Consider the following 144,179-nt stretch of genomic DNA (forward strand, 5'->3'; position numbering starts at 1 on the left):
TTTCTCCAGACTTTATAGAGAACGATCATGGGGGAAAAAAGCAAATATCTACACTCTTAGAAATAAGGGTTCCAAAAGGGTTCTTCTACAAGGGCTGAGGTTCAACCTGGAACCATTTGCTTCTGAAAAACCCTTTCCCGAAGAACCCTTGAAAGGGTTCAAGCATTGATGCATTGGTATACACTCTTAGAAATAAGGGTTCCAAAAGGGTCCTTCTTCAAGGGCTGAGGTTCTACCTGGAGCCAAAAAGGGTTCTCCTACACAGAAATAAAAGTGCATAGTAGAACCATATAAGGTTCTTCGGCTTGTCCTCATAGGAGAACCCTTTTTGGCTCCAGGTAGAACCTTTTTATAAAGGTTCCATCTGGAACTCTTTTGTAGGGTTCCGCCAAGAACCCTTTTAATACCCTTTATTCAGGAAAGGGGTTCTAAAGGGTTCTCTGGATCAAAATGGTTCTTACTGGAACCATTAGTGTTACCAAGAACCCTTGAAAAACCCTTTCTTTAAAAACCCTTTCCTGAATAAAGGGTATTAAAAGAGTTCCAGATAGAACCTTCATCATAAAGGGTTCTCCTATGAGGACAAGCCGAAGAACCTTCAATGGTTCTACTTTTATTTCTAATAGTGTAGTGAGTTGCAGTGCGTGAAACTGCATCATTTACGCCAGAGGTTTAAAATTATATTGAAGAACTTTTGCCACTTAAATAAAGTCTTTATCAGGTTCTCTCTGTACCTAATAAAGTGGCCGCCGAGTGCACGACCTGCACTGTATTTTCCTGAGCTTCTTATCCAACCGTCATTAGCGCCGACGCTGCCTTCGAGACGTCTCCGTCGTGGCCTCGGCTTCTCCGCTGTCATCACCGTCGCTCTGATTTTAAACCTTATAATCACTGTCATCATTTTTCTTCACCGTCCTCATCTTCACTGCCATTATCACATATGTCCTACTTACCATCATTGTCCCCTTCTTCGACCATCTTGTCTAACCTCTAACCATCGTCACCACTATCATCTTCATCATCGACGTCAGTGACATTTTCTTTAGAAAAAAAAACCCCTATGTTGATTTTATTTATTCCTTTATTTGTCAGTAGCAGTTGATTCTTCCATTTTAAAAGTGCTTGATTTAAACCCAGATCGGTCCCCATTCACAGGAGCAGAATAGCCCTGCCTTGATCTTCGTCAATTGTCATCCCGGGGGCTCAGGGGCACTTCAGTGGCCAGTATAGTGGGCGAAGTCAGGGCTAATCCCCGGAGAAGGGGAGAATCACGGGAGAGGAGAAAAGCAACAATAACCAAGTCAAGCGTATAAAATGAAAGCGAAAACTCTATTATCACTCACCTCCATTCCCAGCAAAGTTGGGAAAATCGAGGTTAGTTTGCGATTCGAGTCAGACGCACAGCGAAGAATATGGGGGTCCCAGTGGGTTGGGAGACTCACACGACGAAAAGGGCAATATTCTGGAGAAAGGGGGGAAGAAGAAAGGCGCTCTCCCATCCCGACATAACCATTAAATGCAGTCTGACTTTATGCTGTATAGAGCGGGACGAACAAGAAAGGAGGCACAGTTCTCCGATGAAAGAATGAGGTTTTTGGCGGATTAGGGACGGACCGAAGGATGGAGAATAACTTCTGCATAACTTTACAGCTATTTTCTCTCCCCACGCCAAGAGCCAAGTTTAAGGCTGAACCGGTTTGAGTTAACCTCTTTGTGATTATCCAAGTCTGTGTCTGTCCAAATGGAGGGGAGAAAAGACTCAAGGGCCTATCACACACACCATGGTCCCAGGTCCCAGGCTGGGCGAACACAAAACATGCTAATGCTGCACAAAAACTGCACTTATAGAAGATTTTAACATGCTTAAGCATTTTAATTCTCTTATATCCACCTCATTGTCTTACGGAGAGAAATACAGGATACACTAGTTTTTAGTCTAATCAGTCTACTACTTATTTTAGTTCCATAAAACAGTGATACACTAGTGCGTTTTCCTTACGACCCGCTGCATTTACTAGTATGGTATGTTCCAAAGTTCTGGAACACTCTGCTGTCACACGTTTGTTCGGCTGTCCTCCACCCTGCCTGTTTTAAAATTAAATTAAAAATAAAACACACTTTTATTCCTTGGCTTTTGGCTCGGCATGAGTATTGCCTATTTTGATCCTTTTTTTCCTTTCCTATTGTTCTTAACGCTTTTATTATTTTAATGTCCTGTTGGTTTTAAGTGTTTTCTTGTGTTGTTTTTATGTCAAAGTGTACAGCACATTTTTTTTTTTTTTTTTAATCTGCTTTATAAATACATTTGGCTTTGGATGTTCAAGCATTGATGCATCAGTATACACTCTTAGAAATAAGGGTTCCAAAAGAGTCCTACAAGGGCTGAGGTTCTACCTGGAGGGTTCTCCTACACTCTTAGAAATAAAAGTGCTTAGTAGAACCATATAAGGTTGAACCTTATTATAAAGGTTCCAAATGGAACCCTTTTGGAGGGTTCCACCAAGAACCCTTTTAAAACCCTTTATTCAGGAAAGGGGTTTTAAAGGGTTTTCTGGATCAAAATGGTTCTTACTGGAACCATTAGTGTTACCAACAACCCTTGAAAAACCCTTTATTCGGGAAAGGGTTTTTCAGAAGCAAATGGTTCCAGGTAGAACCTCAGAGTGTATGCGGACAAGCCGAAGAACCTTATATGGTTCTACTTAGCACTTTTATTTCTAAGAGTGTACAATATGTTGCAGTAGCAATTTAACACTGAAATAACACATAATTATAATTTCATGCAACTTTTGAAACTTAAAGTATACATTTTGCCCAAGAACATGTACTTTTATTGAAGTAAGCTTCCAAATACAGAACTTTCTGGTCACGTCCATCTGTTTTGTTGTAATCGCTTTGTTTGTCTTACTCAAAAAGAAAGAGATTTAGGTTATAATGAAAGGGAAGAAACGGCACAATCTGGAGTAGTGTTTTATTGACACTGTGTGAAAGTGAGCAGCCTGGTTTGTAATACACTGATATAAATCATTTACACACCCCCTGATAGGTAAAGTCCCACTTTACACAGTAGGTACATACACATCTTTTTTTGTTTTATTATTCCACTTTCTTTTTTAAAAGGCCGTACGCTGCCGCCACAGTGACATGCTCCAATTCAAGAGGAGATTCTTTTGACTGAGCCTTGTCATTGCCATCTCTCCTGAAGGGCTCTCATCACCACCACCATTTAATTTATAGGCCTAATTAGTGATTTTTTTCCATTTCAGTTAGGCCATGGTAATCTCGATGCTGCTGATTAGCCAGACAGAGGGAAGACTGAAAGATCTAAAACGCGATGCTCTGTGCACACTCTGTTTGAATCTGCACGTTATATGAATAATAACGATAATACTGAAATGTGCGCCTTCAGCAGATAAAACCAACAAGCTATAAAAGCCAGAAACCACACGGTTGCAGCCAAAATCATTCCCTCGCATAATCGCCCCATTAGAGAAATGATAAAAGAATGGGGGAACATCTGAACAATTAAGTGAACTTTGGTCAGGCCATGAAGAGTTAATGAGCTGCCGGGTGTCATGTGAAGTGAGAGGAGCATTAACGGCCAGAGTCCACATTTAGCCTCTTGTAGCTCGGGCTGTGCTGCATGCAGGCGTCAGAATAGGCCGTTAATGCCGCCACGCTCCCCCCACTCATTTTCATTAGGCTCTGATGACTGCGTAATTGATGCGGCCTGCAAGTTATCAAGAGCCACTAATTTCACATTAACGGCCATTGACTGTAGTTGCTTGATTCGAGGGTTTTTTTGACAATATTCACAATCAGGATTGGAGCCCAGATCGTTTACCTTGACTGTGTGATTATCTGGTCCGAGCTGCACTCACACACACACATGCACACACACACACACAGATAGATTATGACGTTATGATGTAAAATATTCATTCTTTTTTCCCATTCTTATCATTGAATCATTGTAATAAAAAGAAAATGAACATTGTGGTTTGATCCAGTTGCTATTATATTTAAAATGTATATATTATTAAGAATTTGCTGCATGGATGATACATGATAATTATTATATTGGCATTTGGTGGAACCTCTCTTTCATACAATACAAATCTCATTTGTAGACATTATCTCAAAGCACTTATATTAGTAAAATAGTGAGGCAGAGACCTTTTTAATATATTTATCTATATATATAATATATATATTTTTAATAGAGAGAATAGAAACCAAACAGTCTTGTCATCAGCAGAAAGAAAAAATGCCCTTAACCAGGAAATAATAAATAATAAAAAAACAAAGCTTTACAAAAGACAAAGTATTGATAAACACATGCAATAAAAAACATGCAATCAATGTTTATATTAATGCTTTTTTAAACTGTGATTTTTTATGTACGATAAAGTAAAAAACGAAACAAAACTCTTTTTTTTTTGCTGCCTGGTCTCCTTAGTTCTGGCCACTGAGCCGGGAGCTATGAGATCTCGCGAGATTCCACGCTGTCACATGATCACGTTGAGACACAACCCGGAAGTCGTCGTTGTTTGTTTGGGCTGTGAGAGTAGCAGTGGCAGAAGCAGATGCTCTCTCTCTGTCTCTTCTCTGTTTTCAACAATGTTTGTGTTCACAAACTGTGCGTTTTTCGTGTTATTAGTAACACAAGTTTACCCTCGCGTGTCCAGTGACACGGTGGTCCTCGGCGCTTCAGACTTAGCGGACAAAGCGAGACTATTCCCCGCTGTTTTCGAGCCAGCACCTGGTGGTTCTTCGTCGTCGTCGTCCCTCAACCTGCTGCTGTCTTCGTTCCCTGGAGACCTGGAGATCAGTGAGTACTGCAGCGACCTGCTCCTGATCTTCGGACGGCGGTATGAGGACTACGTGAAGTGCCTGGTTCCTGCGGCTCGACCCGTCAAAGTGTGCGAGAACTGCTACTCCAGCTATGGCAACCTCGTAGAAACCTATAACAACATCTCAAACCAGGTATGTCATAAACACAAGAGTCTTTTTTTCTCCCCCTCTGTCTCGATTATGTCCAGTATCACATGAGTCACGAGTCTGGAGATGTGACTAACTGGCAACCAAAGAGGAAACACAGCTCTGTATGTTCCTTATCTGACTTCTAGTAAGTGGCACAGTTTAGATGAACTTTTAGGTTAGTTTTAGTTATTTGTATGTATTGTGTACAATTTAAAAATACTCAAAAAATGACATAATTAAGAAATAACATACAGTGCAGGGAGAGGCAGAAAACACAGGCCCATTTGAAGCCTCCACATGAACACAATTCATTCATTCCATTAGTTTAATACCCCTTAAATCTTATAGAAAATTGGCCTCTACAAGTGAGACATGTTGAATGATGAAAATGTGAAAACTATTGAGTTGAACCTGACTTTAAAATTTAAAATATGTCCTGAACTGCTCAGGAATATTCCCTTCACTTGAATGTATCTTGTAGATAAAAACACACATGTGATCAATGTTAATATTGTAAACAGTAAGGATCTTTCAGAAATAGAGGAGCAGATGAGTTTTGACCACAGCTTTCCAACCTTTAAATATGGACAGCCTTTTTTCTAAATATAGACAGTCGTCATTAATCCAGCCTTCTGGGCAGGTTTTTCAATTTTAATGCGTTTTATTGTGTTTAAAAACCCACACTTTAGTACGTCAGTAATTGTGTTTAACAAATTCTGGGATTTTTTTTTTCAGGTCATGTGACATTATCTAAAAGCTTCCCTTGTTGGAAGTACAGTCAGTTCTGCTAAAAGCTTGCTGCCTCTTTTTCTGTTTCACTTTCATCATGACTGACTTTGTGGTGATTGTTTTAACTCAGTAAAACAGGCCAAATCGTTGTGTTATGTATTATGATTGAAGTTCATGAAATGGGAAAATGATGTCCACACCTTTAATCAACAAAATGGCTTATGTATTATACCTGGACTACCTCAAAGTTCATATGTAGAGTGTAATTCACTGCATGGTTGTATGTTCTCACTCTTCAGGTGGGTCCTGGCAATGTGAGCTGCAGAGACAGTCTTCTGCGCAGCGATCGGTTGATGGTGGTTTACGTGTTGTTCAGCAACCTTAAAGACCTGTGGGACAAATCGGGCTGTAGTAGTAAGTCAACTCTATTTTCTCCCAATTCTATTTTTTTTTGGGGTATTTTGGACTTTAGCAGTGGTGTGAAGGATTTGACCCTTTGAACCTTTGACTCGCACGTGTATTATGGGTACACGTTTGACCACAGGTGCAGGGTTAATGACGTTCTAATTGGTGGGCACTTCTGATACTGGACACACTGACCGTTACAGAGATAAAACATGAGATTTGCTTTCTATCCATAGCCACTCATGGCGTTAATATATCGTTTGTTTGTGCTGATTTTTGCTGCCCGAGGGCTGATATCACTAAACCAAGATAAAAAGTAGTACAAATGTGCTAACGTCTCAACACCTATTCATGAATCCTGTTTAAATGTGCTCATATTTATCAATTGCTACATCTAACAGAGTAATGTCTTTATTTTCCTGCTGCGCAGACTGCATCACTAAAGGGTTTCAAGGCCTGACCAATGACACGCTTGCCTTCATGGCGACTCTCAACCAGACTCAAACCTGCTTTGACACATATCGACAGGTATTTCCTACGTTAACGGTAACAATGTCGCTCCGTCTTTCATGATTTCATCTTTGTAAATTCACCACAATGGCTGCCGTCCTTCACTTGTCTTCACAGGGCAATCATACTGAGCTGTGCCAAAAGTGTAAGAGCACATATAAAGACCTGGATGAGAAGTACAGCACAATCCAGGAGAATCTACACATGTGTATTGACGTGGAAGATGCGGTATGTAGAACTTGTTTTCTTTCTTAAGACGGGAAAAGAGGAATCTGTGATTCCTCGCTTACTCGTTTATCTTCCAATGAGGGGGAGGGGAGGGGGGTGTTGGGGCCAAAGAGGCCAACATACAGAGACAAACAACCCTTCGCTCTCACACCTACGGTCCAGTTAACCTCATCTGCATGTTTTCGACTGTTGGAGGATGCCGGCGTACTCAGAGAGAACCCAGACACACGCGCAGGGAAAAGATGCATATTCCACACGGAAAGAACCATTCAAACCTGTGACCTTCTTGCTGTAAGGCAAAAATGCTAGCCAAATCAGTGATGTTTTTTAAACCATAAGAGGACATTTAGAAACAGGGAGATATTTAATGCAAAATCAACTAAAGCGGACCTAGAACGGAAGTACCAATTAAAAAACGCTGTTTTTTTGGTGTGTATCTGCGCCATTACCGCGTTTATGAAGCCCTGAAGGTTAGAAACAAACAGTTCAGTCACTGCTGAGAACGCTGTGTTGTATTGTAATCTCAGGCTCAGCAAGATTTCTGAAAAAACCTGGTCCGGTTACAGCGAATCCTCCTGCTCCGGGCGCTAGTCCGGGCACATCCGGTTGCGTACATTTTACCACAGAAGAAAAAGAAGAACGTTCGTTGTGGAGGTGTTTCGCTTGCGACAGTGTCTTCTGACTCTGGGTCAGACTCCGGGTCAAAGGCGTAAAAGGGACTGCGGCGGGGATTTGTGCCATTTTTAGACATTGTTAAAACAATGATAATGAATAGCAGTACATCCACCGTTCCATGGGGGGAGCTGCGCTTCTGAGAGCTGGTGTGCTAATTACGTCACTTCCAGGTATTGGCCAATCACAAGACAGTTGGGAAAGCTCCCCTTGGCTGGCCAATCACAACACAGTTCTGTCTTCTGGGGGTGAGATTTCAGTCTGAAACAGCGCGACTGACGAGAGCTTCAGCGAGGAGAGATTTCTATCGTTCGCTCGTTTCCAGCAATTAGGAGGTTTTTGACCATAAAAAACAAGTTAATGTATGTATGTAGACCTCCATAACTCACATATATGTGCCATATGACCACTCTGTGGGAGCTTTAATCATTTTAATACTTATATTTGGTGGATACATTTTATATATGACGGCAATGTGCCGGCTAGAGTCGACAAATGATGGTTTTTCCAAATGCTAACTGCAGTTGGCTGCCGGAGCCTCAGTGACGTTGACGTAGTTTCCTGTGTCTCATTTGCATTTAAAGAGACAGGCACTCAAAAGCGAGTGTTCTGAACAGGGCTGTTTAAGCAGGGTGATTGAACTGCTGTTTTTGATTAAAAAATGTCAGAAAGTACAAGAATCACGTAGAGGGATGTGAAGCATTAATTAGAGCTCATAATTATAAACTTCCAAGATCAAAAATGCCCTGGATACAATAAAAATGGTGTTGAAGTCACTGTCTTTAATTGCCATCATCGGACAGGGATTTAATGTTGCATTTTGCCTCGTTTCAGATGAATATTACGCGCCGAATATGGAGTAAGACTTTCAATTGTTCCTTGCCCCGTGAGGAGACGGTGCCTGTCATCGCCGTGTCCAGCTTCATGCTCTTTCTCCCCATCATCTTCTACTTGAGCAGCTTCCTTCACTCTGAACAAAAGAAACGCAAGCTCATACACCGTGAGTAACCAGCTTAATTCACCCATTGTCACACACGGGGAGATTTTTTGACAGGGATTTGAAGAGTTTGAGGTCTTTTGGGGAGGGGGGTTGACCGACTGTGACGTTGGAGTTTGGCTGAGATGGAGGCGGGGAAGAAGAAGGTGGGCTTTTTTTTATTTGTCTTCGAAAAGAAGAGCGCCGCATCATTTAACAAGGTTGCACTTTAAATTATCTGTGTCGGTCGGCTTGAACTTGAAGGTTCTTTCCTGGAACTTTATAGGTAGAGTGCGCAACAAATGGCTTGCGATGGTCAAGTAGAATTTGACCTTAATACAAGAACCACTTGTAGAAGCACGTCTTTCAAATGATTTTTGAAGTGATTTTTGAATAATCATGTTTTTTTATAATTAAAATTTCCTCTGTACAATGAACAAACGCTACAACCAGCCTGCTCTGTGCTTCAAGGACACATACAGATATACACTTAACGAACAATCCTCGCGTCTAAATGAATTTGGAGTTATTTATAAAGAATGAAGGGAATAAAACCAACCTAACTCATAATTAATATTTTGTTCACCATGGCGTGTCCTTTTTATTTAACAGTATGCAACATTTTAAATTAAAATAACTCCTTCAAACTCATCTTGACACTGACTTATCTAGTAATTTAATCAGCATGTTTAGTGCTGTTTAGTGTTTAATGATAAACTGAGCTTCCTTAAAAACACTTAGAAGTTGTTAAAAATCTAGTTTCTTGTGTAGACGTTAAGCACCGGTTAACTTAACACAGTTATATATTCATTTTCGATGCAAATGTTTAATTCCTCTGCTGCGCATTTCTTTTCTTGTACCAATCTGTGGTTGCTCATGCTTACTCGTCTCGAATTTAATGTTTAATGTTTTAGTTTAAATTCGTGTCAAGTGTTCACACATGAAGCGACAAAAACTCAGAACTACATTACAGTTAATTTATAATACACAGAAAAATACAGTCCACTGGAAATTGTGGATTATTCTCAAGTAAATGTCACAGGTTACAAGTAAGAAATGTATGTGATTTTGCAAACTAACCTGATCTTGACTACTTGCTCCAATTCTTTGCTGGATTAAAGTATAAAATAAACATGCCCACATAAACTAACCGTTTATGGAGTTAACTAACTATGTCTGGCTGTGTAGTAGAGCTGGAAATTAATAATTGAATATTAGTGTATGGTTACTGTGTTATAAGTTAACTCTAATGTATGTTACTGCTACTGGATACTTGAATTTCCTTCGGGATCAATAACGTATCTATCTATCTATCTATCTATCTATCTATCTATCTATCTATCTATCTATCTATCTATCTATCTATCTATCTATCTATCTATCTATCTATCTATCTATCTATCTATCTATCTATCTATCTATCTATCTATCTATCTATCTATCTATCACTAGCTAGTGATCTATCCATCTATCTAGCTATCACTTGCTAGCAACCTATCTATCTATCTATCTATCTATCTATCTATCTATCTATCTATCTATCTATCTATCTATCTATCTATCTATCTATCTATCTATCTATCTATCTATCTATCTATCTATCTATCTATCTATCTATCTATCTATCTATCTATCTATCTATCTATCTATCTATCTATCTATCTATATGTTAGCAAGGACTGAATGTAAACATGCCTTATTATATTTACGGGCAGGAAACAATACAAGTTCAGGAAGAGGCTTATATTTTCTCATCTTTCCAGTTTAAAAAGTTATTTCAGTTCTCGTTTGCCATCAAATGTCGACAGTGCTTTAAACACTACATACATATAAATCTCTATAAAATCATTTTGGTCACGTTTACTAGTGTCATTTCTCTTATTTGCAGCAAAGCGAGCAAAGTCGTACAACAGCTTGATGAACATTCAGGACAAACAGAACTGAGCAGAAGAGCGATCGCCGATACGGAGGACCGAAACTACGACCCGGAAGTGAATTTGACTTCTCGTTTAAGGTTTGACACACCTCCACTGAATGTATACGACTCCTCTGCAGCAGCTTCACCGGCTGTTTCCTGGGTGAGGGGCAGCTGTGGGACCACTTTTAGTATTGAAAGGTCTGGTATGGAGGAGCACGGTGAATGAAACCAAATGAAGTGAAATGCACTGGACTTTTTTTTTTTTATTGCACAAAGACAGACTTGGCGCACACTGAAGAATTAATTTCATATTATGTCGAGCTGCTTCTTCTTCAAATGCAGTAAGTGGTGTTAGAGAAATTAATACATCCGTAAATGTAGACATTGGCTATAGCAGGAGTATTGCAATTTAACATTTCCTCTATTTCTTACATATAATCACCTTTACTGGCAGAATTAGTAAAAAAAAGAAGATTGCACTTTTATTTTGAATTTCTATTCAACTCGACCTGTCAGACTTCCCTTCAGTCTGTCACAAGAATGAGCAGCAAGTGAGTAATGGTGTGTGTGTGTGTGTGTGTCTGTTTATGGGTTTTCTGTCTCTAATATATATCCAGAAGAGAGCAGCAAAAAAGGAAGCACTTGATGTCCATTAGTGGTGACATGTATCTGCTGTAAGAAGAGGGGTGCACATCAACAGGGCAGGGGTGATAAATAAAGACCCAGATAATGTAAGAGCACTCTAAAGTGCCACTCTGTGATGCTTCCTGTATCCCCCCCCCCCCCACCACCCCCCACCTGTGGTTTCATAAAGCACTGAATGTGTTATGTTGTTGTTCTTCTCCAATGATGTTTAACTTAATTTGTTAAGTATTTTTTGACTGCTTTCTGTGAGTAATGTTGAGATGCGCGTGTACCTATTAAAAATGCATTAGCAGCAAAGCAATGCAAGACTAATTTTGAACCCAAATAAATAAATTTGTTTCATGAAAACAACACACATGCACATTTTAACATCCATTTATTTAACTTTGAAATAGTAGTCTAGTGTTGTTATTTAGTCTCTCAGAGGTTATTCCATGCTTGAATTACTGTTGTTCCCCCGTCTAATGTGTGTCAGGAAACCACAGTGGCCTTCACATACTAGAAAGTATTCATTTTTTTGTCTTTGTTTGCATGTAAAAAGCACACTCTGAAGCGCAATATGGCATCCTCGGGGAAAGCAAGGCTCAGCCAATTTCTTCCATCAAACCCCCCAATGAATGTTACACACAGGACCTTTTTAAAAGCCTATGCCCGTCACTGTTTCATCCACTGTCATGAGCAGCAGTTGCACTTGCACTATAATGAGCCCGTGTTGCACAGTGGGTTAAAGCCGTATTGCTCACACAGGCGCGGACCTTGTTCTCAGGTTATGTGGCCTTGTGCTTCTCGCAGTGAGGCTTTTTTCTCCATCATTAGCAGCTAATCTAAATATGGGATGAAGATACTTGGCGGAATAATCGCAGCAACACATCCGTTAAACTCCTTTGGCTTTTTGGTCTTATGGAGCGCAGCCACCTCTGGCCATCAGCAGGTCTAAGAGCATTACAGATATGCCCAGTCATATGATCCGGTTGCAGCCAGTGGAGAGGCTAAAACCGCAGCAGGCTCCCTCCCTCCTCATTGTTAAGCCTTGTTGCTTTTTCTGAGGCCCCACCGCGTCCTAAAGTGGGGCTGAAAGTCAAGAAAAAACGGCACGGCAAAGTGGACCGGAGGCTGCCACGTGATGCAGAGGGGCCGAAAGGAAAATCTGCAGGCTGCTTAAGCTGGATTCAGATGTGTTTAAATCTTTCTCTGAGCCTGTAGCTCAAGCAATAATAACACAACAATTTAAACTCAAAACATAGGCGATGGTTATCAAATTGTAAAAAAGCTACTTTTCGATTGCAAAATGATGGAGATGGAGACATGCTTATGACTATGTGAAGGGTTTGTATTTAAATTTCTTGACACCAGGACGAAGTGACGATAAGGGCTTTTAAGGGAGCGACTGAAAATCAATTGATTTAACCACAAAATAGCTTTGAAAAGTTTAAAGTGTTATTATAGATTGAGCTTAAACAGAAGAAAATTGTATTTGATCGGTGATTTGATCTATAACATTGTATCTCATTGTAAAAAGCTGTTGATTAAATATGAATATACAAGCTTTCAAAGACCTTTCAAAGAGAAGCTGTGCTCCATAAACTGCCACCTCTTAAGGAGGTTCGTATCCATGATGTATTGAAATATTGCAGATATGCGTTCATTCACGTCCACACACAAAATAACCCGTGATTATTAACTGAATGCATCTCCCCGCTCACTCATTCATACGTCTTGGATTAACAAAGGCTTTATGAAGTCTTTGAGTTGTGGAAGAGAGCACACACAAAGACTTTAGTCTCTAACCTGGAGTTGTTGACCCTGCAAGAGGCGAAAAGAACCGCACTATTGTGATATTTGAGCGTTGAACAGGTTGAATGTACCAATCTGTGGTTGCTCATGCTTACTCGTCTCGAATTTAATGTTTAATGTTTTAGTTTAAATTCGTGTCAAGTGTTCACACATGAAGCGACAAAAACTCAGAACTACGTTACAGTTAATTTATAATACACAGAAAAATGCAGTCCACTGGAAATTGTGGATTATTCTCAAGTAAATGTCACAGGTTACAAGTAAGAAATGTATGTGATTTTGCAAACTAACCTGATCTTGACTACTTGCTCCAATTCTTTGCTGGATTAAAGTATAAAATAAACATGCCCACATAAACTAACCGTTTATGGAGTTAACTAACTATGTCTGGCTGTGTAGTAGAGCTGGAAATTAATAATTGAATATTAGTGTATGGTTACTGTGTTATAAGTTAACTCTAATGTATGTTACTGCTACTGGATACGTATCTATCAATAACGTATCTATCTATCTATCTATCTATCTATCTATCTATCTATCTATCTATCTATCTATCTATCTATCTATCTATCTATCTATCTATCTATCTATCTATCTATCTATCTATCTATCTATCTATCTATCTATCTATCTATCTATCTCTAGCAAGATAGCAATCTAGCTAGTGATCTATCTAGCTATCACTAGCTAGCAAGCTATCTATCAATCTATCTATCTAGCTAGCTAGCAATCTCTTGCTAGCTGTAGCGGTTTTCATCATAAAAACCCTTTGAGATTGAAGAGCGGTTAAATTAAATAGTGCTTAAACTGAATATTTGACATGCCACATTTCCTGAGTTCATTGACGGCGAATAGATTTTTTTTTGTGTGTGTGTGTGCGCTCATTAATTCCTTTCTCTTGAGCTCCGAGTCTTAATAATGTGTGAACATGTTAGTTGACTTCTTTAAAGCTTAGGAGGCGAATGAGGCAGGAATGCGGGGAGCGTGACGCCTGAAGCCCAACTGAGGATCGTTGATGTTTGAGAGGCTAAAGCATGACGGGAACCTTTCCTCTCTGAGAGACAGGCAAGTGGCCTCCACTACACAGACCTTGAGACCATTTTATTTACTGCTATTCAGGCTACATACGAATAGGGGTTCGCCATAATAACCATTGTCTCCGTCGCTTAAAAAATTGTGCAGCAGTGGACCAAGAGGTAAGAGGAGTTATGATGAAAAGAAAGCAAATAAAAGGATAAACTACCTGTTTGCAAAAGACGCTCTGGAAGACGGTCGAAAACACACTCATCTTTGCACCTTTGTTACCATTCAATGTAGTACATTTTCATGATTAATGGGAGACGGATCCGGATTTGCTCTTCATGTTGTTTCTCAAAATCTGGCCTTCCGTTTTCATTCACTCAAACTAATTCCTGTTAAATGACTGCTTCGCTGTCGACAAGGTCATGGATGTCTCCAGCCTGAATGCCTTTGGGTTTTCTGCCGTCCTCAACCCCTCGCTGACCCCCGCGCTCTTCCGTAAGGGTGAGTGAGTGCATCCCATGTTGCAAAGCAGCTAATATCTCTTTCTTATTGCAATATTAAGGAACTGTTAGTTAGGTTGTTACGCAACCCCCACCACCACCACCACCACCGCTCCAACACTCTAAGCTGTCACTTAGTTAACTGGCTGAAGGTCAGGCTTAGATTATGCACCTCTCAACCCCTGAGTAATGAATGTGATGCTTTGTTAAACAAGGAGTAAACATATGCCCCTGGGGTTTGGAATTAGCACACACACACACACACACACACACACACACACACACACACACATGGCGCACCCTCCTGCACAGAACATATGCAGAGTGAATGGGGCTTATTATACACCTGTGAGTGGGGTCAAAGTCCGTCAATCCCGAGCTTATGGTATTATGATAGATTATAGAATCACTCTCTAATGGCAGTCATTCAGTTTCTAATCTCAGTAGCTTGATGCGAAAGCACTCGGCGTTCCAGTCGAGGGGTCTGCCTGCTGGACAAAAAAACGAGGCCTTCTCGTTCGTCATTCATGCCGCTCTTACCCTCCTTCTCAACAAAGGTCTTATGACAAGTCAGCTGTTGGTGACATCACAGATGCTCGGATCATATGTCAGGAACCTTTGCAAGTCTGACTTAGCATCCCCTCGCAGGCAGCTCAACAGCAACTGAGGCCACTTGAGGCCAAGGGGGGGTGGGGGGGTGAGCGAGCGCCAGTGTTTGAGCTGCCAACCAGGCCAGAATAGTAGGGGGTACACTCTTTAGGGCAGGAACATCTGACCCTTGTGTATGGGTTTGTTTATGTGGGCAGACAGAGAGCGCCCATCTTGCCATCAGCTTGAGACGACATTTATCATTTGTGCAGAGAGTGCGTGTGAATGCTGAATCTGTGCATGTGAGATTTTCATATGTTTCATACGTTTCTGCAATGTTAGAGGAGCCAGAGTAGGATTTTCATAACAAGGCAGTAGTGCCACCTAAAGTCAGCATCTGAAAGTGATATTGAAGACACACCGTTATGGCTCGATCAGGAAGAGTGATTGTGATTATTAAAAGTTAGAATAAATAAAAAATAGACTAGATTGAAATATTGCATGCAGTTTTTCATAAATGCTTTTAAAAAACATTCTAACCACCTACATAAACGCCACAACAATGATGTGCTACAGCTAATGTGCTAAGTACATTTCTCAGAAAATGGGCCAAAACATCACATCTTAATCAGGAAAACCTGCCATTTGTTCAACCATCCTTTGTTCTATTATACAAAAATGACCAATTTAAGAGATTAAGAGACGTATTGTTTAAAAAAAAAAAAGTAACTTGAATTTGCCACAGACTGTTACTTGTGTCTTCAAACTGTCCTTTTTTTCAAAATAAAAGGCTCTGAATTCTGCATGGGCCACCATTTGCTGACCACTGTGCTTCAATATAAGTGTATGCAGTCCCCTTTTCTCCTCTTTGTTTACACTTTGACTGATGTTTGTATTCATGTTTATCAATTTAACTTGAATTGTTGGTGTGATTAAAATGAAGGCCTTTTATCACACTTTTATAGTATTTTTTTTTTTAGTAATCTATACAGGAGTTGACCTAATATAAATGACAGTATATGCAATGAAACTACAAAGTGCAAGCTGTGGATGCAAAGCTTTACAGACAAAAAGCAGAAGTGAAGTTGAACCACCATCCAGTGGTCTGGAATTTTTTTTTTTAAATGTGCCACTAGATGGCAGCACTGAACTGTATATAATATAGTGTGTCAATGATCCCAGACTCTGTCCTGCTTTGGTGTTTTTCACACTTTTGAACAAATTTCAATTTTAGTGGCACACATTCAAGATTTCCTCTTTGGTAATTCCTCTAAGATTCTAAGATGCGGTCACCCAGTATTTGTCTATGCTGGAATTTTACAAGAACCACACACGAGACAAAATTATCTAATTATCTAGTCCCATAATTTAAACTGCCAGAGTTGTTTTCTCTACAGAAATTACCCAAAATAAACAACACTTGGACCATTACATTTAAATTAGGTGATTAAAACTGGAATATAATCTCATAAAACAATAATGAGGCCTATTGAATCTTATCCAAATACCTTAGTGTGTTTTATAGCGTATATGTAAAGTTAAATCACCTCTAATAACTGGAATTTTGTGTTGACTAGATGCGTTTAGATCATAATATATGGTTTTATATGATTTTCTCAGTTATTAATCACTGCAATGACTACGGAATCCCCATTTTTCCCGCGGTCCCTGAAGGCCGCAGTCGTCACATGCTAATTGATGCTGCGTCGCCATAGCAACGGTGTAGAAACACTGACGGAGCTCGCGCTGCGTTTGGAGCGCCCACAACTTTTTCTGCCGGACCCGAATCATCGCGATACGTCACCGTTTGTGTCGATAAACTTCACCGAGCGAAGTTTGAGCATGGAAGAAGTTAATATGGATCCTGAAAAGACGTCTGAAGCTGAAAACGTTGGCGTTAAGAGCAGGTAATTTAATCCTTAATGTTACCAAACACTTGTTATTATGTAGCACGGTGTGTAATAAGAGTAATAATTGTGTTTTTAGAGGTCGAAATGTATATATTTGTATGTTTTCAAACATAAACAGTCAGTGATTATGTTGTGCACGTGCAGGGTTTTCACACTAGAGGATGACAAAGACCCTGCTGTGGAGCTCAGTGGAGAAATGTCAGAGAAACTGCTGCAGGAAAGAGAAAAGGTTTGTGTTTTACTCATGTCAGGGACCAGTTTCATCATTAAAGGTCATCATTTTACATGCAACTAAATGTATTTACTCTTTAATATCATTTTATATAGGACAACAAGTCACAAAGTTTTAGCGTTTTACAGTGTTAAAGGTGTAGTATGTAATACATCTAAAGCAACTGGCCATAAAGTCCTCCCAATATGTCACCGAGACTCATATATATTCATGTATATATATATATATATGTATATATATATATATATATATATATATATATTCATATATATATTCATATAACATACTGAACTCACCAACAACAACAGTACAGCCAAAATATTCACATTAAAAAAATCTTTTGCAGACTGCAAGAAATGTTTATGTTTTTGAAATCATGTGGCGCCACCTACCGCCGTCTACCAATCACTGCAGTCAGTAGAGTCTCAGCTGCCGAGCAACCACGGGTTGCCAGTTAAGTCTGAGCTACAATGACGGAAACCAAAAGACCTCGGTATTTTGAATTTGAGTGTAGTAACCGTTTTTGGCCACATCCTTACATATGGCACCTTTAAAGCGGCACAATAAACAAAAGTAAAGGTAATAAACATGCATTATAAATACTAGTGGGATAAATACATGTAAACACAACATGGGCAATATATTATGTACACAGGAAACAATGTAAATGTATACCCTTTTTACCCTAAGGATAAAAAATATATTTTTTAATCAGTTGCTTCCATGTCAAATTGTATTACTCCACTATAAGACACGCCTGAAATGTGACCCACTTAGGATGAATGTAATGTAAAATCCGCAGCGCCACAGCGGGAGTTCAAACCGTCCTCTTTAATGTGAGCAGGTCTCTCCTCGGAGGATCACCAACCTTCAGAGACACTTGACTACATTAGTCACCAACATCCAAACTGCTGCTGACGCCAGAGAGTCCATGCGAAGGAAGGAACTGGAGGAGGCTCGCAAAATGAGGTCATTTCTCAAAAAAAAACAAAAAACAAAGTGCCTTGAATCAAATCCTCTACCATGTAGATGACACTTTTAAATGTCTGGACCAATCTGTGCAGATTGGAGCTGCTGGAAAATGATATGAAATCCAGCCAGGAAAAATTTGAGGAGATAACAAGAGGGTGGTCCACGACTAAGGAGAAGGTGGTCGCTCAGGAGCTGCAGGAAGATCTGAACAAGCAGCAGCAGCTGCTCACTAATCTGTTAGAGGACAAGAAGAAAGTCATCGATGAGCTACAACAGGTAACTCCTGATCGCTCTGTTATGTTTTTGTGTCGTTTGCCTTTGTCTTTAAAAAAAAATTATTTGCCTGCACAGGAGCTGAAGCTCGGAGATGATCACTTTGTGAAGGACCTGAAGAAGCAGGCGGAGGAGCGGGACCTGATGCTGGAGAGGATGGAAGACCAGATCAAGACTTTGACCAAAGCCTACAGGGAGGAACTGGCCCTGACACAGGTACGAGCAGATCTGGGTCAAGCAGCATCTTTCAAAAAAAAAAGGTAAAACTTTGGACGACATAGTATATTATGATGTTTTTGTCAAATTTTGGACCAAAAATAGTTTTTCAAAAAAATTGTCAGATTTTGGACAACATCGTATAATAAAACGTTTTTGTCAAATTTTGGACTAAAATTATTTTTTCAAAAAAAAATTCTAATTTTGGACGACATAGTATATAGTATGACGGTTTTGTCAAATTTTGGACCAAATGTTTTTTTTCAAAAAATTTGTCCAATTTTCGACAACATAGTTTAGTATGACGTTTTTGTCAAATTTTGGACCAAAAATAGTTTTTCAAAAAAATTGTCAGATTTTGGACAACATCGTATAATACGACGTTTGTGTCAAATTTTGGACTAAAATTATTTTTTTCAAAAAAATTGTCAAATTTTGGACGACAATAGTATAGTATGACGTTTTTGTCAAATTTTGGACCAATTTTTTTTTTTCCCAAAAAATCGTCACATTTTCGACAACATAGTATAGTATGACGTTTTGTAAAATTTTCGACCAAAACTTTTTTTCCCAAAAAATTGTCACATTTCCAACAACATAGTATAGTATGACGTTTTTGTCAAATTTTGGACCAATTTTTTTTTTTCCCAAAAAATTGTCACATTTCCGACAACATAGTACAGTATGACGTTTTCGTCAAATATTGTCAATTGTATTTATTTTTATACAATAAAGCAAACATAACTGCCAATAAACCCTTCTTAATGTTACATACTGGACTGTAAATGACCAAATACATACAAAACTTAGGCTAAATTAAGGTAGAAATTGCACATGCCCAATTTTATAATATATATTTTAAATTATCGCATGTTAAATTCAACTCAAAGCACCTTGGGGCCCAAAAAAACACATTCAGAGAGCTGCTAACCATGTCACAGATACCTGGTTTGTTATCATATTATCATCCTTATTTCTTTTTTTCTACTGATTGTGCTTATGTTGTTGGCAGTGTGTTAACAGACAGGAAACCAAAGGCCTACTTACTGAAGACATGAGTGATTGGGAACAACACATGAAGAAGCTCTGGGACACAGAGGTCAGGAGACACATACACAGATAGATTCTAGGTCTTATAAATCTTCACTGTATATCTAATGATATCTAATCTATTTCTAGAAAGAGAGGCTGGCACAGAGAAGGAAGACGGTGGAGGAGTATGAAGGGAAAATTCACAGCCTTATATTCGACACTATGGACAAGCAAACTGCGACCAAGATCGAACAGAACGCAAAGTTGCAGGTTTGAACACAAACTCTGAATTATTCCTAGATTCAGTTTTCGATTTCCTCTTCCACTGCTAAATGTCTCACTCTTTTAAATCTCCATTCTGCAGGTTCTGGAGAGAGAGCATCAGCAGACATTGGCCTCCATCATCGTCGTTAGACTGAATCAATTCAAGGAAAAGCACGAACTGGAGGTTCTTACGAGCAGCAGGGTGGACAGGTAGCACAGAGTCTTTCTTTCTCTCTCTCTCTCTCTCGCAAACACATGCAACACTTGAATTACTTTGTTTCTATAGTGACAGATTTGTATGTCAGTCTGCAGAACGAGAAGAAAAACACAATCACCAAACCCAACAATCAGTCGAGTAAGACGAGCCGATCTTTAAGCAAAGACTACAAACAAAGCTTTGAGCAGTACGAACGTCTACAGAAGAAGATCAGGTGAGTCATAACTATGCTCTGTGTTAAGTGCACTCTTGGAAATAAGGGTTCCAAAAGGGTTCTTCTACAAGGGCTGAGGTTCTACCTGGAACCATTTGCATCTGAAAAACCCTTTCCCAAAGAAAGGTTTTTCAATGGTTCTTGGTAACACTGATGGTTCCAGTAAGAACCATTTTGATCCAGAGAACCCTTTAAAACCCCTTTCCCGAATAAAGGAAAGGTTCTCCTATGAGGACAAGCCGAAGAACCTTATATGTTTCTACTTAGCACTTTTATTTCTAAGAGTGTAGCATGACATTTGTTTGGCTGCACACCAGAGTCTTTGACTCCTCTCCTCATGCAGGCAGATTGCTGTTGCCGATGCTCGAACGTTTGAGGAGATGTGGGCGACAGTCGAGGCAGAGGTGAGGCAACTGGCCGAGAGGGCTTTAGAAATCGACTCGCTGATCTGCAGGCAGCACTTTGGAGTGACCTGGACGCGACCTCCGCTGCCCCTCACAGCTTCCTCCAGCTCCTTTCACACTACTGAGAAACAGAGCCAGCTGCACCGCACAGAACCGTCTCTACGGCGCAGCAGCCGGAGGATGAAGACGGAGGTCGATGCAGAGAGCGCGGACATGTGGGGAGGGACGGCGAATCAGAGCGAAGGTGACGCGGAGCTGGAGGATGGGACGCCGACGCCGGAGGCGGTGACAAAAGTGATGGAGCTGCTGTGGGAGGAAGTGGTGAGAATTAAGAGAATAACTGTTTTAAGAGAATTTTAGGTATTGTTTTCTCCACCACATTCATGATATTTCTACTGAGTTAAAGGTGCCATATGTAAGAATGCGCCCAAAAACGGTTACTACGTTCAAATTCAAAATGCCAAAAGGTCTTTTAGGTTTCGTTTTCTGTAACGTAACTGGCAACCCGTGGTTGCTCGACAGCTGAGACTCTACTGACTGCAATGATTGGTAGATGGCGGTACCACACTCACATACATAGTTATTAACAAGTTATTACCTTGATATTACTTTAAAAATAAGCTAGTATTACCACAGTATTTCACCCTGTAACCATAACAGTATCATGTCATTACTGAACTGTAATGCACAATGCATGTGTGTGTGTATGTGTGCATTATATGAAGAACAGTTTGACATTTTGGGAAATGCAATCAGCTGTTTTTCTTTCCTTGGACCTTAATGAGAAGATCAATAGTACTCATATTTTTCTGTTTTAATATGCCAGAGTCTGCTCTGGTTGCCTAGTAACCTCATTATTTAGACAAGACCTGTCGCAAAACGTAGACTGTAAGCTTTAGAGGTGCAGATAGATAATTTTTTTGTACCTTCAGATGTAATGCACAGACACAAGGAGTCTTTATTTCTCATGATGTTTGACGATTCCTCCGTTCCTCTTCACTCCTTTTGAAGGGTGAACACAACAGTAGCTGCAGGTCAGCTGATGTTTTCCACATGGACGTTTTTAATGTGTCCCAATTTGCTGCTTTTACACTTGAAGAAAAAGGGGGCAGCCTGACTGTAGCTGTGAGTGTATTGGATATGCATAAAAGGAAAGTACAAGCCCAGAATTCCTTTGCCGTGTTGTCAGGGCTTCCTGATGGAGGACGACCCTACGCTGCTGGCTTCCCTGGAGAAGGAAGAACAGACTGCTATAAAACTGGGTTCTCTTCTTTTTGTGAGTTCACGACCAGATGCTTTTTTGCTTATTTTCACACTGCTTTAACTGGATCACAGCTCAGTCGTTCTTTTCCTCTTCCAGTCTTTTGGCATTGAAGAGGAAGATTTACCCAGGTTGGCTCACTTCCTCCTAAAGTACAGACAGCAGCAGAGAGAGCAGACCGAGGTGAATGGATCGTCATGACAGTCGTCTTGTGCAAATTATGGGGCTTTGAATGTTTGTTGAACAACATTATTGGATCTAAACCATCTCTGCAGAGAGTCTGTGATGAGACGGGTGAATCCAGCGATGAGGCAGCTGCTCTGGAATCTGATCCGACCTCTGACCTCATCCATCCCAACCGTGTCCTGCCTGCTCTTAAAAGTTTCCTCAATCAGTACATGAAGTCCAGGTGATACACAAACAACATTGTTTATAAGCTCACATTCTACTCACAGTGGTTTAATTTGAGTTTAGATCCGTTTTTCTTTCCCAGTGTATTTGTAAATTATTCATATTTATTCATGTTGCTGAACATTCTTATCCTTTTTTAATTGTCCATGTATTCAATCACAATATGGGATGCTTCTATTCCTTCCTCAGGCGAAACTCATGTCAGTCCAGTGTTCTGCACACAGAAGGTCGGGGCAGTTCAGAGGACAAAGCCTTCTGGGAAAGTTTGGCCAACGTCATTCCTGATAGCAAAGTCCAACTCTGGGAAGAAGCAGAGAAAATACTAACACAGTACACGTGAGCAACAACTGCACACACACACACAAACACATCGAGAAAATTAACTGCCTCCTCTCACTGAAAGCTCTTTTGTTTTGTTTTTTTTGTCTATCCAGCGTGATTCTCACAGACATTTGTGAGCTCGACGCTGAGACTGACAGCCTGAGGCAGCAGAACGCAGAGCTGAGGATGCTGCTGCAACAATCTCTCAACCCGCAAGTATGTGAAGCGAGCCATCAATAGTGGAGAAAACAAATAAGAGCAGTGTAGCACAACACAGTATGATGCAGTAGTCATTTTAAGGATGACAGGGTTAGTTGGTCAACAGATGGATGGTTCGGGCCACTGGTACATTAAATAAATTATATTTGGAATAACATTAAAGTCATTCAGTAACATTACATAATTTGAAAATATTGTTAAAATATAAATATTATATATGTATGTATGTATATGTGTATATATATGTATATATATGCATGTATGTATATGTATATATATGCATGTATGTATGTACGTATGTATATATATGTATGTATGTGTATATATATGTAAGTATGTATATGTATATATATATGTATGTATGTATATGTATATATATATGCATGTATGTATATATATATGCATGTATGTATATATATATATGCATGTATGTATATGTATATATATATATATATGCATGTATGTATATATATATGTATATGTGTATATATATGTATGTATATGTGTATATGTATGTATATGTGTATATGTATATATATGTATGTATATGTGTATATATATATGTATGTATGTATATGTGTATATATATATGTATGTATGTATGTATATGTGTATATATATGTATGTATATGTATATATATATATGTATGTACAGTATGTATATGTGTATATGTATATATATATATATATATGTATGTATATGTATATATATATGCATGTATGTATATGTATATATATGTATGTAGGTATATGTATACATATATATGTGTATATATTTATATATATCTGTTTATGTATATATGTATATGTACAATAAATATATATATATAAAGCAAGTCTTAAAACCTCAGCTAAGCCTCCAAAAACAATAATCACGATTAATCATCACTAAATGATAGTTGATAACACCCTGAATATATGTACAAATAATTCTTTAAAAGTCAACAGAGTAGAAATTAATAATCTGACATATTTTATTCCCTCACAGGTCAGCTAAACTGCAGATTACATAATCAATACGGAATCAGCAGAAAAAGAGCATTTACGGTCAGGTCCATGATCAATGTCTGTAAAACTATTACTACACTTGTGGGTCATAATAAATGTGCTATTTAATCGTGTTACACTTGTAGTTTTTTTTTTTTTCTCGTATAAAGTTAAATCATTTCAGACACGTCGTCCTTGGAATTCAGTTTATTTCAAATTGTCAAAACAGAAGAAAAATAAATAACACACACGCACACGCACACGTTTCAACAGATAGAAATTCACAAAATTCTTCGTAAAAACAGGCAAATTTAGTGCAACCAGTAACTTTAAGTAATCGGTAAAGACTCACAAACAGAGTTGCAACACAAAGAAAGTCGAGCTCAAGCAAGATTTTTTTTGTTTGTTTTTTTGTTTTTAAAAATGGGGGATGATGGACAACGGCAAACAATGTCATCTCACGTGTAGACGGAACCGCAGTCTCAGGATCAGGATTACATGAGCTGTAACTTTGGACAGTACAGTTGGTGTGTTGGGTTGGAAAGACCAAGTCATGCCGATACACATGACCGCTATTGAGTTATCACAATGATGCATGCACACTGACGTACGATGTACCTTTACATTTAGGTAGATAACAGTATTGACCTTGGTTTGAGTCTCCTGTGAACATTTTTACCCGTTGTGAAACATGTAATCATTTACACAGTGTGTGAGTGTTTTATGGGAGAAAAGGCTGTGTTAAATAATAATAATAATAATAATAATAATAATAGTAATACATCCGTTTTTTTCAATTATTTGCAGAAACTGCTTTGATACGAGAGCTTACACATTACAGCTGAACTAACTCGGTAAAAAGCTTAGTCAATCATTTATTTTATCTTGTTCTACGTTTCACTGAATATAATTAGGAAAATAGACATCTCTATTTTTTTTTCTTTCTTCATGATTATTCTTGAAGTGTGCAAAGAATGCAAGAGCTATAATAGTCTTAAAAAGAAAAAAAAAATAGTAACGCTTTGCTTCAATCTCCGATATATAGCATTTGAAAGCAGGGTATAAACATTTAATGGTTTATCGCACAAAATAATGTGTTTGTGTGGAAAAATAAAAGACGAGGAGAAAACAGGATAAACGTCTTTGCAAATGCTGTACGTTGTCCTTACATGTGCGTACAACTACATTATAGTGTGTTGAACCTTTATCAATATATAGGTTTTATATAAAGGCTAAATACCAGGGTTAAAGCAAAGTATCACCAAAAATATTGTCAATTTGTTCCATATTAATGTACATCAGAAGCAGTCATGGGAAGCATTACAGCGTTAACTTTAAATGGAGTGTCCATGCAAGTGTCTGACCACTAAAACAGGGAAATGTAAGTCAATTAAAGGTCCAGTAGGTAACATTTGGGTCTATTGGCAGAAATGTAGTTTATTATATGTTTATATGAGTGTTTATTTGCTTTAAAATAAGTGCTGGGCATTAGGTTAACACGTGATGCGTTTCCATGACAACTGACCGGGAAAAAGACGCGCATGACGTCATGTTTACGTGCCGCGACACCGGAGTCCAGGCACCGTTTACCAGTTAGCTCTGTTAGCTGCATTAGCTCCTTTTAACGCCATTAGCGCGCACATATTCACAAATACATAAAAATTTAAATTATCTGCATCTCTGAGAACCTCGTCAGCGCTCGTTGTATGACCACATCCTTTCTGGTGTGCAAAGGCCACCGTAGTTCCCTGACACGCCCACTTTGAAGCCTCAAGATTTGCAGTTAACCCACAGGAAATTCACACAAGTCGCCGGAAAAAGTCACCCAATTAAACAGGTGTCCGCTTCTCAGGAAAAATGTAGGGTCAATTTCCCAAGCTAGCTCGCCCCCTTGTGGCTATTCAATGGGTTGCTACTTCCAGGTTGGCCTCATCCGGCAAACCGTAAAACCACCTGTTTATAGACGGTCTATACTTGCAATTAGATGTCATTAATTATTACACACTGGACCTTTAATAAATAAATAAATACATTAATGAATGAATAAATAAATAAATACATCAATTAAAGGCTGCACAAAGAAACATTCAGTGTCATGTAACGCTGCTTAAATTCCCACACAAATTTTCTAACTGCTGTTTACTCAGTTCAAAGAATGATGGAGCGCAGTAAAGACAGTGTAATGGTTAGTGTTGCTGCAGAGGCGTTTTCTTCTCTCCTTAGAGCTAAGATGGAAGGCGGCAAAGCTACGTAGGAAGATCGGAGTGGATTAGACAGAGAACAACAAAATACAACTGGACCTCAAAGGTGCTTTTTTTCTGAGACTGAGAGAGAGAAACCCTGCATTTCCCCCATACCCCATCCATCCATCCATACACACATCCATACATCCATCCATCCCAGCAGCCTCTCAGGCCCCCAGCAGTTTCTTGACTAGGTAGCCGGGCATGCTGTAGAGGAAGAGGCCCAGCATGATGAGCAGCAGCAGGGCCAGCACGATCTTGATGATCAGCCACTTGTAGCGGTTGCACACCAGGTAGCGGATGGCTTTCAGCGGACTCAGGAACCACAGGAAGGTGGTGTCTGGGCGACTGGAAGGGAGGAGGTGCAAATGTGGTGGGAGAGGAGAGAGAGAGAGAGAGAGAGAGAGAGAGAGAGAGAGAGAGAGAGAGAGAGAGAGAGAGAGAGAGAGAGAGAGAGAGAGAGAGAGAGAGAGAGAGAGAGAGAGAGAGAGAGAGAGAGAGAGAGAGAAGAGAGAGAGAGAGAGAGAGAGAGAGAGAGGTGGGATGAGACATGGATGGAGTAAAAGAGTTGACATTAGTGGTTTACGCGCCATGTTGCATTAGTGAGTTGAATTTCTTTGTAAAAACAGCATGCTCATGTCTCGCAGGATGCAAAGATCACATAAAAGCTTTACTCTGGAAACGTATGCACAATGGCAATGTTGATGGGATGGATGATGGATGATTGACCAACAGCTCCAAATACTTCCTATATATGAGATTTCCTTTAAAAATTATAGATAGTATCATCTAAATATGCTTAGCTAATCGTTATTTTTAAATTAAGGGGAAATGGGAATGGGAAATTAGCCAGTTGTCAATAGTATAATTTGGAAATATAACTGATATATTACTACACTAACTTCTGGTCTGTATAATGTCAACATCAACACATAATAATTGCTAGTTTCTTGCTTGTCCTTTTTCATGTTGCAACAGTTCCTCCGCCAAGGAGGTTATGTTTTCTCCGGAGTTTGTTTGTCTGTCTGTCTGATAGTGAGCAGCATAACTCGAAAAGCTACGGACATTGTGGACATTTCCAGGAAATCAGGAACAAGTGATTCAATTTTGGGCGTGATACGTAGGCGCTATCACTGGTTATAACACTCGCTGTTTGATGTTATATGTTAGCATTGATATATGCCAAATGGGTGGGCGGAGGGCAGGCGGGGCTGAGCTGCCTTGGCGGAGGTCTGCGCTCTCCGAGTGCTTTTCTAGTTTTAAATTAGTGCTGTGCAATAGGTCAACGCGCGTTAACGCATCACACGTTTCCATGACGACTGATCGGAAAAAATTACGTCATGTTTACGTGCCGCGACACCGGAGTCCAGGCGCCGTTTACCAGTTAGCTCCGTTAGCTGCATTAGCTCCTTTTAGCGCCGTTAGCGCGCCTACAGTCGAACTGGAGCGGTCACAGCACAGCATGGACAGCACTATTTTAAATACAACAATATTATATATTATATGTTGTTTTTGTATTTCAAAGGAAGCATTTCCACAGTATGTGACTTATATAAAAGTTTCCTTTGACAGTTTCCTGTAACATGCTGTGAAATTTCAAAATTAAATCATTGGAGGATCAGATGTGACTTGAAGAACTGGACGGTTGGTCACAAATGTGTGATAAATGTGTGATGATGGCACTTTGTGGCAAAAGGCATCAGCAAAACAGGAAACTATTCTACAGTTAAGAGAGAGGGGGGGGGGAGGGGTGACGTAAGACACAACACAGGCACAGAAAGAGAAGGTGCTACAGGTGGGACAAGACAATCCAAGGAGCGAGGGGGTTAATGCAGATACAGCGAGGGGGAGGAGGGGGACGGAGGCTACCAGCGCGTCAGGCCCCTAGCATCTTCTTCACCAGGTAGCCAGGGAGAGAGTAGAGGAAGAGGCCCAGCATGAGCAGCAGCAGAATCAGCCCCAGGGCCTTGAGGATCAGCCAGCGATAATTGTGCCAGATGAAGTAACGAATGGACTTCAGAGGAGTCAGAAACCACATTAGACTGGTGTCCGGGCGACTTTTATCCAAGGCGGGAGCGGGTAAACGAGGGAAGGGGATGCAGACGTTTTGGCAGAAGGAATGGCGAGGAAGAGGAGGCACATACACAAAGGAGGGGAGAGACAGAAGGGAGACAGTTGAAGAGATGATGGAGGGGAGAAAAGAGTGTGAAAGTGTAACAGTGACCTTTTGACAGTGCAGAAAGAAGAGTCAGTTCGCTTTTTATTACTCTGGTTTTTGCACTGTATCGAATGATTTCCCCTAAACAGAATCCAAGGCTAACTCAATCAGGTCTGTGCCTTATTCTAGTCTACACCTTGGTTTTAAAATGCTGCATGAGTGTTAGTGACAGATTTGACATGCTACATACTGTATTTTGCATCATATACAGTAACAGCTTCTTACTTTGGTTTCTCCAGTGGATCCGGCTCATTCCGTCCCAGTCCGACAGGACTTTTCTCCGCTTCCTCCACTGTCACCAAGTGAAGCTCGGCTTCAACTTTACCCTGTAACGACAATGACGATGTTATTTAAAGGTAACGCTATACTGCAAACTCAAATACACATCACATTCTTTTCTTTTATTTATATTTATCTATTAGAAAATGGTGGAGGCACGGTGGTGGAGGTGTGGCTGACTGGGAACACAGTTTTTCCTATTCCCTTAATTCCTAGTGTTTTAGTTGGATTTTATTTATTGGCTAAAGGAGCTGCATACCGTATTCTTTCATTGTAATAAATAAGCCTTTTTTTATATTTATTTTTTGCAACCAAACACAAGTGTCAAAGATCCTCCAGTCAACACCAACTGTGGCAAATTAAAACTCAGGATAAATTGTTGCAGGACAGAAAGCTGTGCATCCATAGACACTAGAAAACGACACTTTTCCAGACTGCTAATCTTACTTTCTCTCGTTCTCCCTCAAGTGTCTCTCCGATGAATATTTGTCAAGTACCAATTCCGATTCAAACCCCCGAACGTTCCTGATCTCACGACCCACCGTGAGCTCCAAGTCGTCGTTCTCATCACGGGCAACGAACGGCCACCAGCCTTTCACTCTCTTCTGTTTGAATATGGAAATGGTGGGAAGCTCGTGCTCGTTTCGGATCATGTTCAGGGAGCACTGCTTGGCCGTCTTGGCACCGCGCGGGAAGCGGTTCAGGTCCAGCTCAATTGCGCCTGGATGCGGTGAAAGATGAAGAAGTCAGACAACGAGCAGCCAATCAGAGAGGAGGTGCAAAAACATGTTCAAATCCAATCTCTAGGCATCCTCACCTAGGAAGTCATCAGCGGAGAAGTGATCGGCGTCCCACACCTGCAGCGTGAGGCGAGGAGGGATTTTGTATTCGGTCTCGTCCCACGAGAACATGGACTCTTTCTTGGAGATGACGATCTTCTCCTCAGCCATCAGGTAATCGAAGGGGTAGACGAAGCGCCAGTTAAAGTTGCCCTCGCCGGTGAGGGAGTGATAGTGCACGTCTGTGTCCTGCTTGTCCTCCTGCTGCCCTTTCAGCCACCTGAGGAGGAGGGGGGGAGGTCACAGACATGTAAGAGATGGACCAGAGCTGTGCTTTAAGATCATGGTCATTTGAGATGAGCGGATAGATCGATCAGTCATGCACTTATATGTGTAGAAACTTGCACTGGTCTGCCATTTGCCGTGTATTAATTTGGTTAATTTCACAAGGGAGCGCGGGGGAATAAATACGTCTATGAACAAGAGAGATGATGCTAATAGGTCAAAACACACCATGTTACTCCCCAATAGCAAATTATCATTAACATGTGTGTGATATTAAGATAAATGCTCTTAAAAAGCCATGCAAATGCAAAGCCTAAGGAATTCGTGAAAACAAAAATGGTTTCGTCTTTTAGTGTGTGGATGCAGAAAGCAGATCAGCTGATCAGACCGTGAGGTCAGTCTGAGCGCCGTCATTAACAGCTGAGTGGAGCCGGCTTCTTTTGTCAGCGTGAGCAGGACAGAAGCTGCACACTCTTCGTAAATACTGAAATGGAAAAGAATGTGCTTTGATTTGCCAACTGAGGTGCATTAATAGTCTTTAGTCTGCAGGGAGAAAGCAGTGGGATGTTTTGGCTCCGTTTCACAGGGCACAAACACGTCTAATCTCATCAGATTGATCCCGACAACTGGATTTATCTGTTGTTCTACCTCGACTATCATGTTGGCACATTGGGATCAGCAACTACAACACAAGCTATCGCCGAGAACACAAGTGGTTTTGATTTCTAAAATACTTCATCATCCTCCAGGTGTTTGAGGATGGCGCCCTGTACTGTAGGTTACTGTAAAGCCCTGAGGCCGAACTGTACATCCACAGGTGACGCCAGTTTTGTTCAGAGATGCAGGAGTGAACTAGAGACTCCAGCACATACCAACACCAACACCTTATAGATTAATAATCAAATATCCAGGCTGCAATAACTACAGTGTTATTGAAAACACTTTGTCATACAGGCATGCATACTGTTCGCATATACATGCAATGGTTTTTTGTTTTAAATTTAATTACTAATACCTGGAAAGATGTATTGTATGATGGCAACTGCAGTACAGGACCAAACCACAAGAAGTGTTTCATTTTATACATTACAATATAGATTTATTGTGATGTAAATATTATGTCTGCAAACCTATCCACCTACCTATCCTTCCTTCCTACCTACCTACCTACCTATCTTCCCTACCTACCTATACTTCCTATCTACCTACCTTTCCTAACTAACTAACTATCAATTCTCCCTTCTTTCCTACCTACCTTACCTACCTCACTATCAATCCATCCTTCCTACCTTTCCTACCTATCAATCAATCACCCCTCCCTTCCTACCTTTCCTACTTAAGTATCCTTCCTTCCTACCTTTCCTACCTATCAATCAATCACCCCTCCCTTCCTACCTTTCCTACTTAAGTATCCTTCCTTCCTACCTACTTACCTATCAAACCTTCCTTTCTCCATATCTACCTTTCAGACCTAACTATCAATACATCCTTCCTACCTACATACTTGCCTTGCTAAATTCTGACCTACCTATCAATCCTTCCTTCCCTCCCACTCCTCATTCCATCCTTCCTACCTCCCTACCCAACTACCCTCCCTCCCTATCTACCTGCCCTTCCTACCTAACTATCCTTCCTTCTCTACCTAACTATCAATCCTCCCTCTCTCCCTTCCTTTCTACCAACTTACCTAACTACTTACCTATCAAACGTTCCTTCCTCCCTATCTACCTTTCCACCTAACTATCAATACATATTTCCTTCCTTCCTTCCTCCCCTCCCTACATACATACCTAGCTAACTACTGACCTACCTAACTATCAATCATCCTTCCTTCCCCTTCCTGCCTACATACTTACATACCTTTCAATCCTCCCTTCCTTCCTACCTTGCTTACCTAACTATCCTTCCTTCCTACCTATCTACCTACCTTTCTTACCTAATTATCAATCCATCCCCCTTCTTGACTACATACTTACCTACCTAACTGCTTACCTATCAAACTTTCCTTCCTCCCCATCTACCTTTCCGATCTAACTATCAATCCATCCTTCCTTCCTTCCCTCCCTCCTTCCTTCCTTCCTTCCTACCTGGTTAACATACTGTATCAGTGTTGTATTGACAGTTTTCCATGTTGAAGTATCAGTAAAGATGTCATTAGATTGTTTTGGCAATCTGCTCAGATTAGACGTGTGTGTCAGATTACAGGCTCGTGTGGTTTAGTCCTTACTGTACAAGTTTTCCACTCAGTATAATTTCAGAGCGTGCTGATAGAAGAGACAGAGACAGGCGTGGTTTGCGTGCTACATGAATAGAAAAAAGGAAAAACAAAAAATAATGGGAGAGATGACAGAGAAATGAATGGAGGGCTTCACAGGGGAAGAGAAGTGGGCGGAGTTAGTTGCACGAGCCATGCGATGGGATCGTGTGTGTTTACCCCCTGACATAGATGTCAGACATCTTCTCTCCTGTCATGAAACCATCGTCCTCTAGAATTACGTCATCAGTGTTCCAAATAACAACGCGAAGCTCAAAGCTGGACACCAGCAGAGCATTGACCAGAGAAGAGAAAAAGAGAGGGACGAGATAGACAAGACAGACAGACAGACAGAGAGGAGACACACCACAAAGACAGACGGTACAAACAGGCACACAGAAAAAAAATGGGAACAAAAACAAAAATAATGGTTAACTGCAACAAAAAAAAAAAGAAGTCCACACACAGCTCACACCCACGGGACGAGGCTAGACTGCCGTGACCCGCTGTACCTACCCCCTGACAAATATGTCACTGGACTTTTCCCCAGTGAAGTAATCATCGTCCTCCAGTATTACTTCGTCTGTATTCCAAATAATCACCCTGAGCTCATATCTGGTAAGGGGGGGGAGCAGGAAGGGACACATACACATACACATAGTTGGACTTGGCAGTCAGTAGATAGCTAGCTAGTGAAACAGACTCACCATAATTCAACCTGGGGATAAAACTACAAATTCTGTTGGAGAAAAAAAACAAACTACAGAACTTTAGACACCCTCCGAAAAAAACCCTCCAAATTAATCAGATTTACGCTTTTCTCGCCATACACAATAAATCAAAATGACATCTTTCTAATCTTCTCCAGGTGTACCTCTTTGGTTTCCGTGGTGATATGTCAATGGCAGGTCCAGGTGCAGGCATGTCCATGGGAAACATGTCGACCCACATCTCAACGCGGCCCTTCGAGGAAACAAACAGGGAACAACATAGTGCACGTGAGTGTCACTTTTATCTGGTTTTTAGGGAGTCTGGGTGGTTTCTCACCTGTTCGATGCCGGGCTTGTCCGGGTTCAGCAGGGGTCTGGTCTCCACGTGCTCGCGGACGAGCTTGCAGCCAACTCTGGGGATTTCCTCCCAGTGGTTCAGCACCGTCAGAGCCAGGTGCTCTTCAGTCTGCTTCTTCAAACCTGAGAGGTCGATGAAAGGAAAGAAGTATAGATCATCACAGATGGTAAAGGTACACCAGTACACCATTTTTCCTATGTAAAATTTGACAGCAAACTCTTCAGACACAATGTTTTTAGATATTATTTGTAAAATTAAGTGGAGGGACATTGAAGTGACCCAACAACCTTAGTGTAGTCAAATGCATCCGTACCATTCTCGTCCTCTATCTCCGTCGCTCCCAGGAAGATTCGATTTGCCACCTTGACTTTGCCTCCAGGCCCGTAATGAGGTCCATCAATCTTGCCGTCCTTACAGAGCTTGGCCAAGATCTGGCTGGGCTTCAAAGGGTCTCGCCATACATTATATCCATGGCTTATAATGAATGGATAAGAAAAGAGGTTACTGAGATTCTGAGGTAAAACAATAACAGAACTTTATTTGATGAGATTTACATGAGTATTTTAGCTCTAAATAGCAAAGAAACATTGATGCTCACACTGAATAGTTGGCGGAAATGCCACAGGTGGCTCTGTATTTGCTGTAGAAACGATTCTCCAGGTCAATTTTGGTCTCTCCGATCAGGTCGTCCGTTCCGACCAGGTCCCAGTCGTACACGGACACGGTCAGCATGGACTCCATGGGGAAAGTGGCCTCGATGTCGAATGATCTAAACACGGAGGAAGAATGTGAGGCTAATTCAAATACAGAGAAAAGAAAGCAGATTCTCTTTTACAGAAGGGATACATTTTCTTCACTTACTTGCCAAATACAGGATTGAGCTGTTTGGAGATGTAATTCTCTTTGTCTTTGACCTCTGATTTGCCCAGCTTGATGACAATGTACGGATCAGCCTTCCCATTGATATCAGCGGGATGAAGATCTGTAGCCTGGAAACAGTATAAACGAAACAGAACATGAAGAATATTAATCTGATTCTGTTTATTTCCTGCGTGCGGAGACGGCTCCTCACCCTGACGACGTAGACGCGGACAAGGACGTTGATCGGATCGTTATGCGGGATGCTTTGGAACATGCCCATGTTGGGATCGAACCCCGCCTCTCTCGTGATCTCCTCAGACAAAGGAAGCTTGTACATACACAAGGATCCCTGCGTCAGAGAGAAAAAACAGCCAGTTACACCGTAAACGTCTTAGAGGTAAGCATGTATTCACGTTTCCACGAGGTTTCCAGACCTTGAATCTGCCAACGATCCTGTCATCGTCCAGAGCGCGTTCGTCGTCATCTCCGGCTTTGCCTCTGTACAGGTTGAACGTGTGAAGCCAGTCCTCAAAGGTGCCGTACTCGCTCTCCAGCTCCTTGTTGTAAACCTGGACAGGTCATCAAAACACGCCAGGTATGACTACACACACATACACACACGTGTGTGTTGCTGGTTTGTATCCGTGCCAAGCAGGACTCATACTCACCACCAGCTCGTCCACTCTCGATTTGACCGGTTCATTGTCGGTTCCGTCCGCGCCCTGACTCTTCTTCTTGTCCTTGGAGCTCTTCTTGTCTTTGCCCTTTTCTTTGGTCTTGGAGCCTTTCAGGAGAAGGTCATCAGGTCTGATGTCTGAGTCCGTGGGTGAGCGGAGGTGGAGGTGGAGATGGAGGTGGACAAGGGTGGGTTTGGGGGTCATGAAGACGGGAGGCAGGGGTTGCACACGGCACGGCACACATCACTTTACATGAAAGCCGACAGAATCATTTTGACTGAAAATAGGTCGCTTAAAAATGTTGAAATGATCGATAAAAGATTACCGCATGTGACAAATATTGTCACTTAGAAAACTTAGAAGCAGTAGTACTTCACGGAAAATTCACGGAAAATGTACTTTAAATCTCACAGTGTCACATACAAATCGGCCAGCTTTCATGTGAACTGCAGAGCTGAGAGGTGATACAGGTGCGGGAGATGGTCATGAATGTGATAATGCTGGAGTCTGACCAGGACATGAGATTTAAAGGTGCATTATGTAATAAATCTTAAGCAACTGGCCATAAAATCCTCCTAATACGTCACAGAGACTCAGAAATAATGTTCATATAACAAACTGAACTCACCAACAACAACAGTGCAGCCAAAATATTTGCATAAAAAAAAAAAAATCTTTTGCAGACTGCAAATCATGTTTATGTTTTGAAATCATGTTTTGGCATGTGGCGCCACCTACCGCCGTCTACCAATCATTGCAGTCAGTAGAGTCTCAGCTGCCGAGCCAGTTACGTCAGAAAACGAAACCTAAAAGACCTCGGTATTTTGAATTTGAACGTAGTAACCGTTTTTGGCCACATTCTTACATATGGCACCTTTAAGGATGGATTCGATGGAATGAAGGACTAGGGAAGAACATCTTAAGACTCTGCATGCTCTTCTCTCATAGTCACATCCAAAACTGTCCACTCATTCACGACCACCTTCAGACTTTAACTAACATATTGCATATTCTTCACATACTGAGGCATAACTGTTTTAACAGACTGTTTGATTTTGGAGGAGATTTTGATACCTGCTGCCTCTGCTGCTATCTCCAGGTCCTCTCTCTCCTCTGCCTCGGCCTGAGCCGCCTCCTGGGCTCTGAGTTTCTGGAAAAAAGAAGAAGAAGATATGAGCAAGGATTTCATAGGATTTCATAAGTAAAGGCGGTCCTGGGTCGACTAAACAAACCTCCTTCAGCGTCTCTATTGAGGCGAAATACTTGGACCACCAGTCGAGCATTCGCTCGTCCGGCTCTTCCTCTTCCTCGACTTCTCCTTTCTTCTTCTTCTTCTTTTTCTTCTTTTTGTCGCTCTCCTCCTCAGTCTGTTAAAACAAACCGACGACAACCAGACACTTGTGAGTAATCTCCGGGTTCACATTCTCACAGCTGACGAGACGTCGCTTTACTCACCATGTCGACTTTTACAACGGCGTCGGACGTCTACGACGGCAGGCGTTACACAAAACAACACAAGGGTAATTAGACGCAGTGGATGATGCAGGTAGGGGTGGCACATGTCAACAGACAAGCAACACACTCACCGGCCATTATAGGGGAGAAAAAGTTGAATTATCTGTCTCTGAAAGAGGTCAGTCAGATGGGCTGGACTGAGTATTTCAGAAACGACTGATCTACTTGGGTTTTTACACATTAATTATAGGTTTTCCAGGGAGAAAATGTCCAAAAATGGGAAAATAATGAATCAGCAGCAGTTATTTGGGCAAAAAAATCCTTGTTTGACTAGTTTGAAATAATAGAAAGGCAACCACAGCTGCAGAGGACCACAGTGGGCACTTTACTATGTGTTCTGTGTACATGATAAAGTGGCCAGATAGTCTCTATAAACACACAGGAAAACATTATGTATGGTGTAAAAGATGAGCTTACGGCATCTAACTTGACAACCGTGTCCATCTTGCGAATCAGAGGCTCCGTGTCCATGTTGACGATGATGTCGCCTGTGGGGTGAGAGAGGGTGCGGGAGGAAAGGCTGGGTGAGGAGCGAGGCTGGGAGCCGCCGTTTGTAAGGACCATGTAGCCATTCATTAGCTTAGCTGGAGCGAGGGCCAGGGAAAAGGTTGAAGGAGAGCAAGAGAGAACAGCCGATGATATGGAAGAGAGGACAGGTGGAGGGAGGATGGAGAGGAAAGTGGAAAAGCAAGCAGAGAAATCAGTAAAGTTAAAACAACAAAAGAATGACAATCCATTCTTTAGTGAGCAGAGAGCTGGGTCAGAAATATATATATAAAAAAAGCGAAACTGTAAAAGTTTGTTTTAACCTCTTTTGACATGCTGCATCTTTTGATTATCTAGACCTTTTATGGTCGATCAAGCAGCTGACTTTTGGAAAGGTTAAAACCAAAGTCTAGGAATTATTTGCAAACATTGTTTTGGTCACAGGAACCTGCAGGTCTCACACTGACAAAGAGGAAAAACATATTTTTAAAAGATTAAAGGATATGAACAATAAAAGAAGATAAAATGTCAGTGACAGTGTGCAGAAATTACACATTCATTTAATAGTCAAGAATTCAACTACCTCTGAATGTATAGAGAAAGGATAATATGGAAGTCTTTGATTTCTGCAAATGCAAAATTTTAAACCGTTTTTTCGCCTGGCTGCAAAAAACAAACGTCTCCAAACACAGCTAATGCTCTAGACATCTGTCATAAACTATTTATTGTGTATTTGTTTCCTACAAAACAAAGTAAGGAGAAAGGAGACATGCACATCTGTGAGGAAAAACACAACTAATTCATTAAGTCTTGATGAGTTTTTGGACCTTGTGTGTTTCAGATTTATTTTCGTCTCCTTGCCAAACTAATAAATGTACTATTTCCAGTGAGTGTGCGCTCACCTGCAGTGGCCCAGTTGTTGGACGTTTTATCCGGGGTGCTGTAGATGAAACGCCTCAGGCTGCTGACGGCGTGCGACCCCACCAGGATGTAGCGGCCGAACGCTCGACAGTCCACCACCCGGATGTTGAGAGGAGGGTGGAGGAGCTCATTTTCTGGCAGGTCCTGACGACAGAAGGAGGACAGAACAACGCTGGCTCTAAAACTCTAAGATAAGTTGTGATAAGATCTAAAATATGACTTTTTTTTAAATCGTCCTACTCACCACTTCAAACCACTTGACCAGGGTGCTGAAGTTTGGGTTCTTCTTGTAGTTTTGGATGAGGGCAGATTGGACGCCTTTACCTGCACATTCTATGTCCACGCGGGGCCGATCCACCTGAGCCAGGTTAATCCTCTTCAGGTCTCTCAACCCCCAGAACAAAACCTGAACCAGAGAAAAACAGCCGTCTATCACTGAGGAAAGATGATGTTTTAGAGGCGAAAAGACAAGAATCCCTTGTCACTGTGTTACCTCAATGCGGTAGCGGCTCAGGACAGGCCGGATGCCCAACGGCACAGCAATAATTGGCCCGTGCTCAGAGTCTGTCGGTCCCTCAAGGGGAGGAAGTTCAGCTCTGCCTCCTTGACCGATCTATAAGGGGGGAAAAAGTGAGGAAAATCTCATAATTCCAGGTTGTAACAGCTCCAGGAAACGCAGAAAAAAGTGAAAGTTTAATGTCATGGCGGAAGAGGGTAAAGACAGTGGTGACAAGAGACGTCACAGAATAAGACGATGAAAAGGAGAATGAAAAGAGCACCTTGATTTGAGGCACAGCAAAGTTATGGACGGCGATGAGAGCTCGCCTTATCTCCTCCATATTGAAAGGAATCTGTAGGAAGCGGGAAGGAGACGCAGGAAGGGAAGAAATGGTGACGGTGGACAGTAGAGCACGTGAAGGGAGCGGATAAAAGGATGGCGAGGATAAAGCAGAAGAAGTTTGAGTATTTGTGTTTGATTGTGTACCTGCAGCAGCTCGAAGGCAGCCAGCAGTTCCCCGGCGGTGCAGTTGCCTCTGTAAACCTGATAATACTCCAGCTGCGGCGGGAACCTCGGGGGGCCGTAGTGCTCCTCGCACATCTTGATGGTGGGCTTGGCGAAGGTCCGACCTATGAACTCTGCCTTGCCCTGAACACCACATTGTGACAGCAGGCGGGAAGGGGAGTTAGACACAAGAGTGAGAGGATGCATGGTGTGATGCATAGTGGCCACGCTGTGTCGCTGTTAGTTTGAAAGTGTTTGGAGGAAAATTTGGAGAATTTCCTCGAACAATAATAAGTGATATTTCTCCAGTTATTGTTACTACTACAATAAAAGAGGGGAGTCAAAGAGAGACACTACACTCACTAATGGTTCCAGTAAGAACCATTTTGATCAAGAGAACCCTTTAATACCCCTTTCCTGAATAAGGGGTTTTTGAAGGGGTTCTTGATAGAACGCTCCAAAAGGTTTCCAGGTAGAACAGTTATAAAAAGCGTACCTGACTCATTATATAGTGATTTTACATTTTTATCTTTATTACACCAATACTAAGTACCATATTGGCTCATCCCTACACTCTTAGAAATAAAAGTGCTAAGTAGAACCATTAAAGGTTATTCGGCTTGTCCTCATAGGAGAACCCTTTTTGGCTCCAGGTAGAATATAAAGGTTCCACCAAGAACCCTTTTAAAACCCTTTATTCAGGAAAGGGGTTCTCTGGATCAAAATGGTTCTTACTGGAACCATTAGTGTTACCAAGAACCCTTGAAAAACCCTTTCCAGAAGAAAGGGTTTCAGAACCAAATGGTTCCATGTAGAACCTCAGCCCTTGTAGCAGGACCCTTTTGGAACCCTTATCTCTAAGAGTGTGGCCTTTCATTCAAGTATTTTGTAGTACTTTTTCTCTCCACTGCATCACTGTTAGTGCCACTTTTCCTGCCACAGAGGAAACCGTTGTTATATATGACACTGGGGGGAAAGTTGTGGAGGAACTTTTCCTGAACTTCTCCAGAGCTCATTAGCAGCTATATGAACCACACATCTCACGCCACGACAGCCAAAAGTAGTTATTAAAGCTTCTAACTCGCACAGGCGTTGGAAAATACAGTATAGATTCACACTCTAAATTAGCCGACGGGAACGTCAGAGTTAATGAGAGGGACGTGATGGATGAGTGAGACAAACGTGGACAGGAGACGAGGGATAGAGAAGCAACTTTTAGTTTTTGTTTTTTTTCCCCAAGCACAGAAACACTTTCTCTAATGTTGCAGGATCCTACCACAGTGTCCTGGTCGTAGATTTCGACGACGATGATCGGCGGGTCGTCCCTGAGCTCGCTGGCCTCGCCAAACAGCTCCACGTCGTCAAACACCAGCAGCTGGTCCCATGTCGGGCACAGGGTTTCGCTCAGGACCTGAAGAAACACGGCAAAAACAACACAAACCTTTGTTTGTTGTTCACTGTGAGTGTTTTGATTTAAAGGAGCATATGCACACATTGTGTTTGGTCTTACCTCAGTGACCTGGCTGTGTGTGGAGAAGAAGACCCGAGCGAAGGGATCCGAGAGTCCGCTGCTGTCTGCGGCAAACAGGCTGCGGGCCTGGTACATGTGCGCTCGCAGCTGGAACACCTGCTTCACTGTTGGGTACACGCAGAAAAGTAAAAACCACAAAGTCACACAGCGCCTCTAATTGATTTTGGATTTTATATTTAATTTTTCAACAAATGTAAAACCCACCGCGTTTAAGAGACTCATGCATAAACATTAAAGTAAAAGCACACTTTAAAACTTCCTCGTTTCTCCTAAGTGGCAGTAAACTTTAATGGCTCATCAATTCCCGGTTTACTATCTTTAGTATTTAGTGAATGCTAATGTGCCATATACTGTCACTCAGAGCCGATATGACCCCGGATCGGCTCTCTGGATGTGTTTAAGCGGTGTCATTTAGGCGTTTTTTACGGCACTCACTGTTGTAAACGAGGCTGACGGGAGGCATGGTGTGAAGACTGAGGGCGCTTTTCGCAGATTTCATTTCTTCGAAACCATTGGGCAGACCGCTGAGGAAGTCTTTCCTTTGCTTGTTGAGGCCCAGCCACAGATACAGCTCCAGCTTAGCTTGAACGGTCCAGCCTGCGGGACCGAAGCCCTTCTTACCAGGCAGCTGTGGGACAGGGAACAGAGGAAGAGCTCAGTAATTATGCATTTGAATTCACTTTGAATAGTCGAGTCCCTTGCATCATAACACAATGGTGTTATTACCATAAGCCAATCATGAAACCTAATGCTTAAACATTCATATTTCAATTGATTTCCACCCTCTTTTTTTAGGCAGCTGTCCTAGATTTACATCTATACTACACTCTTAGAAATAAGGACTCCAAAAGGGTTCTTCTACAAGGGCGGAGGTTCTACCTGGAACCATTTGCTTCTGAAAAACCCTTTCCCGAAGAAAGGTTTTTTTTAAAGGGTTCTTGGTAACACTAATGGTTCCAGTAAGAACCATTTTGATCCAGAGAACCCTTTTCTTGGTGGAACCTTTCAAAAGGGTTCCAGGTGGAAACATTATAAAAAGGTTCTACCTGGAGCCAAAAAGCGTTCTCCTATGAGGACAAGCCAAAGAACCTTATATGGTTCTACTTAGCACTTTTATTTCTAAGAGTGTAGGGATGAGCCAATATGGCACTTAGTATTGCTGTAATAAAGATACAAATGTAAAATCACTACATAATGAGTCAGGTACACTTTTTATAACAGTTCTACCTGGAACCCTTTTGGAGGGTTCCATCAAGAACATCTTCAAAACCCCTTATTCAGGAAAAGGGTATTAAAGGGTTCTCTGGATCAAAATGGTTCTTACTGGAACCATCAGTGTTACCAAGAACACTTGAAAAACCTTTTCTTCAGGAAAGGGTTTTTCAGAAGCAAATGGTTCCAGGTGGAACCTCAGCCCTTGTAGAAGGACCCTTTTGGAACCCTTATTTCCAAGAGTGTATGAGTAGAATATGAAGATGTGATCATACCTTGAGGAAGACGGCTTTGACTTTACTGCAGTCTTTACCAGTTTCTTCATCCACCAGGGAGTACAGGATGTCCTTGGAGGGAACGCGGGCGTACGCGATGCGCTTGTGGTTGCTCATCATCCAGACGAAAACATCTGGGATGCTGTGCTGAGGCTGGACATGGAAGACACAGATACAGAAGAAAACATCCCAGTGTACGGTTGGTACCGTGCGTGGTATAATTATATTCTGTGTCTTGAGAGTTTGGAGTGTACAGTGTGTACCTCGTCGGCGAGGAAGCGGAGCTTCTGCAGGAAGTTCTGTGCCAGCTTGAGTTTGTCTCTGACGGTGTTCTTCTTCACCTGAGTGCGGATCTGCTTGGCCTGCTGACCCATGCTGTCCTGAAGGAGCAGAGGTCAGTGTGATAACCAGCTTCACACATACAGTATTCTGTACATACACTCTTGGAAATACACGTGCTAAGTAGAACCATATAAGGTTCTTTGGCTTGTCCTCATAGGAGAACCCAGGTAGAACCTTTTTATAAAGGTTCCACCAGGAACCCTTTTGGAGGGTTCCACCTAGAACCATATTAAAACCCTTTATTTAGGGTTTAAAGGTTTTAAAATGGTTCTTACTGGAACCATTAATGTTACCAAGAACCCTTGAAAAACCCTTTCTTCTGGAAAGGAAGCAAATGGTAACAGGTAGAACCCCAGGCCTTGTAGAAGGACTATAAAAAGGTTCCACCTGGAACCCTTTTGGAGGGTTCCACCAAGATCCCTTTTAAAACGCTTTATTCGGGGGTTTTAAAGGGTTCTCTGGATCAAAATGGTTCTTAGTGGAACCATTAGTGTTATCAAGAACCCTTGAAAAGCCCTTTCTTCTGGAAAGGAAGCAAATGGTTCCAGGTAAAAAATCAGCCCTTATAGAAGGTCCCTTTTGGAACCCTTATTTCTAAGAGTGTACTTCACCAAAACTTTTCCAGGTAGTTTAGTGCAACAATACAACTTTTTTTGCAACAGATATTTTGTAACATAGATAGGGTTATTTTATTACAACTGTTTTTTCAGCATTGTGAATGTATGGAATTATCTGCATATATACATACAAAAGCTCCTTTCAGCTTTTACTACAGGAGTGTTTGGGGACTGAGAAGCAGCATTTGATCCTTCTCCTTTTTTTCCCTTTTAATTCCCCTTCTCCTCTCCTTCCTCTACTTTATTAGTGAAAAAGAAATCCTACCATTTCCCTCATGCAGGACTTGAGTCGTTCCCGATCCAGTTTGGTTCTGCCTGACTGGCTTATGTCCTTGTTGGCCAGGGTCACAAAGCGGCTGCAAATGACCAGAGAATATTAAGCGTGAAACACAAAAAAATGAAATTGATAGTATGTTTTATGGTGATCTGTGACCCCCCAAAAAAACAAAAAATAGAGGCTGTCATCATAGATACAATCACTGAACTAAAAAGAGTTTCCCTAAACAGCACATTAAAAGGGGGACACTGCTGTTCTGATTCGTTCACCATGACAACTGCTTTAGAGACACTCCAGTGTCTCCAGTGCAGAGAGCTGCTGTCTCCAGTCGTCTCAGCTCGTATCTCTTAAGTGAAAGAAGCTTTCATTGAAAAGCCATCACAATGACTTGGCACCTTACGGCTGTTTTACAACTCCCACTGAACAGAGGAAAACCTCTGCCTTATAGTCTCATTGTCACTTATGATAAAAGACCTCGACACTATATATTATTAAGTAGCTCGCCTGCAACCAACGCTCAGCTCCTCCAGCACGCCCCTGAGCCTGCGCTCTGGGAAGGCTTTCTCTGTCTTAATGACCTCCTGCACATCGTTCAAACCCTCCTCCTGCAGAAAAAACACACACACACAAACAAACTATAACTTAGCATAAAACAAGTTAGTTAGTGCTTCAAGGTGATTTAACATCTTTTTGCAAATACTGGATATCTTTTGTTTGCAATAAAAAGAGCTTTAGCTTCCGTACTTGCTACGGGACCGTATCAATGTTCCCCGGGTCCTATGTATGTGACCGGGGAACATAGGACCCTTTCTCTAAAAAAGGGTCCAATGTTCGCTGCTGTTCACCCAAAGGGTCCTATGTTCCCCGCTTTGTATGAGACCGGGGAACAAAGGACCCTTTCTCTAAAAAAGGGTTCTATGTTCCCCGCTCTTCACCCAAAAGGACCCAGGGAACATAGGACCCTAACCCTTACCCTAACCCTAACCCTTTACCCTTTACCCTGGAGCTCCACACCCAGGCTTCCACAAAGTGGGGAACATAAAAAAAAAAGGTCCGATGCTCCCCGATCGGGGAACATAGGACCCGGGGAACATAGGACCCGGGGAACATAGGACCCGGGGAACATAGGACCCGGGGAACATAGGACCCGGGGAACATAGGTACGACCCCCTTGCTACTCACTTACTTTGATTTTATTATCATGAGCGATTGCTACCATTTATCATCACATTCATTTTGTTGATGACGCAGCACATCAGGTTTGTCGCCTCTACAGCTGCCTGACGCGCGTCACTGGAAACTAAGCGTGCTCACTGACCAGCTTGTCTGCGATCTTATCCATCATGTTGGAGTTGTAGAGGCGTCGTCTTTGGTCCTGCCACCAGCTTCTGATGTAGATGCAGGGCTTCTTTTCAAAGTAGGGAAGATGGAAGTAATTCCTGTTGCGTAAAACAAAACAAAACCCGACTGATTCAGGAATTATTTTAGAGACCCTTATTTTTCCTATAACTGTGAAACACCGTTCTGTTTTCCGACCTGTCGGTGATGACCGGCTTCATGGGTGGCGTGGTGGACACAGAGACGAGGTCGGCGTCCTCCTCCGCCTCGTCCTCGCTGGAGTTCTGGATGAGCTCGCTCTCCTCCTCTTCGCTCTCCGGGTCTTTCTTCTTCCTCCTCGCCGACGAGGGCTTGTTTACGCCGTCTATCTGGTTGCCATAGTTACCTGTCAGAAGGTAGACAATTCCAGGATGTTCAGGGTTGTGCGTAGAGGTGAATTATAAAGTGTTTAGAACATAGTTTTTTTTACCTATTGTGATTTCAAAGCTTATCGGTTTGTCACCGATCTTCCTGTCGATCATGGTGGCCTCCAGGAAGGAACCAAAGACGAAGAACTCTTCCAATTTGCCTGTAGCGCTCTGACCGAGCGAGAGGAAGGGGCGGTAAATAAAAAGTGGAACATTTTTTATCGTCTGTGTCTGTGGAATAATAACTGTAGGAGCTGCTTATACAGAGCGATTACACTGCACTATACACAAGAAGCCTCTGATTTACTGAGCTCATTAGTGCATACATTGAATTTCTAAGTGAGTGTTTGATACTTTAACAATTGGTTCTATTTGGAGCAGTTTCTCAAAAACACTTTCCAAACCTGGCTTAGATGCAGCATGTGCTATTAACTATTAACTAAATATCCATATTGTAGCTTTTACACAGTCATGTGACACTTTGGCACTCTGACAAACAACTATGTGAAGTATGAGTGACATCCAGGAGCACCTTATCTATAATTAAAGGTGCCATATGTAAGAATGTGACCAACGGCTACTACATTCAAATTCAAAATACCGAGGTTCTTTTAGGTTTCGTTTTCTGACATAACTGGCAACCCGCGGTTGCTCGGCAGCTGAGACTCGACTGACTGCAATGATTGGTAGACGGCGGTAGGTGGCGCCACATGCCAAAACATGATTTCAAAACATAAACATGATTTGCAGTCTGCAAAAGATTTATTTTAATGCAAATATTTTGTCTGTACTGTTGTTGTTGGTGAGTTCAGTTTGTTATATGAACATTATTCCTGAGTCTCTGTGACATATTAGGAGGATTTTATGGCCAGTTGCTTTAGATTTATTACATAATGCACCTTTAAACACAGCCGTTCTTAAAACCTTTAGCTATAACAGCTAGAACATTATCGTATTATATGAATTATTGAATCACTTCAGCGCCAGCATCAAAGACGCGACTGAAGACGTACATTTCAGATAAAAAGCTGAGAGCAGGGAGAAGAACATATCGTGCCCAGGTGCTGAAAATACAATAATGCAATATGCAAAATGCATGACCTTAATCTGTGTCATCTAAAATCTGGTATTTAATATACTCTCCAAAAAATAATATAAATTTGGACTCCACATCTCTGGAGTGTGATAAATACAAACAGTGACTCCAACCTCAAGAGATACAGCGAATATACATAATTTATTTGCACGGTATTATTTAAATGGGTAATCTAACTCGTCCAAAATAAAAGTATCAGACTATTGCGCGCACCAATGCTGCCATTAATGACTGAGACTCCTCAGGGAGAGCCTTTTACACACTAACAGCCAGGAGGCTCAATTGAATTGCCGGCAAACTTGCCCTGAAGCATGAAATCTGACGTTTCTGATTTCCCTGGAGAGCAGTTAACCGAACACGTGCCGGTGCACAGTTTATTGTAAGGTCAGGAAGTGAGGAAAGGTCAAATCAGCCTGTGTGCACAGCTGTTCTTTGACAACTATTTTTTTTTTTTTTCAGGTGTTTTCACCTCTGAGATGTTGGAAACCATGTCCACCTGGACGTCCGTGGAGCAGAGGATCTCCGGCGAGCTGATGTCCAGGATCTCCACGGCGATGGAGAGCAGGAGGCGCGATCTGAAGGACACGCCTTCCCCGAGTCCGTCGTTCAGGTCCTGGTGCTCGTCCATCAGCGTGTACTGACGCGTGGAGCCGTACATGTTGACCCAGGCCGGGCCGAAGGTGGGCAGGAACCCTGGGACATGGCAACGCAAGTATGAGAAGGAGACGGCGAGGTAATTAACATACAGCAAATTGGAAATTAACACTGACCCAGTGTATATATGGGAACCACTATAATAACACTTTTGAAGAGTTATTATAAACACTATGATATTGTTACTTAAAAAACTATTATAATGTTGTTATCAATACTATAACTAACAATATGAAAACACAGGGCAGTGTTATTTAATAACTATTATAGTGTATATTATTAACACCGTTTGGTGTTATTTAATAAAGGAACCTTATTAAATGTTTAAAATGCTATTAAATGTTGTTTTAAAAGGGAAAACCAAGTCGTCTATGTTCGGATAAATGCATGGAATGACTTTGAGTCAATATTTCAGTCCATATGATTTATAACTACTTTAAAATCTTGCCTAGTAATTTCATCAATTCACAGCAAAACTTCTCCTTTGGTTTTTTTTGTTAAACTTTGTTCTGGTACATTTTTATCATGATTTATTCATGATTACAGCAGATAGATTATTTATTGTTATTGTACTGTTTTTCAGAACTGTATTCAGCAAAGGACATAGTATAATAGGCAGTAATATATACTAGATATTTAATGAATAAATAATACATAATATTATATATAATATCATATAAAATATAATAAAAATAATTATATATATATATATATAATTAATATATATTATTAAAAAATAAAAATGATTAAATACATAACAACATATAATAATAATACATAAATAAATAAATAAATAAATAAATAAAAAATAAATACATATTATGTATGGCTGTGCTCACACAAACATTTCATTCACACTTTTCGTTGAACACAAAGAATCTTCTCTGTGCATCATCATGATAATGTATATCTTATGATTATAAGTCAATTTGAACGCTGTGAATTCCATTCATACAGCTATTATCACGAGGTCAGTGAGGTCACGCGGTTTCTGGCTCTGCTAATTACGTCATACAGTAAAATATTAACAAGTTAACTCCTCCCTAATGATTGTGCCGGGCAGCTAATCAATGGGTGAAAAGACAAACTGCTCACATGCTGACCCCCCCAGCATGTGTTTTAACCCACCTTTATCACCATCATTGGATATCTTGCGCAGGTCAATAAAGTGGGTTCCTATGGCAACGTCGTTGACCTTATCCGAGTCTCGGATCTGGACCTTGAGGCGTTTGCAGAGCGGAGGGAACAGCTCGGTGAAGACGACCTGCTCGTTCCAGATCGGTTCATAACTGCTCTTCTGGACTGAAGTCTTCCCCTGAGGACGCACGGGAAAAAGGGAATAACAGTGAACTTATAGAGCGACGGAAAAGTAGCAATAAATCCTGGTGGTGGTCAGTTGTGTGTCTCCAGTCTTTATCTGATAGTTACCGATACGGCCGTTAACGTTAGAGTGGGTACAAATCTGACCTGCAGCAAACTGGGGAAACATTTTGTTCAGGATTTAAAGTGAATAACTTTCAGGATAAGTTCAGATCTTTAGGAAATAAAAAAAAAAGGGGCAGGAGTTTTTTAAGGCTAAGTGCCAGTGATTAAATTAGATTAACAGTGAAGTTAATTAAATCAGTGCTTCTAAAACTTTGGGTACCTAATCTTAATGAATAATTTAAACCAAGAATTGAATCGTTTTAAATTATTTAAATTAAAAGTTGTTTCTCGATAATAAGCCGTTTTAATATGTATATTTACCCACATAATCTGTACAAACGTGTACAGGAGGAGGAGGAGGAGGAGTTATCTTTTTGGACGTGGACTTACCTTCTGCCCGGCGTATTGCACTTGAACATATGGGTCCACCAGGTCTCTGTTCTCGCCTATGATGGCCTTTTTCACGTTGGCCATTAAGCTGGTGTTCATCTTCGGAAGGCCCTCAGCTCGGTAGATCTTCACGTAAAACCTCGCCCACTGCCTCTCTGCGGGGATTCCCTCCGGGAGCAAGAGGTTCCTGGAAGACGACGAGACACCATGAACTCTCATTGGGAGATAGGGATAGATGTGTATCACCTACCAAACACAGCCATTGTCTCTTTTTCAAAAGCACTAAATTATATTAAAGGTCCCATATTATACCCTATTTTTTAAGTTAACCTAGTTCTTTGGTGTCCTAATGAAAATGTGACATGCTTTGGTCAAAATACCTTAAGGATGAAGCACCAAAACAGCCCTGTTTAGTTGTATCTCTTATTAAGGGACAGGAAATGACATCAGCCACAGAGGCTACTAGGAGCTAACAGCAGTTAGCATTTGGAAAGGCGATCATTTGCAGGCTCTAGCAGGCACATTGCCGTCATATATAACATGTATCCACTGGACAGATAAATCCTCTGAGGCTGGAAGTTTGTGTAGAACTCTGTGCTGCACTGTGGAGACAAGAATATAGAACGTTTCACGGACATCGCGGACTTCCGGTTTTCGGATACAGTTGCCCTCGTCAGCACTCTTACGTGTTTTACGGACAAAGCCGAGCTCCGCGAGACAACAATTCCAGGAGTTTAGCGTCTTGTGACGTCCCAATGAGCACTGAAGTCAACATCACGTGTTTTATCTCCTGAACTGAGACTGAGACTACAACAAAAACATGAGTGAGTCATCTTTTTTCACACTTAGGCGACTGGTAGCACCTCCAGAGTCCCAAATATAAGTATTAAAAATGATTAAAAAGTTGATTTTGCTTAATATGGGACCTTTAAAGTACAATGATATCAATGTTTAAATGGAAGAAAATAGCTCATTTTAATTCAGAGCTGTTCGAATGTGCACTTATATCTACTGTTACACCCATATATATATGTCAAGTAAAGTTAAAACTGACGGTCCATTACCCCTCTATGTCGTCCTCATCGGTCTCGTTGGCCTTGTGCGGAGTCTTGATGTTGTCGCCCTTCCCGACCACGGCGATGTCACACTTGATATATCCTTTGCATCCGGCCGTGATGTCATTTGGATCCGACAGGATGGCCCACTTGTGGTAGAACTGGTGTTCTGTCGGTAATTAGGAGGAAAAAAAAATCACTGCTTGTAAGAACATAAAGACAGAAATGTGAAATAGAAATCCATCATTCGATTTTAAGGCCCATGTGTGTAAGATTAAGGTGAAATTATTTCCAATCGGCAGAAATTGAATACAACATAATTTAGTTTTTCCATATTTTTCGAGTGCATTATCACCTGAATATATGAATTATTGTTTTCATTATCACAGAATGTTCCCTTTATAGTTACCTCAGGAGCAGATGCTGTTGTAAATGGATAAACACACTTTTACCTTTTAAATTAACTTTAAAAAGACAAATAAAAAGCTATGTGCACATGTGATAACATTCTCTATTATAAAACTCCAGCTTGTTGTTTACCAGGTTGAGAGTAAACAGTTCCGACGTCCATCTTAAAGGTTCCCACCAAGGTCCCGCTCCGGAGAAGATTTTTAGAGTGAATCACCTGAGAGAGCAAGAGATAGTAGAGAATAAAAATTAGAAAGTAATATACACATTCTGAAGCCATCACTGTATAAAAGGATATCATCACAAATCATACTTAAGCTGCTTAATATCTTTTTATAGCTTTCCTTTTACATTTAGCACAACGAGTGCCACTGTGGGATCAATAATTCACCTCATTAATGCAATAACTCGCCATATTCTTTTATGCATTTCCATCTCAAAGGATGATAAAAAACACTCTTCTTGCCTTCACCGCGTATTAAAACACATTTCACTTTTCAGTTTCATATCAAACTGCTCGAGCGCGAATGCTCATTAATGTAATATATAATCAGAAACTTTATATTGAAACGTTAAAATGTGAAAAGAGGCTTGTGCTTATGCACATTACTCACAGAAAGCTTGATGATCTTGTCAAACATGACGTCAGGAGGGACGTGGAAGTCAAAGACAAAATACTGCAGGGGGAGAAAAGGTTTGTCTGTTACAATATAGTCTCTTAACCTTAACCCTTCATTAGAAAACACCAGTGCTGTGGGAGTAAAAAAACAATAGTTTCTAGATCAATGCAGAGTTCAACTGAGGATCTGAGGCACTGAACGGAAATGTAAGATGTTTCATTCAACATAATCAGCCTCACAGAGGATTAACTGGCTTTGTCGTGCAGCATGAGTTTTATTTGACAAAAAATTAAAAATACTGGGAAAACCAACCAGAAGAAGAGCTTTAAACAGATATTTGAATGTAGCTGCAGCCTCATCAGGGCTCAGCTCTGAAGAAACAAAGATGAGAGACGCATTTTTACATCTTCATCAAAGTCCTTTTGGAACTTTGCATGTGTTGGTTATGTTCATTAAGTCAACGAGCGAATCTCAAGGAGTCAAATTCGAGTCCCTGCTTTAAATCAAGCAAGTTACAGGTCAAGTCATATGAATGTAGATGATAAAGATGATTTTCCAGATATTCCACATTTAAATATGTTATAAAAAGACAGCCATTTTGAACGGCTGGAGTTTTATCAGTCAAAAAAAAACTGTATTACCCAAATAATGTCAGGACTGTGTCACGGTCCAATACAACTGAATTATAACATCAATAAAAAGAAAATAAATTGAAAGTATACTGACATTAAATACCTTAACATTAAATCAGGTTACATTTTGCGCATTTATCATAAGCAACTCTTGATGCACCATTAACTAGCGTTGGGTTAAAACCAACTGCTGTAGCTTCCTTTGCGGGTTTTGCAAGTTTAACATATCGGTTTTGTTGTCGCTCGGTTGCCAGGTTTGTAAGCAAGGCCGCATAAGCAGACAGACAACTTTTCCCCATGTTTTTAGTCCTCCTCAATATTTGAGAAAATGTAAATATTCCATTTGTCAAAGTCATTTCAAGTCATTTTAGTCAAGTCTAAGTCAAGTCCAGTCTTTTTCCAACGTAAGTCAAGCACGTCTCAAGTCCTCAAATGTGTGACTTAAGTCAGGCTTGCGTCAAGTCACCTGACTTTTCTTCTAATAAAGGATTAGAAGCAAAAACCCGTCTGGTTTATGCTCTATATTGTGATTAGAAATGTTGACACTGGTTGTGAGAAGGGAATTTGTGTATGTGGTTTCTGTACAAGACTTTTAATTATATAGGTATCACATACTGAACTCACCAACAACAACAGTACAGCCAAAATATTTGCATTAAAAAAAATATTTTGCAGACTGCAAATCATGTTTATGTTTTGCAACCACGGGTTGCCACTTCCGTCAGAAAACGAAACCTAAAAGACCTCGGTATTTTGAATTTGAGTGTAGTAACCGTTTTTGGCCACATTCTTACATATGGCACCTTTAAAATAATAGTCAGAATGTAGATGTAGATATTCACGTCAGTCACTTCCATCTCATAACAAGTTCCTTCTAGTTCTAACCTGAATAGAAACAAGTATTTATCAGACGCCGAAGAATCCCGAACTATCGGCCTCTCAGTTTGAGGACAAAGAGCCTGTTGGACTATTATCTCGTTTATTCTGGTTCCCACTTTTTTCCCCGGCCACAGGGGGATTCTGAGACAAAGGGAACAAATCGATAGCAGACAGACTGCCACTTCACTCCCTGCAGAAAATGGCCCTGAGGCCGACGTCTGCGTGGATCCCACCAAGGCTGACTAACAACAAGAGTGTTGTCTGTTCAGGAACATTTCATCTGCCAGAGGTGTTACACACCGGCTGATAATTCTCTATGAATTATTCCTTTCACATAACAGTCAAACGGTTATTACTGCAGCTGAGTTATCGTCAAATGTGTGATTATTTTACAGAACATGGTCAATAATAGATACATTTACTGGGTTTATTTTTTTCACCTGTGTAGTTTTTATTAGTTTCGATCTAATCCAAATCTGCTTCAGGGCTGCGACAATTAAATGAAGTTATTGATTTCATTAAATATGATTTTCTTTTTCAGGTTTCTCTGCTCCTCTGTGCCTGTGAACTGAATATATTTGGTTTGTGGACAAAACAAGACATTTTAATTATGTCAGACGGCGGTTTGGGAAACACCATTCAATGTTTTTGTCTCACCTCGTTGTAGTACGGGCAGTTGGTGGACTCCTTCATCGACGTGTACTTCTTGTCGTCTCCGACCTCCACACACACCACGGGGTCCATGTTGAGGCCAATGAGCTGCCGAGCCTCGATGATTGTGATGCTGATCTGAAGAGAGAGCGATGTTATAACACAACATCAGATCTGACCGACGGTCCAAAAAAAGTCAACTAGAAAAGTACTCGGAGAGCGCAGACCTCCGCCAAGGCAGCTTAGTGCCTACAAAATAGCAATAAAAATAGCGTCTACAGATCACGGCAAACATTTAATCACTTCTTCCTGACCCCATTTGCGGACATTTCCTGAAAATTTCGTCCAAATCTGTCTGTGACTTTTCGAGTTATGTTGCTAACAGACAGACAAACAGAGAAAACATATACCTCCTTGGCAGAGGGCAACAAACAGTGAGTCAACCAGCAGAAAATACACTATTAAAGTAGCCTGGATTATATGGAAAACAAAGCATGTTTGTGTCAAATTAGTGAACATAAACTCACGGTAGAAGATCAACTCTGATCATCTCTTGAGGTTAATTTGTATACAAAAGCTAAAATGACACTGTGGTTTTCAGGAAGCTAAGACTAAAGCAACAGATTATCCGTCTTCACTTTGCCAAGAAAGAGTTAGTGTGCGACTACAGAATCCAATAATATGTTAATTAGTGAGTTATAAAGATGCTGGGTGGTAGATTTTTAAGATTTAAAATAAGCCAGTATAGCAATTTCCACCAGCTCCCAGTCTCAATGATAAGCTAAGCTAATCGCCTCCAGGCTCCAGCCCAGTGCTTAACACAAAAGTGTGGTATCGATCTTCTCTCGGCAAGAGGAGGAATAAGTGACTCACTCGGAAATCTAAGGGAGACTTTTATCCGTCAGTCATCAGTCACTGAATTATTTGTTTGGACATTGAAGACGCACTTTAGTTTTTTTGGTTTCCTTTCGCTATACATGAATATTATACATGATTACTCTACAGATATAGAGTGTACAAAGGCACGCATGCATTTAAGTACGCCAACACCGTAAACTATAAATAGTGCAGAAGAAGTTAGAAGTTAGCCACCAGGGGGCGACTCCTGTAGTTGCAAATAGAACTCGAAACAGTGATCTCAATCGTTAGTTTCTGCTCTACTTCAATAGCAATAGCACTAATTTTCTACCACTTTATCCTCCACATAAGGGTTAGCAACAAATTTCTATAGCACTCAAAGACGCTTCACAAAATAACAAAAGGAAAATAAATTAATGATGTTTTCTGGAAGGGAACTCCAGAAAAGGGTAAGGGCAGTGACGGCAAAGGCTGAGTCCTCTAAGGTGAACCAATGTTTGGGGGTCAGGACGTTGGAGTCAGCAGATCGGAGAATAGTGGATGAGAAGGTCAGTGAGATAATAGAGGGTAAGGTTATTGAGGGCTTTGTGGGTGAGGAGGAGGAGTTTGTACAGTAAGGTGCCGTTGGAGGACGGAGGGGGGTAATGTGGTCTATGGAGCAATCTATGGTCTATGGGTGAGTTACCGGGCAACTGAATGTACTGTATGTTCCCATTAAGACATGACACCAGTAAACTTGCCAAACTTGAGGCTTCATAACAGTAGTAGAATTCTAGGCACACAAATATGGTAGCACGAACGCACACACACCTGATAATCCACTGGTCGTCCAGAGCTGGGTTCCATCTTTATATCTGGCTTTGACCTGAAGAAACATACACATCAGAAACTCTCGTCATCCCGTTCCCTCACATGGACGTTTAAATGATGTAGAAATACTCTATATGACTTTCAGCAGTGTGACATGCACAGTTTAACATCTCACCTCTTATTGGACACGTTGGTCGTGACGGCGGTGACCGAGGCCAGAGAGATGGTGTCCGGCTCCAGAGTTCCAGCGAGACGGATCGCCTTCCTGTCCAGGTCGTCCATGTCCAGGACGGCGGGCTCATCTGGACAAAAGAAATGAAGGTAATTAACTATTGAAACAGCTATATCTCAAAGAGTTTTTTGCGACTTCATGGGTTTTAACAGTTAATTATTAGCATGTTTTGGAATATTTGGTGGCCACATTTTCTCGGGAGAGGAGAATCTGTGCCATGAGCCAAGAACAAGAAACCTTGAGGAACAGGTTTCAGTGTGTAGATTTTCTGAAGCCAACTTTAAAGACGTAAATAATAATAATAAAAAAAAGTTGAAATGAGCTAATTAGTGGAATGCGTCTTATAGTATTGTTTGAAGTTTTACCTCCTTTCTTGTGATGATCGTCCCTGGAGCTCTTGATCTTGCCAAGCTTCATGGCTGAGAAAACTCCCTTCCCTGCTCTGATGCGGGAGAAACACACGGCAGATGGAAGGAAGGAGAGAGGACGGGGGATTTAATATCGTGCTAAAACGAAAAATTGTGTCTGATTCACTGCGGATCCGTCCTCGGCACAAGCTCTTTCTCCATCAGTGAGCTCAGCCCACACCCCGATCGACGTGCAACTCAAAACCACACATAACGTCCACATATCACAGACTTCTTTATAACTTGGCAGGACATTTAATTCCATTGGGTTTAATCCCCCCCCCCCCCCCCCCCGACATCATCACCAGCACCAATTCTCCCAACCCTCAGTCACAAGAGTATCCAGTGTCTCCACATTGACATTATCAGGATCACATATCACCACAACAACAAAGGGCTTGCGATGCCAGCAGAAGGACGACAAATGAGGGCGCTTAATTATTCAAAATGACCACGACCGTTCAATTTGCCGCAGATATAGATCCGTCATTCAGAGTCGAAGGTATTTCTGCTTTTGATCCGTCAACCTTCGACTTCACTTTATGAAATGTGGAGGAACCTCATTCAGTGGCAAACAAAACAGGAATTTAAAAAGTCAAATCCTTTCAGTAAAGGAATTCTTTATTAAAGCAAAAAATAATAATAAAAAAAAGCTCCTCCAGTCGAATCGAACCAAGGCCGAGCACAAGCGAATAAGCACGAAAGGAAAGTTTCACCAATCTCTCCGTAAATTGATAGATTAAATGGGAACACATCATCATAATGTCATAATAAACACAAGGCTGTAAATGCTTGACAAGCGCTTTCAATCTACACTTTAGGTTAAGAAAATTAGCATTTTCTTAATTATCTGCAAGAGTGCACGATAAATCGAATGCAAAGCAGATGGTCCATTATTCCAAATATAGGGAATAAGGAAACACACTCAATCATGTTTTCCATACATACCACATGAAAGACCCCCAGGGGTCACCACTCGATTCCTCAAGTAGTCAAATCACCATAAAACTCTTAGCTCTTAGCTTCCTTCTGTTTGAAACAATATTTCCATTATTCTTCTTCTTCTTCTGTCAGTTTGCAGACACACACAACCAGGCGGAGAACAGGTGGACAGATGAGGAGGAGGAGGAGGAGGAGGAGGAGGAGGAGATGCCAGAGGGAGGTGAAGGTGAGATGGTTGGAGATGCAGAGAGAGGATGAAAGAGGAGAAGGACGACAGGAGTGGGCGGGGCACGACCACGAGAAACCCAACAGCCTTCAAAACAGAAGAGGTAAGAACTTCAACAGAAGTTTTATTCATATATTTTATAATATCTTTCCCCTGGTGCAGCCAGACGATAACAAAATGATAATCCTGACCTCAAAATAAGGTTAAAAAAATATTGTAAATACAAGCAGGAAAGTTTCTCGAGCATCTTTTTTTTTGTTCGTAATGTTTTATACATAAAACAAAAGCTCTGTTTTGAGCTTGGAGAAACTATTCTGAATGATGAGTCTGAAAATTCATATTTTCTGAACTGCCGTCTCCTAACTGAGGTCACACAATCTGACATAAAGGCTATAAAAGCATCACTGACTATAATTAGATCCTTGAACATTAACATGCACTGCAAACACCAGACAAGAAAAGCTCATTTTAAGCTTTGCAGGCAAAATAAACTCACTATTGTATGCAAATTATAGCTTTTGCATAACGAAAAAAAGCAAAAAAAAAAGTACTATACTACATCTATGGAAGTGACTGTTAATAATGTATTACACAGCATGAATACATCGTCTTATTGCACGACCAGGTTGCAACTAAGATGAATAAAAATCATTCAAATTTGAAGCTGATTTATTTCCAGGATTATTTGCTGCAGCTTCGTTTCCATAAAACAGGGGTTTCATCTGATATAATACATCATACACACATATAATGTGCAGGTCAAGCAGAGGGAAGGCAGTAGAGGACGAGAGAGAACATCGGAGGTAACTCCATCTGTCTGTGAAGTTGCTGCAGGGAGATCGAATATGAAAATGTTTGTACAAGGAGAGAAAAGGTGGATCATGAAAAATGCATTAGAAAATGAAAAAAAGGGTCAAAAAACAAAGAGAATGGTAGCTGGTAACTCTTTGATAAGACCTTCTCCAGACATACTGCAGTTACAGATGTATGTACTCTGCCTTATTAATGTACTACAACAAGAATAAGAAGCTCTGGATTTGTTTAATTTAACAAAATTGAATGAATACATTTGTTTTAATTCTTAAATATAACATTCCTATAGTCACAGAACTCAGAATGAATAAAAGAAAAAGACAAATAATAACAAATATAAACCATCGGCGATCAATAATTCAATGATACAGTGCACACTCAGCTCTAGAGGCTCCGCTGAATGAACGAAACTCGATTCGATATCTGCTCTCACACTCAGATCTCAATGGACTGCACGAACATACATATTTCAGTGATCCGGATCCTCTGGACCGGAGCCAGACGAGGATCACCGGCACGTGTAAATATAGTAACAGAAGAATGAAAACCTTCACTGAAGCGAAAAAACTGAATCAGTCCTGAAACGCTCTGTTACCCTCGCTCCCACTCTCTCTTCTTGATTTTCCCTCGCGCTCTTTCTGGCAGAGTTCTTCCTCGGCTCAGGACAAGTGTGTTCTTCTCAACTTTACTTTTATATAGAGATCAAGCACTAGCAAATGGATGGATAGATATTAGCATCTCTTGTGCTTTCATTTTGGGACTTTATTCGTCGACAAGAAAGTGGAATCGACCAGTGATCAATATTCTTTGGTCGTGATAAAGTGTTTTATCATATTTTAGCTTCACCTATTTAGAAGTAAAAGTGCTTTGAGCATTTGTGGCCGACACACAGCAACATATTTAAAGAATCTAATCTGGTAACTTTAGATTAGGGAACGCATATTCACCATTAACTAGGTGCTTACTAACATATATAAGTCGCATACTAGCCCTTTATTAGTAATCATTAAGCACGTATTAACACCTTATTCTACCTCTATTACGACATGAATTAAGATTTTTCCTACATAAGGTGTTAATATGTGCTAATAAAGGGCTAGTATGCTACTTATATGCATGTTAGCAAGCACCTAGTTAATGGTGAATATGTGTTCCCTAATCTAAAGTGTTATATAATTATAATAATTATATCCTAGATAATACAGGTTGACAAAAACGAGAAAAAATAAGAGAAAATGAATTGCAAAGAAAAAAGAGAGAGAGATGAAGGACAACCATGAAGTCCTGCATCACTTTAAATGTTTCAATATGGCAGCCAAACAGTGCTGTTGCATTCTTTATTCTGTTGTTGCGTCAACTAGACAAGAACAAAAAAGGGATTTTTCCTTTTTATGTAATCTTCATACATAACTGCATGTCATCATCATAATCATCACCATCATCATCATCATCACCACATCACACAAGCTCAGAATAAGAACTGCGGCAAACTAGAGCTAAACACATCAGACGGCAGAGCGAGCGAAACAGAGCGCGAGTGCAATCCTTCAAGAGAATGCATTTACAAGAGAAGAATTAATGTGAAACATTAAAAGAGCCAAAGACATACTGCTTCAATCCTGCAGCTGTCTTCAGAAGAAAACTAGAAAAGAAAGTAATGTAGCCTTCAAAGAATATAAAACAAGGTGCAAAGGACTCTTTTTTTGAGTCATGACAAAAACAACAATTAAAGCAGCGAGCAGCGTTGTGCGGGACCTCGCAGCCGCCGGCGCCACCAGCAGGATGGCCAGTAATCCGCACGTTTTGATATAGGATGTGTGGGGGTTTGCGCGCCAAAGTTTTGGTTGAAAGAATAGCAATTCAACACAGAGAGAGCTTGGGTCAAATTAGCGTTCGTAGACATGTTCAGGGGCGGGGTCTCATGTCACCTATGAAGTTTCATGCCGATCAGTCAATGCATGGCAAAGTTGTAGCGCATTTCGTGTTTTGCCACGCCCTTTTGAATCTGCCAAAGTTTGCGATAACTTTTGATCTTGGATGAGTGTAGTACAATTTTACGCGGTTTTTCGTCTTCCTAGGATAAAGGCCCCCTCGGACTAGCAAGTTCAGATACGAAACTAGTGAAACGCCAAGATATACGCCAAATCCAAGATGGCCGGCTTCCTGCTGAGTTGAGGTCATGGTGTCAAGAGGATTTTTTGTTCGTCTCGGGCAGGACAATGTTCCCACAGAATTTTACGAAATTCGGCGCAAGTAAATTTCGGCCCGCTCCATAGGCGTTTGACCTGTGGGGGCGCGACTGAGCCATTTTGCATTGGTCGAAATTCGCCAAAACTCAGATGGCTGCCGTGGCCACGCCCTTTTGAATCTTCCAAAGTTTACACTGACTTTTGATCTTGGATGAGTCTAGTACAAATTGCCGCATTTTTCGTCTTCCTAGGATAAACGCCCCCCTCAGACTAGCAAGTTCAGATACGAAACTAGCAAAACACCAAGATATATATATATATATATATATATATATATATACCCCAAATCCAAGATGGCTGACTTCCTGTTGAGTTGAGGTAATAGTGTCAAGAGGATTTTTTGTTCGTCTCGGGCCGGACAATGTTCCCACAGAAACTCGGCACAACTAAATTTCGGCCCGCTCCATAGGCGTTTGACCAGTGGGGGGAGCTACTGAGCCATTTTGCATTGTTTTTTTGCAAGTCCATTATTTTACAGAATTTTTTGCCAGTTGCGTGGCAATTTTCCTCCGTTTTCACGCACGTTTAGCAGGTCAAATTCCCCACGGAGAAACGTAATAATCCGAGCAATTTCAATAGTTTGCTCGGTCGCTAACAACAACTCAAAAAAGTTAACACTGTGTTTGCTCCTTGACCACAAAACATAATGATCTTCCATTAAGGAAATGAATGTGTTCACTGGACCAACAATGACATTAAGTAAGGTCACAGTAAACGTAACCTCTGACCATTTGCTGACCCGTTGTACTGAATTTGACGAAAAATCGCCCACAACTGTTTTTGAGCTATTTCTTTCATTAGAAAGGGGAAGACGGACAGAATCTCTGACTTCAGCGATCATCACCAGAGGCACAAACCAAACTTTGCAGTAGATATATATATATATATATATATATTCTACGCACTTATCTTGAAGCTTCAGAAAGATAAGAGACTCTGTGAAGCCTTATCGTTTATTGCAGTGTGTCAGCAGTGTCTCAATTCACTGATCTGATGAGTTTTCATTTGCTGACAGGGAGTTACAGTTTATTGCGAGCTGACAGCAACGGTTCAGCGGAGCATGAAAAAAGAGGAAAATGTGAAATATATTGTACAACGGGAGATTGCCCATTTTTTGGCCGAACATCAAAAACGGAACCTGTGAGTGTAAGAAGTTGAGTTTGAGGTTGAGGAACACGAGCTCACAGACAACCTGAAAACACAAAGTTAGAAGCAGGACCACATGGTTGGGACCTTTACTAACCTAGGTCAATATAGCAAAGACACAAAAACTGAGCAGTAAAGATACATGGTTTGAGTGGCATTAGCTGACATTTTCACATTTTAGATTTAGTGCTGCAGTAAAAACCCACTGAGTTAAAGGTTAAACATATCTGGATTCATCTGGATTAAAGCAGCATGAGTAATGTGTTATATTTTGGTGTATAGTGTACTTAAATCAGACAAAAATGTATCCAACACTCTTTAAATCTACAGGAATTCATATTTCTATTCAAGGATTCGGTTGCCTTTTAATGACATCAACCACTTTACTATCTCTGACATCAGAGTAAGAAGGGAAATATTCAGTACTGTTCAGTTAGCAGTGTGTTTTCTTTAGTTTTTTTTTCTATTTTATTGAATCCATTTGTCCATAAAGGATCACGTCTTCTTATTACCAGAAGCTTTCCTCGAAAACAGGGAAAATCAACCGAGACAACAATTCCTACCATGCTGGTTCATGGCATCAAAACTGGGTTATTTGTTATGCTTTTGACTAATAATGCTTTCAGACAGACGTGGGTTCGGGTTCTGGTTCTGGTGCCGTTCTGGAGCCTCAGAACCTTGGTGTTTTTTGGTAAACCACCCGGTGTTCACACCAGTTTAACCCTAGAACACTATCGCTCAAATTCAAAACACCAACACCAACGCCGGGTGATTTTTTTCCCCGAGATAAAAAAATAAACCCAATAAAAAGTACTTGTCATCAAAATACATCAAAATATGACAATACATGACACATTTGAGTAGTGTTCTTTTAACAAAATAAAAAAAAAAATGAAGATGAAATCTTGGTTTTCGTGGAATTCACATAAATGTATTTGCTCGGGTGAAAACCACCCGGCAATGGTGTTCTAGGGTTAAGAGGAACCAAAGTGGGGGGGACCTTAATCCGTGTTACTCAGGAGGAAGAAAGCACAACACCGGCAATATCTCACAAAAATCATATTTTCCATACTTCCTCTACTCTCTGCTTGTCTTTACAACCCAGATTGTGACACGCCCACTGATGATGTCACGGTTCACTTCTGGAACCGGCAACGGAGCAGCTGTCGGTGTAAAAGTGCTATGTGAGACCCAAACACAAACATTTAGTGATGATCAAATACGCCAATAGTCCTGAGGCTGGATTGTCTCATGAGTGATATTTTGCAAATGAATCATGCGTATTTGCAAGGTTTGAATCAACACAATTACTATTTTACAGCAATATTGCTCAGTCGGGGCTCGTGCATTCTTTCAGCAGATGTGAGCTCGTTATCCCCCGACAACTGTGTGAAAACAGGATCATGGATCTGGATCTGGTGTCCAAAGATCAAATGACAACAACTGGAGCCTTCATGCCTGACATATGTGTTCATTTGCATGCAGTATTCAGCAGATCTGCTTCACTGGCAGTAAAAAAAAAAAAAAACAGTCAGGAGGTGATTTATATATTAGTAATAACAGAAGCGCAGCGAAGCCGGTTCACTGTGGCGTCGCGCGGTGAACAGAACTCTCTATGGGCTCGGGCGATAAATCATCCTGCAGATACAATGAGTCGGGAGCAGAAAGATGGTCAAGTTTACAATAACTTTCACTCAATTACGGAGGATGTTGAGGAGCCAGCGCGTGCCCCCCCAATAAACCACCTACTTCCCATTGCGGTCACACTGTGCAGGGATAATTAAATTTGATGTGCAGCGAAAAAACTGCTTTGTGTGCAAAAAAAACAATAAGTGGTGCACATGACCTTGTGGCCACAGCTGACACAACAGAAGAAAACAGGAGTGGCTGAAGCCGCGCTCACGGATTCCGCTCTGTTTTGCAGACTCTTAATCCAGATTTAACAAGAAAAACCTTCAGAAACGATGACCACATTCGCACGAACGGAGGTTAAACACACAAACACAAAGCAAACAGATGGTAGTGTCAAATATAGCTGGAGGCTAAACAGTTAATTACATGATTATCCTCTTTCTCCTCTATTGTGTACTGTAAAGTCACGCTTTATTACCAGAAGACGGGGGAAAATAAATAAATAAAAGGTGAAAGGAATTCGGACCACTATGCAGCATCACCACCAGACAGTTTAATTTAAAAGGTTCTGAAGAGAAGGAGGTAAGGCTATTAAAAAACCTTTCAACGCCTTGTCAGTCAGACACCACCAACTCTGGTGTGGAGGCAGATTAGAACTGGATTTGTTTCCCGTACAACTCACTTCCCCCCCCCACTATGATGCCTCTGTGCTGCCACGGCAACAAGACGAGGAGCCTCGAATACAGACAAACAACATCCATGTGCTATAGAGTTAAATCATGGTTAATATTGTGACCTACCTTTGCCTTTTTGCTCAATATTACACACTTAGAAGTACAGTAAAAGTAGTAGTAGAACCATATAAGGTTCTTCGGCTTGTCCTCATAGCAGAACCATTTTTGGCTCTAGGTTTTTGTAAAGGTTCCATTCGGAACCCTTTTGGAGGGTTCCACCAAGAACCCTTTTAAAATCCTTTATTCAGGAAAGGGGTTTTAAAGGGTTCTCTGGATCAAAATGGTTATTACTGGAACCATTAGTGTTACCAAGAACCCTTGAAGCTCAGCCCTTGTAGAAGGACCCTTTTGGAACCCTTATTTCTAAGAGTGTAGGTCACATCCACAGGCTTTACAAAATGCATACTATGTGTTGTCGAATCAAAATTATGATGAATTTTATATCGTATACATAAAGGTTGGAGTAGTCATAATTGTGTAGAAAAACGAGCCAAGCAAACCTTGAAATGTGTCCGACTTTCAGAAATTGGAGCACTTTTTGCTCAGGTGTGTTTATGTAAAAGGAAAGGGGTTTTAAAGGGTTCTCTGGATCAAAATGGTTCTTACCGGAACCATTAGTGTTACCACGAACCCTTGAAAGAAGCCAATGGTTCCAGGTAGAACCTCAGCCCTTGTAGAAGGGACCCTTATTTCTAAGAGTGTAGTACTTTTAGCACAAGCATACTTTCTTTTCCTTTCTTGACCAAATCTCCATATACTTCATCTATTATACAACACCCACGGGATCATCTAAAAGTGTTGTTAGTCAACTTTTTTTTTGTTTTCCCCAGGCAACTTTGAGTCTCTTATCAGCAGACCCAGCACAGATTTTTTTTTAATGCCGTATAAGACAGTGAAGCATTGGCTTTCAGTGTCTATAAACAAAAACATGCACAAGAACAGCAGCCACACACACACACACACACACATTATACACACACACAGAAGCGTACAGCATGCAGTATAATGATGGATTTAGGGCTCTGGTTTTGCAGATAGTCTCGGTGGAAATCAATACAGCCCACAGATTATTTCACATACCGTTCAGCAAGAACACCACAAGCAACCGCACACAAAACACACACACACACACACACACACACACACACACACACACACACACACACACACACACACACACACACACACACACACACACAGAGAGAGAGAGAACATGGTCTTCAATGGTCTCACAATCCTTCATTCCGAATCTGTAAAACCTTGAACAGCCTCTGCACTGATTCATGAGCGACCGTTGTGTATCGCACTTCACTTTTAAGTACATTCATTGTGTTTGAGGTGCAACTAACGGTAGTTTTCTTCACTAATTCATTAGTAGATGATTTGATTAAAAAAAATGTCAGAAAATGGGGGGAAACTGTGGCTCAGTGTTTCCAAAACCCACAAAATTACATCTTCAAACTGCTTTTTTGTCCAGAAACCAATTATTAATGTTTATGGAGGAGAAAAAAAAAAGACAAAAATGCTTTTATTAAAAATAACACTCAAACTAATTAGCATTTTTCCGTTCTTTTAGGAATTGGAATCAGTATCGGCCAGAGTCTGTCCGCAAAGACTGTAAAAATGGAAATACAAATCAGAAAAAAAGCATTTTAGCCGAGCTGAGTTTGGGTTGTTTCTTATTTTTAAAGGAAAACATTTGCTACGTAGTTGGATAATTATGTCTTTGAAATGGCTCAGCATAAAATGTGTTTTTAACAACTGCATAGTTCTTAAATGGTCTAAAATGACTGTACACTGATAGAAATAAAAGAGTTAAGTAGAACCATATAAGGCTTGTCCTCATAGGAGAACCCTTTTTGGCTGGAGGTAGAACCTTCCCTTTTGGAGGTTCCACCAAGAACCCTTTTAAAACCCTTTATTCAGGAAAGGGTTTTTAAAGGGTTCTTACTGGAACCATTAGTGTTACCAAGAACCCTTGAAAAACCCTTTCCAGGTAGAACCTCAGCCCTTGAAGAAGGAACCTTTTGGAATCCTTATTTCTAAGAGTGTATTGGACTGATATTGGTATCCGTAGATACTTTGTGATATCAGTATCGGGCACAAAAAAGTGGTATTGTCTCATCCTTACTTTCTTGAAGTGGAAACACCTTTCACCGACACTAACATCTATTCAAAGTTGTGAATTCTGAAAACAGAATGACTCAGCGTGACACTCGTAACGGCGATGTTTACATCCGCAAAACACACGTTCATTTAATGACACATTATTATATAACTCAAATGCGCCAAATTCCAATTTGTCTTGTCGGAGATAATTATGAGAGCTCATATAAAAAGCGGGCTGTGAACCTAATGACATTCTCCGCTGTAATATCACAACAGCGTGAGGCCTCATCAACGTAGCAGCCATCTGTAAACCTCAGTACATGCAAACCACAACTGAAACATCATCAAATAAATTGCACCATAAATGTCGGCAGTATTTCACACACATAGTCTGACTATATGTTTTTTTTAATGTTTGACTCACTTTCTGAAGGTGGGTATGGATCCGTGTAAGGTTCGACCGGGGGACGACCCTGAGCCGTGGCTGTGTCCGGAGAGCAGGCTGTCGCTCTCGAAGGTAAAGAACCCGTCGCGGTCGTCGGGCACATCCAGGAAGTCTCCGTCGCTCCACACTCCGACTGTGCTGTCCATCGGCTGGTATCTGATCTCGATGGTCACACTGGTCTGAAAGGTACGAAAATTAGGTCAAATAATCTCAAAATCCCTTGGTAAATTGCAGTGGGAATAATACACAACTCTTCTATGGACATCCTAGACGTGTGTGTTTATACACTCTTAGAAATAAAAGTGCTAAGTAGAACCATATAAGGTTCTTCGGCTTATCCTCTTAGGAGAACACTTTTTGGCGCTAAGGTTGAACCTTTTTTATAAAGGTTCCACCTGGAACCCTTTTGGAGTGTTCCACCAAGAACCCTATTAAAAGGGTTTAAAGGGTTCTTTGGACAAATGGTTCCTACTGGAACCAACACTAATGGTTCCTACTGGAACCCTTGAAAAACCCTTTCTTTCGAAAAGGGTTTTTCAGAAGCAAATGGTTCCAGGTAGAACCTCAGCCCTTTTAGAAGGGCCCTTATTTCTAAAAGTGTAAGTCACGTCTTCAGGCTTTACAAAATGCATTTTTTTCGTCTTATTATGTGTTGTCGAATCAACATTATGATGAATTGTATACCACTTTTTTTTTTTTTTTTAAGTTGGAGTAGTGATAATTGTGCAGAAGTCACAATATAGACAATTATTCTATTTTTATCCATAAAAATGAGCCAAACAAACCTTGAAATGTGTCCGATTTTCAAAAATGTCAGTACTTTTTGCTCCGATTTCTTTGCTTGTGTTTATGTAGTTGATGAAAATGGAAACAAAATCAGATTGTCTATAGGTTGTGGTGGGGAAAAAAGGATATAAGACGCTCTATATTGCACATTCTTATAGCCACTGTATAGTAATGGAACAAAACAGCCTAAATGCTCTGTGGTTCTAAGGGTTAACTTCCACAGATGTCACGTCGTGAATATCTAATTTGTCTTAATGTGTCCAAAATATTTTTTATAATTCTCCACAGAGGAAGCTGCCAAATTCTGCCAAAAACCCAATGATTTAAATTGTTATTCTGTCTGGATGACTGTAGTGATTTATAGCCCCGTCAACTGACAAAAATACTGAGCTGATTTAATGAAGCTCACGGAGCAAAATGACAAATATTTTCCTTTCGATTCCTTCTTCGCATTATTCACTCGCGCATTATCTTCTAATCGTCTAGTCGGTGATGTATCTGACTTCTAGCCATGCCTTGAGACTGCGATGATCCTATAACGTTTCCATGCACAACTTTTCCAATCAGCCTCAGTTGAACTTTAGTGCGGAATATTTGCCTCAGTCGTGGCAAAGACTGAACCTGCATGATTTTCATGATCGAAAAAACACGCTCATTATCTTAACGATCTGTTACGTAAAGCGCGTTATACCGTGGATTCATACGCAGCGAGTAGATTGTGTTTATTTTATTATGTCACTAATGAGACGTTTCATTTTAATTGTTGAACTCAACCGACAAATTGCAGAACTCGAATCGCCCGCGCTGCCAAACCAAATCCTCTGCAGCCAAAAAACAATAACCATCTTGGCGAGTGCGCGTATCAGTCTGTTTGGACAGAGTTCTCAGTCCAACTTCATGTCGTCTCCTCTCCAGCACCAGGTATTTGCTGGGTGGGGAGATTGAAATTGACAGTTTATCTCGCCGTGAGCCAGAAACATGACACTGTAGTTTGTTTTAGGTGCCCTCAGGGAGGAGGGGGGAGGAGTCATGCCTCGATAAACATTATCCTCCTGACAATGACCTGATTATAAAAAAGGCCAATTCATTTGACTGACAAAGACAAATGAGGAGGAAATATACATGGTGCTCTCATTCCACCCCCCTCCTCATCTTCCACCATCCTCTTTCTCTCTCTTTCACTATTCTTTCACCTCTGCAAGACAATCACCGTAGTCCACAAGGACTTGGATTTGTTTCGATGGCAACCGCAACCAGTGGCAGTAACACAGTTGCTGTTGCAGGGTTTAGTTACCAGTGTTTTCCTGCAAGGATGTACAGTAATGAACCATGTGTATACACTTAGCCTAATCTATCTCTGTGTATTTGTCTATGTATGTAAGGTAACTTGTCAGGACCAGTAGTCCTCATGGAGACCAGAACCTGGTCCAGAACCTGATTTCTGAGGATGTTCAGGGCAGGGGTTTCACACCTTATTGTCTCCGCTAGACTTGGATCAATTGGGGGGTTTTCTTTCACTCTTTTCACTCTTTAGTGAAACTAACCAAACCTTTTAAATAACGTATTCCCCTCCTCGCCTGAGGTGGCGCTGCATTGAGAATTACTGAAGGAGAAGACGAACAATGAACAAGAAAACTGGCTCATCTGTTGGTTAATGCAGGACAACTTCTGTTTCCATGTTTCCTGTGTTCACATGTGCGTACGTTTTGGTTGTGTTGTACCCACAATGCACTGCGTTGTTGTCCGCTTCCTGTATTTGGTTCACTCCGAGTGAACTGAGACCGATGTTTTTGGGTAGTTTTTTGGATGTAAAACCCAGAGAAAGGGTTTTTCAAGGGTTCTTGGTAACACTAATGGTTCCAGTAAGAACCATTTTATTCCAGAGAACCCTTTAAAACCCCTTTCCTGAATAAATGGTTTTAAAAGGGTTCTTGGTGGGATCCTCCAAAAGGGAAGGTTCCACCTGGAGCCAAATAAGGTTCTCCTACGAGGACAAGCCGAAGAACCTTACATGGTTCTACTCAGCACTTTTATTTCTAAGAGTGTATAGACGCCCGACTCACCTTTATTAAAATGTTGTTATCATCTATGAGTGTGTCGGTCAACTCTAGGTGTCCCTCCTCTGCCACCTTCTGAAGAACCATGGAAAAAGTCCCCACCAGTCTGCAGGGAACACATCAACAGGGAGCCACACATCATTAACAGAAATCAATCAGATCAATACATGATGTATTACGTGGGTTTTTTTTCCCCCCCCATCTGTTCCCATCTGTGCAAGTCGTTTTTTAAGTCATTACCACTGTCATTTTTTACACTTCAACACTGCTGAATATTGACATTTTTATTCTGCAAAAAGCATCTGCTCTCCACCAGCCACACAGTCTCACACTGAGCAGCTGAGCGTGTGCCAGTGACAGAGAGGTGAACACACTGCAGGCGGCAGGCGGCTGATGAATAATGTGCCGTGACAGAGAGAGACGCCGAGAAAGTGCTGAGCTGCCTTTGTCAGTAGCTCATTACAGTGTGTCAGGTCTCAGAGCAGCTCACAATAACTACATATCAGCGCAAACACACACCCGACACAATGCAGATCAATCCTCTCTACCCCCCTGTTCTCACCTACAGAACAGTGTCTCCTCTTACCGTGTACACAACCGCGAGAAGCGCAGATCAATTAGGGGCCTCGTCTTTTCGAATACCGCTCGACAATAACATCAGAACAACAGAGGTAAACAATCCTTATGCAACCTACTTAAAAATAATCGCACGCTAAATATTCATAGTGTCTGAGCTAATTTGCCAGTTACAGATGTTTTCAGCACATATGTGAATTCAGTCGTCCTGTAAGAAACAATACATTTCTCAAAATTCTATACGTTTTGATGAGATTCGGCTATAGTTTACTTTATCTATAGACCTGAGTTTGGTTTCTCTTCTGCTAATGACTTCCTGACAGGCTGCATGGATTAGTCTACTGATGTCCAACATGGCAGAAAAACTGGATAATAATGGAAAGCTCTAGTCCCACTAAATATATAAACTTCTGAGGTGCTAATCTGTTATGTTTGTCTCTAAGAGCACCTCTAAAGACGTGAATATGAAGACTTGCATAAGATATTTAAAACAGATGATTTAGAAATACCTGAAATCTGAGAGTACATCAGGGCTGCTCATTATTCAAGGCTTTCAGCACATTTCTCTTACTCGTGCCCACAAAAGCAAACTAATTACACAATTAATTTACCAAGGACACATGATACAAGGTTTTAACCTTTGCTTTTGTTTGGACAAATCTAGCGGTTACTTGGAATTTAACAGCGAAAAAATCCTTCAATTCTTTTTAATGCTTTTACTTTGCGGCTGTGGAGCCCTGACACACAAGTAACCCTTCATATTTTTGTCTCATATCCATCCATCCTTTGGATAAGAGGCAGAATAAACCAGTCTTTCTCAGGGCCAACGTACAAACATAAACAACCACTTATATTCTCAGCGTCATTGAACTGTAAGCACACAGAGAAATGTCCGTATCTTTGTATAAAGCCTCACGGTTGAAATATAATGTACTATTGTAGTATTTTTTTTTCATGCCTGGTATGCTGTACATTTTATCTGGGGGAAGTCTTAAGTAACGGATTTCAATTTCGTTCTTATGAATGTTCAGGTCAACGAGGAAGACATCATTCTCAACCCGGGCGCACGCCTGTGGGTGTGAGCTGCAGCGCAACATTCCAGGTAATTGAAGCAATATATTTTTTGGGGGGGATAAAGTGTTGTTGTATTTAAAGCTGCAGTGCATCACATTTTAGTGACTGCTTTGTTATTGTTGTGCCTTTTTTTTGGTGCGCAATGAAAAGAGATGTGACATTATTTGTGTGCTGCATTCTTCATCTGAAAAACAGCACTGGCAGACCACTATACATATATATATACATATATATATACATATATATACACATATATATATGTGTATATATATAGCAGATATATATACAGATATTGATGATATTTCCCTGAATTTCAAAGTAAAAGTGCTCGTTTTGATGTGGAACGGTGCATCGTTCCCAATAATAACAGCAAATGCATCTAAAGTCAACTCAATAATAATGTGAACAACTGTAATTAAAACATCTAAAAAGTGCATATATGTACATTTTATGTTGAATGGAATACATTTAATAATGTGAAAATTAAAGGAAGAGGAGGTCATGTTTTCATTATAACAAGATATTAAATGGTGGGCCGAATGTAATGGAATGGGGGGTCAATTAAAGCCTCTAACAACCCACCCTGCAACTATACAGATGTCATAAGTTGTCAGATAATGAAATAGAAACAGGAATCTTTCTAAAACGTGTACTTTCTAAAATCCTTTATCCTCGATGCCCTTGACGTGCACAAAGGAAGAGACAATCGTGCCTGAAACTGTGTGAAGGGAGGATGTTTTAAAACGCACTCTCTCTCTCGTCAATTATCTCCTCAATGATTGCCTGATGAAAAGATTACAAAATTGAGCATTTTATAGGTGTTACGTACACATTAAAAAACCATTTCGCATCAGGCTTATTTGCTTTGCTGCCCAGGAATCCCCGCATTATGCAAAAAACAGTGGGAAGAAACCGAGTACAGTCCCCATTCAGCGAGTCAATTAGAGCTGGTGAATAATTTAAAGAGTTTCCCCCCAAAACGGTGTTGGGTGCCACGAGAACATGCAGGCCAGCCCCGCACCGAGACACGGCCATGTGTCGTATCTGCAATAACGATCGGGCGCGTGGTGAGACGCACTGTATTTTTTTAATTTCCCTGCATATGTGACACACAGTGGAAGACGATCTTTAAAGAGCAGCCACAATCAGCGCTGTGGATACGAGGCCACGGGGAGAGATGATATCATGAAACCAAAGCATACAATCAATAGCTTAACCACACATGCACACACACGCACAAAGTGATGATGTACGTGAGTGTCCCAGCAGGACTATAATAGAACACAGTGCACACACAGTGCACACCTGCACCACCAGTATGAAAAACCAACAACAAATGTGACATCTTATCACCGAGCAAATAGAGAGTGGGCAGTGTTTAACCTCTGGTATTACTTCTCCGTGTGTCCGGACATAAATCCCATGTCCTCACTTGCACTTCCTGTTTCCTCTGAGTCAGTGGTGATGAATTTAAAAGGAGAAAGTGATGCTTCAAAACTGTGATTTCACTTTGAATTAGAGGGGGTTAAAAAAAACCCACCTGCATAGACTTTCTCGCAGAATAAATTTGCATATTTGAAAGTTCACATTATTGATGATACTTTGATGCAAAACTTCTCTTTGAAGGAGAGACTTTTACTTTGAAAGATCTAAAAAAAAAAACCCTGTCGCTCCCCTTCACCGGGGACAGTGGTGATCAATGTACCCGGCGCTAATCGGAAAAGCGAAGGGTCCGACGTTTCCTTTCAGTCATTGTAATGTGTGTACAAGCGTTGAATAATTGAGCCGAGGGCCTATCGTGTTCCCGCTCACTTTTTTTTGAGCACTTCAAAAGGAACGCCATTCATTATTGATCGCGGGGCCGCGCGCTTCAAACAATTTACTTTCGTCTGCATTCATAATTCAGAGCTTCCTTCCCTTTCAGTTTGTGTTACCTGTGAGCTTCAAGTTTCTTTTTTTGCAAAAATATAAATTAATTAATTAATTAAAAAACTGATTTGTGGAGAGAAGAGTACAAGAGTGACAGGATGATTCTCGAAGGGCTGCACTAATCCAAGCACAGCTGCTGGCAACTCAGCTGTGTGGACAGTGTGAAATGGAAATGATACAGCAGACAGGTGTGTGTGTGTATGTGTGTATTTGTTGCCTCTTTAGGACTTTTTCTGGTAGGAATCCTGACCTTGTCAGGACAAGGACTATAATTTGAATTGTGGTTGGGTTACGGTTAGCGATAAGGCTTTGGTTAGGCTGTCCAAATGAATGGGAGGCCTTAAAAGGATAGCTGCTCAAACCTGTGTGTGTGTGTATAGTAGAGAAGGAAAAACAGGAACAGTCAATACTCTCTCTCGCACACACACAGACACACACACACACACACACACACACACACACACACACACACACACACAAGATTTTTTCCCCCAACCACAAACACCAGAGAAGGCCATTATGCCTGTTTCCACTGTCACTGTCCATCAGGTGTGTGGTTTCTTTGCTTTTTGTGTGTTTGCTGCAAAGGACAGATGCATCATGGGAGAAATTGAACATAAACATAAAAAAAATAAAAAAATCCTATCCAAATTTGACCCAATGTTTTTTGATTAAAATCTAAAAAGAGAAAAGGGACAGAAAAATATATTAAAAAAATATCCATATCAATATCACTTGCTGTTGGTGCTGTGTAGATAAAAATGTAGAAAATCACCAAAGTAAGTAAATATTCATCCTGTGTCTGTTGAGAAAATGCCAGTGTGGACCAAAAATATGTTCATGCAAAAAACAACCCAAAACAAACCACTAATTTGAATGCTTAAAACAAAAGAAAAACAAGATTAATTTAAACCGTTACAAAGCTCATGTTTGCAATTTAGCATTGTCAACATGAGGGAGTTCATTTGTGTCCCACAAAAACCCTGTTGCTCGGCTACAAATCTCAGCGCTGGGGTTTTTAATGAAAACCAGAGAGGCTGATGTGGAGATAAAAAAAAAAAAAAAGAAACTTAAGAAGGAAAGGAAAACAAATGACTCGATTTAGTGCTGAAATCAGGAGATGAGAAAGAAAGGAAGGGAGATTTCGTTTAAGCGAGAGGCAGCTACGTGAATTATCTGTAAACATTCTTATCTCACTTCATCTGACCAGGATGCACAGAGCAATTCAACATTAAAGGAAACCGAACATACTGAATATGTGCATTCACTTTTGAAATAAGCGAGAAAGTACCTCAGAAGTTTCTTATATATATATATATATATATATATATATATATATATATATATATATATATATATATATATATACATGTATATATATATATTTCAAAGAGATTCATGGAGCTGCACCGCCAGAATTTTAAAATACCTCCTCATCGATCAGTGTGTCAGAGTTTCTGCAGTAGAACTGATGTTCATTTGTGCTCAAAGTTTGAGTCACGTGTTCATACATCGTGTGTGTTTATAATCACACTCGTGTACATTACAGAGCTTCAGTCGGCTGAAGCTTGTGTTTCCTCTCCTGCTTGTGTTTCTTCTCCTGCTTGTGTTTCTTCTCCTGCTTGTGTTTCCTCTCATGCTTGTGTTTCCTCTTGTGCTCGTCTTTTTTTCTCATTTTTGTCTTATCGTTTTGTTTTTGCAGCGTGTTTCTGTTGATGCTTGTGTTTTGGCTTTCTGCAGATAATTTGTTTCTTTTGCAGTGTGTTTCTCACGTTGCATTTGTTTTTGTTTGTGCTTTTGAATCAGTTTTCTCCCCCTGTTGGCCACCGTATAAATGGGTCATTTTTAACAATTATAGGAATAATGAGCAGGCATTTCTAAGTAGATGTAAATGATTATGGAAAATTAATGAGCGTAAAAGTGAGGAATGTATGGACGCGCTTCCTAGCAGTTAAGGTTCAAGTGATTTAACCAACTAATATTTTTTTTAATAACATTCAAATATATTCAACTGCCCCCAATTTTATATCACGTTTTTAGTCCCTGTACGAGCTCTGTGTACCAGCATAATTAGTCTGTGCTTCTGTTTTATTTAATTTTATTATAACAGTCCAGAAAAAAAGAAGCTTTCAACAGAAGTTACAAATGAGTTTCCAGCTCAGTGGACATTCATTTAGAAACAAATTAGGAGTCACATTATTTCCATATTTGCTTCCCACATAGTGGAGAGTGCATTTAGTCATCTGTACTTTATCCCTACAATATTAAATATGTCCAAGTGAGAGGCACACACAAGCCTCTGAGCTAATGCAAATAAGCTTTGCATTAAAACATTAAGAATAAATGGGATTATATTTGATGCTGAAACCACTGCACGACACTTTACAGCGCTCACACATTATAGCACCACACTATTTGCAGTGAGTGACGCTTTATCATGAGTTAATAAATGTGTGAAGCACGCGGTCGATGAGCTCCAGCTCAGGTCCTCGGATGACCCTGCACTGCATTGATTCCCTGTAGCTTTTATGTCGTAGAAAAACTCACAGCACCGGTGGATTTGTGTCATTCAAATAAAGACTGCCCGTGGTCGGACTGCCTGTCCAGACTCAAACTAAAACAGATAAGATGGTTGTGCTTTGTTATTGTCGAGAAGCAGAGGCGTCAGAGGACGGCGGCCATTTATGACCTTTGAATTTTTAAGGGTTACGAGGCAGAAAAGTTAGATTCTTGCCTTGGGAACACAAACCGCTAATGCTGCAAGTTAGAGTTTATTTTTCTGACACAACATAACTTAACCAGTTGTGATGTATTCAGGCCAGAAATGTTGCCTTTGTTCACTTCAAATCGTATTAACTCGTATTCTGATGGTCGTCCAAGAACCTCCGGGCAGTCACCAAGGTTATTATAGTTAAGGAAAACTATTGAAATAACGAGAACTAGAGTTTAAAACGGTAACTTACTGAAAATGAATCGTGTTTGTAGTGAAAATGTGCTTTGTTTTTTTGTCTTTGTAAATGTGTTTTGTGCATCTGGCACATGGCAAATACTCCATATTACAAAAACTAACACTAAAACTGACAAAATCTAAACTAAAACTTAATAATATCAAAAAATAAATAAATAAAAATTATGAAAAATCCATAACTATTACAACTTTAGCAGTCATATGGCCTCCTCTCATCTCCAAGGAAAACAGATAATAATACCGGACGTATATGTTGCTACTGCACAGACACCATCACATATGAGGGGCCGTGTAGGCCATAATTCCTTTTTTTACCTCTCACATACACAATTTTACCTCTCACATACACAATTTTACCTCTCACATACACAATTTTAGCTCACACATTAAATGTTTCTACCTCATACATTAAATGTTTTTACCTCATAAATTAAATGTTTTTACACATTACATGTGAGAGGTAAAACAATTGTATGTGAAAGGTAAAAGAGTATGTGAGAGGCAAAACAATTGTATGTGAGAGGTAAAATTGTGAATGTGTGAGTTAAAATTGTGTATGTGAGAGGTAAAATTGTGTATGTGAGAGGTAAAAAAAAAGGAATTATGGCCTACATGGCCCCTCATAATCACACATCACTGCCTCGTCTTTGTGTCGTGGTAATGCGATCGCAGACGCGTCGGTGCAGGGTGTGACACTGACCGTCGTGTGCACACTTTGTTGTGTTACCGTGGTAATGACGCAGCACGGAGACATATGGAGAACGTGTGAGAACAACACCAGCTTTGACTCACCTTGAATTATTTATCCACTTAAATGAACGTGTGTTGGGTTGTGGGTTGTGTTTTTTTTTTTTTTTTTGCGTGTCTGTTTAAGTGCATGCAAGAGTGCGTCTGTGTGTGTGTACACATCAGCTGTTATGCTATGTTATGTCATGTTATGTTATCTCAGTAGTATGTTTAAGTTTCTCAATAGCATCTGATTAAAAACGGCTGACAAGTTTGTTTCTGAAAAACCACATTTTATGTATAGTTTTTATGAGCTGATTGCTTATAGACACACACATAAATATAGAAAAGTTTTAATGACTGGGTGGGTGGGTATAATTTAATAATGACCTGATTGGATTTTGATTTTGCTGTAGCTACAGGAGATGGACAGGATTAAACAGCCATCTGATGACTTTTCAAATGTGGAAACATCAAAGCGGTGCAGGATACACCTCCAAATGAAAACCATATTTTATTTATGTATGTTTTTATGAGCACTAGCTAATTGCTTGTCTGAGGCCTGTACCAGGGACTGATAATGGTGACAAGTATGGAGGCGTTATGTCTCAGAAGTGCTTTGAGGTGAACGCTAACACCTGCATGCTGATTAACAAGAGGAAGAAGGCGCTATGTGACAACCATGACTGTTTGTATACAGCTTGAGTTGATGATAGTTCTCTAACAACTTCTCAGACTTTCTCCATGTAGTGACTTTGTGTTTCTCATTCTGCTTTCCTTTCCTTTTCCATGCAATTACACCACAAAGATCATGGTGACGTCAGAGGCTGCCTTTGACGCAGAGCAAACACAACATTTGTTTGCGTACCTGCCACTTACTTTTAGTTCTTTTTAAGTCGATGAGAAATGTGCCATCACCTAAAATGCAATGAGTGGCACACACACGCACGTCGCCGATAAAACATGACGACAACCACACGCACGCACACACTAATTACTACCTACACAAACAAGCTGAGTGGGTGGCGATAATTTGTCCTTAGTCTGGAGACATTGACGATCTGATTGGATTTGTTACGGTTACAGGAGATGGACAGGATCACTGACACAGCCACAGTCAGCTGGTGATGACTTATGACTTAAAATGTGGAAACATCAACCACAAGCTGAGAAGTGGCACGACAACAATAGCTGCTAAACCTTCTTAGGGGCCATTCATGTGCAGTTTTGTGCACACAACTCTTTTTCTGGGTGCCTCCGTGTCGCCCCAAGATGAAAATAGATCAACATTTTGTAAAATGCAGCAAGCACTTTCAGAGCATTCTTTTGATACTAGGGCCAAAGAAGTAGGTCAAACTGATCTTTGTTAACTATGAAACAAACTCTCAGGCCTCCATCAACCAGATATGGAGGGGAATGTGTGGTAATTGTTTTTCTTGGTTAAAATGTGTTGCAGCAACTTCAATCATCTCAGCAGCTCCCAGGTTTTGATTGCTTTGGTTGCTTTGGTTCAGCTAGTCAGATTAGTTTGTTGGTACAATGGTTTCTGAAGGAAAGAAGGACGGTGTAAGTCTTTTCAGGTTTGCTTTAAGTCCGAAATTCTAATTTTTCTGCGTCAAGGGAAAGAAAAGATTAAGAAAGTATTAAACGTTGATTGATGGGAAGTTGAGAACTGCTGTTTCTATACATGTACGTATGGCTCTACACTGACTATGAAGTAGTTACAGTGCAGTACAGGAGTAGCTTCTTGCCCAAGAGCACTTTGCACATTAACAGAAGAACCGTCATTGGCTCGTGACTGAAATTCAACCTCCTCCTGTCGTGATTTGTCAAACAGCAAATTGCAGCAGCAAACTGTTGGAATAGTGATCAGATGCGGTACAATCACACACTTAGTAATTGAAGTATTTGACATTTTGATCAAGTAGCCTTATTCACAACAACACAGTGTTTGGGCATGCGAGTGTTTTGCTGTGTGTTAAATGACAAATGCGCACCATTACTGGAGGAACTGAGGCTATTTCATTACTTCCACACTTCCTCCTGATGTGAAACTCATTCATGGTGGAGAGCAGCTCAGTGCTGTGCAGTCTGTTACGCTCTAAATTGAGTCACTTTAGAACACACTCTCGGGGCCGATGGGGCTTATCTGGTTTCAGCTGGAGAACACATGCTGTGTGTCATTCTGAATTGGTCAGAGGCTTCGACAGGAGAGGCACAGAAACCGCGGACACAGTTTACTGTGGAAACCCTATAATTTGCTGTGGGGAAATGTGTTTTAACACAGTATGTGCAGCAGCAGCAGCACACACTTACCTGTTGGAGAAGACTTTGCTGTAATTGTACACTTGGATTTCCAGCATCTCGTTTCCATCCAGTCTGCTGGCAATGGGCCATCGGAAAGTCTGTAAAAAAAAAAAAAAAAACAAAGCTCCATGAAAGAGCCATATATGGTTCCTTGCCCATATACGTATACGAATATACAAGAAACAATTTTGAAATATTACTGTAGTTGCAGGAGAAGACCAAGCCGGATGACCGTACGTTTTGCTTTTTAGAACTGCAATGATTGGTCAAATTGGTTATTTGCCCGATAAAGGGTTAAGAGCATGTTCTATTAATTGTGTGAGAATTTAATTAAGTGGCCTAAGATGCCTTGGAATTGTTTGTTTTTGAAAAAACAGTTAATTAGGGACCTCGCGCACAAGGGTGCTATTGTAATTCAAGGATTATTATTATTATTATTATTATTATTTGCCACACACATCAGAACTGTTGAAAAATTCAATAAAATAATTGAATTAGGTCAGGTGCCCTATGGAACGCGCGAAAATTTAGTTGTGCTGAATTTCGCCAAATTTGGTGGGACCATTGTCCGGCACAAGACGAACAAAAAATCCTTTTGACACCATGACCTCAAATCAACAGGAAGTTAGCTATCGTGGATTTGGCGTATATGTTGGCGCTTCGCATGTTTTGTAACTGAGCTTGCTCGTCTGATGTCGTTTATCCTAGGAAGATGAAAAACATGTCAAATTGTACTAGACCCATCCAAGAATTTTGGTGAATTGCGATGGCTCACTGCGAAACATGAAACTTATAACTTGTTTACGAATGCGAATTCGACCATCCTGTTAATAATCTATTCTCTGTTTGCTTTTCATCAAATGTGACAAAAGGAAACAAGAACACATTTCAGAGTCGTATCCAGAGCAGTAAGTCACAGAGTATATTTTTCTGAAATCTCTGCACAATGATCTACAGAAACCACTGGACCAGATCCTCCTTCTATTTGATATTCATCACAATACTCTTAATCTCAATCAGAAAGCAAATAAAATATTCTATTCCTTTAAGACAACTGGAGTCCAGGAGCAGACTCAAGGCCACATGTCAGCAAACATCTGCTCCCCTTATTATACACAGCGTGTCCTTGACTTACTAACAAACCCTTCCCAGCTATGGAGACGCTGTCCCAGAGGAACAAATTATAACAATGTTTTATTTATTACCATAAACATCACCTGGTAGTTCTGTATATCACTGACTGAGAATATTGAAGAGGTTATTTTCTTCTATGAGGAGCAAAAACAGCCAAGTCAGGAAAAACTTATAATTATAATGGAAAAAGTCTTGGGTATCCTTGAGGAAAAAAAGTGTGAAAGCAGCAGCGTTGATAAATAATGGTCCTTAGAATTAGAATTCACTCTGAAATAACAGGCTGGAGACGCTTCAGTTGATTTGGTACTTTTTTGTTTTCTTCCTAAACTTTTAACAACTTTGTGCTACGTATAAGAAGCCACAAGATTTAGATCTTTACTAAAAAAATAAGTACAGTCAAGTGTCGGTAAGTGAATGACATTCACTGATAAGATTCTATGACTCAAAGATTTTAGTTTCCAACTATTTTCTCCAGTTTTACAGTGTATAGCGTCCAAACGTTGACTTAAAAGGAAGCTAATGTTCTTAAGGATGAATATAAGTTTTGTGAGGCCACAGTGACCTTGAATTGGGGCAAATATTGAACACAAATACAAGTGAACATTTGTCTCAAATTGAAAGAATCCTCTTGAGCGCAGGCACATGGCAAATAAAGTCTGAGGTCAAAGCAAACGTTGACCTCTGAAACCACTTAAATTGAGTCAGATCATCGTTGAGTACGAGAGAATATCTGTGAATTCCCTCTTGGTGTTGACTTTTACAACAAATATAGGACAAAATGCATGGACAGACTGATGCAGAGACATGAAAACAAAGCAAACAAGATAATTAGTAAAGACTCTTTGTACGTACGGGCCTGAAACACACCACCAGTTAATTAGAAATAGTAAAGTCTGAGTCAACACATCTCTGTGTCTTCTTCTAATACTCTACTAACATCAAAAATGATGATCACAAGCAATAAATTCACCATTTTATGCTTGTTAACACCAAACTAAAGCCACATTTGTTACTTTACTTATGAAATGTTATACTCTCGATATCAGGCAGCAAACACCTTAAAGGTCCTCATTAATAATTGAGTCAAATTCGAAAGGAAAAGTATCTGTTTCTTGCTGAGGATGCATTGGCAAGCTGAATAATTCATTCAGCGTGAATCGGTTTCACGCAGATGAATAGAATTTACATGCATTATAATGATATCTATGGGAGAAGTATGATATGCATGAACGTATCAAAGGAAATTTAGAGAGGAGTCTCTCCGCTCTTGTATTTCAGGAACAGATTCTGATGAAGGACAGAGGTGCCACAGGTGATTTAAAACTCATTCACCTCCAGCTGATATCTTGGCTTCGAATTCAGTAAAAAGCTGTGCAGGCTGTCGGTGCAGAAACTCCGTCAGGACTGTCTCATTATCAGATCCCGGGGTTTCCACCTGCTAATGGTCGACCTGCCTTCAAATGTCTGCGGAGACGCTCGCTTGCCCCTAAGGCCCTGCAGTCTGTGGTTTCCCCCCCGAAAACTTCATCCAGGCATGACCGGCCCTTCTGCCTCCTCCAAGGAAATTCCTCACACAACGTTCAAGCGATCAAAACTCCATCAGGATGATGTTTGCTGGCCCGAGATCAGGTTCTCGCGCTGCATCACATCTCGTTTACGGCTAAATCTCCCGGAGTGTTTTGAGAGGATGCACGAGAGGGGAAGAGAGATATAAGGCCCAGTGTGGCGTTAATGTTGCACAGATGACAGCACATACACGGCATTATACGCACGTAATACCGCGAATGACACACATGCTCCTTAATTGGCTCAGACCCCAAACTGCAAACATGATTAGGTTTCGTTGATCTAACTCCGGGGACAATGAGCGAACCACGGTGATTTCCACACATTAAGGAAAAAACCCCTCCTCATTTTAATCTGTGCCTGCAAACATGTATTATGATTCTACTTTGAAGCACTCGATTTCATGCATCTCAGCACCCTCACTTATCTGTGGTGTAACACTCACACACACACACACACACACACACACACACACACACACACACACACACACACACACACACACACACACACACACACACACACACACACACACACACACCACTGTGGAATCCACAATGTGAAGGAGTGAGCTCTTAATGTTAGCCTAATGCGTCCAGAGCCACCATGATGGACGTGATGGACGTGATGGAGTACTCGCCGTGGTTTCAGTTCGCCCCAACAAAGTGCAGACAAATTAAAACGAGAGCCGATAACACACAAAGCTTCGATGTGCTTCAGCCGTTAACAAAGTTTTAATAGATTACCAATCGAATGCAGTTTGGTTACAGGAGTGCATTCCTTTAACAAGAGTGCTGCTTCTTTTCCAGTTCCACATTGTGCTACGCGACATTAAGCTGCAGAATATTCACATTTGTCAAGCGTAGCGTTTTCCCCTATACTCATATTTATTATGTCCTGTAAAAGTGCAAAGGCAGTAGAGAGAAATGGATTATCTTTTAATTTGGTATTTCATCTGCACGCTCACCCAAACCTTTTGGCGAGCTGTACTTGGAAAGAGACTGAGAGCTACTTGCTGGAGATCTCTGCATAGACTTTTACTGTTCATACTGAAAGTGCCTCTCACTTATAGTCCTGATGGTTTAGTTTGAGCTTCTAAACTCACACTGAGGTCACACCTTCTCTTGCAGAGGACGATTGTGCACCACTTGGACTCAAAGCCGTCTGCAGACACTGCTCTTCAAACACTGACTGATGCAAACCTGGTGCAATGCAACGCAACAGCGGCCTGTTTGGAAATAATGTATCTCACAGATTTTGTGATGTGATATGTGTGGATATTTTAATCCTTTAACGCCGAGAGTATCGCAGACGGTTCGTGCTATTGGGAAAATTCCAACGGTTTCTGAAAGATGAGAAGTTGCACGTCAAAACCCATCGTGTGGTTATTACGGTAATTTCACTCGCGATGTTGCACCAGAGACGAGAGAGTTGGGAAAAAAAACGCCTGCACATACAGTAGTTTCCATTGTTTGGTCTGTTTTTTTGGACATTGAGGCAAAAAGTCAGACAAATGTTATTTTAAATAATGTTTTACACTGTTCAACTTTGAATGAATGAATGAATGAATGAATGCTTTATTTCGAACATGTGCGGGTAAGAAAGTAAAACTAAACCAATGGGTTTAGTCAAAACAATAATAATATGAACCCAACATCTCCGAAAAGCAGTAGGATGAAGCATAAGCTTATTTAAACCTACTCCTTCTCCGCTACTCAATTCCCATCAAACCCCGAATTAACATATTTATATAATACATATTTACAAAATAGAAAATAAATAGAGTAAATAACTTCAAATATAACACTATAAAAATCTGGTGTTCATGTACAACTACAGTGGCATTTTCGTTTGAAATTGTTAACACACTATTTGAACATGCAGTAAAATTGTAAGTAACTGCCAAATATTGAAAGTTATTCTGGAAAACTTGGCATTTTCTAAGCCAAAAAGTGCAGTCGGACATTTTTAGTGCGTAAATCTACCAAAAACATGCACGTTATTACTCCAGATTCTGACCATAACCCCCCACCCCCTGTGTTGCATGTATGCCGCCTAATTGGCGAAGTGAGGCCCCCCCATTAACAGTGACAGGTACGATGTGGTTAACCGGAAGCTTTAAGGCCGCGGCGGACAATCACAGGGGCTAAACGCTGCATTCTGAAGAGCAGCTATTACTGCTGTGTTCCCACGCTGCAGCACAGTGGTGAGCACAGATGAATGACCGGGCCGCCCTCATCCTATACCACCACCACCATCACCCTCTTCTTCTTCCCCGCATACTGGCCTTTGATATCTCATCACCGTTACCATGGACACAGGGAGGTGAAACCATCGTTCTGATGATTAATTACAAACAATATGTTATGTGTATTTACAGCCTGTAGTCCTCTCTCTGGCTTGTAGCGAAAGCAGAACTCAGACTCTAATATACATTAAGATGTTCGCTTAAAAAAACGAAGATAAAAGAAGACAGACTGCAGGAAGAGGCAGAGCACAAGCAGCTGCCTCATTACAGAGAGCTTTATCTGTAAACTCCACATGCTATTTGATAATTAGGAGTGGGAGAAAAAATACTTTTTCTGTTTTGTTAGAGGAAGCTGTCATGTAACATAGAAGAGAGTCCAACTACAGGAGTTTCACCTTTTCATTATTCTGCTTCTTTAAATATCATTCTATTTTTGGTTCTGCATTTTACAAAGTTTTCATCCACTACTTTTGTAGCAACACCTTCGACTGTATCTGGACTCCCAAGTGTATGTACTTGTAGAAATATATTATACAATATATAAAAGTGTTTTGTGCTGCATATGAATTAGTTTCCAGTTCATATGAAATGAAACTTGCAGTCAGGAAATCTCAATTTAATGTAAACCTCTCAAAATAAATCCAATTTTCATTAGACATCCAAGGTGAATCCTAATGGCATTTCTCAAAAACCATAGGACGAACAATTCCTCTGTGACCCCGAAGGCCAAAAATCCTATTTTGAGTGGATTGCACTGTTTGTGTCGAGATGAAACGAAAAGAGAGAGAAAAAGAAGAAGAAATCCATCTTGACAGCGCTGCCGACCACATGCTCATCCCTCTACCACCAACACTGATCAGGTCTCGATTGACTTTTTTTTTTTTTTTTTCAATTTCAATTTCAATGTCGGGCACTGTTTTCATTTCATTTCCTGTTTCTCATAGGTCATTCTCCCCCATCATTTATAGTCTCAAATGAAATGTCACGGGATCATTGTAGTCATTTTAATCCAGTCAGAATATTCCATACAGCCACAATAACAAAAACAGAACGTATAAACTTGATTGTGGCGGTCAAAAGCATGCACTATTTATATCAAAAATACTACTAGTACTTTAAGAGTGAGTTTAACCTTCATATAAAATGAATAATATTTTTAAATAACTCAGGTTGGAGTCACATTCTTTAACAGGTAAGAGCCTTTTTATCCACTTCATCCAACAAAATGTCATTTTTGCTTCAGGGGCGACTCTAATAAATCTGCAAATATCTCCTCAGTTCCTGCTGTTGAGGACCAGATGGTGCTGAGATAATGAACAACAGACTTGTCAAAGTAAGCTGTCTATAGTGTACCTTCTGGAAGTAAACACAACATTGTGCTGTTCGATGACACCTTCATTTAAAAAAGTTGTTGTTGTTGTTTTTTCTGCTGAGGTGGATTGTTCCTTCTTCTTCCCAACATTTAAAGTTTATCGTGTATTTTTGAGGGGAATAATAAAATGTGATTTCTCACATGTAAATCTCACACTATCGTTCAAAAGTTTGGGGTCACTTAGAAATGTCCTTATTTTTGAAGGAAAATCACTTTTTTTTCAATGAACATAACATTAAATGAATCATAAATACACTCTATACATTGTTAATGTGGTAAACGACTATTCTAGCTTCAAATGTCTGGCTTTTAATTTTTAATGCAATATGTTCATAGGTGTATAGAGGCCCATTTCCTGTGTTCTTAATGGTACATTGTGTTTGCTAATCATCAGTTAGAAGGCTATTGGATGAAAACCCTTGTGTAATGATGTTAGCACAGCTGAAAACCAGTCAATGTCTTGACTATATTTTCTAATTTTGCAACTCTTTAGATGAATAAAAGTGTGAATTTTAAATGGAAAACACAAAAGATTTATACTTTTGAACGATAGTGTATAATTTTGAATCAAACATTTATAGATTTCTTATTTTATCTCAAGTGGTTTAACTTGGAGACTGAAATCCATTTCGCCCTATACTTAGCTGAGTACAAAAAAAACTGTAACCTGACCTACTTCGCTCCCTTCTTGTTTTGTGCATTCTTACAGAAGCAGACATAATGTATAATTAAATACATTTTCATACATGGATAAGTGGATTCGTCCACTTAAAAAAAAAAGTTTGTGCCAGTGTTTCCTGAGGCGCCGTCGCGTCACTCCTGAGAGACACTCGTTAAAGCAGAGGAGTCACAAGCTGTTGCACACACAAGAAAAACTAGGCAAGTACTTTAGTGTTTCCTTCTATTATCAGGGCTCACTGCATTTCCTGTAGGAATTACGTTTCTTACAGTCTATATTTGCTTATCTGTGACGGAACACACGGTTTCATTCTGCCGTTCTGTCCATCATTCAAAAAGAATAGACTATAGCTGCTCAAGGTTCCTGTTTTTTTGAGTGAACTCAGAGATGTGAAAACCTGAATGTTGAAGTTCATAAAATTTTTAGTATCCTCACTATTCTGGCTGGTACAGCATTTTATCCTCCAGTGGGCATCACTAGGAGTCTCCCAAAAAAAACAACAGGGACATCTGCACGTTTGTGTTTTCAAGCTTGTTGTGCAATAATAACTGTACAAAATCGTTAATCTTAATTTTTAAGGTCATGTTTACACACTCACACACATCGCTCGGTTAAGGTATGAGACAGAAAAGGTTCATAGTCAGGGATACAAGCTCTATAAGTGTCAGCTCATCGCGGGGCATGGAAACTCGGACACAATCTACTCTGCCAGGATCAGACACTGCTTAACTCACCCTGGACTCTCTTTGTCTGGAAAGAGTCTCACAACAATAAAAACACACACAAACACACACCGAGAAATAGTCTTTAGCCTCGAGCGATAGCATCCATATCCCCGCCTCACTGTCGCCCTACACTGTAACTCCTGAACCGGTCACTCACACAATATGCACAGTTTTATTATGAACATATGTACACTTTTTATGAGCGCTTATTGTATTTCTCAATACAATAACATTTTTCATGTAGTGTAGTATATTTTATACATTTTCTATTTTCTTGTTATGGTTTTAGCAATTTCTATTATTTTTTTCTTATTTATTACTTGTACATAATGTCTTCTAATCTTGTTTAGAGAAAGCTGCACAAAATGCTCAATAAATAACAATAAAGCTCATTCTATGCTACCTTTTCCACCTGTCCTGATCTCTTATACTATTATTATTATTTTTTTTAACATTAAAAAAAAGCAGAAGACAATACATGTCTGAATGAATATGACTTTAAAATTTAAAGGCGCCATACGTAAGAATGTGGCCAAAAACGGTTACTACACTCAAATTCAAAATACAGAGGTCTTTGAGGTTTCCTTTTCTCTGCCATTGTAGCTCAATCGTAACTGGCAAGCCGTGGTTGCTCAGCAGCTGAGACTCTACTGATTGCATTGATTAGTATCCGGCGATAGGTGGCGCCACACGCCAAAAACATGATTTCAAAACATAAACATGATTTGCAGTCTGCAAACTATTTTTTTTAATGCAAATATTTTGTCTGTACTGTTGTTGTTGGTGAGTTCAGTTTGTTATATGAACATTATTCCTGAGTCTCTGTGACATATTAGGAGGATTTTACGGCCAGTTGCTTTAGATTTATTACATAATGCACCTTTAAGCTTCACTTCAGTATTTACTATATCATAGATGTAGCACTAGACGGAGCATTACCACGGGCTATACCATCAAAATAGGAACTACTTTCTCTTTTGGTATCTGCTATTTCTTGGGAGCCTCAATCGTGTTGTTAAAAATCACACGTCCACATGGTGTCAACAGTATGTACACAACACTACACACACATATATATATATAACAAATGCTGCTGCATAATCACAGTTGCAGAGGGAATATACTTGTGCTCATTATGTTTGAATAAAATCCCCTTTGCCATGTTCTGCATCGTTCAAATCTCACCACGTCTCGTTTGTAAGCCAAACAAACCCCCAGCGTTCTCTCATTTACTCTCTCTGACATGGACGCATGCACATGTGTGTAGTTGCCATAAAATATCTACAGGCCAAAAATGCAGTGAACCCTGCAGCTGCAGGGGCTTTCTCTGCTTTCTTTGCTCCAGTTCCAGTATGTATAACTAGTGAGGGGGAAGCCCTGGTGTACTGCAGCTAAAAGCAAGAAAAAAAAAAAAAAAAATCACACCATGGAATGAATAATGAATACAGATTCTCCATCCAGCCCCCAACCCCGGCACACTAGTTCAAAGGCGTCCTGCTACTCCATGCATAACGTAACAAGACACAACTCTATGCTAATGGGTCTCCCGATTCCAGAGGCTAGACCGAGCTCACTGAAGCGTCCGGAAAGTTTGTCGAAAACGTCGGATAAGGAGGATGTGATGAGGAATTTCTACGATATCTGGAATGCATGGTAGCAATAGTGGTGGTGGTGGTGGGGGGAGGTTAGCTCAAAGACAAAATGTACAACACAGTTTACAGAGCTACTGCAGGCGCGAGTCATCGTCAGGGTTAGCCGTGACGTTAAGCGATGCTAACAAGGCTGTCACAAGAGATCACGTGATCGGCGGCAGTGCTGCCACTGACTTCCATATACCAGTCGCTGTGCTCAGGCCTGAGGGACAGAGCGGCGTCGCTTCTTTCGTTTCCGCTGATCTGCACCGATTGTGCACGAGCAAATAAGGCCTCAACTAAACTGTGGAGTCACTTCGCCCGTTTTCTCCTGATTAGACTGAAAACAAAAGCCCCCGTTATCAGTAAAAAGGAAGCAGCTCCCTCTTTTCCGAGTTCAAAGAAGAAAAAAATGTTCTCTCAGTTTAAAAAGAAGAAAAAAATCCCAGAGGAAGGCAATGTGTGTGTGTGTGTGTGTGTTTGATGCACTTGTTCTTTTATGTTCCCTCATTTCATGCCTCTGTTCCTTCTCTTCTTCTGCTCTGTGAGGATTTCTTCCTCGCGTCTCTCTCGCGATCCCTGTGTACTGTATTCCTTTGTGCGACTCTTTGCATTTTAAGCCCACATAACGCAGGTTTCACAGTGTGACAGGAGGAGGAATCCTACAGGGGGAGAGAACATGTCCACGAAAGAGCAGCAGCACCAGAGGGACACAAGCGAAGCCCTATTGTTCTGACAAGAATAGTCAAGACTGTGCTGCTGTACAGAATTACTTTTTCACTGAGCTTGAAATGGATTTAAACTGGACATTTTCCAGTTAAAAAGAAGTTCTACACTCTTAGATATAAAAGTGCTAAGTAGAACCATATAAGGTTCTTCGGCTTGTCCTCATAGGAGAATCCTTTTTGGCTTTTGGAGGGTTCCATCAAGAACCCTTTTAAAAGTCTTTATTCAGGAAAGGGGTTTTAAAGGAACCATTAGTCTTACTGGAACCATTAGTGTTACCAAGAACCCTTGAAACCCTTTCTTCTGGAAAGGGTTTTTCAGAAGCAAATGGTTCCCTTGTAGAAGGACCCTTTTGGAACCCTTATTTCTAAGAATGCATAGTCTAGAAGCGTCATATCTAGAAGCGTCACGTCTTTTTCACAGTTTTTGAAACGAGGCCATTATTCGTTTCACTTGAGCCGTGGAGAGTGGACCGGTCGAGTGTCTTGTTTAATTAACCCTGAGCTCAGTGCTCAGCGTCACGCATGGTTTACTATCCCTGCTTCACCTTTCAGTCCCTGATCGCAAATCAGTGAGCAGCACTGAGCCGTTAGCAGACACTTGGCAGGACATCAGCCGTTTTGCATTAATGAGAATCACGCCATGTACTGTACGACTCAGAATGGTAACAAGCAGATAAGGCGTGGTACTTGGTCATCTCAGTTATGAGTGACATCTTACAATACGGTTGATTCATTGAGCGCCAACGTTCGTTAATTAAAGCGTCGACATTTTGCGTCGGCGTACCGATTCTCGTGTTGCACAATCGAGACGGGTTGGTGAATGGAAAGGAAAGATACTAACCTCGTTAAAGTGAGCCACTTCCTCACAGTTCTCCGCAACCCGACTGTAGAAGGACAAACCTGGAAGAGAACAAGGAATTTAGTGGTTGACGCAACATTAACAAGTAAAATAATGGCATTGTAAATGAATGTGGATGACTGAGCATGAGGTATTTTTTACAACCCAGAGTACTGCACATTAATGTAATACAGTACAGCTATGGTTATTTTTCAAAATAAAGCTTCACTTAAAATATATATATACATATAGTATGATGAAGATTGGATTTGGAGGGGCTCTTTAAACTGATGCAATCCATATTGCTCATATATTGATGCGTTATGAATGAAAAATTACAGCATATCAGTAAGGGAGTGTGTTCAACAGATCACATTTAAACAAAAAACTAAACATTTCTGACTTGGCATTCATACCTTCGACCTAATTATAGGCTGCAAGTACTCAATCGAAGTAATACGCTATTCTTGATAACTTTTAATATTTAAAAGGTCTCAATCCTTAAATTGCCGTGGGAATACTGCGCAACTCCTTATATGGACATCCTGGGGGCCTGTGTTTATAGGTCACATATTCAGCACAGACACGTGTTGTTGAGTCAAAGTTATGATTAGATTTATATCGCATTATTTTAGTAGCGATATAAAGTAGCAATAATTGTCCAGAAATCACAAAATTAGACAATTTTCGACCCAAGTGAGCCAAAATTTCACAATTTCAATCCGATTTTAAACATTTTGAGTACTTTTTGCTCAGGTGTGTTCCAGGTTATTCACTGCACACTAACCTGACTCACTCACGCATCGCTGTAAACCTGGTGTTGCTTTGTGACACTCGTGAATGGTGCCCGAGCGCCGTCTGTGTGTGCGTTTGCGGGGCTTTGTGCGGGTGTCGATGTTGGATAGATGATGTGTGCGAAACGCATAATGCAAACACACACACACACACACACCCACGTGTGTACACAAGAAGTTAATTACAGCTCGTGTTGGTTTGGCTGCAATAAAAATTATAATAAAAATATGTCTGAATGAAAACAAACAGACTCTGACATATCTGTGCGTTATTATCAGCGCTGAAAGCTTCTTATCTCACATCCAAGAGCAAAGAAACCTTGAGTTAAGGCATAAAAGCGTCTGCCTCTTCAGGATACTTTTTTGAAGCGCTGCAACCTTACAAATCCCCACGTCCTTTGAAATATCCAGTTTATCTAATGTAATACCTTTGTGACAGCACTCACATGTCAGAGAGGCAGCAAGAGAGAGAGAGAGAACACGTCCCTCCTACATTATTCAGTCATAGTTGTGTTTTCATTTGCCTAAAGATGAGGCGTTCAAAAAGCAGATAATGTGAAGCTTACATAAGCTGCTCCGCAGCACGACGTTCTGTCAAATCACAACAGCTCTCGTCCTTGATGGAATCAATAGGTTGGAGTAAAAAATGATAGACGGCAGGGGGGATGATAAGAGAATCAACATGTGATGGAAGAAACAAAAAGAAGCACAGACTCTTTTTTTTATTATTATTATTATTATTTCAAACGCAGAGACGGGAGATGAAAGGGATGCAGAACACTGTGAATGATTTAAACCAACACACACAAACACACAAAAAGGAAGCTGCTGTTTTCCTCCAGTTTTACCTGGAGCTAGAAAGAACAAACATCAGAACCAGGAAAAAACTAAAATAAATAATAAGATTATTTTAATCTGTTTTAATGTTCAGACTATAAGTCCCTTCTCGCCCGCTGGCATCTCACACTTGTTCTTCCACGCTGTGATTTCATTTCCGAAACCAATTCCTGAGCCGAGAATGTTTTGCATCCCAAACAGGAGCCGCAATTTAAAAATAAGCAACAGTAAATATCTACATCAGGGGAGACGATAGAAAAGAACACCTGAGGGAGGTTCGCTGAATCTAAATGACGTCTGCTGGATGCGGTCGTGCATTACACAACTCTCTCTCTCTCTCTCTCTCTGTGTTTCAGTGTGAGAAATTGGAAGAGTCAGAGTTTAGAAGATAAGTAAATGAAGCGTTCACGCAGCAGAGTGGATATAAAGAGACTGAGAGTTTGAAGTGGGTAAAAAAAAAAAAGAAAAGAGTTGGACATGGAGAGGAACGGAACATCTGATTCTGACACGGTGTCACCAGAGTGAGGATAATGCCGTGAGTTTTTACCGTTTGATTCTCACGAACGTCACGTCTCATTAAACGCTCGCTTGTGATCGTGCAGCGAGCGAAGGATTCATCATCAAAGATGACGAGGCTTTTGAAGATATTTTGCATTATTCAGTTTTAGATAATAATGGGCCACCTTTTTTATGCCTTTTATTCTCACATAATAGATTCTGGATTATGTGAACCTCACAAAACATGGCACCATTTTCTTCTAAAGCTCATTTATGTTTTGATATGCAGGGTGGTGTGGTGTTGATTGGAGGAAACGGGGGGGGGGGGGGGGGGGTTGCACTTCCTGGCCTCTTCCTCTCCAGACAGGAAGTTTGAGCTGAAAGCATTATTCGCTCTGACGACAGGAAAAAATAACTCAACCCAGAGCAGCGGAAGACACTGGGATGCAAAACTGATCTGAGAGCCACAGAATATGTATCAGGTGATTAAAATCCATGGCATATGTTAAATAAAATTATGGAGAGGAAACAGGCAAAAGAGACAGGGATAAATAAATGTCCTCTTTCCAGTCAAGTAATTGTAGTAATTAGTAGTACTGTAATTTATTTTTTATGCCATAAATGCCGTTATAGAAAACAGAAGTAAACAAAAGAAATTAAGTGGAGGATGTCTGACAGTTTTAATCCCTTCTTAAATCAAACATTTCCTGGGACTCTCTGCTCTCCACGACCCATAAATATCAAAAACACCCACTTTACACCTGAAAACTCAAATTAAGTCATTTATTTATAGAGCCTACCACCTCTGGGTTGTACCAACGATCTTTCTATACATAAAGAAGCACTTCTAATAATGATTTCACATGTAAAAATACTGATTATTGTTATCCCAACTATAATAGTATAGTGTGCACTGTATAGTACAGTGTATTCAGAAAAGCTTACAGTCATACTAAAGGGCACATGCAGGAAATGATCATCTGTAGCTCCGCCTCTCAGCTTTACGCTTCAGAGCAGGTTGATCTCAGACTAATTAGCCGACGACATAAAACCCAAGAGGCAAATAACATACACTGACCCTTCTTGTGGGCATTTCCCATTATTGCCTCTACCACGATAAACATTTGGACACTAACTACATTTAGGTATATAATAAAGTATAGCATGACTTTCCCATTCAGCTAACAGAGAGGAAACTTGGAAATGGGTCAAATAAATCATGTATTTGACATTGTTTTTTAGTGATGTTGGAGAAATATACATATATACAGGAAAAGAGATATTAATGTTTTTTTTTAATCTCTGCTCAAAACTCGCTGTGAACATTCTAGAGCTTTAGTATTTCCCTCAGGAAGCGAACACAGAGTAAATATGGGATTTTACTCACTCCAAATTAACGATAACGTTGCTCCATAACTTGTAAATATGTGAACTGGCGTAGCGAACGCCGTATTAATATTTAAAGGAGAAGATCAGTATTTGTCTTTATACGAGCGGTGGAACAGCTGAGCCTAAGGTTTTTGCGCTGATATACTCTGAGATTATAGGAGTTACTCTGTTGTTTTTGATTTTACCAGGAAGACCTCCATCGTGGATCTAAGGGGTGTGTAACATTTTATTGGAAGCACCATTAGCAAATGTGTTTATGTTTCTTTTTTTACAGGTGACATCTGTTATCTGTCCTGTTCTGCTGAGGAAGGTTTTATGCAAACTCCTGTCTCTCCTATTTAAAAGGATCGCAAACACCAGTAAATGGCACATGTTGAAATTGAAACGGCACTTGGAGTAAATTGAAAAAAAACAACAACAACAACAACACAGCATGAACACAAATGGTCCTGTGTTCATGCTGTTCTGACAGTCGGACTGTGGGGAGACAAAGGAATTCTCACAGTGAATGACATGGTTTGGCGTAAGAACAGAATCACTGCAGCACAGGCACAGAGCACAGCGGTGAAACCCATCCTTTAACCATGAGCACACTCACACACTCAGGAGCTGAGAGAGGAGGAGGAGGAGGAGGAGGAGGAGGAGGAGGAGGTGGAGGAGGAGGAAGTAGATCCAACTTAGCCTTGATGTCTGACAGAAGAGCAGCAAAGACGAAACACCTGTCATCTATTACTGTAGTAAAGTTATCGCTGTCCAGGGTGCTGAAACACACACACACCTCTCTTCCACACCTCTCTTCCACACACACACACACAGGGGATGAAATAATACATAGAACGTTTTCCTGATTCCCGTTGTGTCTGAACAGCAGGACACAGGATATGATGATAAGAGGCTGTGAGGCGGCAAAGAACTAGTGGCAGCTTCCCTGAAGGTACGACAAAGACGCACACACACGCACGCACACACCTCTGTGATTCTCCTTAGTAATCAATACCATCAGCCGAAACAAATGTAACCCCGTGGCCTTTGGCCCTTTGTGCTTTATGAGTAAAAAGTTATGACACCGTTACCATTTGTACAATTCCAGCAACAAATAGATTTTCTATTATGTAGGTAATATAAATAGCAGTAATGTAATTTCTATAAAAGTCCTTTTTGTGATTTCTGATTTTAGCAGCACCCCCAACACTGACGGAACTTTGTGATCGCATCAGTCCTGGCCACAATTTTACGTCTGAAAGTGGTTCGTGGTGAATGTGCGTTGAAAATTGGATGTGGTGTAGGAGGGGCAAATAACTGAGCTGTCCCCCAAGAAAAATGTTGCTATAGAGCAGGAGGTTTATCGTACATGCACGAAAATCGGTACACGTGTGTAGAAGGTCGGGTTGAAGAAGAAATTCCATTATGGTCATGTTCCAAACCCAACAGGAAGGCCGCCATTTTGGATTGAACATTCACTTTTTGGCAATTTTTGCGCTTTTGCTCCTATGGTATTCTACTTTTTATTATTGTTATTTTTAACCCATATAGCATCAGTTCCTGACTTAAAAGTCAAAAAATTGGAGTTGTAATTTCATTTTGCAGTGATTTTGTAGAAGCTTGTTGAATATAGACATATATATCTCCACAAGTGTGTTTGAATACATGCTGAAGCACTAGATGTAGTACCTTTTAAGAATAAATTATAATGAATGCTTATGAAAGGGTGTCCCTGTTTTTCAACTGAGCCCCTGTACCCTCAAACGCCTGTGCACGCCACTGCAGTCTAAACGGTTTCAGGGATTATTTGATGTATCCTTATAGTATCTCATATTTTATGATTTCTTGTTGGAGAAAACCATAATTTCCATGAAGAAGCAGCGCTGATGAAAGAAAAGAGCGCTTCCCTCTAACTTTTTTTACGCAGCCCGGACATCAGATCATCTCCCGTCAACGGAACCAGATTATAATCTCCATAAATGTGTGCGGTGACGATGTTCTTACCTCTGAATGAAACTTTGGCGATCCTGTCACTTTTCCCCCGAAGGTGATCGACCGCCTTCAGGTGAACCATTAGAGCCATCATGAGTCCACACTGACCGACGGGGAGGGGGGGAGTAATTTCTACTCCACGCAGGTGAAACTTGACACGCACAATCTGTGCACGGCGGGTTTTAGGTGATCCTCTTCTTTTGCGTCCGGATTAATTCGCTGCATCCACAAAATAAATCGTGTTTCCATACGATCAGCATGTAAAAATACACACACAAAAAAAAATAATAATAAAAAATCCTGCTCCTGCTGCTGGTGATGCTGCTGCTGCTGCTCCGTGGTCCGTGGCTGCTGAGTCTGTGGAGCATCTCAAAGCTGCTGCCACTTGGTTTTTTTTTTTTTTACTCAGCTCATTGAGCAGGAGGGGCGGGTGAGGGGGTGAGGGGGTGAGGGGAGGGTGGGCTTCATCTCCTGCTGCTGCTGCTGCTGCTGCTGTGGATGATCTCATTTTCAGTTTTTTAAAGATGTGACTTACTATAGCTCCATGTCCACACTAATTATGTCCATTGCCTGTGCGTGCTCTTAATGAAGTGGCATCTTAAAGGCCCAGTACGTAATATATTTATAGGCAGACTTTGAATGGACTACACTTGAGTATGTGTGTGTATAAGTGTATACATGCAGAGTCTGTGAGATGGCTGATATTTACTTTATTTAACAAACACATTGTCCATCATTATGTTAAAGGGACCCTTGAACAAAAAATATACTGTTTTTTTACTAATTTTCAAAAATATCATGTGATCATAGATCACAGAACAACAGAGGAAGTTGGGATTGAAAACAAACACATAAATAAATAAATTGACTATTAAGTCGACGTCAAAGTCACTTCCTTCCATGAAAATAAAAGCCCTACTTACGCTGCTCTTCACTGAGTTTCTGTAAAGTATAACAATTGTTATGAGTGAAGGATCTTCAATAAGAAAATAAGTAATACTGTAAGCGAGTTTGAAAAACACAAACGCAGCAGCATCACAAGGAGCTTAATAAATTTGCTTTATTTTGCAGTGAAAAGTGCAACTGCAGTCTTGTTTTAAACATAACTATAGATATATATACAGTATATACAGTGCTTGAACACATTTATTAGACCATCTGTCATAGAAATAGCCAGAAATTAATCAAGCATAACATTCAACCGCTAAAACTACTTTTTATTGTTTGTGAGTGCATGTAAATAACTGCATTTGACATCTTAAAGGTGCATTATGTAATAAATCTAAAGCAACTGGCCATAAAATCCTCCTAATATGTCACAGAGACTCAGGAATAATGTTCATATGACAAACTGAACTCACCAACAACAACAGTACAGACAAAATATTTGCATCAAAGTAAATCTTTTGCAGACTGCAAATCATGATTATGTTTTGAAATCATGTTTTGGCATGTGGCGCCACCTACCGCCGTCTACCAATCATTGCAGTCAGTAGAGTCTCAGCTGCCGAGCAACCACGGGTTGCCAGTTAGGTCAGAAAACGAAACCTAAAAGACCTTGGTATTTTGAATTTGAATGTAGTAACCGTTTTTTGGCCACATTCTTACATATGGCATCTTTAAACTATAAATAATAATTTGCTTCACTATTTTTTCTAGGTTTTTTTTGTTGTTGTTGTTTTTTATATAATGGATAACAATAATAATCTTTTTTTTTTTCATATTTCGCTGTTGCCTTCATGGCTCATTGTAGAGACCAGCAGTGCCTTTCAGGCTGACTATTCGACTCATGATGATTTCATATTGCATACGGAGTCCTCCATTTATCACAATCTGCACTTTCACCATGAGCTGTCACTAATTATTACACACTGGACCTTTTAAAGACCCCGTGTGTAACATTTAGGAGGGTTTTATTGACAGAAAATGAATACACGACCCATAAGTGTGGTTGTATGAGCATATAATCCTTGCAGTACATCATTTGAAATGTAGTAAATGTCTGAAGCAGCAGTAGTATTACAGTATTGTTCTCTCATGCTGCTGCAACCACATACCACTATGGTTTCTATACTGCAAATGATGTTCTATATTTTTATGATCTTATTATTACGTTGTACATTCATAGACGCCGACTGTCTTTGCTGCTGTAGTAATGCAAATTTACCCCATTGTGGGATTAATAAAGGATTATATTATCTCACCTTAAATCGCTTTGACATAAAAAAAAAATCATTTGGTTTTTCATAGCTTTAAAATATGCTTTCATATGTACTTTAGACACTCAGTTTGAAGCGTTGAATGCATAAATGAACAAAGACAAATTGCTCTATTCTATAAAAGTTCTGAATTCGACCTGTAATTGGTCCACTGTGTCTGTTAATGTATTGTCGAATGTATTTGTTTTTCTTAGTTTTGTTCATTCAGCCGCAGCAGCTTCCAACGGACATTAAACCCCAGTTTAATAACCTCTCTGCACCTTTTTCAAGCATTTTTTTTCAGATGCTGCCTGTGAGGCTGCAACCTCAATCCTCCCTCACGGTTCTGGGTTCAGAGAAGTGCTGACATCAGGGGATGAGACTGCCAGACAATCTGCTCTGCTCGAGGGTCGGTCCTTCTATCTGGTAACAAACCACAGTATATGTTTTCACCTGTTCACTGAAGTAAGCAGCACTATATAATCCATTTATCAAAGAGCAGCAGGAAGGCAACTGTGACAGGACACCTGTCACGTCCTGTTGGCTTCTGGGAGGGAAAAAAGAAAAAGAAGAATGATGACTTTACTCATCACCAGATGTTTCAGTGTATTTCCAGGAGTGTACTGCAGTCTCACTGAGAGCAGCAGAACTTCATCTGTCAGCACTGGGATGTTTCTGTATACCGCCGTGTTCCAGCAGTGATGCACTGGAGCTGACTGGACCTGCTAAGATATGGACACTGTCAGGAAAACTGACATCAGTGCAGTTTTCCATGCACTGTGAGTGTGACACACTTCAGACAACAGTGTTCTCCAGAAGCTCGGTGGGGTTTGTTTACTGCAGAAGAGCTGTTGTCTGACAGAGTTCATCAGCACATGTGGACATGAACAGTTCTGCAGAGGGGGAAAGAGAGAGAAATAGAAACTTTATAAGGTTGACTTGTTGAGGGTAGAAACTGTTATGGAGATTTTGTGATTACCAGACGAGACGACCGATGATGGAAACCTCTGGAGTCAGTGATGAGTTAAGTTGATTTTTTTTCCTTGGACATCTCAGATCCAAGGAGGCAATGCCTGACGTCTGAACAGTTAGAACATCATTGCAGATTCTGACGAGCTGTATGCCAGGTCTGATACTTGACTTGAGATAGAGTTTCAGGTCCAGATGCCTGATGCTTGATGCCTTGATATCTATAAAGACGGAGCCTTGAAAGGCATCTATTTTGTGTCTTATCATAAGTTATGGCTGTTAATATAAAGAATATATGAGTAACTGAACTTAAAGTTGGCTGAAGATTAGCATTTTCTCTCACAAAAACCATATATAAAACATAACGACTGCCTATGTATTGCCCCCTGTTGGCAGTGTTATAGTGTAACACAGTACAAATACTTTGTTACTGTACTTAAGTACAATATTCACATATCTGTACTTACTTTGTTATTTATATTTCTAGCAACTTTTATTCCATTACATTTCCTCTAACTCTCTTTGTTGCTCATTTCTACCAAAATAAAATCGGAAGAAGAAGAGTTTATATTATGGTCTGTATTTATATAGAGATTTTCTAGTCTAGTCAGACTAACAGAGCCAGGAATTGAACCCACAACCTTCCAGTTGGACGACACCTTACCACTGAGCTACCATGGCTATAGTCTCACTCCTCACTATTAGTACATTTTTAGTACATTTTATCAGAAAAAAATACTGTAAATGTCATATATTCTAAGACTTTTATTTTAGTAATATTATTTTTTTGAAAAACTTTTTTAAAAAAGTGTCTTTAACTTAAAAAAGTAAAGTATTTAAAGTAATTTTCTGGTAAAATATTTGTATTTTTACTTCAGTATCCCCCTTTAGATACTTAATACAAAGACGAAAATGAAGATAAATAGTGACACATGATTACTGGCTGGTACATTATACAAGAGTACAAAAGTAAAAATCCAGTTTTGATTGTTCCACGTTATTTATGAATCCAGTCATGAATGAACAAGTGCTGACTGAAATATTATTGTTCCCACTGCAGGTAAAGGACTGAGCCAACAGGGGGCGCTGTTGCTTTGAATGAGAGGAGTCGTCTTTTTTCTGGAGTCCAGACACAAACAGACTGATGTGTAACTAAATCAGTATGTTAACACAATTGCTGACCATATTGTCGTATAATGTGTTAGTGTGTGTGTTTCATATATCAAATTTACTGTCTACACAATGAAACAATGAAGAGCATAATGTTGCACATTTATATTCTATTAAGACTGAATTATTGGCGCTATTACGCGTCAGTTCACTACATAACACACATGTTCATATGTGATATTCATATTCAAGTTATTCAGCTTAGTTTATGCACACATAAATGACACTATGTTTAAAAAGGTGGTTTGCTGCGACACCTAGTGGCCAAATCGTCCTCTTTTTTTTTTTGGAAAATGCATGTAATTGTGAACTCTGTGTCCACAAATTAGATCATTTGTTGGAGTTCATTTGTTGGCCCGGAGTGGTGATGTCTGACACCTGGTGCAGTGATGCTGTCATGGAAATATTTAATCAGATGTGGAGAATAAAGAAAGAACAAGACGAGACAGGTGGAGACTTGACTGTTTAAGAACTAAGAGGCAGCTTATATATCTGCCATAGAAAATGTGCTTTTTAAACACCTTATTTTCTTTAAATAAAGAATATACATAAATTGTGCAGAGTGTGTCCATGAGCTCATATCTGATTAAAAACTTGCCAGTTCTTTTTCCTTTTCTTTTTTTTTCAGTCTCCACCTGTTACCAGTCAGTGTCTCTCCATGAAGGAGACATTCTGACATTTGGATAAAAATGATAAATCAAAAAAATCAAAGAAACTTTAGAAATAAAAGAAGAAGAAATGTAAAGGCTTACAATTCCCTCCTTCCTCAGACGCTGCATGCAGTTATATTATCCACCTCTGAAGAGGGGGAAAAGGAGGGCAGGGCTGCTGCTGCTGCTGCTGCTGTTGCTGTGTGTCCCAGCCCTCTGCATCCAGCGCAGCTGGTGCGTCGCTCCGCAGCTGCAGAGGTGCGCCACACTCACTATGGCTTTAGCCGCAAGCAGGACGCTCTTTGCGCTATTCGTCACCTTTCTCGCGCCAGGATGCGGCTGGGCAGGTAAAGGCGTTGTTTGCTTTCTCTTTTGAGGCAGGTGCACACTTTGCACTTTGTTGCTGTTACTTTTTTTTTTTTACTCATGCAGTTTTTACGCATGTTGACTGCACATTTTAATATACATCACATATACTTTTTTTCATATATATATATTTAATGATCATACTTTTGTTTTAAAAAGAAAAAAAAAACACAGGAATGTGTGCATGTACGCACTTTCTGCACAAATGATTTTTTTTCCACACACACACACAAAGCAATACAGTGAACTATTTAGAGCGCATTTTCTGTCTAATTGAGAGCGTACAGTCTGCTTCATTAGTAGCAGATGTGAAATGATGAGCAATTACCCGAAATATGGACTTTGACAGTTGTGTGACTTTATGGGTGGAAAATGATGTGACGCTGCACTCTTACAGCAGCACAACTGTTCATTTACTTCAAACAGCTGAATAAATGTGATCAGTAATGAAATGATGATAATAGAAATCAGGCTACTTTGAAGGAGATGTGGAGGGGGAGAAAGAAAGTGCTTTAGTTGCAGTTTCACGCATTGCTGAGTAATGTCGCTGATGGCGGTGATAAATTCACTTTCATGGGAGAGTGTTCCACTCCTCTGTCTGTCACACTTCCTCTGCGCTTTGAAGCCCCACAGCCCAGTTGTCAGGAGGAGTGAGTGAAATACTGTAGTGTATCCCAGAAACGACTCCAGAAAGTGAATCAAGATGCTTTTAATCAAAGATAACATCCAGGGGTTTTTATCAGTTTATCACAGACTTCTATACCTGTCTGCACAGGGATACATCACAACAGTTTCTCCAGACAGCAAGAATATATCCAAATGTCAAAAGTGCATGCGATACAGTCTTGGAGAAGTCTTTTTGTCTGAGTTCAAAGGCCAGTCTTTCTTTTCGTCTGACTCTAAGTACTTAGTGTATGAGGTCACTGCTTTCTGTGCTTATGGTCATCTGCTCTTTGTGGTGGTCTTTTCTTTAACTAAGCGTTTTCAGAGCAGTCGTGCAACACTTGCAACGCCCCTGCAGCTTCACCTCATCACCTTCACACCTGGGAGCCGCTCAATATGACACTTCATTGCTGCCTGAGGAGTGGAGCAGTTTGGATTTAAACACCTCCATCTCAGACATTTAGAATGATTCTTCTCAGGACTGATGGTGCCATCTGGGCACCCAGACAATGCAAAGCACAGACTTTATTTGGATTGTAAACAATGCCATCGTCGTCCGTTCAGTCCATAAAAACCCTGGAAAGTTTAATATAATGTTGTAATTGGGTCAGCGAGTGAGTGTGGGGAAGAGGGAATCGTGTCCTTGCAGGCCAGTGGAATTCAATTCCATTTTGTTTCCTGCTCCAGTCAAAAAAAAAAAAGCTGTAGTTCTGCAGCAACGTCTGCTGTCAGCTCTCGCAGAAACCTCAGGACCCTCATCACGTTCACACCTTTTCTATGAGAGAACACAAGAATCACAGAAAAGGCAGCGGCAACATACATTTCTACTAGTTTCCACAATGATCACTTTGTCATTTGGCCAAACCTGCCAGTGATGACATGTCTTGCGCGATGATGTCATCCCCAGCTATTTAAACAAACGCCACCTGGACTTATGAACACACCTGTCACAGGAGACGTCAGCATGCACTATGTGTGATGCATAAACGAACACAGTCACACGTCAAACCTCATTAGCGAGATGATAATACAGTAACTCGCCGTATGTTTGCAGTGGCGTCAGGCGTAACTATAACAAAACAAAAATGTAGTCCTGACAGTCTGGTGATTGATGTGCCGCGGTGAGAAGGGGCAGCAGCCATTGGCTTTAATGGTGTGTTGACTTTATGATAAAGTCGGTTACTACTTGAGAGAGGGTTACTGCAGGTCAGAGGGGAGAGGAATTTAAGACAGACAGGGCTGCGACCAAGAATTCTGTAGCCCCCGGCAGCAAGATCTGACACCAACCCACCCCCACCATCACTACTACCACATGGATTAGTCTATGGCAGGGCCAGGTTTGGACCCTTAAACAGTAAAAGTTACATACAAATGCACTGTTTTTATAATCATTTTCCTGGTCACAATTATCCTTTTTTTTTTTTTTTAAAGGCCTTTCTTTCACATCTGGAGTCAGATAGCATAATAACATAATAGAAATGGATCTGTCTGTCATGGCTGGGTTGCAAAAACCAGGACTCTGAAGCCCATTTTCAGTCCTACTCCGCCCCTGGCTGTGAATAATACATCATAATTCACGCTTAGAAATAAGAGTTCCAAAAGTGTTCCTTCTACCAGGGCTGAGGTTCTACCTGGAACCATTTGCTTCTGAAAAAGCCTTTCCAGAAGAAAGGGTTTTCTAAAGGTTCTTGGTAACACTAATGGTTCCAGTAAAAACACCTTTCCTGAATAAAGGGTTTTAAAAGGGTTCTTGGTGGAACCCTCAAAGAGGGTTATAAAAAGGTTTCACCTGGAGCCAAAAAGGGTTCTCCTATGAGGACAAGCCGAAGAACCTTATATGGTTCTACTTTGCACTCAAGAGTGTACAGACTCAATTGTTTGGCCATAAAATGTCATGAAATGTTAAAAAACATTGATCAGTGTTTGTCAAACCTGGAAATGGTTTGTTCCTGAATGTTCTTGTTTTGTCCACAAACCAAAATGATTCAGTTTTAATGACTTCTTTGTTTTGTGGAGCAAAGAAACCAGAAAATATTCATGTTTAAGAAGCTAAAACAATCAGAAATCTTGTTCTAATTTTTTTTTTTTTTTTTTAAACCAATCACTCAGACCAAACGCTGGGTAGAATTCATCCCGATAGGAATCAGAAATTCCATTTTGAAGCCACCGTTTTTGCCATGTTTGACATTCCAGCCGTCAGTCACACTGGTGTCCACTCATTATGTCACTCTGAAATTGTATATTCATGTGTTATGAAGAAGACCTGGAAGCCATTAACTAGTCAGCACGATGTTTACCGACGGTTATAAACCGAGTGCGAAGTCGAAGTCGTTTCCCACGGACGGACGGACGGACTCAAACAGAAATCAGCGCTCATTATAATTCTTACTTCCTGATTGACTTCACAGAGGAAACAAAGTGTGTCTGTGACCCATGTGTCCACATTCTTTCACCTCTAGAACAACACTGCCCGCACCATCTATGCGGTTTTATATGTTTATTTTATTATTTGTGTCAAGAAATGAATGACAATGTGCAGGACAGCTGTCCTATTCGTAATAAGAGGGAGACAGATTTTTATTTGTGGTTTCAAATAAAATCTCTCGCTTTCTAAACTAATGAATTTGCCGTGAGGAAAAAAAAAGGGCAATTTTTCATAGTTGTAAATGTTTATTTATGTGGGTAATGGACAAAAGACAGAGGTGCAACTATTTTTAACAGTTTTTCTTTCAATATTATGTCAAAATGGACCAGCAGTTGCTGAAACCTGCACCATCGAAGCTCACTAAGACTGAAACGAACAGGACAATAATAACGTGTTAGAACATTTCCCTCAGCTACTTACCGTCTTCAATGAAGTTAAAAGTCTCCATGGTCCAGGTTTCATCTTTAATGAAAACAGACAATTTAATGTGATCCTCACTGATCAGTGAAGTAGAACAAGTGCCTCCTCGGCGCGTTTAGCCCACTGTTTGCCCAGGTTTTATTATTAGGTTTAGTGCGACTTTGTTTACAAAGCTCACGAGAACGTAAAAATCCCCACTGAATTAATATTAAAATAAGTGTTTTGTTTTCATGATCGTCCACAGAACACATGTTTTCATAGAGACTATATTATGCAGCAGCGCACATTTAGCTGTTGCTGTGTTTTTTGTGTTGTGAGAACCACAACTAATTTCGCCCCCCCCCCCCCCATTTTATTCTAGTGTTTAAACTGGAATTTTTGACAGATGACTCAAAACAAAACCCAAGGACAAAAGAAAAAAAAACAACAACTCTGCATTGCTGAGCTCGTGGTGAATAAGAAAATAATGTTTTAGACTGGACTGCACAACTTCACTTTTGTTTTTGAAATTTTTAAGAGGAACACACAGTACAAATAATGGCGAGGCGTGCTGGCGAGGAATCGGCGCGGAGACTCGGCTAATTGTTTCTGACGGCTTGTTGCGCTGCACCAAATGAAACAATAAAACAAATCGGATAAAGTGGAAACTTTTGCATCATTTTAGCAGTTGCTGGAAAGACGAGACGCCTCCGCAAAGTGACTTCTCTGATCTCGTTTCAAAGAACTTTTGAAGAGTTTGATGATCATTCGAAAGTGCATCCTCCTCCGCCCTCGTTAGCCCGTCCACACATGTCTATACTTCCACACTGGTGTTCCCTGTGTGGAAAACGTTGAAGGGAAACTCGAGGTGGGTAGAGGTGAGCTCAGGGTCAGAGTCTGAGATTTTGTGGCTAGAGTGTCCTCTTGTAAAAGTGGAGCGCACTGCAGGTGCATGAGAGGCAGCACTTTCTAGCTCGGTTTTACAGGAGTCCTTTGACCTCAGGGTTTAGCTGCATGTGGTTTCTATACCGAACTACACATGCACGTGCATGTGCGGGGTCTGTCTTTTTTGGATGCTTGAAATCGGCTGCGCACAAAACTATCTGCAGGGGCGATTCTAGAGTCTGTAGGGGCCCTAAGCAAAAATTCCCAGGGGGCCCTTCCAACCAGTGTTCATCACCTTTGTGTTACAAATAATCTGACACCAACGTAAAAATGTATGAGTTCAAAATATTATTATATATATTATTATTATTATTTTTTAAATGAATGAAATAACATGGAAAAACCTTATAATTAAAAAGTATGTGAAAATATAAATATATAGAACAATACAATACTGTAAATAGCTGAAAAAAACATATATAAACTGAGTTAAAAAAGATGCATTACACTGTAAATAATCCTCCTCATTTTCCAACTTGCAGAACGATAACGTCACACAGGTTAAAGTGAGGTGGGGTCCCTTTAGGGAGGTTTCCTACTGAGATGTCATTGCAAATCGCCCATTGTTTTTTAAGGGGGACGGGGATGCGGCTGGTCACTGCACATTTCAGTAAAAACAGCCCTCAGGCTCCGAGTGTCGGGGGCCCCCTATCAGCTCGGGGTACCCAAGCAGTTGCCTGCTTTGCCTGTTCACAAACTGCGCCTCTGACTATCTACGCTGTTGACTTGTGTAGTGGTGTCATTAGGGCCATCGCGACTTAATAAGCCTCAGGTTTTTCCCTCATTCTTCACATTCTCGATACGTTCCGCTGTCGAACTGGATCATCCACAAACGCAGGAGAGAAAATGTGGTATCGTTTGCTCCGCTTTCCCTTGGTACACACTCTTAGAAACAAAAGTGTGCAGTGGAACTTCAGCTTGTCCTCATAGGAGAACCCTTTTTGGCTCCAGGTAGAACCTTTTGGAGGGTTACACCAAGAACCCTTTATTCAGGAAAGGGGTTTTAAAGGGTTCTCTGGATCAAAATGGTTCTAACTGGAACCATTAGTGTTACCAAGAACCCTTGAAAAACCCTTTTCTTCGTGAAAGGGTTTTTCAGAAGCAAATGGTTCCATGTAGAACCTCAGGCCTTGTAGAAGGACCCTTTTGGAACCCTTATTTCTAAGAGTGTAAGGCCCTGAAACCGAGCATCCCCTTGCAAGATTATGATGTTACATCCATTCAGTTGCTTAACTGCTCCCCGATCTGTTTATTCTTGGAAGGTAATGGTGCATCTGCTGTGCTCGAAAGGAGCCACGCTTTAATCAGAAATATCTGGCAGGCCTTTGGCCAAATCAGTGAATGATATGTGGACAGAGGAGCAGATCCCATCATACGTAATACACAGACTTATTAGATGCAGGGTGCGATCGATTGAAGTGGGTCCAAGCTTTTGTCAGCGCAGTCTGAGGCAGATATCTGATAAAACTCGACTGGGACCGCAAATTAATAAGGAAATAATGAGGACAGTTTCTTATTATAAATTTTAAAAAATGCACTCTTTCATGCAGTGACTCACAACGTGACATGAGTCTGAATGTCGAGGCCTGCTGCCTGAGCGTTGCCTCTCTACGATCCGCAGGAGCAACGATGAGAGACGATCCTTTTAGCACCTACTAAAACCTCCGACCTGTCCTGCAGCGCGAGAGGCCTGAAGTCGCAGCGGAAAAACGGCGGCACAGCTGGCAGCACACCTGGACACGCCGAGAATTCAAAGGGATAAAGCGATTTTTTAGCACTGATGCGAAAGTAAAAAAAAAAGAAAAAAGTGCTGTTGTAAACCTTTATGGAGCACAGAGAGTCATAAGAACCAGATGTTTATGAGATGGACAGACAACACTCACAGTTATGTGGCAGCGATTGTTGTCTCTAATCAGCCAGTGCTGGATCGTGAGATCTTAAAAAGCTAGTATTGGTATATTTTTCTCCTTTTTTTCAGCTTTTTAAAATCATATTTTATACTGTTTTAAATGATGCCAATGATCACAACTGCTGCTGTTCCCTTCACCACGCAGCTCCAATTTAATGTTGAAAGGGTGTTTTTGTTACCTTCTTATCTGTAGAGTTTATGTTTGCATAGGAAAACTATGCCACACAGTCATTTATTTAGCATTTCGATCAAAGTATAAGGCGACAATGAGTGAAAATCGAACCTTTTCCTGGCTTCACTGTGGCGTGCAAAGTTCATTCAAATCTAAACCAATACATAACAAAGAAACCATTCAGGCTCCCCCCTTAAGTAGATTGGGACACTAACTTTGATGAATGTGCTCTTATTCTGGCAGATGTGATCAGATTAAACACTTCCATATTTCCTTGTAGTGTCACTTTTGTTGATTCAGCTGAAGTTTTGAAGTTTTCTTCTTCTTTTTTTTTCTTCTTAGCATCCATGCAAGCCCTTACACTCACTGCCTGTTCATCATGAATCAAGTTTATTGTAAATATCTCAAGTGGTTCACTGAGGCCTTTTTAACATGCTCTTCCTCTTTCACGCACGATGAACTCTCATCGTGTGCAGATGCGATAATGTCATGCTCTCTGTGTTCTACATCATCGGATTGATGGCCTGTTTGATGTCGTGTTGTCATGCGTTGCGTTGTGTGCATGCAAACAATAAGAAGGGGGGAGAAAAAGTACTTACTTTTTCTGGGAGAGGGAAATGTGAACTGATTGTTGTCTCGAGCTTTTACTCCGCAAACAAATTCTCATGTATTTATCTAACAATCAAACTAGTTTAGAGTTGTTTTCAAGGCTTTTCCGAACACATTGGTTTACGCTTCATCAGGATCCAATTGGCTTTAAGTGTCATGTGTGATAAATTGTCCTCATGGCACTGAAGCAGAAGTGTATTCACAGCATATAGATCAACTACAAGAGACAAAATGAATGTTATACAGATTAAACTTTACTCTAAATGTCATTTGCGTTGCAGCAGAGAAGCCCCTGCGGACACACAGTGGGAAACAGACCTCTCTGGACAAGGGTCTAAGGGAGACTTGGGAGCCCTCCATCCACCTGGACGGACGACCCGTGGACCGCTTCGTAATCAGCTCCAACAAACCCGCGAGGTCTCACCGCTTCACGAAAATGGGCAAAGACGTTCGCGCTCCTCTGCTGGAGGATGTCGGTAAGACAGAAACCTTCTGCGCCTCTTTTATCCGTGAATATTTCATTATCCAAGTTTGCAAGAAATCAACAGAAGGAGGTTATTTTAGGCTTTGGAGGAGGGACTTTATTTTTAGATATTAAAAGCTTCTGTGGTGTTCCGTATCCCTCCTTGTAAAACATAAGACAGGTCCTTATGTTTCTATACACATGACACACAGTCTCGTCTGCTTTAGTCATTATTCTATTTTCCTCTGGCCTTGCCATCTTAGAGCCATACTTCATGAAAGTCTGTAGCCAAACCCCCTTTGTTTCCACATCCAAAGCCCAGCCCCGTTCCTTTAACCCCCGCTCTCTTTGTGTTGTGGTCACCGGACGTTGTGTGTGTACATGTTTGTGTGTGCGTACAACATGCTTGTTGTGGCAGCGGGCAGAGCCAAGTGATGATGATGAAGTCACGCATTCTATTGTATTGTGTTCAGCAGAACTATGTATCCATAGATATGTGTGTGTGTGTGTGTGTGTGTGCTGTCCAGTGTGCGATGTGGCGGCCTTGCGGTCGCTCCAGCTCCAGCTCCAGCTCCAGTTTGACATAAATCCCTGGCAACGGAGCCGTGTCTCAGCGTCGCCTTTTCCAGAGAATTCCATCGCAGAGTGTTTGTTGTTCCCTCAGCAGCGTGAGAGCACGCATCGGTCGTCATAAATAACGCCGCGCTGTTTGCCTCCACGTCATTAAAGTTCCCGGGCCAGCGGCTGTTAGAGTAACAAAGAATGAAAGGTGACTTGATCGCAGCATCGGGGAGTATTAAGATGGACAGTGAAGACTGGGGGAATAAATAAATCCGTGAAACGTCAAATGTTTCCTCAGTGATAAGTCATACTTGCGCGTACTGTACTGTGTATTTTCAAATGAACAAGATTTAGTGTGGGAGACATTGTTTGATAAATCTACATTGACAGTTTATACTTTACTGCTGTGGCGCACAAACAAACATATGCTACGTTTCAAACGATTGTCAAGTGACTTTCACACAATGCCGATTAAGCCTGTCAGCGCCACACAACTCATTTTGAGAAACGGGATGCATTTTATGTCACAAGTCAGGGAGGCGAAGCGGAGTCACAGCAGCTACACTACAGTAAAGTGAGATTGGGCTGAAAATGGCAAAAAGCGCCCATGAAAAGTTTCTGAGGTGGATTCTACTGTTAAAAGTAAACATATTAAACAAATCATATTTTAATCACAAACATGATCTTCAGATATGAAACATGTTATAAAGCAAATCAAGTGCTCCCTGAACAGCTTCCAATCACAGCTGCTGCTGTTTCCTTCACCACGCAGCTCCAATTTAACTAATTGACTGCCACGCATTTTTTTTCCAAGCGTTTTACACCATTTTGACCCACAAAGACCCACAAAAGTGTGTGTTCTATGACTATGTAAACACTGAAACTACCAAAAGAAAGAGTAGACTATCTTCTTTCATCAGATGCCATTGGCAGTGAACGGTTGTATATGAATTGACGTCTACAGATGTCTTTGGCAGCCAATGAGAAAGTGTGTTTATATGTGACCAAATGAGCAAATTAAAGCAATTATACACTTATATAGATGCACTCATGAGTAGTATATTTAATTTATACACTGGTCCTTTAATATATTCCATCATCCATACATTCCTCTCTCTTTCTTTTAGACCCTGAATGGGTTAACCTGGACGGATTTGCCGTGTTGGGCGGTGCACCTGTCAACAACTCATCAACAGGTAAGAACTGAACTCAAGACGTCTTAACCAACAACATAAAAGAAGTGATGCATCTCAGTCTAACATCCATGCATGTAAAACTATCTGCTTAAATTCATTAGAAGTCATTTTTGGATATCAAAGAAACTGCCAGATCCAAGCTGATGATGATGATTAACTGTTTCTTGTGGTGCAAGTTTCTGTGACTCATTGTTTCTCATCTTGATCCAAATTATCTATCTAATTGAAAGGGTTTTCTTTTTCTTTCCATGTTGGCCACCTCATTTATTATCACTTATTTATGTGTCAGTGTTTTCACTGACTGTAAAATTAAAGGGAATTACTTCAGAGAATGAATCGAGTAGTCAAGGAATAGCAAATGAATTGCCCTTCATCGGTAGTTAATTAATCAAGCAAAGTGCAAAAGTCTCAAAGGTACAAAACAAATCTCATAAAACATCAGAACGGTGGTTCAGTGGTCAGAACTGTTGACTCGCTAGGAGAAGAATTTGGACATATTGGGGCCAGTTCCAATTCCTATCTTAACCCTCAATCTTAACCCTCAAGCTCAACCCTTAATCTTAACTGGATCCTCAAAACCAAGTGTTGAGGGTTATTTTGTCACTTAGAAATGGGACACCCCTTAAATGCAGATACGCCTTCAGACTGTGGGGGGCAGAATAACGCGAAAGCTGCATCCAGTCCGTCAACTCCAAAAAAGAAGAAGAAGAAGAACACATTTACGTCAGGATTATTTATTACGATCCGTTTGTCAGTCAAGTTATTAGGTTGTCAGTTAGTTATAAGATGATACTCATACAAATACCACAACCACGGACATATTCAGCTGACAGTTACCACACACCACGGCTTATTGAAAATTAAACGATAGCAAACGATCGCTTGTCCGCACCGGCCGGCTATTGACAAAAGATCGTAAAATTAAAAAACAAATGTTACGCAACAATGACGTCAGTAATCCATAATATGGGCCTAAATTAAGATAAAACAATGGTTTTTCATAATCTATTAACAAAGAAAATACTTAATTTGTAGAGTACTCGTTTCGCTGCTTTAGGCACCAACTTTGTTATGTCAACACACGCAATGCATTCTGGGTAGCCCTTGCTCCCAAGGGTGGTGGTAAACTTGCCCCTCAACTTAATTTTCTGAGAATCAGGACAGCACTTGCACTAGCGGTAGAGCGCATTTTTGAGATTGAGGGTTAAGCAAGGAATTGGAAATCACCCTCGGTTTCTGTCTACACGGTTGAAAACAATGTGCGGGGTGATGAATGAATTGGTCAGACCAAATAATCAATGAATGAATATAAAAAAAGGAATCGTCACGCAGCGCTAATATTTGTGTAACCGTTATTCAAACTCTTCAAAGGAAATGAGATGTTTTCTCATGTGTTGTTTCTGAAGTCAGGCTCATAAAGAGGAAAGGAAATACATCACTTTGACCCGTTGCCTTTGTTATTATCCTCTCATTTCCTTACAAAGTCATGAATCACTAAAGAACACTGTAATGTCACGGGAGCACACAGCAGTGTTTAACAGGTAGACACGCACACACACGCTCGTGTTTTCCTTTTTCCTTGTGGACAGTTAAGCTTCTCCAAACCACTTGTGTAGACTTTGCGGCGAGGGAACATGGACAGAATCGATTCAAATTCCTCACAGATAGCATCAGGACCGGGACCCTTCTCGCTACGAGACAACAGTGCCAACCACTGAGCCGCCCGCCATGCTGCTCTAGAGTTTCACTCTTTATTTATTCAAGGCAGAGCGCGGCTCCAGAGACGCAGATAATTGTACAGTTATATCTCTAGTGAATTAAGCCAAAGAAGCTCTGAGCGTTTCTGCACTGTTAGTACTAATACTTAACCTCGTAGAAACACAGCGGCATCGCAAATGTCACCAAAGTGTTGTTTTTTAGCTCCCCTGCTGCGAACAATGTTTGTCTTATAAAGTCCTTTTGGAGATAAACCAGGAACTAACTGATTTAAGCTCATGTTTTTGCGATCCCATCGATTTTTAGCTGTGTTTCTAATTGTCGCAAAAGCTAACACGCTTACAAATAAACTCAAAGTATTATTATTATGTCTTTATAAAAAATAAAAAAATCATCAGGGCTAAAATAATGGATGACAAAGATAATCCTGTAGTTTATTTGACATCAGTTAGCGAACATCTCTGCCAGCTCTGGCTCACTTCATCATTTCTGTCTCCAGGAAAAGCCACTGAGGATTGTTTGTGTAGCTGTTGAAGGAAACTGTGGCTACACTGAGAAATCTAATCCACTGTAAGACCCAAAGTCACTAAATCACATTTGCAAAGTTTAGATTTGCTTTTGTAGTTGTTGAAAGGCAGAGGATTAAAACCACGAATGTCACCGAGTCGTGTGAAGAGGGAGGGAGGAGACGAGAGCAACTTAACCTGAACACACTGAGGTGATCTGTGTTGCAACAGTGGTATGTCTCTCTCTGTCTGTCTGCCTGTGTGCTGTAGACGCACAGCGCTTTAGACATTTGAGCTTCCAGGAAAAGACGGAAAGGATCTGGCAGTGAAAGCTGACTGTGGAGTCAATGGTTTAGCGGTCCGTGGCATGACGACCTAGACCAAAGAATGCACTGTGACAGTTTTCCAGACAGAGAAAAAGACAGGAAGGAGAAAATGGGAAAAATGAAAAGTCAGCTGATTAAAACCAAATGGAAGCGAAGGTTTTTACGGCGAGCATTGTCGTCTATAGCGTGAGGGAAAACCAGACAGGTGTGGATCCAGTGATGACACTGCAACAAGCGGAGGATGATTTGCTTTATCTTGTAATAATTAAAGTTATTAGTGTTCGTCCAGCTATCACCAAACACTGCTGCAAATCACGAGGAAATAGAGGAAAGTTTGCCTTCTTGACTTTATTTTCAGCCACAACTCAGCAACAATTTAGTAAATTAAAGTGTTTTTTGATAGTCCTCAGATGGATCTAGAGAAATGCTACAGGTGCAGACACAAATACAGTAAAAAAAAAAAAAAAAGAATGTGGAAGGAAGAGCAAGATTCAAAAGGGAGTTGCTGCATTACGAAATAAACTGTCAATGTTCTCCTCCAGACACAAAAGTAATTTGCTCAGCTGCGCTGGCAGGAGGATAAAGACAGAGACACGTAATAAAACACTCTAAGTCTTAGTGAGACAAACCACCTTTTCTGTTATGTATTTTACACCCCATAAATAAAAATCTCCTCCTCACAATATCTAAGTATTCTTTTTTTTTTATTCATTCTCAGTTGGCATGTCCTCATCGGACAGGGAAACCCTACATCACACTCTGGTTTGGACCTGACTTTGAGCAAATCACAGCAAATCTTTTTCATCTGACAGTGATTATAAGAAATGGATAAAAAAAGAGGGACAACAGAGTAATGCGCTGCGTTGCTCAGCACTGAAACCTGAGTTGTTTTCCAAATTAGACTGATTACTTGTGCGGGATTAAATCAGAGGGCAGGACACTCAAAGCTGGATAAGATGGCGACGGGTCCTGATTAGAATTGTTGTACTGACTCATTTCCCATGGCAGTTAAAACTCTCCACACACTATGAATGAACTATGGATCATGAAGGTAAAGATGAACTGGTAACATAATGAAAAGTTCTATTCTTGTCTCCACAGTGCAGCACAGAGTTCTACACAAACTTCCAGCCTCAGAGGATTTATCTGTCCAGTGGAAACATGTTATATATGACAGCAATGTGCCTGCTAGAGCCTGTGAATGATCACTTTTCCAAATGCTAACTGCTGTTAGCTCCCAGTAGCCTCTATGGCTGATGTATTTCCTGTCCCTTAAGTTTAATTTAACTTTTATTTAAGGTGGACCTAAAGAGATACTAATAAACAGAGCGTTCTGAACAGGGCTGTTTTGGCAGGGTGTTTGAACTGCTGTGGTGCTTCATCGTTATGGTATTTTGACCAAAGCATGTCACAGACATGTTCGTTAGGACACCAGGGAACGAGGTTCACTTGGAGAAATAGGGTATAATATGGGACCTTTAAAGGTGCATTATGTAATAAATCTAAAACAACTGGCCATAAAATCCTCCTAATATGTCACAGTCAGTAGAGTCTCAGCTGCCGAGCAACCACGGGTTGCCAGTTACGTCACAAAACGAAACCTAATAGACCTCGGTATTTTGCATTTGAATGTAGTAACCGTTTTTTGGCCACATTCTTACATATGGCACTTTAACTAATGCTAATAGTGTGCACTTGTTTATAAAGTGTCACCGATGAACTTTGTTGTATTGACCTTCTTCTCCATTATCATCCACCAACAGGTCCAGTCAGGTTTTCACAAACTGCACTCAGAAATCAGTCCTCAGTCAGGAGGGCCACCAGGGTGGACAGGACCATTCACCCATCAGGGGTTGCCAATACTCGGACACACAGGAGGGCACCTCAGTCGTCCTCCGGTCCCAGGCAGCCCGAGAGAGCTGTGGCAGGAACCCCCCCGCTGCAGAGGAGACAGCGCCACCACACCAAACCGCAATCGGATCAGAGGAACCGCAACATGCCCAAACTAAGTAAGAAGACTCCTCATCTCACACTACTTATAGGCCCCCCCCGGTCTGTACCTGGTATTAACATCTGAGTGATCACCGATCACGCGGTGACAGCACTGAGTACAGGTTTGTAAGCACGTCTAAATTTCCCTCCACGTCAGATCAAAAAAAAAAAGGACATTTGGAGGTGGTTTGAGGACACATGTGGCCACATTCCTGAGCATGTAGGAATGCGGCCACAGGACGGATCAGAAACTGTCTCCAGCTGGCATCCTCTAACCTGCTGCAGTCTCACTGTAAACTGCAGGATTTCTACACAAAACGGTATTATTTGTAGCTGTAAAACTTAATCGTTCAATGCTTTATTATTTTATCCTAATGGGTCAAAATCTAATTTCACGTTGCAACCGTTTTTATAAACAAGTCTCAACAAGTCTTTCGAGACTCAGACGATACACATGCACACTCAAATATGTGCAGCCAAACTCATTAAAAGCACTATTTTGTGCAGGTCATAACGTCATAATTGTGTCCACTAACACAGATGTTAATACCAGGTCTGTAGGGGAACATAAATGATGATGTATAATATATGAAGAGACTGAGTCTCCAAATAACAGTAAATAGAATAAACTGAGCTAAATGCATGGATATTGTTTGTACTATCTTTAGTGTCCATAGTGTAAGTGTAAGTGTCCCTTTTTATTCATAGCATCTGAGTCCGTTCATGTGGTGTCACTGCAGGCACAGAGGGTCCTGGGCAAGAGAGCACCCGCCAACAGAGCAGTCGCAACTAAAATAACCACACCAGGTATTTGCCGGGTTTATATTTACTGACTGTTCTCTTATGGGTGAAGTCAATGATACACGCGGTTGTCTGTTTGTGTGTCTGCTTGTGTCGACCAGAACCACCAGAGTACGAGGCTCGGGACATAAGCGTCAGGGTCATGTCTCCCCAGTCAGTCCTCATCTCCTGGGTTGACCCTGCGGTTGAGATGGGGAAAGTGGACCCCGAGGAAATCAGGTGTGATCTGTTTAACATGTACATGTGTTTCGGCCGAATGAGGCAAGAGAGGGAATGAATGACACCGTCTCGCTGAAATTAAACGCTTTTCTTCTCTTCTGCGATCAGATCCTACACGGTTAGGTACAGGGAGAAGGGCGAGTCAGCTCGCTGGGAGTACAAAGACAACACCCAGAGGAGAATGATGATAGAGTCGCTGTCTGCCGACAGCATGTATGAGTTCTCAGTGAGAATCTCCCAGGACGAAAACCATGGCAAGTGGAGCGTCTCGGTCTTTCAAAGGACTCCTGAGTCAGGTTTGTACTGCCAGTTGAATACAATAATAGAATTTTGTATAGGTTGTGAAGCAGGTGAATTATTGAGATGGAAAGTTATTTACTTTTAATAGAAGGAGGTGCTTATAACGTGCCGAAGCCCTGCGCTTTCCTTAGAGTATGAAAAGAGTAATTGTTCTCACAGAATAGAGATTGCTTTTGCACATTTTGTGCCTGTTTTCTCTTCTCGTCTTACTCTCTCATTTAACATAGCTTTAGCTGCCAATCTGTCATGATTGCAGGTTTTATACTCTATACATGATCTCAAATGGAGGTTCTCTGACACTGTTGCAGAAGTATTTCCTTTAGAAATATCCTTGCTGTTTTTCCATGATTTGAGCAGCAATTTCCTCATGCTGTTTCCCCCCGTGTGTGGATTCTGGTTTCTGTCCTGCTGCTCCTCCTTTAACTGTTGTCTCTACAGTCACATGCACATGTATTCCCTTCACTCATTAGCACCATCTGGACCACCGGAGAACTTTGAAGTCAAGCCACTGCGAGGGAAAGGAACTGCTGTCATTGCAACATGGGATCCACCTGAGGAGCCCAATGGCAGAATAAGAGGTCAGTTACAAAGGATTAGTCAATAGTTATTTACTAAATTACATCCCTGATATTTGTGGAATCATTTAAATTTCACTTTCTACTATCATAGCACCCCCCTTTAATGTAGTTTCTACTTGGTACTGGAAAACAAACATAATAGCATGGTGGGTTATTGCAGATGCAATATTAAATCTCTTGAATACAGCTGTTCATCCTCTGCTCCTCCACAGAATACATCATGTCTTATGCGCCTGCCATGAAGCCGTTTGGAATGAAAACTGTGACGTACCGCAGCAGCACCACAACGGCCACAGTAGAGGGCCTCACACCGGGAGACCGGTACATCTTCAAGATTCGAGCCACCAATAGAAAGGGACAGGGACCCCAAAGCAAGGCCTTCAGTGTTGCCATGCCAGGATGTAAGCATTGCTGCTCTTTATTTTCAAGCATGGGCACATTTCGAAAATGAGATTAATCCTAAATTCTTGACAATGTGTATCCACTGCCAGCCAGCAGCGCTTCCTCGTCGTTCTCAAGACCCAAGGTCATCCACAGACCTAGCTACACTCCGGAAATTGAGGATGAGGAATCTGAACCCTTGTCAACAGAAGCGCCAGAGGAGCCGACCACTATGTCACCAGTAACCAGTCCTCAGACACGTCCTGTTGCATCCGCCAACAGGCGTCAGCGCCCGCTTTCTCAGACACGCTCCTATCACAGCATCTTCTCCTCTGTAAGGGGCTTGGGTAGGAACTCGGGAAACAGAGGCTCCTCCAGAGGAAGGGGTCGAGATAGAGAGGATGAAGAGAAGGAGGATGAGACGATACCCACAACACCACCTCCAGTCAAAGAAACGACAACATTGAGGGTTATTCCTGAGACAAAAGAACCAGACAATGATGTGTCTCCTGAATTTGAGGAGGACGCAAGATATGACGAGGAGCCGCGAACTACTGAAACACCCAGCCTCAAGGTTTTGACTCCCTCACCAAATAAACCAGTTTTTGCTCAACCCAAGCCACTTCCCAGAAGGCCCATTAAGATAAGGGTCCATAAAAAAGCTGCATCTAACTCTGCTTCATCATCTTCATCATCTTCTCCCTCTGTATCCTCTTCATCTCCCTCAGCCTCACCTTCTTCACCCTCTTTATCGTCCTCCTCACATATTCAAGAGTCTGCAGCCAGTAGAGAGGGGTATGTGGCATCTTCATACCCCAAGAGTGAAGATGCCTTTGGTAAGGACACAGTTAGTTACAACAAACCTTCCACCCCAGTTCTTAAAGAGGATAGTTCACAGCAGTCAGGGACTGCCCCTGTTGGTAGAAGTCCAGCTTCAGGAGGCCGCATCAATGGATCTAACTTTGGTTCTAGATATGGTTTTAGTCGAAGACGTCCTTTGTTAAGAGGCAATTCAACTCGAATGCTGAATGGTTACAAACCTGCCATCACCTCACAGTTGAATACGCCAAGCAGAACTCTAAACCCAGCAACATCAAAGATTTCAGCATCATCACAATCCACTGTACCAGAAAGGACTAACAGCCAAACAACATCTGATACGTATAATTCCGACAGGCCTCAGACCAGCTCACAGTCCAGGTCACATGGCGTTAAAATATCAGATAAACAAAGCTCAATTGGCAATTTGCCATCAACATCACAAAGCAGCTCACAACATCCGTCCACTGCCGCTACATCTGGTTCTCATCCGTCAATATCACACAGAGGCTCTCAGAGCTCTGCAACGTCACACAGCACACGCAATTCACACACATCAGCTGACGTAGACTCAACATACAGCAAAGGGAATTATGACAGTCAAATTAAAAACACAGATACAGAAGTAGCAAAGGTTGAGGAGCCCAGTGAGGAGCCTACGCCAAGCTCTAAAACACAACCCACAGAGAGCGCTGATGTAAAACCTGCAGTTTCTCGTACCAGAATTAGCCCAGCATTGATCGAAAGATTCCCGTGGCTAGCTAGTCATTATCCGGGCAGAGGAACTTCAGGAACAAGGACGTCATCTTCCCGGCAGGATGGAAGGACGCCATGGACTAGGTCTTCATCCTCTGTAGGGGCTGGCAGACCCAGCTTAAGGGGGACACCCACCAGGGTCTCAGGTGCCACAGGCGCCTCTGGAGTGTCCACAATACAGGAGACCAGTGAAGATCTAAATGCTCCTTCCACTGATGACTCACTAAAGAATGGGGTTAGGTCAAGCTCTATTAAGCCGCCCGTGATTGATAAAAGTACTGCATCTAGTGACACTAAAACCCCAATTACCTCCTCCTCTTCTTCATCATCCACCCCTGACAACAACAACAACAATAATAATAATCATAAGTCTTATGTTGACGTAGGGAGTCGGGAAGTTAGTGGGAAAAATGACAAAGTTTCAGATCCCATTGTCTCTCAAAAGAATCCTGCTGTTCCACCCACTGACCCTGACAGAAACGTAGAGGACAACGAGAGTGTGGATACAAGGGAAACTACCTCTGGGACCAGAACAGGCACATCGTTTGGAATCGCTCCAACTCACCGTCGTCCTGGTGTGGGGGCGAATGGGAGGGTACGCTCCCCTCTGTTGGCTAACAGGCATTTTGGTGGGTCTAGGGTTCCCTTCAGACCACAACCAGCTCAGAACACAAGATCTGAAGCATCTCCATCCTCGGTTGATTCTTCTTCATCAAATTCACCTCAATCAGTGTTGACCTCAAAAAATGAAGCTGGCACTGACACAAAAAATGGAGGAAACTCACAGTCCACAGGGTCATCATCTTCAGCTTCTTCTTCATCCAGAGACAGCTTTAGGGGACAGGGGTCTAGGTCTCGGTACCCTATCATCAGAGGGAAACCAACCAATGGAGGATCATCCAAACCTGCCATAGGAAATGGTAAACTCAGATGTTAAAGTGCATGAGATTTTATGAGCAAAAATTAAATAATAATAGGTGTGAATCGAAAAAATTTAATACTAACCTTTAATCACTCAGGTAATAATGGACGACCCAACCTGACACCAGCAAACAATAAAGATTCCTCCACATCTCATGGTACCAGTAAGGCTGCTGGTCAAAGGTTCATCACTGGACCTGATGGAACCAAATGGGTAACCCCGTACTTAAGTTCAACATTTAGGAAATGATGAGATGATAATGTTGAGGAGAACACTAGCATAGCTGTCTTAGAAATTATCACAAACACATTTCTAAATCTCACAGTCAATACAGGCAAAAGTTTTCATTGTCTTTACACAAATTACTCCATAGATTTGTGAAATATTTGTCTCTATGTAGGTGGCAGACTTGGAGAGGGGGATTCTTATGAACCAGGATGGTCAAATCCTCCAGGACTCCCAAGGCAAACCCAAGAGAATAGTGCTTGGCGAGGATGGCCGCACAATTTTTGGTGATACAACGACCATCGATTTCACATCACATTTAAACATACTATATAGAGCCTGAACGTGAATGTGGTTCTGAGATGAGGTCATGCAAATTCTGTTTCCCATCCCTCTCACTTGACCTGTGTGCGGCCGACCAGACCACAGGGGCAGTCCACTCTTAAACCAGGAAGGCATGGCACTGTTTGGCCATGGCAGAGATAGTCGGCCTGTGATCAACCCAAAGGAGAAGGTGCTCATGATTGGAGGGAAACCTGTGGTTGGCTTGGACCTGCCTAACCGCAGGACCACCACCACAACCACCACCGCCGCTCCTACCACCACACCTGTACCCACCACCACTGCAATGACCACAGAGGAGCCTACCACTACAATGCCATACCCAACCTGTCCACCGGGAACCCTTTCTAAAACAAATGAGTATGGGTATCCAGTTCTGGATGAAGAAGGAATATTGAACTGTTATCCAGAAGGTGAGTCTATCTTCATCCATCACAAACTACAGATCTTAGATGAGTAGCTTTACCCATACTTAGACCAGGACACATGTGATCCAATCACAATTGGACAGCTTTGGGTACAGGTGTAAATACATTTAGACTCATGGAGATCCAATCCCATAGACCACATTCAAGCTGTCCACCTGTAATCGGATCGCATAGAGAGAGATGTTAACATCAGATCTGAACATGACTGATGTGAGACCACTGAAACCACACTAAAGTCTCCACATCTGGTGCCTGGCTGTGGTACTGGAGTGCTGCGTGTTCATCGATAGCACACTGCTGTCAAAAAGTAATTTTGTTGTTATTTATGTATCAGTGCGCAGTAATCCACAGTAGCCAGGGTTTAAACTCAAAGCAGAAAAGACCTTATGACGCAGTTATTCACATTTTGCACGTGTAAGCTTGTAGAATCTAAAATGGAGACAGTGGCGCCCAGTACAGATTTGTACACCACTTTCAGGTGCGCATTTGACACTTTGAATATTAAAGTGCTTGCGTCTGTGCTCAAGATGGTTTGTGTGGGTGTGCATGTTTATGTGTCTATGCCAGTTCAGAAATGTATACATATTATATGCAGCAGCCATATGAGATTGATGCTACAGCTTGTTCTACTTCTCTGACAGAGGAATCCTCAGGATTGGAAATGGACTTCATGGTTACAGTGACCATGGTGCCTGATGCTTTAGCTCTTAAGAAAGGTATTGGCTGAGTTTGGCTTCAGACCGAGCTATTGCCACTTGTGCTTGACGGACTAAACTGCACTGTTTTCTCATTGTTTGTCAAACGTCTATTGCACTGTTTGGTTACCATCTGTTTATCCGTACCTCCTCTGTCTGCCTCTTTGCACCGCCTGTGGTCTTCGCTTTTTGTCTCGTCTCGTATATCTGTTTGGACTCGGTCCTGGTTCACTGCTGGTATATTGGACGCTTTCCATTCTGACTGTTTTTAATCACTTTTTCTTGCAAAGACATTGACTCAGACGGCATGTGAACTGCATTACTAAGAGAATGCCCTGGCTAAAGACTCCATGTGATGCATTTGCGGTGATTAACATTGCATTGTAACGTTATATAGATAACCTCTGGCTTCAGCTGAATAGAAAACTGCTGTTTGGTTGTTTGTATTTTGTGATTTCACTATAGATATCTGATCGAGTAAACATGTGAGCAGCTTGTGATGTATTTTTCTTTTAGGCGGTTTGCTCTAAAAGTCACACTGAGCATTACATTATTTTTCTCAGCATTTCCTTGCCATGGCTCAAAGCTGGTTGCATGTGTGCGGACCATGATGTAATGACAAGGTCCACTGATTCAGCACAGAGAGAAAAAAACTGTGATGAAAGACGAAGGCATTAATTGAATTTCACCCAATGAACCCTTTCACACTTTCAGCCTGACATGGAAAATAAGGGTAGCAAAGTATTACATAACGATTTAGGCTTGGGTGTTGGGTCTCTCCAAAATGAGCTCACATATCTCATCCCACAGTTTATTTAATCTTTTAATTCTCGTTTTATGGTGACACTTGCAGGATTAATTATTCACGGAGGCATTTTTGAATAACAATATAAAGATATTTTTCGATCAAAATCTCCTTGTTAGATGAGCTTTTCACCCAGACCACCCAGCCACCACCTACCACCACCTTACCCACCACCACCACCATGGAAATCGTGACTCCAGTTCCTCAGACAAGACCTGCCAACCAAGGCCCTTCATCTGAGTTTGACCTCAGTGGGAAGAAGCGATTCACAGGTATTGAAATCCGTACTTCTCTTTTTCGAATCCTTTAAGTTTAGCTTCCTGTGCAACTGAAGCGTCAATTTTTAGGGACCCTAATACCAGATGACAGATTGAGAATAAGTATATGTACTTTCTTGAAAAACCATCACCTTAGCTTCTCCAAATAATAAGAGATCAGGTTATACATTTCTACCAGTTTGTACTTGCTACAACATGGATCTCTACAATACGTTATACGTTCAGCTTATATTTCAGGAGGCTTCTGAGTATCATGTGTTACCATCCATGTGTATGTATGATTTCGCAGTGCCGTAAATAACGATACAGGAGTAATAAACTTGTTACATCTTGCAGATACCTGATAAATAAATGACCCTATCTGACTTTATAGAACCAGAAATTTAAAATGTCTGTTACAACAAAGTGTTCATGCAAATTGGAGTTGATCATATAGATATGATACTATATCTGACTTTCCATATACAGTATTATGTTGAGGGAAAATGACTGTATTTACGTGTATGGGATCATAATATAAAGGTTCACTCAGGACACGTTGTTAAATGTCATGGTAAACTTTGGGCCCCTGCTTTCTTTTTACAGTTTCTGTACTGTTTACTTTGGCCTCTCATATTTCAAAAAACTATATTTTTTTGACAGACATAAAAACAGAATCTACGCAATTGCAACCTACTTAAAAACGACATAAAGTCAGTGATTTTAGTCCTTGAAAGAGTTGACCATGAACATGTACTGTATAACGTAGCCACAGGCTTCAATGACAAATTGTTGCTCTAGTAATTACAGAAAATGAAAGGAAAATACATTCAGCTTTGGAAGTTTTTATAATAAACATAGTTAGACCATTGGCATTTTAGTACTCGGAGCAATTTAGGGACAATCCATCCATCAGCAGTGGTGTAGCCAGAGGCCATAATGCCTGCAACAGCTGAAGCGAATGGACTTCTCTGCCGAGACAGATGGAAGTATTTTAACCTCGTGTCCTTCGAAGAGGTTTTAAACCACCTGATTCTACACGTCCCGTAATGTAAATCAGCAACTTTGTTTGGAAACTCCCTTGTCCTCCTTCCCATTAAAAACAGTGTGCTCAAGCCAAGGTACAAAGATGTCCCATTAGTAATGTTCTCAATTTATTTAAGTTCCTTCAGAGTAAAAAAGAAAGACAACTGTACAATTGTTTTCACTGGCCGTGTGTAATACTCCCCATATTGACTGAATTGACTCTGACACACAAAATTGGTCGAGAGCCCCTTTAATTTAGTACGGTGATTAGGCAGCTACTTCAGATTTACGCAGATATCATAAAAAACAGCGCAGATTCGGGCCTGTCGCGATGAAGGACTTTTGTAACGAGCGCCATTAGCTTTAGTGCGAGTGCTGTTGCCAATTTGAAGTATCATTTATAGACGGATTTAATGCAACTTGTCAGTTGAATTAATATTTCCTTCGAGCCTTTGTTAACAGAGATATTTACAGCTGCAGTGACAGAACTATCGGGATCATCTGCTCCGGAGGCAAACATGGAAAAAAATAACAGGGCTCATGGTGCGGACACACCATCTATTTTGATAAACAATGGCTTTCTTGTGTTCACACACTTCTCATAGAGAGCCATCTGATTGCCATTACTCCCCCCACACACACACACAAGTGCGAGGACAAAAACAGACAAGCGCAGAAAGCGGCGTTAATCATCAAAGTTAGTGCAGCTGACCTCAGCACAGCCAGAGCGCGATCCAATAACATGCTTTGCATGAAGTGTGTAGCATAGACCGTATCTCTGTCGTTTTCTCCGTCCAAGTTTGGTTTAGTTTTAACTGAAGCGAGCCCGAGGCGGTTGTTGGACACAAAGCAATTAGCGATGATTATTAACAATTGTCTCACTTACACCAGATGGTTTGAGTCACACTTTTTGGCACATTTGACAGTGAAATAAATCCCAGGATATTTGGACCACTGTGAGGCTACTTCACACCAGACTAGACAGCCATTAGCTGATATCATGTGAACTGGCCCCGCTGTTGTTTTCCGAGTGACATTTAATCCATGTCGGGCTTGTTTGCAGATACTGTCGTCAATCTGTGTTTTGGATTTGGGTTTTCAACAAGCAGAAGAAGACAGTTGAGAGTCTCTTCAGGGAGGTTTAAAAATGAACACATGTTCAAAGTAAATCATCTGGATTAGCGTGCACACGTCTGCACAGTGGACCGTGGAAATGCTGCGTACTGTACGAGAACGCACGCTTTCAATGGACTTACAATAAGTGTTTTGCGACGGTCTAATCCCGCACAGCCTCACAGACGGTATGTTTATGTGTAGATCGTGACACGTGTTAGACTCTTGGCCTGCGCCGAGGGCCAGTCATCTGGGGAGGTGGGAGCCACTCCAGGCTCTAGTGGTTCCCTCCAAAGTCCATGTCAGTTTAGGAATTGTGGGATTGCTGAAGCAGTCACAGCTGTAGAGTCACTGAAAACAACGTGACAACAACAAGTGAAGGACCATGGTGGAATGGCCAGGATACTCAGGAAGAACAGTAGTTGGATTCATTCTAATATCCATGTTATAAATGAAGAATAGTAAACGTATTCAATGTCTTCTGCCGTTAGCTCCCTATGTCAACTATATCCGGAAGGACCCGGGTGCTCCTTGCTCCTTGACCGAGGCTCTGGAGTTCCTGCAGGTCGATGTCCTGGAAGACCTGATGAAGAAAGAAATTGAGTTGCTTCAGAACCAGCCGCCCAAGAACAAGCCCCAGAACATCACTGTGGTCGCCATGGAGGGCTGCCACTCGTTCATCATCCTGGACTGGGCTCTCCCGATGAAAGGAGATATGGTGTCGGGTAAGGATTCCGGATTTCTTTCTGCGCTGCATCAATGTTTACAAAGAGGCTTACATTTGTGGTTTGAACTGGAGCTTCAAAAATGTACTTTTTTGTGCATTTTTAGCTTTACCAAAATGGCACGAAGGGCAGATGTGGGTCAGGAGGTGCGGATGATGTAAGATACAGGGCTCCATGAGCGTTTGTTTGACTTGAGCATTTTCAGTGGTCAGTAAGGTTAAAAACCTCGATCTAAATGCAGCCATGCAACAACTGTCTCCGTCCCCTGAACATTATCTGGTTTTAGTTTTCAAATGTGTGAACAAGCGTGTGGAGCTGCCGCTTTGATTCAGGATGCACGTCTTGAACGTGTTACCAGGATCGTTTTCTTTCAAAACTCAATCCAGCGCTCGGTTGTTGTTATTAAAACGAAGTGTGAGCATGTGGAACGGAGCTGCTCGGTTCCAACAGCGAACCAAAAACTTTCGTCTGACGACGTTAAGTGGCACAAATAAAAACGAATGATAACCGCTTACTAACATAGGACATGATGGACTACCAGAGGTAGCAGTCTGGCAGTCTGTGTTTTCTTTGGCAGGGAAACACAAGCTTCTGGTCGTGCTGTGGGCTGCTCCGTCCGTCCGTCCGTCCTCTGATGTGTAAAACAGATAGATGGCCTGTACTGTCACTGGTCTTTTCTCCCTCGCTTTCTTTCCATCTGTCCTCCAGTGTTTCCTCCCTGCTCGGGACATTTTCCACATTATGTAGCAAATCTGTCTGGACACAGTGGCACCTGATCCCCATTTGCTTCCATTTAAAAATGCTGCATGATTTTAAGTGCATGTGGATGTGGATTATTATAGCAGATCGTTTCAGTGAAATTATGGATGATTATTACTTGCAAATGTCAACTATTTAAGGGCTGGGGAAAAAGCAGACAAGATATACTGAACATAATTATAGTAAACACAAAGCACTGTTTTTGACCAACTTTGCCCGACAGAAACAGCATGTGGAAGATGAATTCTTCATTCCTTTTTTTTTTTTGCTTTAAGGATTTGGTCAAAACATGAGCATTCATCACCGAGTGTTGCATTTGGCTCTTCCAGGCAAACATATTAGTGAATTTCTACAGAAAGAAGGAAAATAAAGACAGTATCAAAACACTGTGTTTAATCCTGTTAAATGAAGACGAGATGAAAAACTGAACTTAGTATTTCCATTCCCTCCACTAAGCAGCCAGCTATGTTGGTTTGACTCCAGTTAAAATAGAGACTCAAGCTTGAAACTCCAGTAGAAAATTCTGATGTGCAACAGAACTGTAGTTTTACAGTGAACGACCGTGGGCTGTGTGACCTCAGGTTATTCTGCTGCTCCCACTCGATTGGTCTGTCTGACTGTGAGAGAGAAGACATATGACAGGTGGAAAGACAGATGGAACATGCCAGAGTTTCCACCTACACTCAACACTAAAAAACAAGTGAAAATTATGAAAAGAATGTGAACCACAAGGCATGCGAGTCCACGCTCGACAAATCCAAAAAAGGCTCTCAGGTTTTATTCATATATTGTAGATATTCTATTAGTCCATAGTCCAAGAAAAAACTCCAGTGGGTTGTTTTTCCAGTTTTGACACCTGAGTGTGTTTCCTTTATTTTATAGTTTAGTATAATGGTTATGTAACCTTTGGACCTGATTCCTGTTTTGTTTTTTTAGTACTAAGCTGGTGGTGTATCTTTATATTACCTTTTTTTCGCTAAGAATCTGAGCTAATAAAGGACATACAACGTATTTCTCAAAAATGTCGTGTTTCATTTCAGACCATCTTCTTCCAATTCCAGTTTCTGCGTCAGTGAATCTGACTGCCTTTTTTTTGTGTGTTTTTTTTCCCCCCCTAACAACAAAATGAGCTCTTCTTGTTGTTTTGCATTGGTCCCCTCAGGCTACATGGTTCACAGTGCTTCATATGACGACGTCCTCAACGACAGATGGTCCCTGCGATCGTCCAGCGGGACACACCTGGCCGTGGAGAACCTCAAACCCAACTCGAGGTAACGCGCACCACCTGTTGTTGGCCCCACCGTTTGCACACAACACTCACAATGAGAGAGAAGTTAATGCGCGATGCTTTAAAAACAACATTGATTCACGAACAAAGATCTGCTTGGTAATGAGATCATCTCTGACCAGAGTGTTTTTGTTTATGATCAGGTTTCTGCCTCAGGTGCAAGTTCTTGGCCGTGGCTCTTTTGTGTTTATTTCTGCCAGAAAGTGTTTATATAAAGACTTAGACTTAGACTTAAACTTGACTTTATTGATCCCTTGGGATGACTCTCTCAGGGAAATTAGATTTCCAGCAGTGAACAGTGGTGAGGACATAGAGCATCAATGTTTAAAGAAACGAAAATTAAATAGTAAACTCTTAGACACTCTTAAAATATATATATATATATATATATGTATATACTTTATATATATATGTATATGTGTGTGTGTATATATATATATATATATATATATATATATACCCTAACCCATATATATATATAAACATATGTGTGTGTGTATGTGTGTATGTATGTACAAGGCTAGAACAAAATAAGAATAAACTAAGATGTATTATGTTAGCCCTCCGCTAAAGCTAATCATAGCCTCGCTAGCTCACCTTTGGAAACAGGTTTGCCAAGTTAGCCGCAAATTAGTAGCATGCTATTATTATAATATTATATCTTATATTTATTTATCTCTCTGTGACACGGAGAATTTGTGGAAAGTAAGCGCAGCTCGCTTTTATCTGACTCTTCATCTCAAACACGGTCGTTTCAGAGAGATAAATAAATAGAAGATATAATATTATAATAATAATAGCGTGCTACTATTTTGCAGCTAACTTGGCAAACCTGTTTCCAAAGGTAAGCTAGCGAGGCTACGATTAGCATTAGCGTAGGCCTAACTTAATACAAACACTGTCCAACCTCATTAGGCACAATGACAACACAAACACAATATTTTAAATTTTAAATTAGCATTAGCGTAGCTAGCTGTGACTGTCAGCTACCTCACAACAGTTAGCCTTTACGTCCCTTATCATGCATTACTATAACTGAAAAGTCTTCTTCTTTCTTTATGTCGATGTTGATGTTGTTGTGGGAATTGTGTTTCCATTTGTGATGCGAAACCAGACCGAAATTAATCAGAGCAAGAGTCGCGACACTCTAGCTGTTGTTTCGCGGGGGGACCAGAAAACCCTCCGTAAAGTGGCGTAAATCACATTTTAAGAAATGACATGTGAGAAATATCTGTTGTGACACGGAGAATTTGTGGAAATGAAACGCAGCTCGCTTTTATCCGACTCTTCATCTCAAACACAGTCGGGTTTTTACAACCAGGGCTTATGAGACACAGGTGTCGCTTTTCAAAATAAGAGCAGGAGAACAATGCCGGTGCAGAATTTCTTTAAACCTCGACGATGTGACCGTTTAATAGCGACTTGTGTAGTTTGTTGTACGTGGTTTCCATCGTGTCAGGTGTCTCCTCTCTGGCTCTTTAACCAAACACCTGCTGCCGAAACACAAACAACAGAGCTGCGTGCAAGAGTCAAGTTTTCCAAGAGGCTGCAGCGAGGGCTTCCCTCCCTGACAACCGCCTTGTATTCATGAAAGTGTGTCTCCTGCGGTTACAGTTGATCTTAGTGTGGTTTGTGTGAGAGTGGTGGCATTTCACATGCTGCAGACTCCATCTGGTTGCCAGATATACTGAGCTTAATACACACTTGTGGACATTTATATTATCAGCGGCTTTTAAGTATTTTTTTCCCCCTTGATCCAAAGATTTGCGTTCAGCGTTCTGTCTTTAATTTGATTTTAAAGACTTATCTCCACAATGATCTGTTGTAGTTGCGTCTATGGCTGTTTTGATAATCTAATAAATATATAATTTTTTTTTTTTTTTTTCCCATTCCATTCACTCTTTGTCTACAAGAGGGCGACCATTAGGTTAAAATAAACTAAGATACATGTACATCCTCTGTTTCCCTTTAATCTACAGAGACAGTTTGGGTTTATTGAATTAACACCCTTCATTACATACAGTAGTACTTTATACTACACTCTTACAAATAAGGGTTCCAAAAGGGTCCTTCTACAAGGGCTGAGGTTCTACCAGGAACCATTTTCTTCTGAAAAATCCTTTCCCAAAGAAAGGGTTTTTTCAAGGGTTCTTGGTAACACTAATGGTTCCGGTAAGAACCATTTTGATCCAGAGAATCCTTTAAAAGCCCTTTCCTGAATAAAGGGTTTTAAAGGGGTAATTGATGGAACCCTCCAAAAGGGTTCCAGGTGGAACCTTTATAAAAAAGTTTTTTTTAAATCATCTAATGGCTCTGGTTTCTCTAATGTTAAAACTTGGTATCTTTATCCAAGTGACAAACTTTTGTGAAGTCACCCATTAGAATCTAAATCCTATATACCCTAAATATATACTGTATATATATATATATACTCGATGATGCTTTTTGTCGTCTATTCATTGTTTTCTTACTAAACTGGCTCGTATTTTTAATTTTTCTTTTTTACTTTTTCCATTTTGAACTTTCATGACATCATCTCCCTACAGCTGCAATGACCCCCCTCCCCTCCTCCTCCTCCTCCTCCTCCTCCTCATCTCTCTCTCTTTCTATGTGGTAATATTATATTTTGGTCACTGTTGTCACATGGCTGAGGTGATTAGATCCAGGCCTTGCTGCCTGTGCACGGTGAAAGTCTTTGGCTGTAGAAACTTAGAAACTGACAGACCATGAACTCACTGTGTGTGACCTTGCAAGTTAAAGAAAAACACACACACACACACACACACACACACACACACACAACGCTGCATTAAATGGACACACACACACACACTCCTGTCCTATCTGCTGTCTGCACACCAACCTTTCCTCCTCTCTTTCCACCACTTCTCCTTTCAACCGCAGCCAAATATCTATTTTCTGGTGCTGCACATATCTTCATGTTTATGCAGGTATAAAATAGACCTGACAGTAAATCAGCCCCGACTGAAGCCCCCCCCCCCCCCTGTCATCATCTGCTTCAGTCATTAACTTCTTTTTTAATCCACCTTCACCCATGCAGTCGCAGCAAACGTTCCCTGCAGAAATGACATGAATCTAACCTTGTAAATCTCTCATTAAGTCCTTCCTCTGTTCTTCCTCCAGGTACTACTTCAAAGTGCAGGCCAAGAATGTGTTCGGTTTGGGTCCAGTCAGCGACACGCTCACCTACGTCACTGAATCAGGTGTGTGTATCCTGTCGCCACCTGCGGAGAAAGAGACATCGTCGTTGCACTCTTTTACTTTCCTGTAACAGAAAATGTGGGCTGACGAAAATATTACCGCGGTGTTCATTTCATTGCAAACGCAAGATATTCACATTTGGCCGCATCCATGGACACAGCATTTGTTTTGCGTATTAAGGTTTTTTTTATTTTTTTACGTCATTTTATTCCCATAATCAGGGGACTAGATTGAATTTGCAGTGCTGCTTTTGTGCCTTTAATCCCCGGTGAGATGATCGCATTCTTTCTTCCTCTTTCAGATGATCCTCTTCTCATCGAAAGGCCACCTGGTAAGTCTGACCAGAGAGAGAGAGACAGAGACAGAGAGCCATCGTTCTGTTGAACAAACCATCTGGATTCACTTCAGCAGCAGTGTGCCTCCTTTATCATTTCCCCCTCAGCAACACTCCTCGCGATGCATTTAGATGTCACTCTCAATAAGTAACTGCCAGTAGCTCACTGCTAAGTGGTCATCCGGTGCATATTTTGGCGTTGAATAAGATTGAAATAGTTCATTGTATAGTTCTGCAGAGCGCTGTCTTGTCTTAAAATGTCACCAATGTGGGTTCAAATCTGTGCTGCGCGACCTTGAAAAAGGTTATTAAAACTGTTCACTCTTTGTCTACTGGACGGCAGCCATTAGGTTAGTTTTATTTAAAATGTGTAAAAGTTATTATTGCAGTCTAACACATAATTCAAATAAACTTTCTACATTATCTCGCATATAAAATGGGAATTCAGGCAAGACATGGAGGACAATATAAAAGGACACAGTAGTAAAAACGAGAAATAAAAATAAGAACAACTGAATGAAACTATAATTAACAGAAAGTAGGATAATAAAAAACCGAGCTCCCAGACCTTGGGTTTTCTGACAGTTTGCTTCACATACACATGCATGAGACTGAATGCTCCGGCGTTATGATTTGTTTTGACTCCCGGTAACAGTAAGCAGATTGGTCCCAGATGATGTGAGACGTCTGGATCGGTCATTATCAGCATATCAAATTTTTGATTTTTTTTGGCCCCCGAAAACAGTTGGTTGATTTATAAACCCCGCAGCAGTACAAATCACCACGACGTCTCCAGTTCCGAGATATAAAAACCTGATCTAACGCAAAAAAGAGAGTTACAACTGTTCTTAACTCTCACTCTCTCTCTCTGTATGAGTATTTATGATATTTCTATTTAGAGGATACACATTTTTCTGCGGTAACACGATACATCCCTGCTCACTAATTACAGTTAGAGTAAGTAAGCGAACTCTATTTTAAACAATGAAATACACCCCTGTATACAGTGAATTAAAGGTATAGTGATATAAAAGAAGTTTTTATTTACTCTAGTATTGGTCTAGTAGTTTTGTTATTTACTCATACTTAGTTTTATAATGCGTGAGTGTCTTAAAGGGGCCATATCATGCAAAACTTTTTAATCATTTTAATACTTATTTGGGACTCTGGAGGTCCTATGAGTAAGCAACGTGTGAAAAAAGATGACTCACTCATGTTTTTGTTGTCTGCAAAGTGTTCTATTCTTGGCTGCACAGTGCAGCACAGAGTTCTACACAAACTTCCAGCCTCAGAGGATTTAAGTGTCCACTGGATACTTTTTATATATGACGGCAATGTGCCGGCTAGAGTCAGCAAATGATGGCGTTTCTAAATGCTAACTGCCGCTAGCTTCCTGTAGACGTAGTTTCCTGTGTCTCATTTGCATTTAAAAAACCGAGCGTTCTGAACAGGGCTGTTTTGGCAGGGTGATTGAACTGCTATGATGTGTCATCCTTAATGTATTTTGACCAAAACATGTCACAGACATGGGTTAGCTCGGTTAACTTGGAGAAATATGGTATAATATGTCCCCTTTAAATGTTGTTCCTCAGGTGGAGAGCCCATCTGGGTCCCCTTCAGCTTCAAGTTCAACTCGGCGCACAGCAGCTGTAAGGGCAGCCAGTACGTCAAGCGGACGTGGTACAGGAAGTTTGTGGGCGTGGTTCTGTGCAACTCCCTGCGATACAAGATATTCATGGGCGACGGTCTCAGAGGTAACGAATTGTGTTTTGTCATTTTCCCTCCATTGTTTTGGGGGAAAAAAAACCATACCACGATTGAAAAATGTGCCTCGTCTTCTCTCGACAGAGCCTTTTTACAGTATAGGGGACACGTTTGGACAGGGGGAGGACCACTGCCAGTTTGTAGATTCCTACAGGGATGGAAGGACAGGCCCGGCTTACCTCTCAAATTATCTGCCCTCAGCACAAGGTACAGTAAAGCAGCAACACATGGCTGTTTCTTTAGCCCTAAAACAACTATGTGGATCTCGTGGGCCAGCAGTATCGATCGTATCTACAAAGAATACGCGGGCAGAATGATGTTTGAATTAATATACTTGCGACAGGATCAAGCGGTTGTGTTGTGTTTAGTCTGAATGTCACATGCTTTTCATTAGCGTGGTGGACCACTCTAAAATTTAATAAAAAAACTGTGGTTGCTTCCTGGTAGTCATTGGGTTCAGGTCATATTAGTGAATATTCGAAAATATACAAGGTTAAAAACGCAGAAATGACAACAGTGTCTGTTTTTTACTATGTATTTGGACGTTTGGATGTTTACAGAATGTTTTTTTTTGACATCAAAGACTCAGCTGCTAAAAATTTACCTCGTCTTTCTTTTTTGGTTCTATTTTACCTCCCCGGTTTGTTTGCTCGCCCAAAGTATGCTTGTGTGTTTGTTTGTGTTATTGTTTTTTAAGGTTTGAACATGTTTTTACACTTGGTCTTAAACGGAGTGGAAGCAGACGTAGTGGAGGAAAAAATGAGCGAATCAACAAATAAATATGATTGCATGAATATTTCTGTTATGTTTTCCACCGGTTCTCTTTACATGACATCATCTCGCTTTTTTTTTTTTTTTTTGGTAAACATTTATGGCTAATTACAGACTTTGCCACTAAAACGTCCACACGCTCCAACTTCTAATAGTGGAATAATAGGAGTTGATGTGAATTTGATTAAAACCTGGACGGAAAACCTGGATAACGACTTTTGTTTCCTTTTGTTGCAGGTTATTATCGTGCGTACAGACAGGAGCCGGTTACTTTTGGAGTTATTGGCCGACGCACGTCCCATCCGTTCGTGGGTTGGTATGAATGTGGAGTGCCCATCCCCGGGAAGTGGTAACAAGAGAGGGAGGAGGAGACTTTTTTTTCATTATGGGGGCGACTGGTCTGCATCCTGTTGCAGGCTCACACCGTCACCGGTCCCTGCCCTTAATCACAGACTTAAGAAGAAGAAAAAACACCACTACAAATGTATCACAGCTTCACCGAAAAGAGAATATAGTACTGTTAAATAACTCAATGTATATCACTACAATGCACTTTTTTTATATAAAGCAGTCTGTATATGAGGGAATAAGAAGCATGTGTGCTCTTGCTTTGTTTAACGAAAAAAAAAAAAAAATGTCCTTGTACTATTCCTAATTATGCCAGAGACAGGTCCTTACCCAGTGTTATTTATCTCACCAATAATCCACACACACGTGGTCGAAAACCAGTGACATTGGACCAAAGCACAAGCTGTAAAGAAGACAACAGGCACAAAAAGGTGTGTGTGTGTGCATAGGTCTGTTCATTTCCATTGTAACAGCTACTTTTTTTTGTCGTTGTTTTATACCCTTTTGGTATTCACACGTTTTGTATGTACACAGACAAAGAATAAAGGACCAAATACTTGCTCAGGAACCGTGAGGAGATTGAATAATAAAGGTGCAAAGAAAGAAAGAAAAAAAAAGCCCAGAACTATCCAAAAAACATGAATCATAAGATAATTCTCCCGGTGCCACATTCTTCCCCCCTCCGAGCAGACGCCACGCCACACGTGATCCAGGTCCACTTCATCAGACTAATGGAAGACGTGAGTAAGAGGGAGTTTCGGATGAGCCAGTTGGAACGGCAACTAAGACTTTAATGAAATGTGAAAAGGTGAGAAGGGAAAAAGATTCATTGGCGTTCGGCGTGCAAGCAAATGTGGACACAATCAGCCCTGTGTTGATTAGTAACACACCTAAATATACAAACTGGAGTGGCGGTGCATGCATTTGATGAGAAAATGGTGGAGGTACTAATACATTCACTCCAGAATCCAAACACTGTGTTGGAAAACTAAGCAACGTCAAATTAACTATTGGCAATTTCTGTCAATTCATTACATAGACTGAAGAAAAATAAAAGAATTGGGAAGTTACCCAGGCGCGGAGTTATGGGCATTTATTTGCAACATACGTCAGCGATAACGGCAGAGGCGTTTCTAGAGTCTGTAGGGGCCCTAAGCAAAAATTCTCAGGGGGCCTAAATAATCTGACACCAACGAAAAATGTATGAATACATTTTTTTTTTTTTTTTTTTTTTTTTTTAATGAATGAAATAACATGGAAAAACCTTGTAATTAAAAAGTATGTGAAACTATAAATGTAAAGAACAATAAAATACTGTAAATAGCTTTAAAAAAACTATATAATCTTAGTCAAAAAAATACATTACTGTAAAGAACCCACATTATGAAACAATATAAATATATAGAACAATAAAATACTGTAAACAACTGAAAAAAACATATATATACTGAGTAAAAAAGATGTGCACTACACTGTAAATAATCCTCTTCATTTTCCAACTTGCAGAACGATTACTTCACACAGGTTAAAGTGAGGTGGGGCCCCTTTAGGGAGGTTTCCTACTGAGACGTCCATTGCTTTTTAAGGGGGACGGGGAGGCGGCTGGTCACTGCACATTTCAGTAAAAACAGCCCTCAGGCTCCGAGTGTCGGGAGGGCCCCCTATCGGCTCGGGGCCCCAAGCAGTTGCCTGCTTTGTCTGTTCACAAACTTGCGCCCCTGGATAACGGTATTTGTAAAGTGTAAAGATTTCATTGATTTATGATGCTGATGCTTAAACTGGCATTTTATAATGGTTATGTTACAATAACTCCTGCTGTTACTAGTGTTACACCTGTTCCTTTCACCAGAAACTCTCCCAGGAATGCTGCCAGGAAAGTATTTCGAATTATTCAGGTTTTAAAATAATAACACATATATCTCTAATTGCTACTAAGGTCTGGATACTTGCTCGTCGCAGAGCCCACATCTGCAGTGTTGAATTTGGAAAGGACTGCAGTTCTGGATCATTTGAAACTAACTATATCTCATTACTTAGTGGACTTAAATGTGCTGTTAATGTCGCTTTAAGGTCAGAGCAAATCTTTCACAGAGCGTAAAGACTTTTGTTTTAATGCCCCAAAGTCCACTGTGGTGCCCAGATATTTTTTTTTTCTTTTGTTGTTTGAACGTGAATTATAGCCGATCAGTGTGAAAAACAACTGTGATGAAAAAGAAAGAAAAGTACACTCTGAAGCGGGTCAGCACCACGGGTGGAAAATCTTACACAGACGAGACAAAATAAACGGACGGGGGTCTATTTTATGTTTTGTTGCTCGTTTAATTAATCATTACACAAACTGATTTCTCTCCCCCTGGAAGTCCAACAGCAGAGCCAGTGCTGTCCTTTCAAACTAATTTGATCTTATCAAGAAACAGCCAGGCTATTTGTTTCCAAGCCTAATCTATCACTTCTGTTACATTCCTGAGTTAATGGAGCAGAAGTTTAAAAAACCCCAAGAGGCTTTCAGAGAAGTTTCTAGTTATTCCGCGTGTCACATGGAAAATTGAATAAAAGCTGTCCACTGTGATGATGTTTAATCAATGGTTTGGTCCGTGCAAGAACTTTGTTATGTAGAGCTTCACCAAAAAAAAGCAAGTACGTCTGTTCCAGTTCATTAAGCTGACGTGATTATTCCTTTGCTTACTTAAAAGCTACAGTGCGGTACCTCTATCGCCCCCCTTGGACTTCTGAGTAATTACCAAAACACAGCGTTCTCGATGACCTAGTTTTATACATACACACAGAGAGAATCCATTGATAATTTTTTCTGTAGTATGCACACTAAGAAATCAAAGTACGAGATTGTACCTTTTGCTGTCGCCCTATCAGGGTACAAGCAATGTACTTTTCTCAGCGTGTACAGGTACATTTTTGTCACTAGGGGTGCAGAAATGTTTCTTTAGAGGTACAAACAAGCAGGTACACATTTTAAAGGTACAGTGCTTGTACCCTGATAGGGTACAACTGGAGCGACAAAGCATTTGTACCTTTTTAGGTACAGCCTCGTACTTTGATTTCTTAGTGTGTGTTTTGTTTATCTGTCCTTTACTGTAGTGTAACTTGTCCAGACTGGAAACTTAGAGGTGTGTGAGGTGCACACTGGCTCATGTTTGACGTCAAGTTGTTGACGGAGCATCTTCAGTATCGGACAATCGTGGTCGCGATAAGCTGAAATCAAGAACATGTTTGGTTTATTTTTAGCAGAAGAATCCACCTCTAAAAAACATCTCGTGACAACACTCGGTGGAACACTGTGCTCCGTCATGATGTAAAATGTGCCAATATTAGTGTGCAGCACAGAGACAACACACTGCTATACACTCTTAGAAATACAAGTGCTAAGTAGAACCATATGAGGTTCTTCGGCTTGTCCTCATAGGAGAACCCTTTTTGGCTCCAGGTAGAACCTTTTTATAAAGGTTCCACCAAGAACCCTTTTAAAACCCTTTATTCAGGAAAGGGTTTTTAAAGGGTTCTCTGGATCAAAGTGTTACCAAGAACCCTTGAAAAACCCTTCTCTGGGGAAAGGGTTTTTCAGAAGTAAATGGTTCCAGGTAGAACCTCAGCCCTTGTAGAAGGACCCTTTTGGAACCCTTATTTGAGTGTACTGAGGGTTTTGAATGTAACAAACAAGGTTTATATTTTTTTTTTTAAATGACACACTACAGATTTAAACTCTGCTCATTTTCAAAAAGCCCTGACATCCAGTCTCTTATCTGAGCAGCACAGACAGTTTGTGTTTGTTAAGGTTGGCAGCGATTCCCTTTGGCCGTCACATTTAAAAGACACGAGACAGGTTCTGAGAGGGCATACAGTAAATGAACTCTCCCGGGTAGGGACGGAGAGAGACTGGGAGTTGTTTCTCGGGAGTAATAGCAAGACCAATTTGTCAACACCGTGGCGGACAAAATATTAAACGCAAACATATTGCTGCGTGTGGATGAAAGCAAGCTCCTGCTGCGCGTTTTCAGTGAGTGACGAGCCTCTCCACGCAACCCAAATGTTTTCATTGGCCGCAGTCTGCGCATGGTGCCTCTTAACCTGAGCGGGGGGGGGAATAAGGATGGGTCTAAGTCAGAGCGCCACGGGGGCTCCTGACGCTTTGAGACCAAATTTGGACACTGAGAAAGGAAAATAGCAACTTATTTCAGAAAAGCTTGTGCACAAAAGAAAGTAGAAACGAGTACATGATAGTCTGAACATCCACCACAGATGTTGAAGATAATGTAATTTGAGTATAGTCGTTCAGGACATTTCTCTGTGTTTTGTAAAAAATCAAACGACTGATTGAAACCAAACTTCAGAAGAATGAAATACACCAGCGTGATCAAAACAGCCCAAAATTACAGAAACGTCTCTGGGGGAAATGATGTGATATGTAATATCATTTTCATTCTGCCAACATGGAGTTTATGACTTACAACTGCCTGTCGCCAAACGGACGATTTGGCTCAACGTTGGCGTGTTGTTTACGACTCATTGATCTAAACAAAAAAGGGAAAGATATCACCGTTACAAAAAAACAATAAGAATATCACATATTTAAATTCTCAGAAGATGCATGGAGATGATTCCGCGAGGACATCAAAGACACCGTGAGGCGTGTTATGAGGAACCGCAGAGGTTTCCACGCTATAGCCAACACGCGATCCGACTCCTTACAGAAACCAGAAGAAAAATATATATATATATAAATGTTATACTTGAAATCTGTACAAGCATAAAAACACACCACACGTGTATTTTCCTACCAACGACATGCATAATCCGCCTCAAGAATTTGTGTAAAATACATTCCAACTGAATAGCAGAGGACGCCGTGGTACGCTTCTACTCCCCGATTAAATTCATACCGATGAAAACTATTCACCAGATAATTTACTCCACATTCCCTTCATATCACCTGCAGCTTCCCCTTGAGAGAGCAAAATATGCCAAATGAGATGTTGTTATCATTTTAATTCTCACGTTAAATTTGGACTTTATCATTGACAAATATTCGTTTTTGGATATGGCTCGGGGCCCGCGGTTGGTGTAGTGGTTAGCACTCTTGCATTTGCAGTAAGAAGACCCGGGTTCCTGGGCTAGAGCCCCGTTTGGAACAACTTCAGAACAAGGGCCTTTCTGGAAGGAGTTTGCATGTTCTCCCCGTGTGTGCGTGGGTTTTCTCCGGCTTCCTCCTACAGTCCAAAAACATGCGATATGGGGATTAGGTGAATTGGTCTAAATTGACTGTATGTGTGAGTGAATGGTTGTTTTTCTCTATATGTGGCCCTGTGATGGACTGGCGAACTGTCCAGGGTGTACCCCGCCTATCGCACAATGTCAGCTTGAGATAGGCACAGCACCCCCCTGTGACCCTCCGGTGGAAGATAAAGCAGTAGATGATGGATGGATGGATGTGACACGTGGTTGTGATGTACTGCACCTGCTTTGATTTGACTTCCATTCATTCCGTTCGTCAACGTTACTCCTAACTTTAACCATAATCCGTTCTGTCTCACAGGGACCAGGTTTTGGTCTCCATGAGGACTACTGGTCTTGACAAGGTCAGTGTTTATGCCAGAAAAAAAAAGGTCCTAAAGAGGTAATAAACACAAATACACATACACAATCCTTTCAAATCAGTCCAAGGACGTTAACATTTATCTCGTTTTCATCCAAACAAACGCCGTGAAATCCATTCATTGACATGACACAGCACTAAAACCTCGCTGTGTGTGTGTGTGTCAGTTAGTTTCCAGCGTGTGTGTGTAATGTCCTCTGTAGTTTTCAGTCAAGGTCTGTGCTCGAAGTAAACTGCAGATCCTTTATATTAAAAAAGGGCAGGAGGCCACTATTGCTTGATTGAAGCCAGGCCGCACTGACTTTCCACACATGGATCCTACTTTAAAAGTTCAGCTACTTTTCAAACTAGCCCGGTCAGTCGCTCTTGGCGTTATTATATTCATTAAGAAACAGTTAGCGTCTATAGATTTGAATATGGCAGCGCACAAAATAGTTTAATTAAAATTAAAAAAAAAAAAGGGGTTGGGGGTGGGGGGGGGGAGAAAAGCCTTGTGGTTGTGAAAGAATGCAGTCCTGTAGCTGTTTTCCACATGCTGCCGTTTTGTTTCTTCCTGATAGAAATGGGTCACATGCTGGAAAAAGTTAGACTTCATTCTGCAGAGTTGAAATCATCGGATGAATCAGTTGAAGCATGAAGAGAGAGAGAGAGAGAGAGAGAGAGAGAGAGAGAGAGAGAGAGAGAGAGAGAGAGAGAGAGAGAGAGAGAGAGAGAGAGAAGCAAAAGAGAAGTGTCATAATCACATGCTCAAAAAACAAGAATTTTGCAGGTACAATAATGCTGCATTTTTTATTTTTTATTTTTATTCTACATGAAAACATGGCAATACTTTACTGTACAGTAACCACATAGTTATAAAGTATTAGGGGAAAAATTCAATTTCTTGCTTATTAATAACAACAGTGATAGTATGGTAATAATGTAATTTCCAAAGTAATATTCAGATAATAGCTTGAACATTACTATATATTAGTTATTTGTTTATTGGGCAACCATTAGGCATATTCTATTGGTTTCTAATGTAATGGTTCTTAATGGTTTCGAATGGCTACTTACATTTTCCTAATGGTTTGCTTTGTTTATCTAATGGGATTCTATTTCCTCCTACACAAATACACAGGACTTTAACTGGTCCCTACTAATGATTCCTGCAGGAGTCTTAATGGTTCCTAAAGGCATTTCTAACCCAGTTTATAATTGTCACTATACAGTGGTGTAGTGGTCAGATGTGATCACCATTTCTAGTGGGTCATGTGGTCGGATATACAGAATGTTTGTAATTGTAGTGTTCAGTGATTTAATTTAATACATTCCATGATCATTGTTCATGACTCATCCATCTAAGAGGAGAAAAACAAGTAGAAAAAAACAAGAATGTGTACAGGTTTGCTTACTTTTCTGGATCTTTCAAGTAAAAGGATTAAAAGTAATTCTACAGAATGTTCAATATATACAGGTCACATGTCTCATTTTCTGAGCTTTACTCGCTGTTAGAACGTTCCAGATGTTCTTCTCGCCTGTGATTGGTCACTTCCTACCTGGGGGCAGGTAGTTTATAAATACCCCCTGTTTACGCCGGCCTCCTCCTTCAGTCTTCTGTTTACCAGCTTGAGTTCGTGTTGGCGGTGACATTTGAGCAGCTATTAGCAGCGAATTTTATCTCGACCAGCGACTATAAATGGATTTAAAGACCTTCTTCATCGTGTGGAACGTACTTAAGCAGCAGAACCAGCTGAGGATCTAAGGTAAACTGCAATTTTACCGTCCAAAATCTGACCAGTTTTTGGAAAAAAAAAATTTTTGCCCAAAATGTGACCAAAACGTCATACTATACTATGTTGTCGACCTCAATGTCATACTACACTATTTTGTGCAAAATCTGACAATTTTTTTTGGAAAAAAAAATTTGGTCCAATATTGGACAAAAACGTCATACTATACTATGTCGTCCAAAATCAGAAAATTATTTTGAATTTTTTTTTAGCCCAAAATGTGACCAAAACGTCATACTATACTATGTTGTCGGCCTCAATGTCATACTCCACTATTTCGTGCAAAATCTGACCATTTTTTTGAAAAAAAAAATTGACCAAAATGTCATACTATACTATGTCGTCCAGAATCTGACAATTCTTTTGATTTTTTTTTTTTAGCCCAAAATGTGACCAAAACGTCATACTATACTATGTGGTCGGCCTCAATGTCGTACTACACTATTTCGTGCAAAATCTGACCATTTTTTTGAAAAAAAAACTTTGGTCCAAAATTTTGCAAAAACAACATACTATACTATGTCGTCCAAAATCTGACAACATTTTTGCATTTTAAATAGATAGTATAGTGGGGAGAGACAGGAAGAGAGAGGTGGGAAATTACATGTAAGAAAGTCCGCTTGTTTCGGGCTTTGAACCAGTGTTGCCCATAGTGAGGAATCTTGCTTCAACATTTGTGTGGGTCGGGTGCTCTACCATCTGAGCTATACAAGAGCGACAGATCATACTAAACTATGATTTAAAGGTCAATGTCATACTACACTATTTTGAGCAAAATCTGACCATTTTTTTGGGAAAAAAATTTGGTCCAAAATACTATGTCGTCCAAAATCTGACAATTTTTTTGAATTTTCTTTTTAGCCCAAAATGTGACAAAAACGTCATACTATACTATGTAGTACGTCATACTATAGTATGTAGTCCTAAATGTGACCATTTTTTGAAAAAAAGAAATTGGTCCAAAATTTGACAAAAACGACATACTATAACGACATATACTATGTCGTCCAAAAGTGGGCAATTTTTATTTGGGGGGCATTTTTAACCTGCCTTTTTAACAAATAGTATACAGGAGAGAGACAGGAGGCATAGAGGAGGGGAATGACAAACAGGCAAGATCAACCTGGTGCAGGATTCGAACCAGGGTCACCTGTAGCGAGGACTACAGCCTCAACATATGCAGGTTGGGTGCTCTACCATTTGAGCTAAACACAATGTCTTCCTGGACTATGTTTTGACATTAAACTCATACTACACTATTCCATCCATAATCTGACAATTTTTCTGAAAAAAAGAATTTGGTCCAAAATTTGACAAAAACGACATACTATACTATGTCGTCCAAAATCGGACAATTTTTTTGAAATACTTTTTTTGGTCCAAAACTTGAAAAAAACGTCATACTATACTATGTAGTACGTCATACTATAGTATGTAGTCCTAAATGTGACCATTTTTTGAAAAAAAAAATTGGTCCAAAATTTGACAAAAACGACATACTATACTATGTCGTCCAAAATCTGAAAAAAATTAAAAACGTTTTTTTGGTCCAAAACATGACAAAAACGTCATACTGTACTATGTAGTACGTCATACTATAGTATGTAGTCCTAAATGTGACCATTTTTTGGAAAAAAATTTGGTCCAAAATTTGACAAAAACGACATACTATACTATGTCGTCCAAAATCTGAAAAAAAATTTAAAACGTTCTTTTGGTCCAAACATGACAAAAACGTCATACTATACTATGTAGTACGTCATACTATAGTATGTAGTTCTAAATGTGACCATTTTTTGGAAAAAAAATTTGGTCCAAAATTTGACAAAAACGACATACTATACTATGTAGTACGTCATACTATAGTATGTAGTTCTAAATGTGACCATTTTTTGGAGAAAAAATTTGGTCCAAAATTTGACAAAAACGACATACTATACTATGTCGTCCAAAATCAGAATAATTTTTTGAAAAACGTTTTTTTGGTCCAAAACTTGACATAAACGTCATACTATACTATGTAGTACGTCATACTATAGTATGTAGTCCTAAATGTGACCATTTTTTGGAAAAAAAATTTGGTCCAAAATTTGACAAAAACAACATACTATACTATGTCGTCCAAAATCTGAAAAAAAATTTAAAACGTTTTTTTGGTCCAAACATGAAAAAACGTCATACTATACTATGTAGTACGTCATACTATAGTATGTAGTCCTAAATGTGACCATTTTTTGGAAAAAAGACATTGGTCCAAAATTTGACAAAAACGACATACTATACTATGTCGTCCAAAATCTGAAAAAAAAATTAAAACGTTTTTTTGGTCCAAACATGACAAAAACGTCATACTATACTATGTAGTACGTCATACTGTAGTATGTAGTTCTAAATGTGACCATTTTTTGGAAAAAAAATTTGGTCCAAAATTTGACAAAAACGACATACTATATACTATGTCGTCCAAAATCTGAAAAAAAAAATTTAAACGTTTTTTTGGTCCAAACATGACAAAAACATCATACTATACTATGTAGTACGTCATACTATAGTATGTAGTTCTAAATGTGACCATTTTTTGGAAAAAAAATTGGTCCAAAATTTGACAAAAACGACATACTATACTATGTCGTCCAAAATCAGAATAATTTTTTGAAAAACGTTTTTTTGGTCCAAAACTTGACAAAAACGTCATACTATACTATGTAGTACGTCATACTATAGTATGTAGTCCTAAATGTGACCATTTTTTGGAAAAAAAAATTGGTCCAAAATTTGACAAAAACGACATACTATACTATGTCGTCCAAAATCTGAAAAAAAATTTAAAACGTTTTTTTGGTCCAAACATGACAAAAACGTCATACTATACTATGTAGTACGTCATACTATAGTATGTAGTCCTAAATGTGACCATTTTTTGGAAAAAAAAATTGGTCCAAAATTTGACAAAAACGACATACTATACTATGTCGTCCAAAATCAGAATAATTTTTTGAAAAACGTTGTTTTGGTCCAAAACATGACAAAAACGTCATACTATACTATGTAGTATGTCATACTATAGTATGTCGTCCAAAATCTGAAAAAAAAATTAAAACGTTTTTTTGGTCCAAACATGACAAAAACGTCATACTATACTATGTAGTACGTCATACTATAGTATGTAGTCCTAAATGTGACCATTTTTTGGAAAAAAGACATTGGTCCAAAATTTGACAAAAACGACATACTATACTATGTCGTCCAAAATCAGAATAATTTTTTGAAAAACGTTGTTTTGGTCCAAAACATGACAAAAACGTCATACTATACTATGTAGTATGTCATACTATAGTATGTAGTCCTAAATGTGACCATTTTTTGGAAAAAAAATTTGGTCCAAAATTTGACAAAAACGACATACTATACTATGTCGTCCAAAATCTGAAAAAAAATTAAAAACGTTTTTTTGGTCCAAAACATGACAAAAACGTCATACTATACTATGTAGTACGTAATACTATAGTATGTAGTCCTAAATGTGACCATTTTTTGGAAAAAAAATTTGGTCCTAAATTTGACAAAAACGACATACTATACTATGTCGTCCAAAATCTGAAAAAAAATTTAAAACGTTTTTTTGGTCCAAACATGACAAAAACGTCATACTATACTATGTAGTACGTAATACTATAGTATGTAGTCCTAAATGTGACCATTTTTTGGAAAAAAAATTTGGTCCAAAATTTGACAAAAACCACATACTATACTATGTCGTCCAAAATCTGAAAAAAAATTTAAAACGTTTTTTTGGTCCAAACATGACAAAAACGTCATACTATACTATGTAGTATATCATAGTATGTAGTTCTAAATGTGACCATTTTTTGGAGAAAAAAATTTGGTCCAAAATTTGACAAAAACGACATACTATACTATGTCGTCCAAAATCAGAATAATTTTTTGAAAAACGTTTTTTTGGTCCAAAACTTGACAAAAACGTCATACTATACTATGTAGTACGTCATACTATAGTATGTAGTCCTAAATGTGACAATTTTTTGGAAAAAAAATTTGGTCCAAAATTTGACAAAAACGACATACTATACTATGTCGTCCAAAATCTGAAAAAAAAATTAAAAACTTTTTTTGGTCCAAAACTTGACAAAAACGTCATACTATACTATGTAGTACGTCATACTATAGTATGTAGTCCTAAATGTGACCATTTTTTGGAAAAAAAATTTGGTCCAAAAGTTGACAAAAACGACATACTATACTATGTCGTCCAAAATCTGAAAAAAAAATTAAAACGTTTTTTTGGTCCAAACATGACAAAAACGTCATACTATACTATGTAGTACGTCATACTATAGTATGTAGTTCTAAATGTGACCATTTTTTGGAAAAAAAATTTGGTCCAAAATTTGACAAAAACGTCATACTATACTATGTAGTACGTCATACTATAGTATGTAGTCCTAAATGTGACCATTTTTTGAAAAAAAAATTTGGTCCAAAATTTGACAAAAACGACATACTATACTATGTCGTCCAAAATCTGAAAAAAATATTAAAAACTTTTTTTGGTCCAAAACATGACAAAAACGTCATACTATACTATGTAGTACGTCATACTATAGTATGTAGTCTTAAATGTGACAATTTTTTGAAAAAAAAATTTGGTCCAAAATTTGACAAAAACGACATACTATACTATGTCGTCCAAAATCTGAAAAAAAAATTAAAACGTTTTTTTGGTCCAAACATGACAAAAACGTCATACTATACTATGTAGTACGTCATACTATAGTATGTAGTTCTAAATGTGACCATTTTTTGGAAAAAAAATTTGGTCCAAAATTTGACAAAAACGACATACTATACTATGTAGTACGTAATACTATAGTATGTAGTCCTAAATGTGACCATTTTTTGGAAAAAAAATTTGGTCCAAAATTTG

General features: G+C 40.5%; 4 protein-coding genes across 5 annotated transcripts; 3 read left to right on the top strand and 1 right to left on the bottom strand.

The window, feature by feature from the left end:
• The first annotated feature begins 4,576 nt into the window (after nucleotides 1–4,576).
• On the top strand, nucleotides 4,577–11,188 carry ostm1 (osteoclastogenesis associated transmembrane protein 1). The gene is made up of 6 exons (XM_083898796.1): nucleotides 4,577–4,986; nucleotides 6,012–6,126; nucleotides 6,548–6,645; nucleotides 6,745–6,855; nucleotides 8,362–8,527; nucleotides 10,392–11,188. Exons 1-6 carry the CDS (start codon nucleotides 4,621–4,623, stop codon nucleotides 10,445–10,447), a joined length of 912 nt encoding a protein of 303 aa, XP_083754922.1. The 5' UTR covers nucleotides 4,577–4,620; the 3' UTR covers nucleotides 10,448–11,188.
• A 5,481-nt stretch (nucleotides 11,189–16,669) lies between these two features.
• drc1 (dynein regulatory complex subunit 1 homolog (Chlamydomonas)) lies at nucleotides 16,670–23,914 on the top strand (the record flags this gene model as incomplete). The annotated part of the gene is made up of 16 exons (XM_083898572.1): nucleotides 16,670–16,878; nucleotides 17,026–17,110; nucleotides 17,958–18,082; nucleotides 18,178–18,361; nucleotides 18,437–18,574; nucleotides 19,587–19,673; nucleotides 19,754–19,876; nucleotides 19,971–20,080; nucleotides 20,176–20,301; nucleotides 20,645–21,026; nucleotides 21,895–21,981; nucleotides 22,066–22,149; nucleotides 22,242–22,375; nucleotides 22,567–22,713; nucleotides 22,812–22,914; nucleotides 23,906–23,914. 16 exons carry the CDS (start codon nucleotides 16,670–16,672, stop codon nucleotides 23,912–23,914), a joined length of 2,133 nt encoding a protein of 710 aa, XP_083754698.1.
• Nucleotides 23,915–26,314: 2,400 nt separating this feature from the next.
• On the bottom strand, nucleotides 26,315–93,832 carry otofa (otoferlin a; the record flags this gene model as incomplete). 2 transcript variants are annotated; one of them, XM_083899142.1, is made up of 46 exons in its annotated part: nucleotides 26,315–26,495; nucleotides 28,591–28,691; nucleotides 29,187–29,365; nucleotides 29,462–29,703; nucleotides 32,479–32,577; nucleotides 32,837–32,925; nucleotides 33,010–33,152; nucleotides 33,344–33,504; nucleotides 33,629–33,799; nucleotides 33,892–34,019; nucleotides 34,103–34,240; nucleotides 34,326–34,460; nucleotides 34,560–34,705; nucleotides 35,643–35,718; nucleotides 35,801–35,935; nucleotides 36,024–36,053; nucleotides 36,501–36,571; nucleotides 37,472–37,634; nucleotides 37,735–37,896; nucleotides 37,984–38,103; nucleotides 38,476–38,637; nucleotides 39,770–39,904; nucleotides 40,004–40,128; nucleotides 40,460–40,652; nucleotides 41,512–41,664; nucleotides 41,775–41,891; nucleotides 42,736–42,826; nucleotides 43,252–43,352; nucleotides 44,066–44,186; nucleotides 44,284–44,470; nucleotides 44,555–44,663; nucleotides 46,058–46,281; nucleotides 47,371–47,557; nucleotides 48,058–48,244; nucleotides 49,122–49,281; nucleotides 49,653–49,737; nucleotides 50,135–50,197; nucleotides 52,309–52,440; nucleotides 53,971–54,025; nucleotides 54,146–54,272; nucleotides 54,568–54,644; nucleotides 64,885–65,084; nucleotides 67,755–67,854; nucleotides 77,338–77,426; nucleotides 88,253–88,311; nucleotides 93,754–93,832. In XM_083899142.1, the coding sequence occupies 46 exons, from the start codon at nucleotides 93,830–93,832 to the stop codon at nucleotides 26,315–26,317; spliced, it is 5,988 nt and encodes a 1,995-aa protein (XP_083755268.1). The 2 variants fall into 2 exon arrangements, with proteins under 2 accessions (XP_083755268.1, XP_083755269.1); XM_083899143.1 differs by lacking the exon at nucleotides 26,315–26,495 and adding an exon at nucleotides 28,024–28,204.
• Nucleotides 93,833–98,994: 5,162 nt separating this feature from the next.
• On the top strand, nucleotides 98,995–132,408 carry fndc1 (fibronectin type III domain containing 1). Its single transcript, XM_083899199.1, has 22 exons — nucleotides 98,995–99,075; nucleotides 106,498–106,692; nucleotides 108,368–108,436; nucleotides 112,748–112,993; nucleotides 113,685–113,783; nucleotides 113,879–113,996; nucleotides 114,105–114,292; nucleotides 114,767–114,874; nucleotides 115,087–115,275; nucleotides 115,366–117,750; nucleotides 117,850–117,965; nucleotides 118,153–118,264; nucleotides 118,400–118,732; nucleotides 119,389–119,463; nucleotides 120,367–120,519; nucleotides 123,135–123,368; nucleotides 125,290–125,398; nucleotides 128,560–128,639; nucleotides 128,939–128,968; nucleotides 130,564–130,725; nucleotides 130,820–130,942; nucleotides 131,744–132,408. The coding sequence occupies exons 1-22, from the start codon at nucleotides 99,003–99,005 to the stop codon at nucleotides 131,857–131,859; spliced, it is 5,313 nt and encodes a 1,770-aa protein (XP_083755325.1). The 5' UTR covers nucleotides 98,995–99,002; the 3' UTR covers nucleotides 131,860–132,408.
• Nucleotides 132,409–144,179: the final 11,771 nt, after the last annotated feature.

The sequence above is a fragment of the Microchirus variegatus genome (assembly GCF_963457635.1).
Source record: "Microchirus variegatus genome assembly, chromosome: 12".
In the NCBI taxonomy this organism is placed as follows: domain Eukaryota; kingdom Metazoa; phylum Chordata; class Actinopteri; order Pleuronectiformes; family Soleidae; genus Microchirus; species Microchirus variegatus.

Excerpts from the sequence above, each read along its gene's own strand:
- ostm1 (XM_083898796.1), top strand. The coding sequence starts at position 4,621 with ATGTTTGTGTTCACAAACTGTGCGTTTTTCGTGTTATTAGTAACACAA. Across the intron at positions 4,987-6,011 it reads ATAACAACATCTCAAACCAG|GTGGGTCCTGGCAATGTGAG; the intron begins GTATGTCATAAA and ends CTCACTCTTCAG. Across the intron at positions 6,127-6,547 it reads GGACAAATCGGGCTGTAGTA|ACTGCATCACTAAAGGGTTT; the intron begins GTAAGTCAACTC and ends CCTGCTGCGCAG.
- fndc1 (XM_083899199.1), top strand. The coding sequence starts at position 99,003 with ATGGCTTTAGCCGCAAGCAGGACGCTCTTTGCGCTATTCGTCACCTTT. Across the intron at positions 117,966-118,152 it reads GACCTGATGGAACCAAATGG|GTGGCAGACTTGGAGAGGGG; the intron begins GTAACCCCGTAC and ends GTCTCTATGTAG. Across the intron at positions 120,520-123,134 it reads TGGGAAGAAGCGATTCACAG|CTCCCTATGTCAACTATATC; the intron begins GTATTGAAATCC and ends TTCTGCCGTTAG.